At 41.7% G+C, this 139,429-nt stretch overlaps 12 protein-coding genes and 1 long non-coding RNA gene across 40 annotated transcripts in view; 6 read left to right on the forward strand and 7 right to left on the reverse strand.

Moving 5' to 3' along the window:
* Positions 1-1,260: 1,260 nt before the first annotated feature.
* On the reverse strand, positions 1,261-13,201 carry LOC117753472 (sodium-dependent neutral amino acid transporter B(0)AT2-like). 3 transcript variants are annotated; one of them, XM_034571586.1, is made up of 13 exons: positions 13,075-13,201; positions 10,138-10,318; positions 8,836-9,055; positions 8,034-8,191; positions 6,514-6,634; positions 6,212-6,387; positions 4,813-4,923; positions 4,477-4,718; positions 4,097-4,280; positions 3,792-3,993; positions 2,843-3,002; positions 2,585-2,747; positions 1,261-1,617 (listed from the first exon to the last, which is right to left on the reverse strand). In XM_034571586.1, the coding sequence occupies exons 3-13, from the start codon at positions 9,053-9,055 to the stop codon at positions 1,369-1,371; spliced, it is 1,986 nt and encodes a 661-aa protein (XP_034427477.1). In that variant the 5' UTR covers positions 10,138-10,318; positions 13,075-13,201; the 3' UTR covers positions 1,261-1,368. The 3 variants fall into 3 exon arrangements, with proteins under 3 accessions (XP_034427477.1, XP_034427476.1, XP_034427478.1); XM_034571585.1 differs by having other exon boundaries at positions 10,138-10,508; positions 13,075-13,159; XM_034571587.1 differs by lacking the exon at positions 10,138-10,318 and having other exon boundaries at positions 1,369-1,617; positions 13,075-13,184.
* An 842-nt stretch (positions 13,202-14,043) lies between these two features.
* Positions 14,044-25,218, forward strand: LOC117753471 (epidermal growth factor receptor kinase substrate 8-like protein 1). Of its 5 annotated transcripts, none has more exons than XM_034571580.1 (19): positions 14,044-14,174; positions 15,428-15,494; positions 15,606-15,764; positions 15,844-15,993; positions 16,115-16,200; positions 17,307-17,419; positions 17,696-17,754; positions 17,844-17,973; positions 18,477-18,565; positions 18,646-18,720; positions 19,855-20,003; positions 20,577-20,721; positions 21,809-21,858; positions 21,950-22,058; positions 22,289-22,414; positions 22,528-22,678; positions 23,473-23,638; positions 23,831-23,963; positions 24,884-25,218. In XM_034571580.1, the coding sequence occupies exons 2-19, from the start codon at positions 15,465-15,467 to the stop codon at positions 24,968-24,970; spliced, it is 2,007 nt and encodes a 668-aa protein (XP_034427471.1). In that variant the 5' UTR covers positions 14,044-14,174; positions 15,428-15,464; the 3' UTR covers positions 24,971-25,218. The 5 variants fall into 5 exon arrangements, with proteins under 5 accessions (XP_034427471.1, XP_034427472.1, XP_034427475.1 ...); XM_034571581.1 differs by having other exon boundaries at positions 21,812-21,858; XM_034571584.1 differs by having other exon boundaries at positions 21,815-21,858.
* Positions 25,219-25,322: 104 nt separating this feature from the next.
* luc7l (LUC7-like (S. cerevisiae)) lies at positions 25,323-31,809 on the reverse strand. Of its 5 annotated transcripts, none has more exons than XM_034571597.1 (11): positions 31,557-31,767; positions 30,105-30,175; positions 28,933-29,756; positions 28,602-28,700; positions 27,902-28,012; positions 27,599-27,742; positions 27,322-27,498; positions 27,122-27,210; positions 26,988-27,017; positions 26,732-26,887; positions 25,323-26,488 (listed from the first exon to the last, which is right to left on the reverse strand). In XM_034571597.1, exons 4-11 carry the CDS (start codon positions 28,695-28,697, stop codon positions 26,368-26,370), a joined length of 924 nt encoding a protein of 307 aa, XP_034427488.1. In that variant the 5' UTR covers positions 28,698-28,700; positions 28,933-29,756; positions 30,105-30,175; positions 31,557-31,767; the 3' UTR covers positions 25,323-26,367. The 5 variants fall into 5 exon arrangements, with proteins under 5 accessions (XP_034427488.1, XP_034427489.1, XP_034427487.1 ...); XM_034571598.1 differs by having other exon boundaries at positions 28,933-29,027; positions 31,557-31,763; XM_034571596.1 differs by having other exon boundaries at positions 28,933-29,797; positions 31,557-31,763.
* Positions 31,810-32,862: 1,053 nt separating this feature from the next.
* fam234a (family with sequence similarity 234 member A) lies at positions 32,863-40,045 on the forward strand. Of its 4 annotated transcripts, none has more exons than XM_034571591.1 (12): positions 32,863-33,006; positions 34,252-34,530; positions 34,610-34,720; positions 34,816-34,998; positions 35,345-35,469; positions 35,928-36,054; positions 36,772-36,904; positions 37,006-37,149; positions 37,614-37,695; positions 37,815-37,967; positions 38,076-38,178; positions 38,281-40,045. In XM_034571591.1, exons 2-12 carry the CDS (start codon positions 34,287-34,289, stop codon positions 38,490-38,492), a joined length of 1,617 nt encoding a protein of 538 aa, XP_034427482.1. In that variant the 5' UTR covers positions 32,863-33,006; positions 34,252-34,286; the 3' UTR covers positions 38,493-40,045. The 4 variants fall into 4 exon arrangements, with proteins under 4 accessions (XP_034427482.1, XP_034427481.1, XP_034427484.1 ...); XM_034571590.1 differs by having other exon boundaries at positions 34,816-34,994; positions 35,341-35,469; XM_034571593.1 differs by lacking the exon at positions 32,863-33,006 and adding an exon at positions 33,020-33,252.
* A 1,000-nt stretch (positions 40,046-41,045) lies between these two features.
* Positions 41,046-43,679, forward strand: LOC117753475 (cytochrome c oxidase subunit 6B1). Its single transcript, XM_034571600.1, has 4 exons — positions 41,046-41,194; positions 41,919-42,032; positions 42,365-42,465; positions 43,418-43,679. Exons 2-4 carry the CDS (start codon positions 41,927-41,929, stop codon positions 43,469-43,471), a joined length of 261 nt encoding a protein of 86 aa, XP_034427491.1. The 5' UTR covers positions 41,046-41,194; positions 41,919-41,926; the 3' UTR covers positions 43,472-43,679.
* Positions 43,680-44,176: 497 nt separating this feature from the next.
* Positions 44,177-60,067, reverse strand: LOC117752609 (protein KIAA0556). 5 transcript variants are annotated; one of them, XR_004612107.1, is made up of 29 exons: positions 59,978-60,067; positions 58,533-58,631; positions 57,162-57,250; positions 56,803-56,978; positions 56,257-56,369; positions 56,038-56,139; positions 55,724-55,873; positions 55,240-55,480; positions 54,870-55,001; positions 54,550-54,701; positions 54,227-54,333; positions 53,872-53,968; positions 53,576-53,785; positions 52,966-53,103; positions 51,217-52,072; positions 50,185-50,952; positions 49,898-50,106; positions 49,687-49,765; positions 49,402-49,579; positions 49,143-49,308; positions 48,576-48,742; positions 48,416-48,480; positions 48,033-48,143; positions 47,408-47,547; positions 47,177-47,278; positions 46,925-47,085; positions 45,819-45,904; positions 45,614-45,724; positions 44,177-45,573 (listed from the first exon to the last, which is right to left on the reverse strand). XR_004612107.1 is itself a non-coding variant. In XM_034570105.1 (29 exons), the coding sequence occupies exons 2-29, from the start codon at positions 58,542-58,544 to the stop codon at positions 45,666-45,668; spliced, it is 4,836 nt and encodes a 1,611-aa protein (XP_034425996.1). In that variant the 5' UTR covers positions 58,545-58,631; positions 59,978-60,067; the 3' UTR covers positions 44,177-45,665. The 5 variants fall into 5 exon arrangements, 4 of the variants coding, with proteins under 4 accessions (XP_034425996.1, XP_034425998.1, XP_034425994.1 ...); XM_034570105.1 differs by having other exon boundaries at positions 44,177-45,724; positions 55,724-55,789; positions 55,820-55,873; XM_034570107.1 differs by lacking the exon at positions 56,038-56,139 and having other exon boundaries at positions 44,177-45,724; positions 55,724-55,789; positions 55,820-55,873.
* A 377-nt stretch (positions 60,068-60,444) lies between these two features.
* Positions 60,445-68,172, reverse strand: LOC117752612. Its single transcript, XR_004612108.1, has 3 exons — positions 68,060-68,172; positions 65,636-65,640; positions 60,445-60,455 (listed from the first exon to the last, which is right to left on the reverse strand). It is a non-coding gene; the product is annotated as an uncharacterized LOC117752612 (long non-coding RNA).
* On the reverse strand, positions 60,701-67,716 carry dcun1d3 (defective in cullin neddylation 1 domain containing 3). 3 transcript variants are annotated; one of them, XM_034570109.1, is made up of 5 exons: positions 67,697-67,716; positions 65,869-65,951; positions 65,363-65,407; positions 64,653-65,203; positions 60,701-62,766 (listed from the first exon to the last, which is right to left on the reverse strand). In XM_034570109.1, the coding sequence occupies exons 4-5, from the start codon at positions 65,090-65,092 to the stop codon at positions 62,223-62,225; spliced, it is 984 nt and encodes a 327-aa protein (XP_034426000.1). In that variant the 5' UTR covers positions 65,093-65,203; positions 65,363-65,407; positions 65,869-65,951; positions 67,697-67,716; the 3' UTR covers positions 60,701-62,222. The 3 variants fall into 3 exon arrangements, with proteins under 3 accessions (XP_034426000.1, XP_034425999.1, XP_034426001.1); XM_034570108.1 differs by lacking the exon at positions 67,697-67,716 and adding an exon at positions 67,018-67,500; XM_034570110.1 differs by lacking the exons at positions 65,869-65,951; positions 67,697-67,716 and adding an exon at positions 67,018-67,460.
* Positions 66,952-70,811, forward strand: lyrm1 (LYR motif containing 1). Of its 4 annotated transcripts, none has more exons than XM_034570114.1 (5): positions 66,952-67,093; positions 68,943-69,134; positions 69,235-69,295; positions 70,176-70,207; positions 70,303-70,811. In XM_034570114.1, the coding sequence occupies exons 2-5, from the start codon at positions 68,976-68,978 to the stop codon at positions 70,414-70,416; spliced, it is 366 nt and encodes a 121-aa protein (XP_034426005.1). In that variant the 5' UTR covers positions 66,952-67,093; positions 68,943-68,975; the 3' UTR covers positions 70,417-70,811. The 4 variants fall into 4 exon arrangements, with proteins under 4 accessions (XP_034426005.1, XP_034426004.1, XP_034426003.1 ...); XM_034570113.1 differs by lacking the exon at positions 66,952-67,093 and adding an exon at positions 67,775-67,826; XM_034570112.1 differs by lacking the exon at positions 66,952-67,093 and adding an exon at positions 67,777-67,830 and having other exon boundaries at positions 68,944-69,134.
* Positions 70,812-93,954: 23,143 nt separating this feature from the next.
* On the forward strand, positions 93,955-101,325 carry kcnj12a (potassium inwardly rectifying channel subfamily J member 12a). Its single transcript, XM_034571058.1, has 2 exons — positions 93,955-94,565; positions 99,656-101,325. Exon 2 carries the CDS (start codon positions 99,815-99,817, stop codon positions 101,114-101,116), a length of 1,302 nt encoding a protein of 433 aa, XP_034426949.1. The 5' UTR covers positions 93,955-94,565; positions 99,656-99,814; the 3' UTR covers positions 101,117-101,325.
* A 9,638-nt stretch (positions 101,326-110,963) lies between these two features.
* On the forward strand, positions 110,964-124,180 carry med24 (mediator complex subunit 24). 3 transcript variants are annotated; one of them, XM_034570863.1, is made up of 26 exons: positions 110,964-111,082; positions 111,348-111,481; positions 112,292-112,374; positions 112,464-112,502; positions 112,593-112,666; positions 113,227-113,450; positions 113,545-113,656; positions 113,755-113,905; positions 114,551-114,664; positions 114,901-114,954; positions 115,119-115,201; positions 115,338-115,424; positions 115,812-115,911; positions 116,257-116,399; positions 116,536-116,573; positions 116,672-116,754; positions 116,988-117,166; positions 117,429-117,528; positions 117,977-118,152; positions 119,450-119,714; positions 120,294-120,475; positions 120,563-120,656; positions 120,751-120,850; positions 121,795-121,875; positions 123,103-123,251; positions 123,832-124,180. In XM_034570863.1, exons 2-26 carry the CDS (start codon positions 111,352-111,354, stop codon positions 123,946-123,948), a joined length of 2,958 nt encoding a protein of 985 aa, XP_034426754.1. In that variant the 5' UTR covers positions 110,964-111,082; positions 111,348-111,351; the 3' UTR covers positions 123,949-124,180. The 3 variants fall into 3 exon arrangements, with proteins under 3 accessions (XP_034426754.1, XP_034426755.1, XP_034426756.1); XM_034570864.1 differs by having other exon boundaries at positions 110,984-111,082; positions 111,351-111,481; XM_034570865.1 differs by lacking the exon at positions 110,964-111,082 and adding an exon at positions 111,171-111,186.
* A 982-nt stretch (positions 124,181-125,162) lies between these two features.
* Positions 125,163-134,211, reverse strand: csf3a (colony stimulating factor 3 (granulocyte) a). Of its 3 annotated transcripts, XM_034570799.1 has the most exons (7): positions 134,194-134,211; positions 133,295-133,401; positions 130,747-130,922; positions 127,313-127,488; positions 126,193-126,300; positions 125,949-126,089; positions 125,163-125,857 (listed from the first exon to the last, which is right to left on the reverse strand). In XM_034570799.1, exons 4-7 carry the CDS (start codon positions 127,463-127,465, stop codon positions 125,675-125,677), a joined length of 585 nt encoding a protein of 194 aa, XP_034426690.1. In that variant the 5' UTR covers positions 127,466-127,488; positions 130,747-130,922; positions 133,295-133,401; positions 134,194-134,211; the 3' UTR covers positions 125,163-125,674. The 3 variants fall into 3 exon arrangements, with proteins under 3 accessions (XP_034426690.1, XP_034426688.1, XP_034426689.1); XM_034570797.1 differs by lacking the exons at positions 130,747-130,922; positions 133,295-133,401; positions 134,194-134,211 and adding an exon at positions 127,910-127,985; XM_034570798.1 differs by lacking the exons at positions 130,747-130,922; positions 133,295-133,401; positions 134,194-134,211 and adding an exon at positions 127,807-127,938.
* Positions 134,212-135,791: 1,580 nt separating this feature from the next.
* lrrc3ca (leucine rich repeat containing 3Ca) overlaps positions 135,792-139,429 on the reverse strand; it is a 5,102-nt gene continuing 1,464 nt past the window's right edge. Inside the window, exon 2 of one of the 2 annotated variants that reach the window (XM_034570796.1) lies at positions 135,792-137,207. In XM_034570796.1, the coding sequence (XP_034426687.1) occupies positions 136,330-137,124 (795 nt within the window). In that variant the 5' untranslated portion in view covers positions 137,125-137,207 and the 3' untranslated portion in view covers positions 135,792-136,329. The remainder of the gene's footprint in view (positions 137,208-139,429) is intronic. The other variant, XM_034570795.1, reaches the window with a different exon arrangement.

Raw genomic sequence — 139,429 nt, forward strand, 5'->3', positions numbered from 1 at the left:
GTGTAACTAACACTGTACCAAATAACAGTTTAATGTCAACACAACTGAATTCGCCATCCTGATGTAACAGTCTCACTATCTGCTAATAAAAGTAGCTGTGGTTTCTGAGCTTTGAGAAGAAAAATGTGGAGTAATAATATAACAGTTTCCTTTAACAGAATCTTTTCCTCACACTCATCAGCAACAAAAAAACAGCATCTGTGTGGTGCTACGGGCACTGTACGTAATGCTGCCTTACACACGGATACAGCAACGCTATAATCAACTATAATTATTACTATATTCGATTATAATGTAGTTTTCCTGTTTGATTTAAGGCCCCATCGTTTATATTGTTGTTACTCAACCCAAGTCATAACTGACAATCTAAAGCAACACATCTTTTACCATCAGTTTACTGTGCTGGGAAAAGTTCAAGATAGAAAAATAAAAACAGCACATAAGAGCTCTGTAAAGTTCACATGGAGGAGGACATTGTTTACTGTAACACGTGATTTTGTCTGAAAGAAAATGAGGAGCAAAAGTTGGCTGTTTAGTTTCTGGGACATTCACTGTCAAAGTAAGATGTAGGAATTTCTCAAGTGATACGCTGCATCACACAAGAGAGCTTTTACAAAGGTTTAAAATGTTTTGGTTATTTCAGATGAATTCACAAGTGAAGCTTTTATACAAAAATAAAAATGCAGGAAGAGGATGTGATATCTTACGGCTTGTACAGATTGTTTTTTGCTCATTTGGACAACAATTCTCAGCAGTTGTTGGAAGTTCTACCGTTTGTTACCATACAGCAATACATGGTTTGTTCTGTATTTTCCATATTACACTCGTCTGGAATGTCTCAGTTCATTTTCAGTTTCCAGGCGGAGCGATGTAACCAGAGTGACAGGAAATGTGTAAACAGACAACAGGGTACAGGTGTTTGTGTTTCTCCCCTTAGAGAAAATAGACCAACCAGTTTGTTTAATACTGTCTCAATAGCTGATTCATCCCACCTCTTCACATCAGCTGCAGCCGTATTGGTTAATGATCATGATTCAGTGGCGCTCTAATTGGACACTCCTGAGAGTTATGGTATGAAACCTGCCCCACTTTAGATAAACGGTTGTGATGCTTCAACCAGTTTGAAGATGGACGAATGTTTTTGGATCAACAGTATTGATAAAATCATCTGTATACGAGTGGACTTCATAAAAGTATAGAAAAAGGTTTTAAATATTAAAATAAGGAATTTTCTTTTACACACTGCAATAGTGTGTAAAATCTGTGTCATATCTGCACTGAAGAGAGAGATATGATAAAACCATCCTTGAAAATGGCCCACTGAATCTTTGACTGGGTGCTGAAGGTCATTTCCCACGAGTTCAATATTCACGAAAAGGAATCAGCGGTCCCATTCCTTTGGTCCAGTTGTGTCATGTCGGTCATCGGAGTCTCGAACTTGTCGTCCGTGCTAACAATGCTGTACTGACCATTCTCTGCTTCTCTGGATCTTTTCTTTGTCCTTTCCTGCAGGAGAGCGTGGATCAAGGCGACTGGCACGGGCATCATGGCAAATATGATCAGTAAGGCCAGAACAGCCAGAGCCCAGTCAGGGTACGGCAGGTGCTCCTCGGTGGCCTGGGAAAAGAATCGCATTCATTAAACAACAACTTAAAGCAGCAACTTTAAAGATTTGTATTTAAATATATGTTTAAGTCGCTCACTGCCATATACTATTTATTTTATACATATTTTTAATTTCACAAACTGGGTACTTGTGGCCACAGTCCCAGAACAATGCTGTATTAAGTTGCAGGTAATGTTAAAACTGACATCTGAACGCAGATCGCTAAATTGTCGTCTGTTGTCAGCCGATGTGTGAACTGATCATTTCCTTGTGCTGCAGCTTCACATTAAGAGCATCTGACCAGCAAAACACAAATTGACTTTTATATGGTTATAGTAAAATGTGTTTGTCAGAGAGCTTATCACTATCGTCTACAGTGATACATCATCATAACAAGACACCAGTCATTATCTGCACTGTTTGACAGGGACTCAGAGTGAAATATTGCAGGGTGAAATGAACAGTTAGGAGTTAGGAGCAGCACTAAAGAGCTGCAGCAACAGGCTGCTTCAACTCAGTGAGGTAACCCACTCCTCTCACTGTGCCATGCTGTGCCTTAAAATCAGATCGGTTTCCTCAAAGAATGATGGAAAAGGTCAGTTATTACACACACTTGTAGCTGCCAACAGTAATAAAAGTCGACTTGTGTTTTACCAGTGTAGTTGCCACACATGTGACCAAATCCATCAGGACTGAAATCTTGGAGATTTCCACTTTAAACAACCAGAACTAACAAATACTCTGCTTTACATATTCAATATGAACTGAGAAAAAGTGTCATTAATTATTTCCCTATGGAAGAAGGTGTGGAGAGAGCAAGAGACAGCTTGTTTTACTGTGACTTGTAGTTTGTGAAGCAGCCGTTTGCCTTGTTCAAGAATGAACATGTCCTGTGGCTGTGCAGACTAAAGATGTTTTAGATAGATGAGAAAAGTGTGTTCAGATTCAACAAAAACATAAACACTCAATTCTCCGTACCTTCTCTCGGTTCCATGCCATGTAAGTCGGTCGTGTGAGGACCATGCGAATGCCAGTGGCTCCCAGTAACCCCAGCATAGCAAACAGGCAAATGTATTTCCACAGATATTTGTAAATCACAGAGGGACGCCAGCCCAGCATTACCTCGATGTCGTCAAGGAACCTTCAAAAACAGAGAGTGGTCAACTTTCAGTTTTGAGTGAACAGATTAACTGAAAAACAGGTTGAATTTACCCACAGTGTTAAAATAGAGCTCACCTATCGGCTCCGTATAACCAAGACACACTGAAGGTCTCAAAGACCACCACGATAATGAGGGGCAGAGTGGCAGAGTAGTCATCGAACATCATCACAAAGTAGTTCCCACTGCGCTGGGTGAAGAGCAGGCCAATCACAAAGCCAATGATGCAGCTGAAAACTGAAACCAAACAGACATGTCAGGGTAAAACATAATTTCTTTAGAGAGATGATATGCAATCAAGCAGAGGGACAACCGTTTTTTTTTCTGAATAACCTGGCAGGTCAAATTCTGCTTTAAGGTGTCAGAAATCAGCTAATTGACTGGTGGCTTGGTAGGAAATTATGTTTACGGATTGTTGTTAAACTCAATGACACGTGACAAGACACTGATCCACTGGCTGTAACTTTCAAGGCTGAGAGCCATTGTCCAATTTGTCCCATCACAGTTTCATAATGATCAGAAATTTTGTAATCACTTCTCATAATGACATAAAGGATCTGTTTTGCAACGTTGCTTTATTGTAGACCCTGGCGCAGCACACTTTGTCCTGCTCTCTGTCTCAAAGCGACGGTGTCCCATCAAAACATCCATCAAATTTTACCCTCCTCTACAGACAGACTGATTTCACAATAACATTTGTAGATATCGCTTTTGTTTTGCATGTTGTCGCGACAAGCATACGGTTGTCAGCAAGAAGTCAGACCTGCCCTCACTGTGCATTGGGTACACATGACAGCATTCTGTGGGAAACACTGTAGATCCCACTTTCAAACAAGCCAAAATATGAATTGGGAAATACTGTGATACCATGATATCATCTAAAAACCTCATACTGCTCTGTACATGTGCCATCTTGTAATCAACACAACTTTGTCACCACTCTTGAGTCATGTCATGTGTTGTTGAGGCTTGCATATGTTGGGATTCTACACCTGAAAAGGCAAAACGAGTGGAACAGGTATTTACTTGTGAATTTGGTCTTGTTGTTGGCCAGAGTTTTGAAGCGGTCAGTGAGGGGAGCGAGGATGCCCTCCATCGTGCCAAACATCGTGCTGAGCCCCAAATTGAGCAGCATGAGGAAGAAGAGCGCTGACCAGAAAGGACTTCCGGGCAGAAGTGACATGGCCTCTGTGAAGGCAATGAAAGCCAGGCCCGTGCCCTCTACGCCCTGAACACAAAGAGTGCCAGCTTTAGTTTTTGTATACAATATACATAACACAAAAAATGGTAGTTAAGTGCTTTTTATTGACATTAGACCAAAAAGTCTTTACCTTCTGCATCTCTAATTCCAGGTCACAGTCTGTTAAATTACCAGGGATGTTATCTCCATGCTGTTTAAACCAGGCCTTGTAATCCTCCAGACTCACAGAACTGGGGGCAGAGTAGTTGAAGCTTGGCATCCGGCTTACGTCCACATGACTGTTGTGAAACTGTTCTGACAGCTCCTTCACATTACTAAGAACAAGACAAAAAGAAACAGATAAATATATAATCAATAACATGCAATGGGGTACAAAAGTCTGAGACCACTTTTCCCATTCACTTAAATGGAAATCAGTTTCTTCCACGCGCAAATCCTCCAAATTATATCAAAAAACTGTTTGCAACTGTCCATTACAAACACTCATATTTGTCCTGTAATTAAACCTACCTGACGACACACTTCATGACATTGCCTTTGGCGCGGAAGCCAAGCACAGCAAACACCACCAGGGTGGCCAGCACAGATGTGAGGAAGTTTATAGAGGAGACAGTGAAGGCATCACGGTGGCAGTTGTTGTTCCTTGGATTATAGGAGGAGTAGGCGATAATGGACCCGAAGCCGAGACCCAGGGCAAAGAAGACCTGTGTGGCCGCCTGCCGCCACACCTGCACGTCAGCCCAAATTTCCAGCTAAAAGGTATGGAAGGAACAGCGGGTGCATCAGGGAAATATGCACATTTGCTTCACTTCTACAAACTCAACCAGACATGTCATCTGCAGCTACCTTGGGATAGAACATGTAGCTGATTCCCTCTGAGGCTCCATCCAGCATGAGTCCTCGGACAAGGAAGCAGAACAGAACCACATAGGGGAAGATGGAGGAAAAGTACATCACCTAAGAAGCAAGGACGAAATATTAGATTAACAAGCACATACAAACATTACCAGTATTCCCAGTATACGTCAGCTATTTGGTTTTGCATGTACACACAGGTGCTTTAGGGTAAAGGGAACTGCCGCTTACAATTTATTTACTGAATTGCACTAATTTCTATAAATTTGATGTTGTTTTTTTCTTTTTGGCAAGCTGTGCTTCAGTAAAGACATGACGTTTACATTTCATATAGTTATGTAAACCATCTTTTTGACAGTTCCCTGCTGAATCCTACTAATTTTGCTGCTTAAACAACCCATACTCTGAGAGGACTGACGTTTCATGTAATCTCGTGTAAGCCTGCTGCTTGTTACACACCGAACATATGGCCCTTGCAATTGAGAAGTGCTTAAGTCAGTAATTGCGTGAAACACCTGATGTCAGCCAGAGTGGGATTAAACCTCCCCTTAGATGTTGAACTAAACACAAAACATGATTTATGCTCCAAACATGTTTTAAAGTTATATTTGTCTCATTGTCCCTTGGAAGTTGTGAACACCGACACCTGCTGTGACACTAGAGGGAGGCAGGACCCTTGCAAATTCAGTTGCTTTATGCTCCATGTGGTATACGATTGGGAATCCGCACATGGAAACTGACTGTATGCTCTACGCTATTCCTGAGTCCAACTTCCTGCTCAGCTCAATCTGCTCCATGCAGGTTCTGCGGTTTATAGTCACACTAGGAAAAAAGCTACACAGTTCAATACCTCATAATATTGTCATCAAGATGTGTTAAAGCGTCTTAAGAGCCTTGACTTTGTTCAATTGATTTAACAGTTTTTAATACTTTTAAAACCCCAACGACCTAGTTAGGGAAAACAAACAACCCAGTATTATAACAAAACTCACACAGGAAGTTGCTGTATGAAGTTGGGTCAACAACACTTAGGCTTAAACATTCCAGAAATTCCATCAGCCACAGTGATTTAGTAACTCTAAGCCCAACACATGAGTGGGATTAAACCAAACCGAGGATAACAACACAGGGCAGGAGTAAGTAAGGGCTCCCCTTTATATTCTATTTAGTTAATGCTCGCTCTTCTGCTCAGCTGGTTTCAAAGTCATCAACATCATGGTAAGAAAAACTGAAGCAAACCAATTACACATTTCTCACAGAACTATCCCAATAATCTTCCACAGCACTATTTCAATTACACACATAGGTTTGTCCTGTAAATACAAACAAACAGATATATTTGATATCTGTACAATCATCAGTTAGATGCCACAACACATCGCACACTTGCCTTCACAGAGCTCTTGATACCCTTGAACATTCCCAGGCACACAATGGTCCAGGCCGCCAGAAGGCAGCAGGTGATGTAAGGGTTGAAAGAGGCTGGGTCGTCAATCGAGTCTGTAGTATCCAGAGCTTTGCGGTACCAGAAGTAAGACGTTGGGGAGCTCTTCTCACATTCTTTTACTGTTTAAAAAATAAAATAAAAGAGTATTTCTTAATAATCTTACATGTGACACGCAGCTATACATTTTTTATTTCATAACTGCACACGTCTAGTCGGTTTTGAATCGTCATGTGTTGAGTGTTTACCTGTTACATTCCCCTGTTCTGGACACTGGCTCCAGGGTAAAGGGTGTTGGAATGAGTTCCCAAGATAGAAAATACTCCATGCGAGGATCACATTGTAGTAGAGCGCCACAAAGAAACACACCTGAGGATATTTGAGAACAAGATGATCGGGTTCATTAAATAAAAAGTATAGTTTGTTTTCAAATCCACAGTTCAAATCCAATTAACCATACATCAAACAAGAATGACAGCCTGCAGGAAATAAGCTCACAATTTGTCCCTGTGTTCCCAGGTCACGGTGTTGAATCATGTCCAGAAAAGTGTTTGTGCAGAACAGTTCGGTGTCACAATGAAGTTGACCTTTGACCATTAGGATATAAGCTGTCGTCACTTCAATCAAAGTAGATGTATGTATTAAATCTGGTCATAATTAGTGTATGAAATCTTGAGTTTTGAGAGGGGTCACAGGGATCTTGACTTCTGACCACCTAAATCGGAACACTTCATTAAAAAATAACACCTTTAGCCACTGCTGTAATAGTGGCTCAGTTCAGTATGAGGCCTTGTGGAAATCAAGTTATGACAACACACACAAAAAGGTTAAAAATAAGTGTAGCAGATTACACCTGATACAAGCGGCCTGCAGTCAAAACAGTCCCGTGACCTATGACTTTGAATAACAAGTCTATGTGGTTCTGCTGATGTGTTTACTGGAATGTGGTGACTCAGAGTGACGCTCTCTATCAATGTGGATATCTGTGAGAATGATAGAGTGAGACGAGCCTCTGGACACTGATCTGAGCTCTGTGTGTTTGCTGAAGAGTTCTTATCTCTGGCTATGTGATAGGAGACTGTGGACATTGAGTGAACGGTGTGTGAATTCTGCTGTTCTAAATCTGTTCCTGTCTGGAGGCAACAACAGATAACAGCTGTTTGCAGATCTCAGGTTGATGTCTTGTCAACAGAGTCACTGTTCTGTCTGTGCTCAACCTGATCATTAAGGTGGATGTGCTTTACGACTTTCCCCTAATGGTCAAGATTATAAAATCAATAACGATAAAATAAATTGAGCTGAAGTGAAAATGTTTCCTGTCATCTCCCATTTCCAAGGCAAAGGCAATGTGAGGTATAATAGAAGTCAAAGGTTTGAGTTTTTAAAGGTTTCCCTGTCTTATGTTTCTATCTGCTTCAGAGGCTGAGAAATAAAGGTTTTCATTCATTTCAAGTTTTTCTATAACCCCTCAGGTTTTAGGAAGTCGTTTTCTATCAATACTTTTTAGGTTTTAGAATATTTCTAATAGGATTTGTCAGTCTGTTTTTATTTGAGAAATATACCATTGCTCTATTGCCAGGCACATATTACTCATATAACTAAACTACAACTCAACTAATGTGCTTTTCCAGATGTTGACAAATGTGTTTATCCAAAGGAAACTTTCTAATTCAGCAAAAGTGTACAACACAAAAATAACTATTGGAATGCATGCAACAGTCTAAGAGTTTTAGTGGGTGGGTTGAACATATATCAAAACTTATCTTACCACACAGCTGGAATAACCGATCCCGGCGAGCCTGGGGGAGATGTACTTCCACACTCCGATGCTTCCCTGTCGGATGGCCTGACCGGCCGCCAGCTCCAGGAAGAACAGGGGAATGCCCACAACCATCATCAGCAGCACGTACAGCAGGAGAAAAGCTCCTGAGGAGAAAAGGTGAACAGGGTTCAGTTGGCAAATGAGCAAAAATTGCAAAAAGGAGAAGCAGATGCTTGTGCTCGTCTGTATATTTCTGTCCCACAGCAGCAGATTTATCATTCTGGTTACTGCTGCCTGCAATATTAGTTCTGTTGAAAATAAGCCTTATCCATCCTGCAGGGTCAATAATGCAGTTCTTACAGGTTTTTACATATATTTTTTATATAAATCTCATATGACATCCGAAGACAAACTGGCTGCAAGCTTATTTTTCATTTTTAACATAAAACAACGTCCTATTGAGGAAGTAGGAACCAAAAAGCTGGAAAAAAAACATTACAGATATAAACAGATATATAAACCTAACTCTGGAAAATGTGACTACAGAGCAGTAGTGTTATATGTTGTTTACAGATAGTTTAAACATCCAACTGCTCAGATGTGGAGGCTTACATTTAGGATTTCATGCATGGACATGCACTGTAACGCACATACAGTATATTCATAGTCTCTCTGATCACATGCAGATCCTGTGACAGCGACCTCCCCATCTCCCATGTGAGTACATACAGTATATTCTGCACCAACAACATGTGTGTTCAAATAGTTGGAACCGGATTTAACATGGGCAGCAACAATGGGGTCTCACCTCCTCCATTCTGGTGGCACAAATAAGGAAACCTCCAGACGTTGCCGAGACCGACGCTGAATCCCACCTGGGCCAGGAAGTACTCTATTTTACTGTTCCATCCGGCTCGAGCGGGAGGCTCCGATAAGGCCTGCTCGCTCTCCTCACCAGCGTAGCCGTTGACATCTGACTCTGTGGTTCCTGTCACGTCGTCATCAGTTGGCAGAGGCTGCTTCTCCATCTGAAACAGGAAGATTTTATGCACCTGTCAGAGAGTCTCCTGTCAGAGTCTGACTCCTCCTCACTCCCCCGCCTACCTGCGCTCACTTTAAACTTTAACAACAAACACCATCACTGGTCAGACGTTGTTAGGACACAAACGGGACTGACGTTTACTTTGTGTTTGTTTGATTCGTTCTAGATTTTGAGAGACACATGTTTTAAACCTGCTACACAACATGAGACGTAACGTGACGCGCACAGTCAGGACATCAGGGTTAAAAGGAACGGAACGATCCGGAGCCCTGATTTCGCAGATAATGAGGTAGTGTTTTAACTTTGAACATAAATATGAATTCAGCAGGTTTTTATAAAGATCAGTTCTAAGTGTGATGATTAGAAAACATCAGAGGAGCAGAGTCGCTTGTGGACCTGTGGAGGATTGCGCCTCAGTGCAGTGGTGCTGCCAAAGTTTGCATTTTTTTGTAGAATATGTTTTAGAGAGGTGTTCATTCAAATATATGGTGATTTTTTTCAGGCTGTTGTTGTGGTGCTGTTGGAGTAAAACATGGTACATCATAGGAATGGGTGACTTGACCAAAATGTATATCATGATTAAAATGTCACCACAATAAATGTCACATTATTATTTATTTTAGGTTTAAAGACGGATATTTATTATATTGTATTATTTTCCACTCCTTTTTATCAATGAAAACATGATACGTGATAATAATTGATATTGTTTTTGATTTATATACTGATACAACAAGAGGTGTTGCTGAAGTGTCCACCTCAGCTGTAGTAGTGAGTTACAGGACTAGCTAACTAGCATTAGCTTTATTCTGATAAACAATCACACAAACATCCTGTTACCACAACAGGTGTTCAAATACACTCGTTCTGGTCAACTGGGGTAAAATAATCCCAAACTAGACGACACGTGTCCCGTCATACTTTATTATAATCTATATTTCTCATCAATAATATAATCTACATAGTGATAACAAATGAAAACATGTGAAGTGTAACACACCACTGAGCCACAACGTGTGTGACTGGACTCACACAGGGAAAACACACAACACAAACACACACACTGACCTTAGCACCAGAGAATGTGGCGGACAAAGCCGCGGAGGAGGCACCGGAGGCGGCAGAAGGCGCGGAGCGGCTCCGGCGGTTCTGTCGGTTATTCTTCACAGGAGGAGACGAGCACGTGCAGCCGCGGTCTGTACCTTCACCGTGTTGTCGGTTGTCAACCACCGGAGTTATTCTTCAGTTTCTATTCATCAAATTAAACCAAAAAAAACCTAAACTCCCACGTTAACTTTAAACCATTACAATATATAAAATACAAACAGAACCGAAGAATACGATGAACGATGAATCCGCCAGATGATCCTCTCTCCTGATTGGCTCAGAGACTCAGCCTCTGCTTCCGCGTGATGCAACCACCCGGCTGCGTTCAAGTGCTGCGGGACAATACAGACGTAGCAGCATCCTGCAGCTATGAATACCTTTCTGTTTATCCTTAAGACCCTGGGAATCTGCAGTTGAACCCATTGACTGTATATCGTCACCTTCCTAAAATAATGTCATGTTTTGACAGAAATGGTTTTTTTTTTGCCTAAATCCTCTCCTCATGATGCTGGCCACCTCTGGTAAAACCGCCTACATCCTCAGTTGAACAGATCATGGGATTCTAGAATAATGTTAAGACCCCTGTAGAATAATGGCCTATGTCAAGAGTGTGACTTAGGCCGTTTTATTTTGCCTAAGTCAAAAGATAATGTGACTTAGGCAAATTTACAAGCTTTTCAAGATGGCGGCTGCATCAAATAGAACAAAAATCGACCTAGCCGCTGAAGTTATTTCCATGATTCAGGGCTCGTCCCCTATTGGTAAGTGATGAGGTTTACTATAATATAGGCTAGGCTATAAATATTGCATAGTTATTTAGTCTTTTTATTCAGTCTTTTTAGTCAGCATTTTAGTCAGCAATTTTCAGAATGATCACACATTTGTGACTGTACACCTCAAAGGGTTGAAATGTTTTTCCTTTTTGGTAGGAGATGCACTTGACAATTCTGACACCGATCAGGCCTCATCCACTGAAACTGACAATGAGGAAGTCGTTGAAGAGATGAAGCAGCATGTACCAGGCCAAGACTCTGTTTCAGATGGAGCAGACAATACCTTAAACATTCCCGCTGATGTTGTTGAAGATGCCAAGCAGACACATCCACACCACGAAGAGGACATATCTGATGATGATGATGATGTCTTAAGCGATCCAGACTATACCCCATCCTTTGATGAGTCCTTTGAAGGTGTGATCAAAGACCATCCAGAGTACTGTTGGATGGTACTATTGTTGTACTATTGAACACAAAATAGTTACAGATAACTTCACCCCGAGAGTGTAACAATTATGTTACATAATTGACAGACATTGTTATTAGTATGTCAATAGTCATCTATTGTCATAACCTTTTTGAGTGAAATTATTAATAAATATCATATATTCAATATTTGGTTAATTTTTTTGTGTTTTCTGAAAAACCTGAAAAAATGACCTGGGCCATTAGTTTAAGAGGGTGACGATATAAAGTTTAAACCCAAAGACTGTATATAGATTTTTCCTCCAATCTTTCGACAAACAAAATGTCAGAAAATGTTGAACAATATTTGCCAGTATTAGCATGACGTGATGTCTTGGCAGCAAATCATTATGTTGAAGTAGATGTAACCACAGATTTTTGCAATTCATTTACTTCCAGTCGAATTATTTATTACGTTACTAAGTATTTTTTTGCACTGCATTTAAATTCTAAACTTTAATTTGAATATTGGCACTGAATCACAGTCATGACTCCCTGTTACTGTTATAGTATGTATATGTAGTATAGTGTATATTATATGTATAGTTATGTAAAGCACGTTGAATTGCATTGTTGTTGAAATGTGCTATACAAATAAACTTGCCTAATGCATTCAGATATTCGACACATAAATGAAATTTAATAAAACAAGAACTGATCGCGTATATATTTTTGATTTAACTTGCGTATAAATCAAAAATATATACGCGGTCATATAATCAAAGTTTTACTGGGAAATGGACTTTAAGTATTAGTAGGTAGTACGATTTGCTATATGTATTTTTAATCATTTGATTGTTATTAGTGCTGATGATCCATTAATATGTAAACACTATCATCCTGAGTAACTATTTCAAAGTAACTATATTGTACTATGTGCTATATACTATCTTGATATCTTTATTTAGGCTATTCTTTCTTTTTTAAATTTATTTATGCTTTGTTATTACTACATGCTTTACGTAACTTAATATTTAAATGTACAATTGATTGATAGATAGATAGATAGATAGATAGATAGATAGATAGATAGATAGACGTCCCTCTGAATTGTAAATGTAAAGTATGAAACCATCCAAGCATAGTAATACTGTATAGTACTGGAGTTTTGTACATAGTTGTAATGCGCCTCGTGGTGGCGCTGTCGCTCATATACGCAGGTACGGACGCGCGAAGAGCAGTGAACGCATCATCGATCTAAACTCTACTGATCTGATGGATTTTATTTTCCCACACGTGTGATTGTGTGACGCAAACAGACACACATTCCTTAACTTCAGTCTTTTACTGTGTGTGTTCGTGTCTGTGGTCGTGTGTGATTTTAAAAGTGAAAACCTCAAATTGTCAGGCTGCCACAGAGGATGAAGAAAAGTTAAAAAATATGATTCATCCACTTTGATTCACACTCCTCTGACTGTGAAGAAATCTAAGTTCAACCATTTTCTCGTTCCTTTGCAGTGTCGAGGTTCTGCCTGTGACATTTCTCTAGAAACACACACTCACACACACACGCACACACGCACGCTGTCTGCCACGTATGCCTGTTCAGTGATCAAATAAAACACACACTCCCCTGGCACTGCCAACTCGCAAACTACAAATCAAGATCTATATTTTGGAAATAACGTGCACGCGCTTATTGATGACTGACAAATACCTTGAGCTGTCAAACCAGTGGCGATTCTTCAGAAAGTATCCGGACGTCCCCACAGCAAAGTCAAGTAGGATCCTCCGCTTGTTGTCTCTTCACCTGACTCCGCCTTTCTCCTCTATTGGTGGACAACGTGGAGACTTGTCCTCAGAGAACTAAGGTCTGTTATGAAATGTGAAAAGCCACTGCCACATTTGTTCAAACACCATGTGTGGACCCACCCCTCAACATGCAGTGTGTGTGTGTGTGTAGTCCAAGTAATCCTCAAAAATCTTAGGTTGGGTTTAGGTTGAGGTTTAGTTTTAGCTCTAACTTTAGGTTAGGGTTAGGGTTAGGTAATGGTTAAGGTTAGGTTCAGATTTGGTTAAGGTAAAGGTTAAGTTTAAATTAAGTTATAGGTTTAGGTTCAGATTTAGGTGTAGATATGGGTCAAGGTTAGGTTAGGTTAGGGTTAGGCAAGTACTAACTCTAGTTAAGTTTTGTGTGTGTGTGTGTGTGTGTGTGTGTGTGTGTGTGTGTGTGTGTGTGTGTGTGGATATGGAGTATCTAAAATGTGCCTGTTTGTCTGCAGTCATCAGGTGACAGTTATAATACATTTCATTTCCCAACATTTAAGGTTTAATTTTGAATGACAACCTTGCTGCCTGGAATAATATCATTGAAATTACTTGTAAATTAATAGTCTTCAGTCTAAAATAAAGTTTATAATATATATATAATTATATATAATATAATTCCACCATGTGCAAGTCATTAAGTTTAAATTGTAAACCCAACTTTCCAAAAAGAAAACACAGACATTTCTATCTATGTGCCTGCACAGTTTTTCCAAATGTGTCCCTGTGTTTTAAAAAAAGTGCACGTGTTGGTGTGTAGGTGTACAGGAGGGAGGGTGAGTAAATATTTTATCTCCAAGGTGGGGTGGTATACTGGGCGGGAACAACACAAGGTGACACAACTCTGCTCCGTGAAAGGTTTAAGTTTCTAAGAGGAAAGCGAGACACCTGCAGAGGCACTGAGACACGGGACAGGTTTTGATCTCAGCACAAACACACACACAGCTGTTCACAGCAGGAATAAAGCAGTGGGAGCCTTTTCAAACCTCGGTAAGTTGATTTAACAAATATTTTCCAATCATCCACATCTGTAGTTGACTGAACTGTATATACATCAACTTTGGATATAATCTGGATGGCTGATAATGTGTTTTTGTAAAATTAATAAAAGGGTAATGTGCTGGGGTTGAATTCTCACTATATCTTAGTATACATTAATTCTTTGTAGTGCTGATGTAGACTTTATTTTAAAAGGTATTATATCACTTCACTTAAGAATCGTGTGTACCAGATGGCATTTTATTATGTGGCTATTGAAATATTTTAATTCTTCTGTTTGTTTTTGGAAATATCATTAGTGTGACTTCAAGTATACCAGTTTGACAATGGTTTTTATTAACAAATAATATGGAAAGTCGCTTTGTATCAAGTGTCTTTCCTGAAACCAATGGACGTTGACTCTCATGTGATACTGGTGGCTCCAGTATTGATGGTCAATGACGAGCCGAGAGACTGAGTGATGAGGCACACTGTACTGTCGTCAGACTGGTTGGGCAGTTCTCTCTCTCTCTCTCTCTCTCACACAAACACACACACACACACACACGCGCGTCATGGTTACTGAAGCAGAGATAGTAACAGGCTAACGAGCACTGAAACAGAGGAAAGCAAAATTTGAATGAGAATGTTGCTTTCACGCGTCCCTGCCTACTACGTGTTAGTTTAGAGAGAAGGTGAAACTTCAGGTCTTAAAAACAAGACGAGTGGCACCCGACCCAGATTGCATACAGATGAAGGTCACTTCAGGCAATGATGCAACACTTCTGACCCCCTTGTGGCCCAGACAAAATGGACGTGAACCGAGAGTAGGCCACTTGTAAAATAGCAAATGTTGCCTAAGTATCCCAAAATAAATGTGGGCCTTTTTTGGCAAACATGTTGTGCTCTAGGCGAGGTGTAATCTGGATGTGAACCTGAAGTGGCCCGAGTGGTGAACCGTTAAATTGGCCCAAATAGCACATAAAAAATTCGGGCCACCCTTGGTTGACATCCGGTATTACTACGGCATACTTGTGGCCCAGATCTGGCAAACAGGAGCATACTGCCTAAGTGCCATCATTCCATGTGGAATGTGGGCAGTGACAGTGTAGCAGTGTGACAGTGTGGGTCAAATATGGGCTAAATATGGGCCAAAACAATTTTGATGTGTGGGGACACACACCTACATCTGTTTGGCTCAAAGGTGCGATGACGTCACCCTATGCGGCTGCACCTGAACTGTCCTCTGACCCCCTTCTCCTCAGCCATCGACTCACTGAAAGCTGACACAGTGGACGAAGGATGACAAACATCTCCCGGTATCTTGTAAACGTGAGTCTCACCTGCTGCACATGCTTACCACATTCCTGTAGAGATCAAGAGATGTTTAAAGGTGCCTTTTTCCTCCCTTCATCATCACCACCTCTCGCTCTCTGCTCGCAGCACCTGCTGACGTTCTCACTCCAGGACGGGGATGTGCAGGGCGTGGAGGAGGCCCGCTCGCGCCTCTCCTTCCTGGCTCAGAACAAAAAGCTGTGGAGTCAACAGATGTTGCTGGACGTCGGCGAGCAGGCCGTTCAGCTCCGAGACATACAGAGCAGGGTGAGGACCGATGGCCCCAACAGCCACTGCAGGATGAAGATGAGATGCATGCATGTATAATAACTTTGACTTCCTGCAGGATGAGCTGGAGAACTACCCCTTCAAATCCATCTTCAGATGCGATGCCATCAACACCATGAAAGCCTTCCCCTCCCTCCTCATGCTCATCTGCCAGAGTGAGGATCAGAAGAAGCCGGACATTCTCTTCTTCAACTGTGAGACTGTGCCGGTGAGTAATAACACTGGAGCAGCTTCCCTGCCTTTCCCACCTGACTCACTGTCAGGTTTGAATCGTCAGCGCGGTTCTGGTTTTACGGGTGATGATGACGTTTGGTTTCTCACTCCCGCAGGCAGAAGAAATCTGTGACAATATCACACAGACAGTTTCGGGTTCCTCCAGCAGAAGGAGCAAGAAGCCCGCTGCTGAAACCTCCAGGTACGTCCTACGGGAAAGACTTAAAAAACAGAAATGCATTGATTTGATGTTGGTTCCTCATGAAATTCTGTCTCTGTCTCTAGGGTTAGGGCCAGGGTTTCTGAATCTATGTGTATGTTTGCAATCATATTATCCTAGAGGAGGTTGATGGACACCCAAAGACGAACAAGATGATAATTCAGACCCATCGTCCATTTATTTACCTCCTTCCTTCTTTTTTTTACCCCTATTATAAAAGCAAACCTGCCTGATGTCACCATTCACCTGTGTGAGAGAGAGGGCGGGAGAGAGACAGAGAGGACAGTGTAAACAGCTGAGAAAGAGAAAGAGAGCGCGAGAGAGAGAGAGACTTGTTCAACTGGTTTTCACATAACTTAAGTAGGTGTGACAGAGATAACAGGTCCATTGTGACAGAAAATACAGAGAGAGAGAGAGAGAGCAGGTGGAGGGATGACGGAGGCACAGTGCCGGCTCGGAGCCTGAACGGATTACTTGCTTTCAAAAATAAAAGATTCTCCGTAAAGGACGAGTTAAGGACACACTCATGTGGTAAGAAGGGCGGAGAGACGGGTGGGGATTTTTAATGTGTACGATTGTGAGTCAGTCCTCCGAGGCACTTGCAGGGACCTTGCGATTGTACAAGAGTGAGCAAACATAAGGAAGGTTTTAACCTGCAGTGATCCACAGCCTTGTCTTTTGCTTTTTAAACCCGGCTCGTGTGTTTAAAGGTGGATTCAGATTGAAGCAGAGTGTTTGTGAAATGGAAGGCCTCCCTGTGAGTAAGCACTTTCACACTGTTTACTGTACCTCAGTGGAATAAGGGCTGCGGCATTGAATTTCAGAGACAGCACATTGTCTATTGATGGAGGTCTCCGTTGTGTGGCCTGGATCAAAGTTGCCCTTGTGTTGCAACCGCTCTGCGAGGCTGCATCGGTTTGAGGCTCGCAGAATGAGGATGAGCCTGTCTGACAGTCAGGAGTCTACGAGTCAGTGTGTCACACTCACTTGAAGGGTGTTTCCAGTGATTGTCGCTGCCATCGTTCTGCAAGACGGACGTAAAGTTGTGAGAGTGCAGCGGGGATGAAACTCTCCACTTGTTTCCCCAGGGCTCCTCAGAGCGGAGGAGAGGTGATCGACCCCTATGGAATCCCACATCCCCCCGTCGCACAGGCTCCAAATGCCCCACCGGCAAACCCTCCGCCTTACCCTGGACCCAGAGGTAAGAAAAAAAGATTGCCTTTCACACAAATGCCTTCGTATGACAGTAAAATCCTTTGTTGTAGAAGTATTTGGCAAGATGTTAGACGGTAAGAAGGAAAGGAGAGAAGCTGGACATTGACGGTAAAAGGCTCAGGAGCACAGAGATTGCTTTGTGTGTGTGTATTTGTAAAAGGGGGAGGGTGGCTATCAGGGGTAAGAGGGGACAGGAATTTCAAACAGCATGCAGAGTCGGGAATGAAAATGGATCACCTGACTCCGCTCCTCTCTTCCCAAGCAGCAAACGCTGTGAACGGCGGGCCTGATGTCTCTTTCCTGCGAGCCGTGCGAGAAGTGGTACGCCTCCTCATCACCTCTGTGTCTTTTCATTCATTCATGCATTTCATACCCGAATGTCGTAACCAACTGGTTCTTGCTCTCTCCAGGGGATCCTCAATCACTGCTTCGACGACATTGAGAACTTCATGGCTAAGCTGCAGCAGACGGCCGAGGCCGCCACGGTGCTGAGCCAGAAGAAGAAGAAAAAGAAGAAGAGCAAAAAGCAAACTGCAGAAGGTAGGAAGGAGACAGGGGTGGAGTTTTGCAGCTGTTATTTACAAAAATATTTTTGATTGAACTCATTCAAATTTTTCGCTATAATAACCATTGGCGGATCCAGGATCTTTCAATCCGGGGGGCCATAAAGGGGCCTCAATTTACACAGAGGGGCAAATTAAATGTCCAACATCTGTGCACTATCTCTGACTCAGTAAGGTGCATATTGAAATCATTCCTGTTTGCTCTATAACTTTGAGCAAAAGCAAACGTCATTGAATATAGTTCAATATACATTTTTCAAGCACATTGAGTTCCTCCAAAGAGCTCATAAAAAAGATAAATTGTCATATTTATTGTTAGTATTGCTAGTTTTTCTATTTTAAGGATTGCTGACAGGAAGGGGGCACATCAGGGTCCAATCAGATTTCAGCAGGGGCCAGTGCCCCCCTGGTCCCACCCCTGGATCCACCCCTGGTAATAACCCCTTTTGTATTCTTTGTGTCTCCACTCTTGGTCAACAGATGATCAACTCTCTCTAAAGGCTCGCCCCCCACCAGAGGAGGAATTCATCGACGTATTCCAGAAATTCAAATATTGCTTCAGCCTCCTGGTGCGTATTCAGTCAGGTCATTATTTATTTTCCTCTTTGCACAACACTGTGATAAATTCCTCCTATGTATTTCTTTACAGGCCCGTCTGAAATCAACCATCTCCAACCCTTCATCAGAGGAGCTCGTTCACCATGTATTCAAACCTCTGGACATGGTGAGTCAGTGCGGTTTGACATCCACGTCTCCACCAGGTCTCTGAGGACGACACCTGTTGTTGCTGTTGCTATAAACACTTTCATAGCAGCATAGATATTCGACGGGTTATGACATGATAAACGTCTTCAAATAAATCCAGCACACGTGTTACTCATCACACACCGGAGAGAGGATAAATGTGAAGTGGAAAATAAATTGTCATGATGATTAGGTTATATAAAAGACGTTGTTGGACAAAGGCATGTGTCATGTCAAAATAATGGAAAAGTCGTTTAGTTGAGTAATGTTGTCATTAACTCAATGTTCCAGTCAGTGTTTACTCAGGGTCGTTCCCTGTGTGATAACCTGATTGAAACTTGATTTGTTTGATCTTGTTGCCCGAGACATTATTGTATGCAGATATGCTTTCCTGGTGCATACGCCTATTTGGACGTGCCGATGTAGGAAAAACACATCCTGATAACAATAGCAATGGCTTTTATTATTTATACATTTACCCATTGCATGTCAACATATCTGCTGTGAGAAAAATCTATATACTTTAGCCTTTAGTCCGGATTTTACCTGGATACTTAAAAAAGGGTTAGGGTTAGGGTTAGGGTTAGAAATCCTTCCTTCGTCTTTCTTTAAAAGAAAGTCCTGCTGATTTAGAAACTTAAATGACAGTATATTACCTTTACTTACATTTACTTTATTTTCCTGTCGGGGAAGTTTTCAACAGTGAAGTGGCCCCAATTCGCAGAAACGGAGGGAATTTTAATCCAGGAACATTTCAATATTGAACTAATGTCAAAAGAGGCTTGGTATTTCAGGTGTGTCTCCGTAGATATTTGATAAAACATTTAAGGTTGGTGCCTCAGTGTTTCTACAGGAATGAATCAGTTCAAACAGTCAAAGGGTGGAACGGGTGTGTTTGACTTGTGTAAACTGGCGTGCCTGAATGGAAAACACAAAGCCCCACAGGTCTGGAACTGTGTCTCTTCTTTTCGTGTGTGTCTGTGCTTTGATTGTCAGTTTTCTAACACAAAGTTTCCTTTTGACTCTCTTGCTTCGTTTGGACTTTGAGTATCCGGCCTGTTTTCGCAGACTGTGGGCATTAACACGTGTTTTGTTGTTCTCTGGGTGCGGACAGATGGTGAAAACGACAGGAGGACCAGCTCTGGGAGCCTCAGTGTCCAGCCCCTCCATGACCAACTCTGCTGTGTCGCTGCTGGACGACACCCTGAGCCAGGAGGAGAGGCAGCTGTGGACGTCGCTGGGTCCCAACTGGACACACTCTCGGTCAGTACCAAACAAACACCTCCAGCTTACAGTGGCCTTTTTTTATAAAGTAACATAAAATAATGTTTTTATTTATACGATTATTCATTATACCACCATCCTGGAAAAGAAAGCAAACATTGCTTAACATGCTTGTACCTTGTTTTCATTGATACATGAAAGTTTTGTCTTACAATATGTGAGGTTGAACAAAGAGACTTCCATGGCCCATGCATCCTTTATAGACAAAACATTACATATATACATACACATAAATACATATACGCATATAAACACATTCCTACATATGCACACATGCATGGAGAAGAAAACAAATCTGATCTAATTGGAACACTAGACTGATAATTGAAAATAAAACAAAATACAATGATGGTATGTAAAATATTTAAAGGCGCTTGTTTTTGAATAGAGCAAATTGAGTAGAGAAAATGTACCAGGGTGAGGATATTTTTCTATCAGCTCAAAATAACCATTTTAACCATTAGTATTAGCTTTGTTTAAAAAAACTGAGTGAATATAATGATAGTTTTGGTGCATTGAGGACTAATCCAGTGTTTGTTTTTGCTCTCTCAGCTCTCAGCTCAGAGGACCTGTCGCTCCGTACACGCCTGTTTTCTTGGACGGCTGGAAACCAGAAGCCTTGAGGGCAGACGGGCAGGTTTGGGAAGATCCGGTCGAGTCACAGCACAAACATGAAGCCCTCCCAGTAAAACAAGAGGTATGGAATACCTGTGTTTAGGAAATGGGTTTGACGCGCCATTGTCTGTCAAAAGAGAAGAGCACTCAAAATATTAGTGTGTGAAAATACAACACATGTAAATATCCAGTGCAATAAGTAGTAGAGCTGCAACACAGGAGTGAAAAACTGTTGAAAAGAAAGTTCTCTGAGGTGTTAAAAAGAGGTTGGAGCTTTGTCACACCCATAAATTTAGTTTGTTTCTTAAATTTGTTAAATAGAAAGTGTCCTGATGCAGTTTTCATGGAGGCTGCACAAAAATACCAATGCACAAAGTCACAGACTCTAATGAGACACAAATTCAAGACTGTTTAATATTTGTCATTAGACATTTGGCCCGGAGGTGTGTTTGGAATTTTCTTTTTAGATGGTTTTGAAATAAGTAAGTCACCAAATACAAACCTGTTGAGCCCAGTTGAGAAAACCCCTCCAATCATGTAGCTTTCCCTTCATTTCTCCAGGGCTCCACATTCTGCTCTTTTTTCTTAATGGAGTAATGCATATTTTCTTATTGGCACATGCAGGGGCGGATCCCGAGGTGGGGCCAGCAGCTACAATCTGATTGGCCCCTGAAGTGTCCCTGTCCTGCCAGTAGTCTTTAAGAAGAAATAGTAATAATAACAATAAAAATTACAATTTGTTAAGAATTGTTATTTTCTATGCTTTTTGAGGAACACAATGCACTTAAACAAGGAGCTATAGAGCTAATGGTAATAACTTAGACGTGCACCTTACTGAATCAGGAAGTGTGCACGTATGTTGGACATACAATTATTGGTCCTAAGAAAAAGTATTATATGATTTTGCTGATGTGTAGGAATGCTCATTACTGGTCTCTGTCAGTGAATTTGACCTGTTGTAATCAAAGTAGTTCAAACATTAGATAAAATGAAAATAATCTAAGTCATCTTTAATCTCTTCTTGCAAAATCTCAACACATTACCGAGGAGACTGTCTTTTATTTTATCAACCACCCCTGCCCCTCTGCATGTTGACCTTTGACCTCTTATTCTACATGCTGTGTGTTGTCATGCTGTATACCCACACATGTCCATCTTGTCTTGGCCCACAGCAGCATCAGCCGGTCCCTCCTCCTGGTACCCGTGTCAGTGACGAGACGTACGTCCTCTTTTGAAAAGGCTAATCAGTCAGTTGCTCTCATTCACCCACCGTGTGCATAACACCAGCGTGTGTCTCCTCTCCCTCTCAGAGACTCCAGCCCATTCACACCGGATCCTGATAGACTCTACAGCTGCAGTTACGACTTCATAGCCAGGAACAGCAGCGAGCTGTCGGTGCAGCAGGGGGAGAAGCTGGAGGTAATATAGCCAAGAAGATCATGTACAGTCACATGTTCAGGAATCCAGCATTAAGCTTCTTCATTATAGTTTATTTTACAGTTTGCAAAGTTATTTTATTGTGTTGTAGAGTTGTTAAAAACACCGACATCCTGTGAATAGTGCTGACAGAGGAATTTCTGGATAGATAGATAGATAGATAGATAGATAGATAGATAACCCTGACTGACAGCATCTCCTCTGTCTGACAGGTGGTTGAATCCTCAAAGCGCTGGTGGAAGTGTCGTAACAGCTACAACCAGATCGGATTTGTCCCCTTCAACATCCTGGAGCCCATGGCCCACATAAACAGCCCCATCACCAACCAGCCCCCCAGTGTAAGACACACACCCACACATGCATATAAACACACACACACACACGGCTCTCACCTGTACATAGCAGAGGGAATTCAAGTGTTTGCTTTTCTCTCCGCCCTAAATTCCTACAGGCTCCTGCTCCACCTCCCCTCACCAACATTTTCTCTGCGGTCCCACCCAGCCCTCCTGCCCAGCCCCAGGCCCCGACCCACTCCCCACAGCGCCCCCGCAGCATACCAGGATACAACCAACACATGCAGACTGCAGAGGACTCAGATAAAGGTACCAAAACAGTTGAGCGGGACACATAAATGCTGTGATAAAGAGGTTGGAATATAGGGAGCTACACTGTCCTGGACTGTGTGACTGAGAGAAACGGACACAAACTGTGAAAATGTGAAATCTGGCTCCACCTTGTAGCCACAACATGGAATGAGGAAGCCAGAGTACCGAGTTTAAGATAAGATAAAGATAAAGTCCCCCACAGGGACCGTAGGAATAATAAATAGTTCAATAAAAAAAGTGATGTTATTGAACAATATTAAAAGCAGTGGTTGAATGTAACAAAGTACATTTTCTTATTTATTGCTTTACTTAAAATAAATTGTTCAGGTACCTGTCCTTAATTAGATATATTTTCATGTACTTTTCACTTTTACTCCACAACATGTATAAATATCTGTACCTTCTGCTCCACTACATTTTTAGAATGCATTGCATTACACCTAAAATATATTCGGAAGAGGCCATTCATTGTCGAGGCTCAGCCATAAATTATAGATATGTATTAAGATCATCTGCAGTGTTCATTATTCATATGGCAGTCTGTTTATTCTGGTATTAAACAGAATATACTGAATGATGTAGTAAACAGCTGCAATAGGGAATAGGCTACACTCTGCAAGCATTTTTACTTTTAATACTTAGTAGTAGTAAATCTTGTAGTCAGGCTTGAATAATACTTAATGATTATTTATCTCTGGAATGTTTGATTTGTACGTTTTTATTTAGATTTTGTTGTTCACACATGATCATTTGAGCACGAGAAGCTGAAATGTCCCCTTGAATCTTTGCAGCCATGCTGGTGAATGACGAGCTGCTCCACAGGCTGACCAACGGAAAGACCCACCTGCACAAACCTCTGGTCATCCCTCGCTCCTCAGAGACCGCCGTCCCTCTGGACTACCACTCCCCCTCAGAGGAAGTGGCCGAGTGGCTCCGGGGGAAAGGCTTCAGTGAACCGTGAGTGATGTTCTACAGAGCAGATTAACCACTCACTGTTTATACGCTGGAGTGCTGCCAGCACACTTAGGTCGAGAGAAACGGCCTCCTTCATTTGACATGAATTAAAGTGTACAGGCTCATTTCTTGTGTAACGTTTATATGGATGAAAACTGTGTACTGGAGAATGTATTCTCCTCTTGTGCCACTCAGGACGGTGTCGTGTCTGGGAGTGCTGACAGGGGCCCAGCTCTTCTCCCTCAACAAGGAGGAGCTACGAGCTGTGATTCCAGAAGAGGGCGCAAGGGTCTACAGTCAGCTCACTGTGCAGAAAGCACTGCTGGAGGTACGGTCCGGGAAAACAGTGGATTTTACTAGATAAGAGAAGATATTGTTAAATGCTGAACTGTGCACTGAAGACCTAAGTTTCAGTCCCCAAACCCCTGAAGTTACTTCTATAGCACATCCTTTAAGCTCAGTAACAATCAGCAACATGTGTGCAATCTTCTATCCTGAAAATGATCCCATTATAATAATATATGCAATATTTTAACTAGAATCAGTTATTTCATGAACTAATTTCACTGAATTCATAAGTTTTGAAATGCAGCATTTCTTCATCAAATACGTAATTTAACTAAGATGGCACATTAACAGTCCCCTTATGAAACCACATTTAAATTCACTAGATCCATATTTTCTGTGGGTTTTGTACAAATTTGCACACTCCCATAGATATCAGTCACCTAGACATGCCTGAATCTTTTCCCCATCAAGATCCATGAATTACTTGAAAACTGTCCAACAATTTTAACGCACACTTCTTTTTTTAACATTATACTGTGCAATAGTTTATCAAAATGCTAAATGTTACTATGAATATATATATATGATCCTATTAGTTGTCTGTTTATTACACATTTTGGAGATGCACAGCAAATGTCCTTGTACAATATACAATGTCAGTAAAGACATTCTATTCCATTATTTACACTTCACTAATAAATAAGTTAGATTATAATTATGTGAGGATGAAACATTTAAATTGTAATCTAACTTAAGCGACTTTGTCCTCACTATGAATTATATACCTGAATCATAAGTTGCTAAAAACTAAGGTCATGCATTAATACTTTTAAACTCAGGGGACTAATCTGGTGCTAAATGTGTGCAACAATCAGTTTTCACCTAGTTTCTTTGCAGCACATTTGACTTCAGTTGATCTCTCGAGCTTCATTTGTCCTTATTTGTTTGTTTCCTCTGCAGGACGCCAGAAGGGCCACAGAGCTGGAGACGGTCATGGAGAAACAGAAGATGAAGGTGGATCTGAAGCAGGAGAGCAGCACACTGTGAGCAGCAGGCGTCTCCCACCATGAAGAGATTCACACGAAGGATTGTTCGCCTGGTGCTGCAGCTGTCACTCAATTTTTAAATTATATTCACCAGAGAGCCAACGTGTCACAGCCAATCTATAATCAAAGATTGTCTGAAGATCGTCATGCTCACTCATACGCAACTACATCACCAAGTGTTTTTAATCCAAGCAGGCGCTGTGCAAACTACACATTCTAACATTAAAATACACCATTTTTAAATTATGATGCTCGTCTCAAATGTGAATTTCTTTTTCTAAGACCAACTCCAATGATACACATCTTTGCTAAATACTTCAACCATGATTAACATGCCAAGACACAATAAAAAGTAAAATGGTAAGAGTTTTTAATTGAGACTTAAAGAAAGATTTCCAGCAGAACATAAACAGATATGACTTCACACATTAGGTAAAGCAATGCATCCATTCAAATCTGTCTGCACTGAAATATAAATCTACACACAAAAGGAATTTGTTTTGAACCACGCCGATGTTTTCAGTTTGACTCGAGCCACAACGTGTACACAGTTTTAGCACTGAATTTAAGATGTCATTTCTGAGCCTACTGCTTCACATGCCGACGCTAATGTGGAAGTTTCCATTTATTCTCGATATTTTAAATAAAAAGGAAATTAAGCTAGAACTAAAATTTCGAAAACAAGAGAGACTGCCACCAATACAAACTAAAAACAAGCAGTTACTTCAACTGGCAAAACAACTGAACAGATTCCCTTCACAGCTGGCAGCACAAAAGAAAACTTGATTTGGACAATGAGTTATATTTCTTGCTAATACGACGAATTATAAACCCTTCATTTTGAATTTAGACCAAATACTGGAGACAAAGATGTGAACAAACATTCAAGAACTGCACTCAAAGCAGAGGGAGATTAAAACAAAAAAATATCAGGATTGGACGAGGCTGATCAGACCAAGACAATCAGTAGGCCCAAAATATATTTACAGACTGGTTCTGCATCAAAAGACCATCCCCCACTAATAATGAATGACGAATATGGATCGGTTCCGTTTTTACGATTTAATCCAGCAGTTCGTTAGCTCTTGTTTTCTGCATCCGTTGGAATCGGTGTTGGGGAGTTTAGAACAAGACATGGGACGTGTTGAACAGACAGCCACCAAATTACAGATGTACACTCCACTACGGACCGATAGCTAACCCCGCCATCCGAATGCAATCTGATATATCTGGATGCTAGACAAGTGACACTCTGTGCCGGCTGCATTAACTCTTAAAGCAAAGAAAGGAGGCAGGCAGGAGAACAAAGGGGTCAAGGCAAAGACTGTGTGTAACATTAGGTTACATTAACCAGAGGGACAGGAGGAGACTGTGTCGGTGGTGGATGGAGTCGGGTCTTCAGAGGTCCCCCATGTCCCTGTCGTCTGCTCGGCGGGAGTCCGACCGGCCGTTCATACCGTCCCTCCTGTCTCGCTCCCGTGACCCGTCTCTGGACACGCGCTCTCGGTCCCTGGAAGACCTGCGTGACCAGACCAGATGTTCAGAGAGGCAACACCAAGTCCTCATATAGTATCAAATCTTGCCTGTACACGCCTGTCACCAAACAAACCTACAAACTCAATGGTTTATTCTTATAAACAAGTAAAAGATTATTTGATAAAAAGGCTGCAACTGTGACTGAAAAAATAACACATCCAACTGCAATGGAGCTAAAGTCTGTGTGGGCTTGGTGTGAACTCAGTGGGCTTCGTTGTGTACAAACTTGTGTCTGGAGCTCTGCTCGTGGCTGTGACGGTGGCCTCGGCTGCGGGAGCGGGATCGGCTGCGATGCCGCCTCTTCCTCTCCCTGGAGCGGGAACGGCGCTTGTCTCGTGATGAGGAGCTTGAGCGCCGCCTCCTGCGGTCACGAGAACGGGACCTGATGAGAATGAGAGATAAACCCTGGGAGTTACAAACAGCACTTTTCATCAGAGCAACTCATTTCAAACGTGGACAGATGGTTAAGGCAATGCTCTCACCTCTTTTGCTCTCGGCTTCGTGATCTGGTACTAAGAAATAAGCAGAGAACAAAACCACACTTATGTAATAAAAAAAAAATACACTGAATACAACAAATGAAATTCCATTTAGAATTTTAAATGTCTGCACCCACCTCTTCTTCAGCTGTTCCTCTTTCTCCCTCTCTTCTCGTCTCTTTAAGCGTTCCTGGTTCCTTTGCTCCTGCTTGTCAACCACAGTTTTCTGATAAAATAAAACCAAACGACCCATTTAGAAGTTAAACATCTTTATCCAAACCTCTGTGTTTTGATGATCAGCCCAATGTCAATCACAGACATACAGGCAGAAATTTACCTTTAGTTGGTCCAGTTTTTCTCTGATCTGGATGAAGCCAAGGTGAAGCTTCCCACCAAAATGGTCTGCCAGGCGACGGTCGTTGTCATGGAGACCCAGGTAGGCAGAGCATACCTCGCACACCCGAAGCTTCTGCTGCTGAAAGCTGGAGGCTGGCATTGAGTTTCTGTACTCTTCCTGAGGAGACACAGACAGGAACAGACATTGAGTTCTCACAAGATTAATGTATTATGTTAAGAAACAATAGGCGCCACATTCCATTTCCTGCATTCCTCACCTCTGCATCCTTCTTCCTGGTGCGGACCTTCTCCACCTCCTGCAGAACCTTCTGGGCCTCGTCCACGTTTCCCTCGGCTCCAAGCTGCTCAGCCTTGGCCAGGAGCTTTCCTATTTCCTCATTCAGCTCATGAACCTTCTCTGCCTACAACAACAGCCCAGAACAACACATTTTACATCTGGCTATTTCCTGCACAAAACATTTAACAGCAAATTGAACAGTGCATTAAAAAAAAAGACTATAAGTATGAAACTTAGGTGGAAATAAGTTTCACTCTTTCTTCTTAAAACTCTGTTTGCTCACCTTTGCTGCCACCTCAGCACTGATCTCTTCCTGGGTCTCAGCGAGGCGCTTCTTGGCGAGTTCTGTCCTCCGGTCACAGTCGGCAATGAATGACTCCAGGTGGTCCACCGCCTTTCAGAATGAGAAAACTTTCACAGAACGACACTCAGACAGGAAGGCAGCGCGGATTCTTACTTTATAACAAATTTTAAACTATGGGTTATAAATGATGTGCTGATATACATCATATACATGTATAATTCATGTGTATTTTGTGTCCCTGAAGGGGTCACAAGACCAGTATTATCACTTCTCTTCCCTGAGGCTCAGTTTATCATATCTTTTACGGCCTTGGTTGCTCATGGCAACTGCTAATGGGAAATGGGCAAGCTCAACTGTATGTATTATCTTTCCATCTGTTGACTCACTCCATCTCAGCTTACTTGCTTGCTTTTAGGGCGTAATGAATAATACTTCATACAGACCCAGAGAAGAAAAAATTCACATCCTCCACAATATAGATCTGTTAATCCGACATCTTGAGGTAGTGAGAACTGGGATGTGTTGTACGACATTTACAACAGCAAAAAATATCTGGTGATAGCAAGTAGCTCCTCTATCAGTAAGAATGCTGTACAACCTATTTCTCCACAAAAGCAATATGAAATTGACAGTTTTACCGTCAGCATACATGTATTATTAATAGTAGGACATCACTTACATCTAGCTCAAAGAACAGATCTCTGTCCTTGGAGGCAATTTCATAATCTGCCCGAAGTGCGAGGTCATGGATCTTCGTGCACTCTCCCAGGTCCATGCGCTATCAGCAAGACATAAGCACACATGTCACACACACATGAAAATATAAATGAGTGATGTTAATAATTAAATCATGGTGCATAAACTGTTTTACTTCCTCTTTACAGTAATTTACTGTAAGGAGAATTAATATCCTGTGAGGAGTCAAATGTGCTTTTAAATATTACAGCATCTTAAAATATACATATTTGTACAGTATGTGGAAGCGCAAACCAGAAATGCAGTCAACTCACAGTTCCGGACAGGATGTCATGTGGACAGCAGTTGAGAAGATGACTTTTGCAGACTCGCTCGTCACCGAACTTGACCCTCTGCCTCGTCTCATCGCCTGAAATAATCCAGAAAACCACCAGTGAGAAAGACCTCACATACTTGGTAGCAGGTGCGAGGTTTCCAATGGTTTAGTACATATTACTATACTGCAGTAAAAGAAATTCTGCATATGTTTGTCAATATACCTGCAATTGTGTGAAAAACCAATTCTTAGATATCTGAAGTTTCAAATATACTTTATTAGTGCAACATTATATTTACCTGCAACTAATGAACTGTTTCTAGTGGACTACGTTTACTTATGTGACAATGCAGAAAGTAGACGTGGTTCTGTGTTTTTACCTCACCTCTGTGTTTACCTTACCCACACCTTGATAAAAATGTGGAAATATTAGAGCCTCTGTTCAGTTTAACTTGTGATCAGGCTCAACGTTCACTATGAATGTGGAGCAACAAAAGATGAAGCCAAGAAGGACACAATGTTACATTTCTTTCCTAGAACTCATTTGGATTACCATGACTTTGTAGCATTTCTATTACATATACACACATGAGTTGGAAATTGGACTATACAAGAAAGCCTGCTACTAAGACTGTGACAGTAAAATGTAAACATGTCAGACAAATATTCCAGCAAAGACCTTTACAAATATTAAAAACAAAAAAGAAAAAAAAGACACAAAAGAAATCCAAGGGAAAAAATGGGTTTATACACACTGCGATTTGCACCACATACTGTACCCTTCTGCATCTTCAAGACCTCAGCTGCAGAATTTTAAACCCGCTGTAGAAAAGTATAAATGGGAACAGTTTTCTTGCCCATACCTGTAGTAAGAAGTTGGGAGTCATACACAAGTCAGATCGAAAATGATGTGTGCAAAGTTTTAGTTTTGACTGAATGCAAAAGTTGCCTTCTGAAAAACAAGACGTCGAATCGGAATTTGAGAACTTCTCCTTTTGGCTTCAGTGCAACCAGGCGTCTGGTTGTATAGTTCTACTCCAAATTGTTATTCTAGTGCCACTAAAGATTAACCCATTTGTGTGATTACAAAATGGCTACAATAACTTCCGGAAGGCAAACAAATTGTTTGGATATTCATCATAACAGCTTTAAAAATTATGTGTGACTCACGGCTCGATGAACATGAGGCTTTTCTGCAACTCCTTTGCAGATTGATGTAGGCTGGCAAAGATACACTGAACCTTAATGAATAAAATAAAGGGGCCACAATTGTTCAGTTTGTATGCAACAAATGTATGGGAAGAATTTGATATCAATGTCATCACACATACACCCACAAACTCACAACACAAAGCAACTCTTACAGTACAAATCGAGTTAACAATTTGTTAAAAGATAATCTAAAAGGGCTGCAGTTTTATTCTATCGTCAGGATGAATCAGCTTTTATTAAATAACATGACAGCAGCAAGCCGTCATGTTCTGCTACAGGAAATCAGACTTGACAGCCGATTCATCTTTTAATGTTTGCATCCAAATGGCAGAACGATAATACTAAAATTATATATTAGCATTAAGAGATAAGAGATTTGCACTTGTCATTTGCACTACATTGGTTGGATCTCATAGACACAAGTTTTAAATTATTGATATTATTTTTTATAAATTCTACGCAACAATGCAATCTGAAGCAGATGGAAAAAATATGAAGACACGGCTATGATCTAATTTTTACACAATTTTAAGTAAAAACAATTCCATTTTAAGTTACTTTTACCTTGTGTACCATGAGTATGTTCTACAACATTATAAATATTGTACTTTCAGTCCCTACAATCTTCTCACAGATGCACACATTACTGATGTGGTTTAGATTTTTAATATAAAACATGCAATCAACTGAAAATATATGATACAATACACTGTTATATTCAACAAAATAAAAGCACTGACATTAAAATTCTTCCAGCACCTTGATGTTGTACCTCACATGGTTATAACATTACACAAAAAGGGAGCATTGCAGTGCATAATAAATGTTTTTACTTATAATTAAAAAATTGAGTGAGATTATGAATGCAGGTCTAGATCTTGAATAATTTTGGATTATTGGATGTTTTACTAAAATGGACCGGGGGCCCTATAGATGATATTAAATTATACAACTTAAAATAATAATTTAGACATTTTCATTCTTTCATATAGTTTATTTCCTTCATGCAAATATCATGTATATGAACAATTACTATGCTTTACGTGTGCTGCCTTGGAAATGAATGATCTAATTGGTTGCTGTGTATCGTTCAGTGGCGCTAAGCAGCAAAGGTTTCATAACTTAAACAGTAAACATTAGCATTTGCTAACTTAGCGACGAGCTACGTTTAAGGTTTAGTTTCATAGTGACAAAAGCGAAACTAAAATATCTCTAAATTCGTGGATGCAAACATTAAAGTCTAGTGTTAATCCGTTAAAGCGTATCGAGTCTAACTGTGCGGTATTGAACGCAGCCCTCTTTAGTACATCCATTCATGCAGGTCTGTCCATCACACGACAACAGCAGCCAGCCTCAGCGGTGGCTCCATCTTGGCTATGCTAGCTCGGCTAGCATGCTACTGCAACTCACCATCCCTCGCTGTCCCCATCAGCTGGTCGAGCAGAGCCCGCATTTGAGCCTGGGCAGACATCGCTGGGCCTTCCGTCGACGGCGCTATGTACAGGTTAGAAAACAGAGAGCGGCTCCTCGGCGTGTGGCTCAGGTGAAGTATGATAATGTGTTCGTCCAAGCATCACCTCTCGCAGCTTTTCTCGAGTTCGTGGATTCGTCTGTTTCCGTTTCACACAAGGGAAGTGACGAAACAACCAGTGGTTCCGGTGTTCTGCCGAGTTCAGCATGCCCGCCGAGAATGGCATGCACCTCCCGGGAGTGCGCACAGCTAAAGAACTATATAATCTCGTTTGTTGGTGTTTTTTTTAAATGATGATAATGTTGATCATGAATCTAAAAAAATCTAAAAAAAATTTAGAGTCATCAGTGATTTATGAGACTCAGTTGAAGACGCATCTCCTCGCGGGACGTTGCCAAACTGCCCAACTCAATCAAATTAAGCCTGTTTTAATGTCGTTATTTGTGTTGAAGAGCTGAATGTGAGACTCGATCTGCAGAACTGCTGCCATGTAATGCATACACGGCTATTTCTGCATTATTGACCTGACATCTATACAGTCAAAGATCTAACAAGACTGTTTTGACTCAACATTGAGAACTTCACACATGTAATCTTTTCCTGGCTGAAAAAACAGAGGGATATAAATACAGGTCCAAAATCTGCTTTTCCAAATAATGCATCCTCCTCCCAGGTCTCTTTTCAGACACTTTGTGGTCAAACACTGACACCAGCTGATATTTTGTTGTGTTTTTACTTTACATTGGGAATTTCACACATCTAACTCAGCAATGAATCAAATACACAACTGTCAAATAATGCATTCACAGTCCAACTTTATTTCTAGAGATCTATAAACACAATGCTTTTTTTAGACGTTTGACTCGATTGTAAAGTGTCAGGTCAATAATGCTGAAATACCTGTGAATACATTACATGTCAGCCGTTCTGCAGATGGAGTCTCACATTCAGCTCTTCAGCACGAAATAAAGACACTTAAATCAGGTTTGATTTGACAGTTTGGGACTTTTCCACATTTGAAAGTCTAATACTGAGTCTAATAAATCATTGATGACTCTAAACATTCATGAACATTATCATCATTAATAAACACCAACAAACGAGATTATACAGTATTTAGTTGCCATAGAGACGATCACGACAGGAAGCGTCTTTCCTCTGCAGCTGTGCGCGCTCCCGCGAGGTGCACGCGATTCTCCGCGCGCGCAGGCGGAACTCGTCACGACACCGGTTAGCAAACGTCAGGGTGAGGGGCGGGCCATAGGTCTGAAACTGACCAATCGTTGGAGCACAAGTGAAGTGACCAATCAAAGCTTCTTCAACTAAATTCTGGATCCTCACGCTGTTTTCCCTGAGTTTGACCTGACAGGCAGCAGCTGGTCCCAGAAGGTGAGTCCCTCTCACTCAGTGTTAGAACTAGGTTTAGGTAACAGGAGGTTTTTGTTATAGGTTGTGTCGTAGATGAGGTTTTGGTCCTTTTAATGTCACTTTAACGGAGGACAGAGCGCCACCTGGCCGACAAATGGAACCGGTTCAGACCCGTGTGTGCTTTGTTTACTTAGGTTGACAGGCCTCAGCGTGTGTGTGTGTGTGTGTGTTAGCGCCGCTGATCACAGGACGACGCAGAGGGAATAAGTAAGAACAAACTTTTCTTCAGCCTCTTCTCATTCTTCTCTCAGCTTCACATACCTTGTTTGACCAAGTTCTGAACCAACCGGGTGTGAACTGCGAACTTTAGCTGGCTAACGAAGATAGCTGCACCCAAAAGTAAACCCTCTTCCTGGGGCTACTCGGCTAACCTGGCACGTTGTGTGTTCACTTGGGGACATTTGGCAGCGGAACTTCAACTTAAATACACACGTTCAAGTTTTTAATCTACAAGCCACTAGTTCCCGCAAGAATCCCACATGGAGCAATGTGCCCGTGGCTGCAGAGCAAATACCAGGGTGTGTTAGCTGCTGATTATTCATCATGGGTTTGTTGTTGTCGTGCGGAGAAATCTCTGGAGTGCCGAGCGGGCACCGTCTGAATAGGCCCAGGTCCACAAAGGTTGATGCAGCAGAAACAGCTGGACTCTGCTGCCTTCACTGTATGTTCCTGTGCTACATCTGTGAATGCCTGCAGGCCTGTCTCTTTTGATTGCTGGTTATTTCGACCCATGCACGTTTTTAAGTTTACTCCATATTGTGACAGATCAGATGCAAGGGCCTGTCGTGACAGGTAGCTCGTGCATTTTGTTGCCTTTGTTGTCACACCGTTTAAATGCATCTGCCTTTGATGTCACTCATGGCATACGTGAATCACCATTTGGAGTTGGATTTCAATGTCGGGGCTTACGGGCACTTGGATGACACGTCTGAAAAAGTTCAAGAGTAATGCTGAACCGTATATTAGTTAAAAAAAAGACTGGAGTTATTAAAAACCTGTGTTTTTCTCCAGCGAGGAAACTTTTAAAATATAAATGCAAGGCAAGTTTATTTGTATCGCACAAATTCAATTCAAAGTGCTTTACATAAAATACAAAAGGCATCATGACAAATTGTAGAAAGCCACATAAGACAATACAAAAAAAGAAGCATGACGATTTGTAAAGTTACATGGTGTTGCTTTACAGTTAACTCTTTCCTGTGTTAGGTGGATCAGTGGCCCAGTAATGCATTGAGGCGACGATGGAGACCACAGACCATGCCACTGAGGGTGACCCTCTGAAGAGAGGAGAGGAAGCAACAGAGCTGAAGAAGAAGAGTTGTAAGGAAGTGCTGGGTTTGGCCAAACTGACCCACTGGCGAACTGCGGTCTTCTTCTTCTCCCTGTTCCTCTGCCTCACCATCGTGTTTGCCTTCTCCTTCGTCCTCCCCTGTCCCGTCAGACCGCAGTATCTCGTTTCCTGGAACAGGACTTTCCCTGAAGCAGGTGTGTGTTTGGATGGTGTGCATTTCGCTGCGCGGCAGTGTCTAGAATGTGGGGCTGATTTGTTCTCTCTCTGCCACAGCAACGTTTGATTTCTTAGCCATTGAAGCTGCGAGTAGCGACAAGGTGCTGGACGTCCTGTTTGTGCTCAAGACGAGAGAATGCGGTGTGAACAACACCTGTGCTGATGCAGGTATGAATGAAATCACGAGGTTGTTGCTCAAACTACATGTTCCTACTTTGAAATGTTGTTTTGTGTAGTTCATTTACACTGTGTGTGTTTTCCAGGTCTGCCTTCGCCATGCGTGTTTGTGTTGGCAGTGGATGGGACAGATGGAGAGACCCTGTGGGAGCGTCCACTCCATCCTGAGTTCCACTGGGCCCAGTGCGGTCTGGAGGAAAATACAGGCAGAACCTGGGACTGCCTGCTCTCCCACTCTGACCAGATCACTGCTGTTGACAAACACTCTGGTTTGTGACTCACCACTCTGTCTCTTTGTAAAGGATACTATAAATTACATAACATTTTCGATTTCTATCCCCACTAATTTATAGTAATATTATTCATTTTATGATATATAATAAGTTGTCTTTTCACTTCATTAAATTAGTTGGTAATTCTTTAAAAGAGCCATGAAATATTTAACTACCTATGTATAAATCTTTTTATATGAATATTGCAAATTGTTCTAAAGTTATGTGTTTTTGTGAACATTGTTTATTTATTGCATTCACCACAGCGTCCACAGGTCAGATTCATAATAATAAGTGCAGTTACTGCCAAAAGGTAACTTTACAGTGGTGTGTTTGTGTACAGGTGAAATAAAGTGGCAGCAGCCTCAGCTCTCTGGTCTGCACAGCACTGTGCCTGTTCTCAGTATCCCAGATCTGGATGGGGACAAGGTCAATGACGTGGCTCTGGTGGGATCGGACAACACACAGGTGAAAATCAGCAGGGTTGTTTATTACAGTGACATTTAATTGCTTCTTTTTGTAACAGAGGCATCAACGTCTGTCCCGGGTGATCTAATCCCAAGTGGACAGCTCCGAGTACATCGGTTCACACCTGGGATTAGAATGAGTCTCCACATGTGTCTTGGATCTCAAATGCATCCTCAGTGCATCTTAAGTGCGTTCACACCTGTACTTAAAGGCTGACCACTTGTGATTCGATCCCCTGAGATGAATGTTAATACTGAACAGGGCCTCACAGTGCAAATATTAAGTTACATTATGATTCTTTGTGTTTTGAATTTGTGTAGTTTTGCATTTTACTTGGTGATAATGTACTGATTCATTTCTCAAATATGCAAATAACAAGCTTTGGCAGTGAAACCATCTGTCAATGTTGCACTCAAACAGAATCCAGCCAGTCTCATTGTTTCCCATCATACCTGCAGACTCAGCTGGCGTTCCTCTCAGGGAAGACGGGCGACCAGATCGGCTCCACGGTGTCTCTGAACTCCACAGAGGCGCATCTTCTCCATCGCACCAAAGAGGGTTCTCACTATGTGCTGCTCCAAACAGGTTTGTATAAGAAAACAGCGGGGGCAATCCCAACAGGTTACTACTGCATATCTGTATTCAGACCAGTCAAGTTATGGAAGACGTAGTGATTTCAGTTAAGGTGCTCCTTAGAACTAAAACAGAAAATAACCTGAAGTCATAAGAGATTTAAAAACAATTATCTTAATTTATTTAACACACTTGGATGAACTTCACTCTTGATTCAAATCAATTCAAAACAACTTTATTTGTCCCTGGAGGGCAACTCAAGGGCACATAGAGCATGTAAAAAAAAAAAAGTGCAGTAACCTCAAATTAAAGAGTAAGGGTAGTGTATGTGAATGTAAAAGGAAGGTGAACAGGATAACGGCTGTGATGACAGATTTTTAAGAAGGTATTTAAATACTGGATGATAAATACTGAATGATTAACGTGATAAAAGTGCATTGAGGTCAGTAATGCAGGTTGTAAAATGATATACAGTTAAAGTAAACAAGAATATATATATATATATATATATATACACACACAGAACCAGGTAGCAGCAGCTGAATCAATACTGTAGCGTATGAAAATATATATGCAGCAAATAAATATATAAACAGATAATGAGCAGTTAATGTGAATATTGATATGAAGAATATATGTACAGGATCGATAGCACATTTTAGCTTATGAATAAATATGAGATGGGTGAGTAGAGATGAGTGAGTATGATGTAATTGTGTATTCATTCAGACACTGGCTTGTATGGACTTGCACTATGGAGGATTGCTGCCAAGGCTAAAGAAGGGATTGAGGTCCGCTTAAAGAAGGATAAACACTGGGAGAAAAACGCTAGCAGTGCAACCGGCCTTGTACCCATCTACGAGTGAGAGGAGCCCTCCATTCTACTCTTACTTCACTGAACAACCTGAAATCATTGTGGCTTCCGCCAGAGACTGTGGCTGATATTTCTTTTCCACTCTGTAGGTCTGACTCAGTGAGTCAAGTGGTCAGAAAAGAAGAAAGAGGTGATCCACCAAACCTGCTGCTTGTGACCAGCACGGACGTGGTGTTGCTAAATGGAAAAACTCGGAAACTACTGTGGAGATTCAATACCAGCTCAGTCCTCAGGTATCACGTCTGTCTGTTTTTTTTATTTCACACACAAATTAGAGCTTAAACAATTTGTAGAAGAATGGAGGAAAAAAAAAAAATTAGGGAGGAAAAAAAATAATAACTATAAATGTTTTGGTTATGGGCCTAAAATGAATATTGCACTAACAGATAAACATATAATTTAGTAATTGGAAAGCTTTGTCAATGACATTTTTCTGACTTATGTTATGCTGCCAGGTAATCATTTTAAATAATAGTTATAAACTCTATGTTAAGAATAAAGTTGCAGAAATAACTAAACTGATAAAAACCACACAACCCAAAGCCAGAATCTTAAAACCTGTTGAAGAAATTGAGTAATTTGTAATATCAGCAATCCTCTAAAACTCCTGTAGATGCATTATGTTCATTAGTTTTGTAATTAAACTACTTACTTTTATTAACGTCAATGTTTCTCCCCTGTGTTCTCATTCATCCAGCGAGCCCTCCTTTGGTCACTTTAACAAAGACGATGTACTTGATGTTGTGGTTGAGGAGGATGTTGGCAACTACACAAAGAGGGTGAGTTGGGTTTAAAATGTTCAAACACTGTTGTGATGTCTACATTATCTCCACTTCCTCTCATGCAGTGTTTGATTTGAATCATACTTTAACCGCACTACTTTCTGTTTTATATGTAGATAGTAATTCTTGACGGGAAGTCCGGCGTTGTGCTGTGGCAAGTCAGTCTTTTGTCTTGTCCGAATTCACCGAGGCCCACCGCAATACACACCACCAACTCTGTTTCAGTCTTTGTGTTTTGGGGCATGATGCCCACAGCGACCAACTCGTCTGTGAGTACACTGCCTTAATGGAAAAGATGTATGTTACAGATTTGTTACAGGAACACAAACCTTCTCAGATTCACAAAACACTGATATGACTCAAATATTTCCTTCCAGATCCCTTTAATGAGTGACCGCCACTCTTACTTGCTGCTCCCTCTTTATTCTCAAGTTCTTCTCGAGTCCACCAATGTCCTGGACCACATCATAACATTTAAAGGTACCCATTAATTTATGCTATAAAATCACATCTTAACGTAACGACAACAATGTGCTCGGAGGGATAAAGAAAACTCTTTCTAAATCTGTGATCTTCTCCCAGCCACTCTGTTGGAGCGTGGGCGCCACGCTGCCTACTTCCTGCTGACCGGTCAGGAGGCGGAGGGGGATGAAGACACTGTAGTCCTCAGAAAGCGAAAGCTGAAGCAGGATGTCCCACACAGCAAAGTGCTGCGTATTGGCAGCGGAGGAGAGTCGGAGAGCAACGAGGACATTATAGAGGCGTTCCAACGACTCCGCTTCAGTGAAGAGTGAAAGGACCGACTGTGACGTGTTCAGAGATTCCTCAGTGTTTGAACCAGTCGGTCACAGGTGACTGTATGATGGCTTTATAAACCAAAGTGTGTACACTAGTTACAACTTTCCTACTGCTGACGACAAAAAGATTCCTTCAAACTGAGCATTACCTTCAGACTTGACTGTAAACATACAATCATGAGTTAGATTTGATCTCATGTCCAAAGAGCTACTTGTTCTCTGACTCCTTCACTGTGCACAGACGCCGTTTTCCTGCTGATGAATCAAGAGGGGACCTGCCTCGTGTATCGTGTCTGACATTTCAATGCATTGCTCTTTTTTTTAACGGCTGAGTCTGGGTTATTGTTTGGATCTATGCAACTGTATGTGACACTGTGCTTCAAAGGAAGCAGACGCACTCTGCCAAAGGTGGCTTTTTCAAATTATTGTTACAACCTTTTAAGAAGCCACAATGATGGGGCTATTGTTCTTTAGTTGAATTTAATCATTTACCTGCACAGTGAAACGGATAGTTGTGCGGAAAAACTTGAAATCCATTAACCTTAAAGTACTGCCATTACATGTTTTTATCATATTCTATTTGCAAAAGTATGAGAGGGCCGGCTTTTAGTCATTGGTACTGTTGTCAATAACCAAGACGTGTGTTATTTACTTAATCCAAGATGCTGTAAGGGTGAGTCAAAGGATCACCTACTGAGTTACTGCTGTGGTTTTACTGCTCCGTATGAAGCGGTTTCTTTTCTTAGTGATTTATAGGAGTTAGAGTTTCTGGTTTATGTTTTACATTAATATATTGAACCTGTTGGGCAGGTCTGTGTTGGAGCTGGCTGTTCTTTCTGTCTTGATAAGCTTGAATCTGAGCAAGTCTTAAAAGAAGTGATAGACGGTAAACACATTGTATTTATGTAGCCCTGACACATTCATACAGCACTTCTATATGCAGCGCTTCTTCTATCCCACAGTTCATACACTGTTGCTAAAGGCCTCAGGGGCAATTTGGGGATCAGTGTCTTGCCCAAGGTCACTCGTACATGCAGAGTGGAGGTGCCGGGGATCGAACAATGTCGTCTCATAGCAGACACTGAATGGATAAAAATAAATGGGTTTGCTCTCTCTCAAACATTAAATCGCCAATCCCTACAAGAATGTATCGACCATGAGGTCTTAGAGAAGAGATTTTCATAGAGTGACAGAGTTTTTATAAACCTCCAGTCAAGATAACACAAATGATGTTGAACGTTATGCGACCCTTTACTAACACAGTAAACAGTTTAAAGTTAAATCTTAAGGCTTATCTTTTAGCCCCCAAATGTTAGGTGAGGTTTAAAAAAATTGGCATGACGGTGAGTTGGAGGCTAAATATGCACATTTTTGTAGCGATGGAAGCTGACCTTGTCGCAAAAAAAATCAAAATCCTGCTGATATTGGCCAGTGACCATACATATATATTTTTATGCCTACATATATACAATGTAATGTGATATATTTTTGTCCAGCAATGAGCAGTGTAATAAACGTGTCAAACCAAATAAAAAAACAATTTAAATGAATTTACAGTACTTTTGGAAATTATTTTTGAATCAGAAGCAGTTGCTGATTTATTGAATCTCTAACTTTTGCCTTTGATGTTTTGTACCAATAAAATCCTGCCCAGTCACAACATACAAAAGAAAACTCTGTCGCCCCCTGGTGTTGTAGTATAGACACTGCATGATGAGTAGCACTACATGGCATGCGCGCAACAGCCTGCCTGACTTCCACTCGGTCCATTGTCACACTGAGGCTAGTCACGTAGTACAGGGGTTGAACCCTGAACAGTGGCGGCGCGTCATTTTATCACCGTGACGCACAATCACCGACAGGCTCCTGCCCTCCTGAGTTATCTCGGAATGGAGAAGTCGGTCCTTGTAGGGAAGTGGGTCGGATCGGGAAACACTTTGAAAGTCCATAGTAATATTCAGGAAACCGGTTCAAAGCAGGAAAAGGCGCGCACGGGTGGCGCGCTGCAGGAGAACTGCACAGACGCATTTTACATCATCTGATCAGTGTGGTGGTTTTAGGAAACAGGACAAGATGGTGAATATCCCTTATACATTGGGATTAAAGTGGAGCAGAGCAGCCCACCTCCTCCTGCGCGCTCCTCTGTCCTCAGATAACACCTGACAGGACGCACCCCCACGTGTCCCGGCTAACGCGATTCCTAGACAGCGAGTTCCTGGTTTGAATAAACGAGCATTTCTTTTTATTATTCTCCCATGTGACGTCCTCAGCTGAGCACAGACACAAAATGAAGTCCACAGACAGAGGGAGACGCCAGAAACCGAACCACCTGAGATACTTTAAATTCTCTGCGTAAACATCTGGTAATGATTAACACGTTCACCGAATACTTCCGCGTTGAGAATAAATGAGGATAAACACGATTAAAACATCCCCACGCTGCTGCTGGGGGGGGTCTCCATCCACGAGGCTGCCTCCCCTGTACCCTCACATCCATAAGCAGCAAACCCACGCGCGCGTATGTGCACTCTGATCAGTGTGTGTGTCACTTCAATGTGACCTGGGTCCGCCATACCGTTATGATTCCACTGCACGGCTGCCGCAGCTCCAGAGCGGAGCGCGCGCGCGGCACTGTGCGCACACGGCTTCTAATCCAAGGACGCAGGGAGCTCGAACCAGCGACTCAAGCGACCACACAGGTAACGTGCACCTGCTCGGCTTCACATTTTTAACGCCTAGGTCCCACCACACTCACAGAACGTGTACTTTGAAGGCTGCGTGAATACATTAATGAGAGAATAACAAGAATAACTTGAGGCTGAGCCCACGCACGCGTCGGAGTATTCAAGTTCCGCATGTACATTTTTTTCACGCACACGCTTTGAATGACCTCAATTATTATTCACCTTGATATGATAAATTAGACAAATAGTTGTACGTGTGCTGTGTGATATAGAAAGAGAAACTGGGTTGTGTTATAGGAGGAAATGAGCGCAAAGGCCTGGTGACGAGGCTCTACTGAAAACCTGTTTGGCAATATCCTTACGCGTATTTTTTATCTGACCCATTTCCTCGAATCTTCTGGTGAGGCGGCTGCCATTAGACGTCTGACGGATAGCTGACAGCACATACAGTGTTGTGTTGATCCATGTATTTTCTCTATCAAATGAAAATTTGTTGATATATATATATATATGTTATTCGCATGCAGTCGCCCTAAATCTTCTCCCCAAAATAAGCCTCTGCAGAGCCGCCGCTTGTGCCCGGTCACACCTGAGCTGCAGCTCCTCAGCCGCTCTGTCTCTGAGTTAAAAACAAGCATTTGGCACGATTTAAGAAGTGAGCCTTGGTTTGCGAGGTCTAGGTGCTGGCGGGAAAAAAGGGGTCTTGGTAGTGCACAAACTGATGATCCTCTCTCGACAGAGGTGACCATGGCCGAGGACATCAAAACCAAACTGGAGAACTATCGCACTGCTCCATTCGATGCCAGGTTCCCCAACCAGAACCAGACCAAGAACTGCTGGTCCAACTACCTGGGTAAGACTGCTTGTTGTGCTCCTGAAGGTCAAAGCTGTCACTTCTGGTTCCACACCACTGAAATACTGATCTAAGAATATATTAAAACTGTGGAAACATGCTGTGCTATAAAAATAATCAAATATCCTATACCTTCCATCTGAGTCAGTTGTGTGGAGCTAACGCAGTTTACCCGAGGTCTTTCAAAAGGTGTTGACCTCCGACCTCTGACCTGGAGCTAATCCAGATTGAGGACGCTGACTTGACCCTTCCCCCTTGAAACAAAAAATGTGGAGTGAATCCATGGTCCTCTTCTATTTCTATATTCATTGTTATTGTTTCTCTATTAATAGACTATCACCGCTGCCAGAAATCTCTGGAGGCTAAAGGACAAGACCCCATGCCCTGTGATTGGTACAAGAGGGTCTACAAATCCCTCTGCCCCATGTCCTGGGTAAATAACACTTTTTCACATCTCAACAGTTCAATGGGATAGTTTGAGAAAATCACACAGACAAGTACTGGCAGAGTATACATGCCCCGGGAAAACAACTTTATCGTTCCGCGCATTCCTGTGAGTCTCTGCTCAGGAACGGGAATCCAAACAAAATGAAGTGATTCAGTCCAAATTTAGAGATTGGAGTTCCCCCTTGAAATAGTTCTCAGCTGAAAAAAGAGTATTCTAAGTGGCTTTAAGGAATAATTGAAACTATTTACTGTTGAGCATCAGATACTCTAAGCTGACAAAAATGTCTTGGATTTGTTAGACAGCATCACTTGTAGAACGAAGTATGAGGAAGTATTGAAGTGTTAGGGTACGGGAGAAGAAGAAAAATGAGACATTCTTTTTGCATTTCACGAATTAAGTCGAAGTGGATCAGAGGAATATAAATATATACCTTTTTTGCATTTTGATTATAAAGTTGAAATTTTTATTATAAACTGAAATACGAGCTGTCATGTTCTATCTTTTTGTTCTCGGCAAAATCTCCTAATAGACCTTAGACTGATTATTACATTGTGTTAATGTGCTAAAAGAGAAAGAATTTCCTTAATATTAAAGCATTTTATAGAGGCAGCCAGTTAGTAGTTTGAAATATATAAAAGTTGGACTTTAATATTAACATTTCAACTTTTTAATCGACATTTTGTTTTATTCTCAATATGCAAATATCTGAATTTTTATCCTACAGAAGACCCTAATACTTTTCTGTATATTTTCTATATGGGGTCTTAAACTAACACAACTGATAATAGGTTACATAGTGATATCACAGCACATTGTTATATCACATTTAGTCATGGAGTTTCCAACTTGTAAGAAGCCTTCTTGGAAGATTTAAAGTCTTTTACATATATATTTATGTCAAAAAGTAAGTTTCCCTCTGAACATCTTGTCCCTTCAGGTCCAGAAGTGGGACGACCAGAGAGAAGAGGGAACATTCCCAGGAAAAATCTGAATCTCCAAAAGATGTCGAATTGCAAAGATGTAATCTTCTCAGCTGAATGTTTGTGTATGTGGTGGGGAGACCACGTGGCTCCGTCACCACCTTTCCACTACTGGTGCTCTGACCCAGGAATATGCTGATACTAAATGGTTATTCCCCTCAAATCTCATGAAATGTACAGCGAATACTGAATTAAAATATCTCAGGATATATTTATGGACCTCCGGTTGTCCCGTGTTTTTTTTCTTAACTCCACTAGAATACGACTAAGATACAGCAGCTGTGTCTCAATTCAGGGGCTGCATCCTTCAGAGGCTGCATTTGAATTCTGATTGTCATAGAAATGCAACTAGAGTTTCCCATTTCGAAGTCTCCTTCAAATGTGTCTGACAAATGCAAACTTCCATCACTGACCAACTTGGCTCCCACGCATGGATACTTCCCAGCCCAACATCAGCGCACAATATCAGTATAGTTAAAAACCAAGGGGTATTCAAATGTTCGCATCATGTCCAACTGCAGCTCTGTTAAGAAGAGCGCCTCCTCCTTTGGACAGATACACAGCATCCTCAGAAGGATGCAGCCCCTGAACTGAGACACGGCTTGTACATTGACGCTTAGTTGAGAAGTGTGCGAGGTCAAGTGACTGAACAAGTCCACTGTAACAAAGCTGACATGTTCTGATATTGTTCATGCAACCGATGGAAGATACATGGATATATTTTAGATTTTATTCAATCAAATAAACCTACATCAAATATACATATTTAATCAAGGTTAGAAAAATAATTAAATATTTCAAAACACTAAAAGTTACACATACAATCACAGCCACCACCCCACAGAGCAGGACTGAGTAATGGCTACTGCTGCTGTTGGACATAAAGAAATAAAATACATAAAACTGCATTTCATATACAAGGACTCCCCATCCGGTGTAGGGAGTATCAAACAGTTTATATCTGGGCTCAATGAAGCAGTAAAAACACAGATGTGTCTTAACATTTTTAGATAACAACAGCTAATGCTGAAGAAACTTTCCCATGCAACAAGTTAGTACAGTAAATATTGAATAAGTGAGTAGTACAACACCAAGTACCAAGTATTATAGTGAAGGTACAACCACATTTACTCATTTCTTTTTTTAAGGATATTTCTCAATTTGAGGTAAGTTAAGAGTATTTGCATATAAGAAGTTTCCTGTTACTGTATCTGCTCAAAATCTAAACAGGAAAAAGTAGATATTTTTTTTCCATTTCTGATTAAGTTACTAAAATTACTGGCTCAGGAAATGTTTGCTTTACAGCAGCTTCAGTAAGAGGTCACTTGTATCACAAACAAGTATTTTCTACCTGATGCTACGCAGAAAACAACTGACCAAGTCGTGTAGAGCCAAATATATGTTGAAAATTCAACTGTGTAGTTTTTTAACATACTCTGAAGTTGTACATGCACTTTTCTTTTTTCCTTTTACTTGAAACGTACAAACGTGTGACTACTTGTACTTTCATCATCAATATAAATCTTGTAAAAGGTGAAAACCTGCGTAAGAAGCACTTTCCAAAGTAAAACCACTAGCTTTGAAATATAATAGCTACCAGGTATAAATGATCAACAGGTATAAATAAGTGTCTGCATAGCGTTACGAGTGGTGGTAAGGAGTGGTCGTCAGGTCTCACACCCACGAGGCGACGAGCTGATCGTTCAGGCTCATCAGTGGATACAACTTAAAAAAATGTAGCATCAGCCACATCCTGATGTGAGTATCTGTGTGGCCTCAGAGCGTATTTATTTCTTCTCTTTCTTTTTTTAAACACGCCACAAGCAGCATTTAAATATGCAGCACAAAAGTCACAAGTAGCAGCCACAGATATAGTGTTTAAGTACGAGGCACAATAACAGGGCTGATAAAATGCAGCCTCACAGATTTATCCTGGCACCGTGGGATGGACGACTGGGGCAACGGCGTAGTACGTGTTGGGGATAATATGTACGTGTGGGCGTTGGGTCGAAAGCAAGGGAAGAAGGGGAGTGATCCAACCATAAAGTGGAATTCTGTGAGTGTGAGAGTGTGTGTAAACCCCATCGTGCAGCCTCTGTCCTCTTCAGTGTGGGGTGTCAAGCCAACACTACAAACCACGGCTCGGTGGGCTGATGTGGATCTCGTTGTAAGGGAGGTCACCCACCAGAAAGTGGCTTTAAAAAGTCAGTACCTCCTCTTGCCATATTTCCCACCATCAGTCATGCAGGTCTTAGGTCGAAGAGCTGTATAAAGGGGAGAACGAGCAATTGACGTTTTTTTGCTGAGTACGTGTGCCCGAAAAGCTTTGATCCAAGTTCACTTGTTTCCCCGACTCACCTGGATCGGCCGTCTGCTTCTTCTTGGTGTGATGGACTATCTGGTTGTCATTGGTCATCTTCACATCCTGATCCTCCACGTAATTACTGCAACACAGCAAGAGAGAGGAAGAAACAGCAGATAAATGTGAGTAAATCTTGTGCATCTGTGGGAAAATAAGGACAGAGATACGACACGAACTGGAGGAGTGACTGATAACAAAGCCTGAAGTCAGCAGGTCCAGGCTTTGAGACCAAAGGTGGAGCTAGAGAGGTAACAGGAGAGAGGAGGCAAGGGAGAGGGACTGAGGTATCACAAGTCAAGTGTGTGGGAAGGAGGGTGAGGCATGGCTGCGGGCGTTTGAGGGCACTGGAGGAATCTTCAATACAGGGATTGACCACAGGGAGGTGCTGACACGAGGCTTTCGGGGGCTCTGTTACTCACTGGTGGTGGTGTCGGCTGCCGCGGGGGCTGAGGTGGAGAAGAGCACATCTCCGTTCAGAACAACTCACTGCTCGAAACAGTTGGACCGAACCAAATCTTCTCTGTCAAACAATTTGTGTCTCCCAGTTTCAGCCAATCCCTCATCAAATGTTCTTGAGTTAATTCACAGTAAAAAGTCATCTGTCTATGATTCGATGGCATTGAACGAGCTGCTGGACAAAGTCTAGTTTGGGAACACAATGTGCAAAACGACCAAAAGGAAACATGCATGACACATGACTCATGCATGTTCTGGAAAAGATGCAGGGCTGACCAGCAATCTGTGTTTTTACCTCCGCAAAAGAGGTTATGTCTTCAACCTGTTGACTGGTTTGTTTGTTTTTAAGCAAGATTACGCAAAAACTACAGACAGATTAACACGAAACTTGGTGGAAGGATGTGGTATGGGTCAGGGAACAACCCATTAAAGTCTGGTGCGGATCCAATTCCAGGATCCAGGAATCCGGCATATTTAGGGGACTGATATCGACGACTGTGTGCAATTAGGTGCGGCTTGATTAAATTTAAGGGGAATGTTGGGCCTTGGCGGAGGTACGTGCTCTACTGTGTGCCATTAGTATGTAAAAGTAATGCACAACCAATCAGTTACATTTACAGTGTATAGTCTCAGAAAGTACAGATACCTGATAACGGTGTTCCTCTCACGGTGTGCGATGTTGGCATCGTCTGTGAACAGGATGGTGTGGTAGGGCACCACTGGATCACAGGTCGGCAGAATGCCCCGAGCCACGTGGCTCACACTGTCCAGGATGCCGTTGTACACGAGGAGGTCGTCCACCAGCAGCTGAACACACACAGGGACACATTCACATTTTGCTGCCTGGAGTCTGACTTTTAAAAACATGAATGCCCAGCTAATAGACAGAGCGGCGTACCCCAAACTCCTTCACGCCCCTCTGGTGTGTTTTAGAGTAGTTCCACAGCTTGATCATCGACACGGTCACCGGCTGTTCAAAGATGACGTACACACGGTTCACCTGCATGGAAACAAGTAAGACACTTAACTGCAAACTCTGATCTGAGGGTGTTAACTGACTGCAGTCTAGTCTCTCTCTCTCTCTCTCTCTCCCTCCCACACACACACACACACACACACACTTCCTCACCAGGCCTGGGAGAACTGGAGCTAACCACGTGTGTCTTCCATCGTGGGTACTGTTGACTCCATCTATTAATTTATCTGGCGTCCTCACATCACCACTCACATGGTCCAGCACGTTCACACTGTCGGGAAAAGCAGCGATGTCTGGTGGACACGATGTCAAGGCGCAGATATTTATTAGTAACTATTATTATGCCTTCAAAAGCACATGTATCCTCTCCTTCTAAATCTAATCAGAATAGGACTGGTTGTGTAGCAGCTCTAGAAAGTGTTTTGACTTTGATGTCTCTCTTCTTTGCATCTCCTCTACTGTTTTGGGTAAAACCTTTTTAACTCAGATTTCTGATGGAAACTGTGCAGTTAGTATTTGCTAAACCAAGATTATTGCATAGCTTCTGACATGTTCAGTTAAAAAAAGCACAACGGTAACTAATAATACCAATACCTATGAAGTTCACTGGATATTCATAAGTTTATTTAACCCATTGTCTGTAGATTTAAACTACAAATTTGGAAGTGAACAACAACCAGACCACGTGAAATAAAATGTGGCTTTATTACTGCTGGTGAAGAGAGCACAGGTTAGTGAGGAGAGATGCATGGAGGCTGAGGTTGACTGATAAGGATACTGTTGTCACTGAGACTGATCTTCTGGTGGTTGTGGTCGTAAAACTCGAGGCCGTTGAGGCCGATGTAGTACGGGTCTCCCCAGGTTGTTAAAAGCTGCAGCTGAAAAATGACTGATGGGTTAGGGTCAAGGAATGTATAACATGGGTCATCTGGTATATCACATATATACTTGTACTGTTTATATGGTACACAGGCTGTGCTTAGACTGTCAGCCAGCTGTGACAGTACCGTTTAACATGGCTACATATAGAGTATTCATGTGCACACAATGTCGTTACCAAAGCAACTTGCGAATATCAAAATATTGCATGTGAACTGCAAACGGGGGCAAAAACACAGCTGTCAAAACCATCATTTCCTGCTATGGTTGGCAGAAGGATACACCCACAAGGCATGATGGGAGCTTCGTAGTCCATGCTGGCCTGCTCTTGTTTCTTCGAGCTACCTCTGAATTAGAAACCACAAAATTAGAAATTAGGAAATGACATTCTTTAATTTCTCCTGAAATAGGAGTTTGAGCGAAAGCAAACGCTGGCTCCTACTTGTGATAGTCTTCAGAACTGTTGCTGTCTGTCGGCGTCTGCAGGAAGTCGACGAAGAGGATCTCTTGTGCAAAGTCAAAGTGGCAGTTGCCCGGTCCTTTCCTGATGAGGAATCCCTCCGCTGGGGAGATTGCGACATCGTCCACAAAAACATGGATCAACTTCACCTGAACAAAATACAAAAGACACTTGTTAGTTTTGTGTGTGGTATATAAAATCGACTGAATAGAACATTTCAGGTCGAATCTAGAAACGAATCCATGCCTTGTAGCATCACACAGCAGCTTTATCACCTTTTAAGTGTGAACTAGGTGATGTTTCTAGCAGCTTTACAATCATGTGCTGAATTCCTGTGTGAATTCTATTTTGGTTTTCCGCACCATCTGTCTCTGACACCTGTATAAATCTAAAAACCTCAACTGATCTCGGAGATAACCGACACAATAGTGGAACTTGTTGTTTCACAGTTTAGTATCTACAGTGTCATACAGCTTAATATACATGTTTTATTATCACTAGTACTATTTACAGCAATTTGTGGCTGAGTCCAACAGAGAAGTATCTCACCCCTCTGTACGAGTCCTCAGGAGACTTGTTGTAGTTCCAGATGCGGAGTCCTGCGATGGTCTGGGCTGTGTTGAACGTAATGCTCAGGGTGTGGGAATCTCCACGGGAGAAAGGGATCAGCCACATGTGCTGGTCTTCAGTGGTAATGTTTTGGCCATCAACAAGCCTGGATATTGGCAACAGATGATAAAGAGTGTGGATTTCTTATTGTGACATTCGATTTGTCTTGACCATGAGAAGCACTTTGTGTCGGACGTACTTATCGAGTGTTCGCTGGTCGTGTCCGTACTCAGGCAGGTCGTTGAGGTCGCAGGGTGACGCGGCCATCATACCGAGGTCGAAAGGTAAATACTCTCCATCTTTCCCCACCACCTCCAATCCAGTCAGGCCCATGTAGTGGGAGTCCCCCCAAGTGAGCAACAGCTCTAGTCTGAGGCCTGGAGGAGGAAGAGAGACAGTTATTTTGAGCATCCAGACATTCAAAAAAAATCGAAATGAAGGGAGAACAGAACATGTGGTGACAGGATATCGTTGCTATACTCACACTTTCCAGTGAACATCCCTGGAATATGTTCCATGTTCTCCTCAGACTGGCGAACGGAGGGGTTGAGTTGAAGTTTCAACTAAGAAAATATTTGAAAACATTTATAGCGTTATTATAATCCAGTGTTCTGTGATGATGTGAGGGCTAGGGTTGCAATGGTAAGAGAGTGTTTGAAATCCCTGTGGAGACTTCTGTAACAGCCTGTACTCACAGCGAGGTCTTCCTCTCGGAAACCGGCCTGTGTGAAGGGTCTTTCCTCTCCCTCTCCATCGGCGGTGCGCGGCCTCTGCAGCTCCTCCTCATTCGACAGACTCTCACGACCCTCACCTTCACTGAGGAAGGTTTCATCGAAACGAGACATAGCCTCCAGGATGTCATCATCAGTGGTGAAGAGGATAGTGTCCCCAAACTGGTCCAGCTCTGAAAAAGACAACAGTGTAAGGAGAAAGGACAAGTTGATCGAAAACAAAAAACAGCCGAAAAACCAGCGATCTTTACCTCCGGACAGGGTGCCTGAAGCTTTGGCAATCTCTCCCCTGAAGATGCACCTTCCATCCAAGAGCATTTCCACTTCTTTCACCCCTCGGAAAGAGTGGATGCGAGACTTGTTGTAGTTCCACACACGGATCATGGCCACTTGGCAGGGAGCTCCGAAGTCCAGGAAGACGGTGTGGTTACGACCAGGTGTGAACGGGGCCAACCAAAGATGCATGTCGTCCTGTGTACGATTGATGCCGTCAGTCAAGTTGTGAACGACACGTGGGTCTTTGCCATAAGCAGGGAGAATGTTGATGTCTGGAGGATCAGCCCGGATGTGAGCAGGTCGAAGAGGCTCTCCGCTGGAGCTGAACACCTCCAGGCCGTTGAGGCCCACGTAGTGGCGATCGCCCCAGGTGGACAGGATGTTGATGACCAGCCTTTGACCCTGTGGCAGAACTGGGATTTCAAACTCGTCCTCCCGCTCCATGGATGGATCATCGTCAGGGACTTCGCACAGAGTCCCCTGAGCGGTCAAGGGGGAAAGGGGGCTCCTAGGTGCCATGGAGGGGTTGGATGGGACTGTGGAGGGACAAAGGCCCTGCTGCTGGATGAATTCATCGAAGATGTCACCTTCAAAGCCCATGTTGGAGATGCGTCCACGTTGGCATTGGTTGAACTTAATGAGGGAGTCCCAGGACTCCATGAGGGTGTCATCCTGCTGGCTGTGCAGCTGGGCCCGAGACGAACACTGCCTCCTGTTGTTGTTCACCAATGACAGTGGCTCCTCTGGGAAATACACAAACAATTGCTATTAGGTAAGGAAATATGCCTCAGCATTTATTATCAAACACTGAATACAAGAAAAGTGTTAATAGGTTAACTAATAACTAAACAGCAAATATAGAATTTCTAAATTTCATAAAAAAAACAATTTAAATTCAACTGGCAGGTGAAATAAATAGTACATGGGTTAAATAACATACCAATAAAGGTGTCCCTCTCTGTCTTAGTATTATAACCTCACATATTGAAGGTGGTAGCATTGACTACCTGTGTTTGACAGTGTTGCAGCTCTGAGGTTCTGCTCCTCCGTCTGTTTGGCGGAAACAGAAACTACACTGTTTCGAAATGAGCTCCTGCGTCCACTGATGGGTCTGTCTGGCTTCTGCTCCCCAAGCTCCTCCAGCAGGTCGCAGCTTACGTCCAGAGAGTCAGCGTTCCACTGACTCCCGTTCACTGTCCTCTCCGTCCCTCTGCACACCCGGCCCGGGTTACAAGGCAGCTCCGGGAGCATTGAAGAGGATGAGACTGGTGATAATTTGGGCTCTGTGGAGTGCTGAGGCACAAGCCACCTGGGCCTCTCCCTGCCGGCCTCGCAGCCCTCTGCTACTTCTCTGTTCAGGGGCTGCAGCCACTGGGGGGCCACCCGTGACGAGGACGGCTGGGTAGTGACAGTCTGCTCCATGGGCACTGGCTGCGCCACCTGCTGCCTGAGAGAGAGGGGCTCTTCTGAGGCAGGCAGGTCGGAAAAAATTCTCTGCGCGGAGGGGTGGCGAGAGGAGGATGAAACCCCCACTGCTGAAGGAGTAATCGGTGGTAGTGATATATGTGATTTCTCCTGCATGTCTATCATAGCCTGGCCTGGGGTGTCTGATATGTGGTGTTGCTGGATGGTGCTGGCCTCCCCACCATTCCTGTCCTCATGGCGTTGGGGGCTGACCCCCCGCAGATTGTGTCCTGAAGACACAGGGCTGGAAAGCACAGAGTTTGGGATCTGGAAATCCGGGAGATCAATCGTGGTGCTGTAGTCATAGACCTGGTTGCCGCAGCCCTTCTCCAGCTCACCTTCAAACACCAATGTGCTGTTGAGGTACAGCTTAATATGCCGAGCACCAATGTCAAGCTCCTAGAAAACAAACAGGGCATTTTCATTTACCTGCACCTTGACCTTTGAGCCATATTTAACAGCTTCCATAGCAACACTCATGTTGGTAAATACCCAAATAATTCAGATTTTAATCTCTAAGATCGACACGAAATAAATTCTACATATTTAGACAAAATTTGTATATACATATATAATATTTTGAGAACATAATTATTATTTTAATCAAAGCAAAGTAGGTCAAATTATTAACCCAAAAGCATAAAGTGCAAAAAATCTCACAAACAATTCATGGAACTATTTCTGTCATGCAGAGTCCCCCACGCTAGCAGTAATTAGCACGCTCACAGATATCAAGTCATGTCTACCGGGAAGAAATGTCTGAAGCCCAACTCAAATCTCCTCGATCCTCAGGACGGTAAACTTCTGAAAACCCAGGTCAGACTACGATCTACTTCTCACCGACAGGTCCTTACCTTGCAGGTTCAAGACACAAGTAAGTCTGGACAATGGTAGTAACAGAGATATGGTGGGGCTGTAGTGCCCCTCTATGAACAGCAGTGAAGCTGACAGGCAGAAGCCCACGTTTCCCCCCCAACACTAATCCTCTGGGGCTAATCTCTCACTGTTCCACATTTGGACAGCCTGACTGGCAGCTCAGCCAGCCACTGCTTAAAGGGAACCACACCCCCGATGTAACGACGCCACACCCCGTGTGATAGTGACAACACACAAGCATGAGGAGATTTATGAGCACATGGAAACGAACAATCTCTGGATGAGAGAGCGAGAGAGGGATAAATCAGAAGATGTGAGGAGAGATGGGACAGATTGTGCTTGGTTTTTAACAAGTTGTTAGACTGTTTTTTAGAAACTGTAATGACCAAATGACATGAATGAAACAAAGCACGTACATTGAGGCTTCTGTTGTAGTTCCAGATTTTTATGCGGGATATTCCAAAGTCTGGGGAGCGCTCTGTGTTCCTGATGATGAAGTAGAGCTGGATGGGGGGGTGGTACGGACACGTCCACATGTGACGCTCTTTGGTGGTCTGTCAACCCAAGAGAATAGACGGAACATCCCTTTTACACCACAGACCGTTGCACCTGTACAAGTGTACTTAAAAAATATAAGCTCAATAAGCTTTAGAGCCCTGTTATTTGGCATGTTTCTTTTGTCATAGCCATAAAGAGCCATAATTAATGTTACAGTTGTACTTTTCCTGCTTTGACAAGTAAAAATATCTGCTGTGAAAATGTTTTCAATATAATCCAAAGAAAATTTAATGTAAATGTGATGAAGATTAATAATTCTAACAAAAATATCGTATGCACATTTCAATTATTTTTATATTATAATTCTGTTGTAACAAGATATAAAAAAACAACTAAATATATATATATATAATAATTATGTAAAAAAAATTAAAAGTTTAATTGGTGTCATTTTGTATGCAGATGGAATTTGTGCTTACACACAAGCAGAAACCATTCAAACGAGATGCTGACGCAGCAAAGACTCACCTTCGCCTTTCCATTGACGAGTGCCCCCAGATTCCCGGGGAAGTCAGCGTTCCTGATGTCCAGGTCGTGCGGCGACACGTACAGCTTCCTGTTTCTGAGGCAGAAGAACTGCAGCTCAGTCAGGCCGACCTGCAAAGCGTTCCCCCAGTTCGACAGGATCTCCATGGTAACATACAATGCTGGGGTGACCTCTGCTGAGGACTGAATTCTCTGCAATGAAACACAGGATTCAAAAGTTTTTCTGTATCACACAGGATTATCCATATCTGCACTTTAAGGCGGAGTCACTGACTCACCGGCTGCTTGCTACACTCTGTTTGGACACTCTGAGGAATGTTGCAGCCGGGCCCAGGTTCAAGTTTCTCCAAGGCCATCAGCAGTTTCTGTTGTTGCCTGAACAGAAGGATGACATCCTCAGCTCTGCTGCTTCGCCTCTTGTCCCTGACCTTCACATCAGTGGTGAGGGATGGCTAACCAATGTGTTAGCTACACTGATGAATAATTCCTCAAGGTCGGGGTGCATACACACCATAAATTACTGTTCCTGGTCACTTCTATAAAACACTATTATGTTCTGACAGTGTGCACCAGGTGTCCTTCTGCCCATCAGAAGGCAGATGAATTAAGTGTGTAAGTGTTCTGTCAACATACCTGGGGCCCATAAGAGTGATTCTCTGCATGGCCAAACTAACACTGCTCTCATTCTTGTCGTGGGTGTTGTGGTGCACTAAGCCATTTATTATCTGGTGTGCCCTGCCCTAGATGAAGAGAAAGCAGAAAGATATATAAGCTTTAGGGACAGGGTTTACATGTAAGCTCAATCCAGAACGCCATCAATGTATTCAAATCAAGAGCACATATACTACATGTAAGGGTAGACACAGTGAAAAGAGAAATCTGTGTAATAGAAATACAAATAGCTAATGGCCTGAATGCAGTAAAGATGTGAGGAGTGCAGTGTGGGGCAGGCGGACCGTGCTGCGACTGAAGAGCTCCGGACTCTGCACAGAGTGGTTTTCTCTCTGGATGGCCTGGCGAACCCGGCACGCCACCTCCTCTGGGTCCTGCTCCTCAACCGAAGCCTTTCTGGGAGCTGACAGTGGCCTTTCCACACGACTTCTTGACCCTAAAGCAAAAAGTTTAAAAAAAAATGTCAGCAACAACATTTGGGCTTGTATCAAGAGATTGTTCCAAAGTGCAAAATCGGCAGTTTTTACATTTAAGAGCGAATCTTGACTCTCTTGTCAGCCTTTTTTAAATGTGAATATTTAGCCTTAAAATAAAAAATACTTACTCTGCCCATCCCAGGTCTCTTCTGAAGGGGGCCTATCTAATGTCTTGCTCTTCACCAACATAGGCTTGGTTTGTATGTAGGTGTCAAAGTTTTCTTTCCTTTTTGCAGACAGAGAACGTTGAATCTTACGACCTAGAACAATAGATAAACACTTTTTATGTTAGGGAGGAACAGTGAATACCTTTTATAGTTTATATGCACAAAAGTGCCTCACTGTTTCTTTCAAACATAGCAGAACTTGTTTATTCTGCTTGTATACCGGTCAGCACATGGTGCAGATAAGGAGGCGACGGAGCCACTTTGGTCAATTAAGATTCAACCAAAAAAATCAATAATATATTTGCATGTGAAAGTGGATGCTGCCGCCTACCTTTAGGTGAGAGTGCAAAGTCCAGGACAATCAGGTTCGCGGAGTCGAAATGGTCGTGGGAGCTGCTGGGCCGAGGGCTGGAGGAGGACTTGGAGGATGAAAGAGGGAGCCCCAGTTCATCCAGACTCTCGGTGCTCTCCTCTCTCTCAATCTGCTCCTCCACCCACTCTTCCTCCGACTCCTCCCCCGCGGAGTCGCGGCTGCTCCGCCTCATGCTAACCACCAGGCTCCGACGTAGAACCTAGTTTACAAAGGGTCAGCGTTTATGTAGGCATCCATGCACGCAGTCATCAGCTTGAGCATCCGCAGGCGCATGCAAGCACGTGCATACTGACAGTTTGTTGTTACTGACAAGCATTCCCTTGATTATTGTGACAACCCTTGAAAAATCATGACAAATTAACACCCAAGAGCATGAAACACATTTAGATGGTTCACTTTATCTCACGCCACCTTGACAAGATGAAATAAAACATCTTCTCACCTTCACTTCCTCCAGGTTGAGGAGCACCTTCTCACCGTGCTCCTGGCTTGTTTGACCTCCTTGGCTCTCGGGCCTGGAGCTGAACGAGCGCGTCCCCTTGCATGTGCCCCTGGGGGAGCAGGGACTGCGAGGAGAGCGCAGACTGGAGCTCTGTGGGAAACACTGCGATTAGATAATGAGGAAATGGCAAAGATGGAGAGATGCTAAGCAGTACAGACAGCTGCCTCTGACATAGAGCCCCTCCCCTAAAAAAAAAAAAAATACACCCACACACACACACAGGCTTATTAGTCTTTGTTGTGTCTTCACTCTACCTCCATGTCTAAGCTTTCGTAGGGCTCAAAATCCTCAGAGTAGCACTTTTCTGGGCATAACAGTAAATTTGATCCTTCCTCTGTTCGAACTTTGACAGAATTCTGCGCAAATGACAGAAGAAGAATTGAATATGTGTGTTATCTAACATGCATGCTTTTATTATAAAAGATTTACATCATCAAGGTTTTTAAGGATCTCGAGACAAGTGCGGCCTCTACCTGCACCCATTCTTTCCTCTGGACCTTTCCCGGGGCTGTGTGGCTCCGCTTCCCGTACGTCTGCTCCAGATTATAGCTGTCTTCACTTAACTGGTGGGCACTTCTACAGACATCTGCCGATGAGTCACAGCACAGAAAAGAACATGAGCGGTGTGCAGCGGGCTAAAGCCTCAGAGGAGAAGGAACACACAGTCACATATACGCAGATGGTCCACAGCCCAAAGAGGAAGAGCGAGACACTGGCTGCCAGCTACAACTGTCACTATCATTTATTCACTGAGATAACGGCACGGGGGTTGATGCTGTGCGAACTACAAGCTGAGGAGTGGTGGCTGTGAGCTGGTTTTCATATGGTCTGCAGATGACAGCAGCATCACGAATAGAGTATGATGACGAGCTATGTTTGATTTCATTGTGAAAAATGACTCAACCCTCAAGATCAGTACTCGCCTTGGTACAGGGATGCAGTAAAAAATTGAAAAGGTCTTACGAAAGGATTTTTTTGTTTTGAGTGCCAAGTTTATTTTTGGTCCGGCAGCAACATACCTGCTGTGCGTTCAGGCCTCAAAGCAGGTGAGGAGGTAGTGGACTTGTGGCTGGAGCTTTTGAGCTGCTTCCCACTGGTTTCAGCATTGGCTCCGTTAAGATATATGGAAAAGCCTTGCTCCAGCTTTTCCAACTCAATGTCCCTGGAGTCTTTGGCTTTAAGGCGCTTAAGGATCCTGAGGAGGAAAGAAAACCAGTAACTCAAATTGAGAAGAGAAATCTAAGGTCTGAGATGATCAAGATCAAGACTCAAACATTTCAAATGCTTTTTCTTGGTGCTATCAAGGCAAAGAACCAATCAGTGCTCCTTCTGTGAAATCTAATCTGTCGCTCCCCAACAGTCGGTGCTCACACTTCACCTGTTTTTGTGCTGGAGGGTGATTAAATATTCATTCAGAGTGTCATCCACAGCAGAGGAAAGCTTCTCTTCTTCGCACGCGTTGCTCTCCTTCAAGAGCAGAAACATGTTTACACACACGAAGGAGAGTCAGAAAAACCTACATCAGCTGTTTGAGGAAAACAAAGACTACAATACACATCATTGTTGCACAGGTATCCACAGGCACAAACACTTTCTTCGATACATCACAAGATATGAATCAAACCACTTGCTCCTCCAGTAAATAAAGAAACAACACAGAGCATGCAGTGGGACCAAAACCCTTAATAAGAACTGCTCAGCGAACAGACCGAAATATTGCTGGAGTGCAGGTGCATCCCTTTGTGAGCACAATCTAAAGTGATTGTAAAACTCTGCATACATATCGTACTCTCATGAAGATTTCATGGTCATCTCAATATTTAGTTAACTGGGCTGGACTGCAGACTTTTGAAGTTTGAGATGAGGTGAGAGGAGGAATAGTGAGCACAGGAAAAGAAGAGGGCGGAAAAACATGGATTAACTGAGGGGAAATACTGACTCGGCATTGGGCAAGATGCTCTGGGGAATAATTCCAAATTCAGGGTCTTCTTTAAAAGAGTGACTGGAACAGAAGCTCTTGCATCTTCCAATAAGGTAGCCCTTGCATAATGAAATGAAGTGCAGCCTTTTCAAATAAACTAGCGTCGACAAACACGTGTCACAAATCTATGATGCGAATCATCGCTTTACATGTCATGCAACCATAAAGTGAAGAACAACTGAACATCTCACAACAGCCGGCATTTGTTGACTCGAATAAAATGAAATCATTCTCACTAAAACATCAGATGTCTGCCAGCTACTCAGCCGGAGCTAAGTTTGACAGAGATTCAGATTGAGCTGTATTTGTCACTTCCATAACAAATGTCCCAGCATACATGGGAGCAAAATGCCCGAACTCAGCAGATCAGGTTGCAGGTCACATTTAATAACAACACAAGACACCATAAAACACACTATCCATGTCACGTGAAAACTCGGCAGGCAGTCAGTGCACATCGGTTGCTTGTGTACATCACATGGACACCTACGGCTCATGCCATCCCAGCATACATCAGATAAATCATCATAATCATGCAGGACGAGCAGAGAAATCCCAAAGCCCTTACTCAGAGTCTACAAGTCAACTAGGCTACAGCACCGGTCAGTGTCAGCAGCGGAAGAGAGAAGCAAGGAAACGTGAAGGAGGAGTGGAGAAGAAGACCTGTTAGTGACAGAGACACAGAGCTGTAAATATACAGTGTCTCACATCAGGTTGAGTGACAGGTGATGTGCAGAGGAGGTGTCACATGACCCGATCCCGTCTTACCTCGCTGTCCATTGTGCGGCTGCAGTTGACGGAGTCCACGCTATCCCATGTCTCACTCCCCAGAAAGATCCCGGGAATCGACCTTGTGTCGGACTACCACTGCAGAGCAACACAGACGAGACATGAAACCCTCAGTTACCTCGAATGCGCGTTGGTTTGAAGTGTGGCTCCACCCGCTGAGCGATCCAGCACAACAAAATAGGTTTTCACGTCAGATGTCGAACAGCTGGTTTCGAACCATTGTCCTCGGACGCATTTTAACATACGATTGGCATGTGCGATCTGACAGATGTGCGGCAACGCTTGCTCTCTATTGTGATAGCATTCGCGGCTAACCCGCTAGCTGCCGCTGCTGCCAGTGTTAACACCGGGGTTCCAGTTTAACTGGGGATCATGGCCACTGGTGATTTGTTGTCTTTATTCCAGATGTTGTCGGTCGGTTGCAGACTCGGTCGCAGATTCGTCATTTTCACAAAGCGCCAGTGCGGTGACACACTAAAGGTCTCGTTGAAATAAACATCAAACAACAACCCCAAGCCATAGCTAGATCAACAAAATAAAACTCGAAATATAACAGTATATACTTAATAGACAGATTGATATGCATTTGAAAATATGCTTTTGATTTTCTCTATCCAGAGTGTTAGTATGGCTGGTCGTAATCATTTCAGACTTACGGTTGGTAAGTTGCTTACTGTTAAAGTATTCAATTCTTGGTCTTGATTCTGAGTATGAAATCTCTGATGCCGAGGACCTACACTATGTTCTACAGGATCAAGCTGAAGTTGTGGGTGTGTCTTGGAATCCAGCTCTCCTGAATGGAGAAGGCTGCTTTGATGACATGAAGAAGATGAGTCTTGTATGCCATCAAAGGAGCCTTCTCCTAAACGAAGATAGCAGAAGAAACACCCAGCCATGCGTGAAATAACACAGGAAATGAATACGGGTCATTTTTGACCCATGTTGTGCATTAGGAGGGGTTTGCATAGCTTGTGTGTGTTGTGTGTGAAGTTAGTTTTCCAGGTTTGCCTCGTGTCATGTTGGCAACACACTCAACACACGTCAGACAGATCATCTGTTGATTACACACAGATAAACAGCACTTCCAACGTGATGTTGACACGGACACATTATATTAACATCGTGATGGGTTTTTGTTTGATGTTTATTTCAACGAGATCACCACACATCACACACAGGCACTTTGTGAAAATGACGAATCTGCGACCGACCGACAACATCTGGAATAAAGACAACGAATCACCAGTTGCCATGATCGCCAGTTAAACTGGAACACTAGCAGTGTCGCTACGCTAACAACAGAGGCTAGCGAGTTAGCGTGTAACTAGACCTACGTGAAATGACACGAAAAGTGGCTCATACTGCTTTTTTATTCGTGCACGACCTTCACTCGTGCTCTAATAGAATGATTCAAAGATACTTACTGTCTCTGTAAAATAGCGATTTGTTCTCCGTTAGCTTTAAAATGAGCGACTCTCTGTTTTCTCATGTGCACAGCGTGTTGTGTTGGTTGGTAACCAGGATGGATTCTCCACCAATGGGAAGAGCCGCAGGGGAATCAGACACGCCCACTGCCGCCACATCCATACCGGACAGAAAATAACATACAAATAAATAAATACATAAGTAAATGAAACAGTTTGCGATGAAAAGGGCTGTTTCTGTATTTCTACATTTGTTTATTTATCGCTGCATTTATTTCAGTATTCATACTTGTCGGTCTACAGTTCCTTTCTGTATTTCTCAAGTTATTTCCACATTTATTTCTGTATTCCTACTCAATTATGTCTGTATTTCTACATTTATTAATTTGTGTATTTTTACAGTTATGTATTAATTTCTACATTTATTTACTTCTACTTCTACTTTATTTACAATTTTCTACATTTATTTATATACATTCTTGTATTTTTACATTTATCTATTTCTGTAGTTCTATATTTGTTTCTGTATTTCTCAACTTATTTATTTCAAAATTGTTTTGAGTCATTTTTTGTGCTTCATACCATACAAGCCTGCACAAAACCCCGAGCTGCTGAACCACACTCCCTCTGACGACAGTGGTATGCAAGCAATGTAATTAAGCAATAGCACAGCATGAAGTTACAAGGAAATGAGGAGATCTCCGAAGTTAAATCACACACACATTCATGGTCAACAGTCAAAAGTTCAACACTGTTTTTATTATTATAAATCAATACATTTTATATTAAAAAAAAGGACAAAAAGGGGGGGGGGGGGCTGAAATAAAACCATTGTAGATGTAAACCAAACAGATCAGGTTATGGAAACCCTTTTACCATACTGGACCCATAGCTCAGACTCTTGATTCACCACCACTCATTCACTCATCCCAAAACACCCAAGGCTCTACTTAAGGTCAATCTACAGTTTGGATATCTTCCAAATGGAAACCATGTGGTTGACATCAATCTCTCTGCAAAGTGTTGCAAGTATAGCGACTTAACATGCCATTGGTTTTTGTGCAATCCATTATAACCATCGCCAGCAGCAGTCAACATTACTTGTGAAGTGTGTGCACTATTTATTTCTCTCTATAGCAGTTCAAGGACGTGAAGACTCGTGAAGAGCTCATGAAGGTAAACAATACAATACAAGCTTTGTGTGGTGCCCAGTGTAATGGGCCTGAATGTAACACGGGTTTAGGCATCTTCTGTCCAGAAATGACCATGACCTAGTTTTAGCCCATTTGTCACGTTACAAACGTCCCTCTGGGAAATGCCAGCATCATCGTGGTGTATACACTTAACCGCTTTTTGAAAATAGATGGACATCCAAATGGTAGATTTGCTAGAGGTCAAAAAGAAGCACAGCCAGCTGCTTAAACAAGCCAAGCTCACTCACTGCACTAGTAGCACTCAAAAACACTCAACACAGGAAAAAAGAGTTGGTCTGTTACTATGGAAATGAATTTGGGTTTTAAATGGTTATCGTAGCAACTTTCATGGATTAAGCATATAGACGTCATTTGTTTTAGTTTCAAAAGTAAATCGCCCTTGTGAGATCGATTCAATCGGATACGGTTTGCAATGTAATTACAGGCCAACGGGTGTGAAGGCAACACAAGTGCAAACAATTCATCCTCACAGCACCGCAAGTTAAAAGCATTGAATCTAACTATGTCAGTCCAGTCCAGACAATTTCACCCCGACCCCCATGATGAATCTCCGATTTTGGTGGTAAGAAATTACTTGTATATAGGTTTCCCAAATTTCCCTTCTTGTTATTAACTATTTGTACATATTAGCAGTGTAACCAGGTCAAAATGAAGTGTCTAGATAATCTGTGTGGGAAGAGGTTATGGCTTTCTCTTGCCTGCTTTTTAAACCAAGCCTTTACTTTACTGTGCTGGGTTACGGTAGGTAGGTGTAGGTTAAAATGGACCACGTCCATTTACTAAAAACACACATGGGAGGAGAAAAAAAGTAAAACAATAACTTAAATAGAAGTGCTTAAAACAAAACAGTTCATAGAGCCCTTTCAAAAACCCAAAAAAAGGTGCGAAGCAGGAATCCCACCCCAACAGACAAAGAGAGCAAAATGAACAGCTGTAATGGTAATACTAATATTTATCCGATGATTCACAGATGTACAGTTCACTTATAGGTCATTTCCTTCCCTCGCTGACAAATATTTCTTGTTTCCTGGTCAGTGGCCCCCCCATGTCTGTGAGCCGCGGCTTCCCTCTGTTTCGAGTCTATCTGTTGAAGGAGAGGACTCTGTGTCAGTACACGTCCCCTCGTCCTCCTTCGCCATCAGTGCCTGTTCCTCCTCTTTTTTCCTGCGCTCCAACTCCCACTCCACAAAGGTGTCGAAGAGACTAGGCCACGCCTCGTCCTCGCTGTAGTTGCTCAGGTCAGGCCCGATCGCCTGGGTGAAGTTGAGGAACATGTTCCACGTGTCCCTTGAGATGCCCCGAATACCTGGGGAGTTCTCCCCTAGGAAGTCCAGCCAGCGCTCCAGGATCGAGGGTGTGTCCTGCGTGAAAACCAGGCGCCATAGGGCAATGGCGATTTCACGCTGCAGAGAGCGTTGGCCCTCGTCCGCGTCCAAGCCAAACTGGAAGGTAAAGCGGTAAAGGTCCTTGAAGTTCTCCTCGCCTCTGGCATCCACCAACATGCAGGGGAAACGTGAGTAGATGCCTTTGAGGCTGTCTGCCTGTATGGCCTTACAGCCGTCGACAAACTCCTTCCTGCAGACACAAAGAAAACAGGAACGCACATCAGAATAACATTAGACCAGTTCACTCAAGATCACGTGGCCCAGAAGCAGAGACTGTACTTTTCCACAGCCAAGCTACAGGAACTGGTCTAACATTACCAGTCCAATCCCCATCTGCAAATGGGGCCGGAACCCCTCAGTTCATTTTAGTTTTCTAGGGGGCATAATCAATTGTTGCAGAGCAGGTCTACGAGCAATCAGAGCAACAAAACATGTGGTGTCGCACAGTGACAGAAAAATGTCAAGGTCAATGTCAAATTGTTTAGTATTGAGTCAATAGCGGATTCATCAAACATCCCCACATCAGCAGCAGCTATATTGGTTGTTTCCTTTGAGCGTCCGCCTGTCAGTCAATCTATCAAACCTGTCTCTCTTTAGATAAACCGATGGCCGAGCAGTTTCAGAACGATAGGAATCGGTCTGAATGACCGGAGGAGGGCCAGACACATAAACACTATGTGCAGGCTAATAGATGCAGCACCAGAGCTAACTAACTGCTAATTATGCCAACAACAACAAAGCACTGTGATGTCACCTAATGCAAACAACAGGCTGTGTGTCTACAATGGCACAACAAACATCAGTGACAATGACACCATGGTCCCTTGTACTTAAAGAAACGCATTTTAAAACTGTACAAAAAAAAAAAAAACTGTCCATGCGTTAAGCTTCAAGTTTTTCTAATATTTTTCCCTTCAGTGTCACGGGCCTCAACCTATGCAGATATAACTTTGACTTTGTTATTGAGCCCAACAACAATATAGGCTTTCAAGGTCAAATGTAATATAAAGAGCTTCAGTAAGCATGGGTTGACAATGAAGCATGTTGGTAACCACAGTGTGGCATTGTCCAAAGCCTCTGGATAGAAAAGTGCTGAGTTAAGAATCAGAGAGGGGGAGCAGTGACAAGTGACCCAGCCAGCAGTCAGCTCTATTCATCTCCAACACTAACTGCCGAGCGAGAGCACAGCGCGGGATCCATTTCCTCTGTGTCCCCTACCTGACAGAGAGACGCTGTGTGTGTGTGTGTGTGTCTTTACATAGAAAAACATCAAAAGTGAGTGTGTGAGGTGGGACGGCTGGACCAGTCCACAGTGGAAAAAACCTGTAGGTCAAACAGTTCAAATCTTATAAAGCTGCCTGAAGTGTATCATCTAAAAACGAGCTGGTTATAAAGGGTCAACATTAATTGTGCTCGCAGTATCAGACAGCAATTGCTTATAAAACAAGTTATAGATATATCAAAAACTAAAATTTTTAAATTAGGCCAGTTTGGTGATTGTATTATGCAATAAGCCACTTGTCGAATTGAAGGTTGAGCCAATTTATGATACACATTCCCCTAAATGTGATCTTTTCTGGCCAATTTCACTTTTGAGTCTAAATTATATTTTTTCTTTAATTGTGTATAGGCAATACATTCAAGATTAGAGTGCCTGCTCAGACAAAGGGGGATGTTCTCATAGACTTGCAAATGGACAGACAACAAGGTTTTCCATTATGCAAGTCAGAAATAGTAGAGCCAATCTCTTTTACACAGGATGTGTTTAAGAGCTAATAGCGTTATGTTAATGTAAATGTGTTAAACAGTGCCAGTTCGGAACTTCTTGTCAGAACAGGGCATGTTATATATTATTTAAATTAAATCTGCTCATCTCCGTTGGTGTTTGCAGATACATAAAAGCAGCATCGTGTTGGGAAATTAAATCAGGACAAGCTCTAATGCAGATATGCTTTTCCTTCATCTGGGATGAGAAAATATCTGTATCACAATGTTCAGTTTTCATCTACAGCCAATTACTATACAGCAGTGATGGTAGTTTATCCTGAAAACCATTTCCATAAAACCCTGCTTTACCTTGTAAACTTGCACATAGTGGCCGCTTGAAACTTCCAGGCGAGAATAAGCACACGATATTCCGCTGGGTCCACGCACAGATCATTGCAAAACTGCTCCATGCCTTCCTCCAAGATGGCGTCGTCCACTTCATCCTTGTAGCAGCAGAACAGCTCCTCGATGCGCAGCAACGACAGCCCGTCTGCGTCCAGAAACTCGTCCTTGCGCGGCTCCCCCATCAGTGCGGGTATGACTGGCGTCTCCACTGTAACTTCCAAGGCCTTGGTGCCATTCGACAGCTCGCTGGTGGCTTTGCTACATGGGCCACTGAGCTCCTCTTTATGGCTCCCACCACCACCGCTACCTTTCTTGTGGTGGGACTTGGAGCTGCTCTCCTTGTCTCCACTCTTACTGCCGAGTGAGGACGTTGGATTCTTACACTTGGTGACACACTGGCCCATGTCTTCCTCCCTGGTCCCTCGTCAGTCTTTCCTCCTCGCCTTCAGGCCCCGTCCGAACCACCTAGACGCCTCTGCTCTGGTCTGGTGAGACGTCTCAACATACCCTCAGGCCTGAGGTGAAGAACAATTGAACAGGGCTCATTATCACAGACTGTAGCTGTTAACTGAACCAGTCTTGCTCACAATCGAAAAGGTCAAGATCCACATCAATGTGAATTTGAAATGAAATATGTGGATTTTTTAATATTGAAGGTCAATAAATGATGGTACCTGTGACAAATCTGCCAGGAAGTCTTGCTCTGCTTGATTTAAACCCTAAAAAGAGAAGAGCAGAGAAAACAATGCTTACACTGCACAGAATAACATGAAAACCTAGAAGACATTCGAAAGAGAAACATCACTAGTAACCACACAAACCTACAGCAGAACTACATAACTTCAATATTATCTATTACGTTTTCCTTTTACGTTTTGGTCACTAACAGTAGTTTATTTTATTTCACAATGATCCTATGTGCAATATCTTCATAGCTTGTTTACAACTGTATCTTTATCTTTACTTTGTATTGAGAAGACAAAACTTAGTACCACACCTTCACTACGTAATCAGACACGTAGTATGTGCAAATCCTTAACCAGTCCCCTCAATTGCTCAAAATGTCATGTGCACATGTTAATGCAATTAATCACTCTGTTGTCACAGCAACAGCCACAACAAACAGTAGTTGATCAGGTGTTCGATGACTAATCAAGCAGCCGGTCAGGAGGTTACTTACAGAATGTCCGTCAGATGGCACCGGCCACAGATCAAAGTGTCCTCCTACTCTGCTCCATCATTGTGCTCTTGACATCTGCAGTGCTGAAAAGACACATTATCTTGTCACCATAAGCAGAAAGTGATAGCTCATCCTTCCCCGTCCTAGAGGACTAGGCTGGGCAGCGGGCTGTGATTGTGTCATTTGAGCACAGCACGGCAGTTTGTCTTGAAGCAGGATTGTTCAATAACTGATTTATACCCACAATGAAGATGGTTCACAGCATGTGAGGCAGACACAGACAGAGCACTGGGGGACTTAAGCAGGGCTTATGAATCTGTGGTGGAAAAGCCTCTAACGCTAGGTGTCCAGTGTGGGAGCTAGCTTGGTCCTGGATCACAGCTCATTGGCTCGATTGTAAACATCACAACTTCTGAGACCAACTTTTTAGTCTGTGTTCAAATCAGGACTTTAGTCTCACAACAACGAAGAAACCCGACGATCAGCCTCGTAGGACATGTACGAGGGTGTGAGGGAGATCACTGCACTGGGCATGTAGGGACAAATCTCTCACAGGTCCTTTGCGACTACACCTACTCCACCTGATGGAGAAGTGATCAGACACCTTTTCAAATCGGAATCGAACGAATTATTATCCACAACAAGCAAACATGCGAGGCTAGCAAACACTTTGGTGTCAATTAGTCTAGACTGTTAATATTAAAACAGCCAGAGTCAAGTTTAGCCCGAATTCAAATGTGTGGTGTGTGGACCATTGTTGTCAATGTACACTCTCACATAAGATAGATATTAGATGTTTACTAACATTAGCTTAGCATTAACGTTAATTTGACCAACTTGTGCTCTTTGGGAAGCACCAACAGGATCGAGAGAGCTCAGCAGCTCATGCCCAACACAACTAAATGTCTCGCAAACAGGCTTTTAATGATGATATACTGCTGGCGGTTTAACCCATTCACTAACCCGGATCGTAAATGTTCTAAAGCTGTTATCGATCCCCCAACACATCACCAGCATTTACATCTAAAGTGCTTGGCCCTGGCGACGTCGCCATAGCTAGCTAGCATCAGCTCGTTTAACTAAAAGTTAGCTATCGGCTAAGCTAGGTCTTTCGGGATGTGCCACAGCTGTCCTTGTGGAGAAACTCACCCGTTGGGGGGATCGTGCCGCGTGGAGCCGGGTGTTCATCACTTCGGGGGATGCCAGGGCGAAACTGAAGGAGTTAGTAAGTTGGCCGGAGGCAGCGTTTACGCGCAGGAGCGAACTGACCCAAACTCGTCGCGTTAACTCAGATAGCTAGCCGACTAGCTGCGAGCTAACACAAATAAACTTCCACATCGATATCACATCCTTCTCCGCGTTGGGGAGAGAAACGAGTAAGAAGCTTCTGGCCGGAATGTGCTTTAAAATCCACTCGGACTATTGTTTATCCTCGGGAGGGAGTTAGAAGAGCAGCCCGGACTCCAGCAGCCAGTTTCTTTGTGCTTCCCCCTTCTAGTCATTGACTGTAGCTACATTATGGGCATTTTCCTGCATCACTTCCTCTAACAGCTGATCCTCATCTCCGCGGTGGCATCGACGAGATCAATCTCTCTGTCCCGACACGGTGCTGTTTGTAAAGACTGTTTCTCGTCCAGGTGGACAAATAACCCCACGGACAATTACAGAGACACGTGTTTACAGGAGGACATTTAAAAAGAGCTTTAGGAGAATAATATTAAAGACTGGGAAACAGTTGTAACTCACCCAAAATGGCTCAAACTGGGTCTAATGACGCTCGTGTTTATGAATCAAATTCATAATTTAAACAGATTAAAAAATCAATAACTTTTATGTGCGATATAAAAGAGGAAACGGTGATTTATGATCGGGTTTATTTTTCATTTATTGTTGCTACGTCATCATCAGGCGACACATGCGTCGGTGCTGCCCTGGTGAGCTGCTCGTCTCCAGACACGGTCGGTAGGTCAGAGTCTGTAGCTGTCAGATAATTAGCAATGAGCTAATGGAGCTAGTTCATATGGTTGAAATGAACGTGGGGACTGTTTAAAGTTAGAAACAGCAGAGGCTCCGTTTTGTTCTGTTGTGGTTGAGGGCTAAAGGAGAGCTAGCTTCATGCTAACAGGTGATGCCTGAATATATGAAAACAAGATTCAGAAATATAAAGTACAGGAAGTTAAAAGATATATACATATTGAACTTACTATTAATATATAACAGTTAGTTGTGTATCTGTTTGTTAATGCCATGTGTTGAAAACAGCCCTGTGTAGGTTTTTAGCGACATCAGGCGTTGATAGATGGGGACACTCTGGACCACTAACCCTACAGGGAGCAGGTGTCCCGGGGCCCCAGACTCCCGGGGGCCCCTTAACGTGCTCGGTTCATCGCGTGTCAAATGGATTATGTCATTTCATTATTTTCCGATTTGTTGGGGAATCTGCACCACAATAGTACAACCTCAACAAAGCCAAGTACCCTGGTGTTAACGGAGCCTGTCTCCCTTATAGATAGATAGATAGATAGATAGATAGATAGATAGATAGCATGTCAAGGGCATTACACGTAGAGCGAGGTTGCAATAAAACAGATACGAAGAATTAAAACAGCTCAAAATAGTATGTAATAAACATAAAATGGACTAAAAAGTGTACATACTCCCTAAGTAAATGCAACACTATACAGTACCAGAATACACAGTAAAGCATTAGAAATAATAGAACAGCAAATAAGCCTATAAACAAGAGACTAAATACAAGAGATTACAAACTATGAATAGAGACAAGTGTGCAAAATTGCAGTAGTTTGTTATCCCTGCTCATTTAGTTTTAATCAAATAGAGAGTTTAAAGACACCGAAAACTTGGGCTCCTCCGGGATTTTTATTCCAGTTTAGTAATGGTTGGTTGATGCTGCCTCATGTGTACAAAAAATAATGGACTTAAAGCAGAACTTAACTTTCCTGTCCTTAAAATGCATACATGTGTGAGAGAAAACCTTTTGGAGAGAAACAGATGATACAATACTGTTAGCAGGGTTCGTCATGCCATTAAGCGTAATGTCCTTTCTCGTGCAGGCACATGCTGTTTTCCTCGGAATTTGATCCCAGATGACGGCCTCCACTCGCAGGACGGTGCTGGCACTGTACATGCGGGTGTTTCGTATCGCCCGAACGTGGCAGGCGCAGAGTGAAGTTACAAGTGACACAGAATCGGAGAGAAAATACATACTTCAGGAGGCCCGCACTCTGTTCAGACAAAACCAGCAGGTGTGGACGACAATACTCTACAACAAATGCCCAGTAGTTTTCTATATATGTGTGTGTGTGTGTACATGACCAATTCTTTCTTCTGTGTGCTTCTTTTCAGCTCCAAGATCAAGAGTCAGTAAAGAGGTGCATAGAGGAATGTGAAGCAAGGATAGAAATAGGTAAGAGTGGAGGAGAGAGGCCACAAGTCTTCCTTAGATAACTGTGGACTAAGCTGTAGTGTTTTGGTCTCAGAGTTGATGTTAGAGTTCATCTGAAAGTCTTCACCTGAGTAAACAAACACTGACCTCATGGTCTGAACGTTGCTGACAGTAGAAAAGCCAGAAAAAGCAGCACCATCAGCATTAGCAGAGTTTACAGTGTCAACAGTTCAGTGAAATATAAACAGGCTCTAATGACTCGTGCAAATGAGATCTGCATGCCCAATTGTTTTTTTTACATGTTATTGTTTTTAACTCCTGCCAAGGAGGTGATTATGACTGATGATGATGATGTCTGTTAGTTAGCAATATTAGGAGAAAACGACTGGACAGATCACCACACAATTTGGTGGGAGGATGGACTGTGGGTCAGGGAAGAACCCATTAAATTTGGTTACGGATCCACATCAGGGGGATGATACAGGAATAGTTTTTTATTGTCTTAAACATTTCTAAATTTTCACTAATTTCCGTGGGAATAATTCTTATGTGCAATTTGGTGAAGGCTGATTGACTTTAAGGGAACTTTTGGGACTTTGCAGAGGTACGCTCTCCACTGAGTGACATTCTAGTTTTAGATAATAAGATAATTTTACACTCATGCTAATTTTTTGAGATAATGAATGCTCTGATTTGACTACAGGGAAACTTCAATAAATTATAAATATATTCTGTCCTTGCAAGGAGTAAATAAAACAGATGAACGCCTCAAAAATCATCAGTATTAAGTAAATAAGACACTTTGGGTTTGGCACTGCAGGACTGTAGGATTTACTCTGAAAGAGAAATACAGTATGTTTTCAAGGTTTAATAGGATGTTGACATGATGTTTTCTTCACAGGTCTCCATTACAGGAACCCATATCCAAGGGCTGTAAGTTACCATTTGTCACATCCACCATTTTTCCGGTCTGTTTTGTTTACTGTGCTGTTTTATTAAATATTTCTATTGTTTGAATCTTCCTGTAGACCTACTTGCCACCAATGGGACTAGCAACTCAGAAGGGCAGGAAGCTGCGAGCGCAGCAGCGCCTGAGGAAGCAGGCCAAGCCAATTTATTTGCAGTCACATGACGAGACCTGATGCTTGATTTCGTAGATCCTCGCCGGGAGTTCAAGTTACCAAGGACAGGAGACAAGAGTGCAGTCACAAGCCGATAATGCGGAGGATCCCGAGCTCTAATTGATGCATGAACACTTGTCATTCAGGGGGAAAAGCCATGTTTCGTTGTCTTTTTTAATTTTATTCTGTAGACCTCGTAAACAAGGCTGCGTGGTCAGTGTGGTGTCACCTGTAATATAAAATCAAAAATTGTATATTTTATTTATTTTTCATTGTAAAAAAAAAAAGGTTGTAATAAACACTTTCTATATTAAATAGAAGAGTACATAGATAAACACTGGTGTTTAAATGGTTTGTCAACAGATATGTTCAAGTAAAGTTCCATATTCTAGTAATAAATGTTAATATTGATATGATGAATTCATGTAGTGTCTCTTTAAGATCTTTGGGAAAAACTCCTGATTAATGCTAAAAGCAGCATTGAAGGGACATCATCTTTGTGAATTGGTGTGGGGGCGGGGGGGGTGTAGATGCTGTTACCATGGAAACAAGTTTCACAAACTTTATGATCTCTGGATTCTGCACAAAGGAGCAGACTGTTGAGTGAATGGATCATATCTGTACTGCACACGGACTACTTTCTAAAATAGTAATGCTTTGTTAATGGAGAACAAACTGCTGCGTAACACTTCAAATAGAGTGACGACTGAAAAATACAAACAATAATCACAAGTAGTGCTGAGTAATGAAATGTCTTGACACATGAGCTTGCACCATAATCACATGGTGTAAGAAAACATACATGAATTTAGGGCTGGGCATTAAATAAGCCTTAAGGTGGAGACCAGCGAGAACTGATCAGCTGCATCCTTACTCTCTTTTCTCCTATGCTGTGTCACACTCCCCTCTGCTGGAAGATACTAGTACATGACCCTATTTTACACATTTCACAAGAGTTCAAAATAGTAAACTTTCTGTTGGATTTAAGTAACGGACTAATTTTGCCAACCAGAATTTAATAAATCTGGTTGAAAATTACCCCAACAGCTACTTTGTGAAGTGAATTTTGCCACCCGATCAGCAACCTTGACTTGAGATGATCTCAGTGGGGGAAACATTCACAGTTCACTATTGTTCTCTTGTGATACAGTCCTGTGTATATCACTGAGCTATAACTCACAGTGAAGACTTTATCAGATCCTTTTCATTTCTTACTCTGGACTGAATCCCCTTGACAAGCACAATCTCCTCTGAGACTTTCCCGAGGCAGTTTCTCTGTCCTCCAGTGCGACATCGACCTGCATGCAGCCACATGATGGAGCTGAACACAGAAGTTAGTGTACATGTTTCACTGAGTGGGCTACACTTGACTCCAACCTCAGGTGTCTGGGCTGTGTTGTCTTCTGCAGTGAGAAGTCCGGGTGTGATAAAGTGAGCTTGTTTTAAAGGGGCTTTTTTAGGATTAAACACAACAGTCAATGTATAGTATGAAAGATGTTTATCTTAGCTAAATTCTCGAAAACAATCCTAACAATCTTTATCCACCAGGGGTCACACTATGCCTAGCACTGAAGCCGTAAATACACTAGTTCAGTGAGTTCACCATGACTGGATTTACCAGTGTGAGTGGACCACATGCTTTGCTCTGCATTTGAGGAGACATTAAAAATGACACAAACTTGAAAAAGACAGCCTTTGATCAGGACTAAACACACTAGTCACTAGTGAATCATCATTAATTTAACTTTTAACCTGAATTGAGCAACAATTACAAATCATTCCCACTTCTCTGGATTGTTTTCTGAGGACTGAGTCACAGTCATTACCACTTCAGATGTAAATATTTGTCTGGCGCACAGTAAATACACTCAGTGAAAGTGTGTGGGGTTGTTGCTGCTCTCTCTGGAGATGACGTCACCTCAGTGATAAATGACTGTCGTCACTGTAATTGACCACTGATGGGCGATGATCAGCAGCAGCAGCAGCAGCCGCTGACTGTCTTCACATTTTATGCTGAGTAGTGACTCACTCCATGCATAGCACTCATATTTAAATTAGACTCCACATTTCTCACTGGAAAGATATTTCATTTAAAAAACTAATTTCTGAGCTAGTACATAAGTACAGTGTCTAAACAGATGACAGCACATGTCTCTAAATGTGATGAGCAACGGACAATGATTCACTTGCACTTTTTGCACATTTAGATCAACAAAATAAACATTTGAGCACTATCAACAAATAATATTTGATTAGACTGTGAATAACATTTCTATTTGCATTTAGTGCTGCTTAAAAAGTGTTAGCATGCTGGCATCATCATTGTGACAATATCAACGTGCTAATATGCTCACAACGATATATTCTGTTCACCTTGGTCCCCCCTCCTTCGGTAAGAACCTAAGCAAGCAAACAATTGTTAATTAGCTTGCTATCGTTACTATTAAAAGCATTTTAGCATGTTGACGTTAGCATTGACCTCAGTGTATGTGATACATTTTCACATTCACTTTTTCAGCCCTTATTTCCCGTTGTCTTCTATATAACAAAGGCTGTCTCTGTGAAAAGCAACCGCAGCGACGGTGGAGAGGTTGTTAGACATAGTGTGGACGCCTGCTGTATTATATGAATGTGAAATTGGACAGCTCATGAACATGATCCCAATCCTACGTTTCAATGTTGTGTCTGTTTGAGCAGATCTAATTGGCAGCATAGCAGCAGAATGTGGACAGTGTTGTCCGTCCAATCCTGCTGCTTTGGGGCTTTTATAATAATAATACACAATATGCATAGACAAAGATTTCAAGTTTCAGGGTTTTCTACGAATAATCTTTGTGTAAGAAAATAGCACAGAAGTTACAACCCTATCTAACTGAACTCTAACAGATCTATTGTCCATGTTTCTCTCTCGTTCTGGGTATGGTCATGTCATTGTAGCTGAGGTCCACCCGGGGACCTTAAATGCCATTGCATCTATTCTATGGAAAGAATACACCTTTTAGTCAGGTGGGTTATTGAAGAGTAAGATGTATATACAATGTCATTATCCCTGACTGCTGCAGTGAGCTGATTTCCCCACAGGGCCTGTTAGTTTCATTCTATCTTTCAAGTGTTCTTCGAATAGATGCACTGTATGTTTCAGGTATTACTCAAGCTGGTGATTTTCCTCTCTGGGGCATTCCCTCTCCTTTCCCTGGCCAAAAAGTTACTCAAAACAGTCAGTAGGTGGATACTGAGAAGTTTGTTGAAAATAGTTTAACTTTTAACCCCTTACATTTATATCTTTATAATTATTTCTACTTAATTAAGATTTAAATTTGTAGGGAGAGTTGCTTTCCACACTTATAACAGTGAACCAATGAAACAAATCAGTGACTGAATGTAAATAAAAAAGCTGCCTAATTTAATCTCCCAAAAAAATCATAACAAAACAGGAGCAAGAGTGCAGGTCTCTGATGTTGACCAAAAAATAGAACAAAAGTTTGGATTCAGATAAAATTCTCACTTAATATGCAAAACCTATTACAAACTAATATCAGTTCTGGCCAAACACGACAAGTGGCTATTGGTTGATTTCCCTGTCTGTAAATAAGCTTTCAGGATAAAAGTCGAGGTGACCTATTTTTGCCACTAATGACATGCACCAAAAACTGGATCATGGGGAAAAAAACAGGTTCCTTCTACAGGTTGTCTGGTGCACATATAGGTATTTAGAGATTCACCTGAGAGCAGTGCCATTATGGAAATGATAAATAACCTTCAGTGCAGGAAGAATACAGCAGCTCCAGAAAGAGGAGAGTGATCCATCATGCGGCCCCCTCGCTCTGTGTGCATTATTTAGGGTGTTTCGGAGCGACCCTGGGGGAAATATGGTGGAAGAAACAGTGGGAGACAGGAAACAAAGTGAAAGGAATAGGGGTAAAGAATAATGCAAGAGTTAGACACGTGATGTCGTACTTAAAGAGCTACAATAAGGTAATTAGATGCTTATAAATGAGGAAATCTCCTCGTCTTACTTGGTCAAGTGGCCTTAATGCCCTGATGCAGATCACATTATCAGCTGACCTGCCAACACTTGAACCAGCATTAAATAAATATCGAGCTTGTTTTCACTTTACAATGCGGTCAAAACACACAAGAGGATAAAACTAATTAAAATGCTACTGCAATGGCATGTCATTTCTAACGAGGTATTACTGGAAGATATGGAAATACATTGTTTTATGTTCTATTCTAGTCTCCTGAAGTTACTTCCAACATCGTCACGGCCATAGCATCACAGCACCTCCTGCTACGACCTACAACCCAAATGGTATTCAACGCTTCCTGATGCAAAATGCACAAGTGTAGCTCTTTGTTGCCCATTTGATTTAAATAACTGTTCGGTCTTGATTAGACTGGTGCTCCTGTGATTCAGTTAGAAGCAATCATCCTCATCACAGTCATGGTATATAGTCATTCAAAAGGCAATCAGCCATATTCTGAAGCCTCCGAGATTCGAGTAGATCTCAGCAGGCTGATTTGTATTATATATTTTCATATCTTAACTCATCACACGTATACATCCACGGTGCTGTCAATGCAAGTTCCACGACACATTTTGGCTTTTCGCAATCGCATGCAAACTATTTTGACAATTATTCAAAACATAATGAAGACAAGTCAGCACATGCTTCCACAGTTGTTGCACCTTAGGTTCATAAGTGCATTTTAAGCACTAAGCAGTAACATTTATAGGTGCATTTTCCAAAACAGTGTTCATAAAGGGCAGTAATTGAAACAACAAAATATATCAGGATAAGATTTGATATCTTCATTCAAAGTTATATTTGGACTAACACAATATATTCTCTCGTGGCTAAGCAGCCCTTTTGTGTTGCCTCAGACATTTCTCATCTCCAGCTCTGTTGCTCACTACCTTCCCACTCACTCTTTGTCTTTCTCTTGGCTTTTGTTTGGAATATACGTTTCACATTGTCTCAGCTCGCAGAGTAGCGAGAGTAGAGGAGGAGGCCCGAGGTGTGTGCGAGTTGACTCGAGTCGTGTAGTGACTATTGGTGTATGCCTGCAGTGTGGAGAGCACAGACAAGTGCTGATGCATGCTTGGTTAAGCTCTGTCCACTGGGACACTGCACTGAAAGTGTGTGAAGTGTATGCAAGTGTGTCTGGGAGTCAGGGTTAGGTCAAGGGCGATGGGCTGTCGATTAGCTCATGAAGAACAAAACTGAGCACCAAAGATATCAACCGTTTTTTAAACCTTTAAGAGGATACAGTGGAAAGCTGTCACACTTTTGTCCTCTGGGTTCTTACACTTTATCTTTTATCAGCAACTGACACACCGTAGCAGAGCATATGTCCCTGAATGGCTTTATACACTGAGGACTACTAGTTGCTGAGAGTCATAATTGTGGCCAGCACAGCGAGCGGAGAGTGCTTTATACTATTTGCCAACCAAGGTCATGTGCCCACAAATGTGAGCCAGCGCTGTGTAGAGGTGTTTAACAAGGACTGGATGTGCTGAAGTCCAACTCCAGTGTTGGGTCACAGGGTGACTGTTCCTGGGTAACTCGAAGAAGCCATCAAATATTTAGCTGGCCTCCTTTTCATTATCATGGTATGTAAACAAACATATTATCTGTGTGATTGACACGGAATCTTTTGCCCTGGCACGGCGGTCAAAGCTTAGACAGCTCTTTCGAGTCAAACGAAAAGATGGCCACCGGGGAGGATTTGTCATTTAATTAACTTTTGCAAGATTTGATCAGACGGGAAGGAATGTGACACATCCGCATGCGGGCACACTTTGAAGAACTCAGCTTGGATTCTGTAAGTAAGCAAACTGGTGTCTTTTAATGTTACTTTTCAGAGATAAAAGAGTCTCTGTTTCAGTGCTGCGCCTTTCGTTCTGCATGCAGCTGCTGTTGTTTTTAGGGCATCCTATCTGCTGAAAAATCTACCTTCATTTGGCATTTTCGGATTCATCATTCTCTCCGCGCATTCTTCCTTATTTAAACACAGGAGAGAGGCTACTGCAGGGAAGATGCATTTGCATAAGGCGATGCTTTCGTGAAAGAACATTAAAGTGATCAAACACAATAATTGTTTCTTTTAATCGTAGTGGATGCATGAAGGTGGATGGAAAACTCATTAAAAGGGGCAGATGAATAATGGAGGAGGGTGTGTTGGTGTTGTGCTAGCTTAGTTTACATCTTCGCTGGATGGAGAGCTGTTGTGGCTCCTCGGGGCGGGGGGGGGTGGGTGAAGTGTGGGCTTGGGGAAGGTGGGCTGGTCAGAGACAAAGCGAGGAAGCAGGAGGAGGAGGAGGAGGAGGAGGAGGAGGAGGAGGAGGAGGAGGCTGGCAGGCAGAGAGCCAGAGTGTCTCAGAGCTGCACAGTGAAAGTGAGGAGACGGCCTCACTCAAAGGCCGGGGCCAGCACCAGCCTAATCAGACAAAAATGGAAAAACGGTTAGCCAGCCAGACAGCAAGCTGCAGGGATGCAAGGCAACCATGACCACCGGCAGTCGTCATAGGAAACTCACACACACACACACACAAAGTAAAACATGGGAGGGCAGGGCCTCCTGAAATGTGATAGGCTGCTTGATTATGCATGTTTAATGCACATTTTGATCCTTGAATGTCACGTGTTGTCTAATTCCACTGTGTGTGAGCTGCATTTGTCCCTCTGCTCCAATTGTGACGAGGAAAGTTTTTCATCACTATTGTGAAGCAACGAACGCATCTGTTTGCAGCAGTTATTGATAATTTAGGAAGGCTTCAGGCAGAGAACATACACGTAGTCGAGTGCACCGGGAAAGTACGTGCACAGCCATGTGGGGAAAGTGACAAATGAAGCCGACTGGTTGTAGGTGGCTGAAGGTGCTGGGTTTCAGCTGACCAGTGTTGCATGGTCTGTGTGGTAACCAGAGCTGGAATCTCCTTAGGAGAATAAAAAGTCCATGCTCCATCTGGATCAGTCCGATATGTTCAGTGTCCAGAATGGGAAATGACATGCAGATGGAAAGATTGTTACACAATCAGGCATTAAAACAGGTACATGAATGCGCGGATCAGATGCACTCTCACACACACTAAATTAATGTCTGCTAATGTACTGTAAAGCTCGGTATAGCGGCTCCTTCTGTCTCGCCAAGCTTCCTCCTCTAAGGTGTCTGGAAGCAACTGCAAGTGAAAATTAATAATCACAGGTCTCAATGTGTGATCTTTGGCACATTCTTTACATATGCCTTGTTACGAGGGACAAGGCAATGATGTGCTCGTCTAATTTTAGAAAGAATCTAAATGGCTGTTGGTAAATCCTTTGTCACAGTAGAATTTAGAACATAGGCGAATCAGAAAGGTGATTTAAGAGGGTTTGGTGGATGGATGGTAAAAGATAAACTAAACACAAGTTAGTGGTAGTGAAATGGGGAGCAATATAGAAATAGCTAACATGGAAGACATCTATCGATCTAGTTTTCTATGTAAATCTCTCTATATATATCGCTATTTATCTATATCTCTCTATATTTATCTATCTGTTACACGTACAAAAACTTTTCATAAAGTCGTTCCCACGTTAAATGTCTTTTTAGATGGAAATGGTCTCATCTGTTGCAGTGGATGAATCCATTGCAAACAGAGAAGAGGGACAGCGGGTGCAAACCTGGACAAAGACTGTGTGAGAGCGGAGGTTCACCCGGGGTTCTGGCTGGTTTAGAACCTGGTCAGAGACAATGCACTCCGAGTGGCAGATGATTCATTTTGAGAGTGATTGTGCAGCATTGAGCGAGCAGACAAAGAGAGCGTGGTTGAGAAAACACTCACCGTGAGTAGGAAGACTAACAATTCACAGCACAGCATTTAAATCCGGATCAGATTCATCTTCATTGCACCGTTAACGTATTATGTAGATTAATTTAAATTATATAATTTTGAAGCTTTTGAATAGACCCGTATTAGCCACATTATAACATATAGCTGGGGTCATGATAAAATGACAAAACTTGGGTACGGAATTTATAATAGGACAAAAATGAGGGTTTTGCTGGTGGCGTGAAAACAAGGTCTGGTTTTTTTCTTAGTGCCACAAACACATTAGACAAAAATACAGTTTTCAACATAGTGCAAAAGAGCAGTGTAAGACTTATTATAGACATATAGACATAAATAGAGCACTCATCACAGATTCATTTATATTCAGTGGGGAAAATCACTCAGTATTCAGCCCACGTGTCACTAAGTAGACTTTCAGCTGTCGTGGAGGGAGAAGTAAATTAGCGCTAGTGTAATAGTATGTGCTTAATATGAAAAGGCACATATCACAGCAGTTGTGTCCATCATCACATATATTGAAAATCGTTGATACTTGGCATCTTAAACTGTCACAAATAGTGCAATCTGCCAAACAAATGAATTCCTGGACCACATTATGAAACCTCCTGCCATGGCCTGAATTGTTTTGTGAGTGAGAAGCTGAAAATGCACTTACTGATGTCTTTTTTTTCATTTTATTGTTACCACAGTGGAATTTCAGTTAGAAAACTGTAGAATAAAATAGATGACTTTCTCAAAGTTAAGTTTTTAAACTGGACATATGCCTGCGTGGGCAGGTCAGCGGTGATCCTTCCTGTCACTTCACGTCACACTTCAGACGGCCTTTTAGCTGTCTGAAGAGACATGTCCTCCTCCCGACCTGAAGGTCACTGCTTGGTTTAAATTGCATAAAAGGATTTCTTAAAATAAATACATGAATAAATTATCAAAGTTTGAATCGGTGTTTCATCTTAATTTTAGAAACATGTTCGTTGCTTATTGCTGTGGTGTTTCATAGAGCCAGATTTAAGACGTCACTATCAAACCCAAATGACAAAGAAATGTAATTGAACCATGATATTTTAAAGTTGAATCGTAAACTGTATTATAGATAAAAAGAAAACACAATTTCAATCAAATATATTTGACATGAAATATATTTTTTAACAGGAAATTTAAACGGTGACACCTATATTTTCATAGAAGGGCTCATATCGGCAGGATATTATCGACCAACTTTTCCATCATCCCCAGAGATCACTTGTCAATTAGCGTGGCCAAATACATCACTTCCTGTGTGCCAGATGATTTCTTTAACCGCAGCAAATCAGACATTAATTGATATCGAAATGTCATAAATTATTACTTAAGAGTCAGTGGATGGCCTCACAAATCCAGCCAGTCCACGCAGGTCATAGGGACACCAGGCTGACCTAGATACTAAAAGTACCACTGGATGCAGTTAATTAGTGAAGTAATAATATTAGAAAGCTTGATTTAAGAGAAATGGACAAGAGCTGGGTTAGGGTTAGGGTGCTCCAGCATCCTTTGTATCAAAGAATGGATTTAAAAACCCTTTTACTTGTTTATGAAGCACTAAAAAGTCTTGGGCCTGAATACATTTCTGATTTACTTGTACGCTACAAGCTATTCAGATCCCTCAGGTCAACAAGGACATGTTTACTAAGTGTCCCCTGAATCAAAACCAGATGAAGTGAAGTAGCTTTTAGTTTCTATGTATCTGAGGCCTAATAATACTGTCCGCTCATTTGAGTTTAATGCAGCTTTCAAATAAATTAGATATGAAACACCTTTGTTTTTGTCAGATTTATGTCTTTTTTTCCCTTTTTCATTCTAAGCCTCTGTAAAGCACCTTCTTTGAGTCTGAATTGTGCTATAGAAATAAACCTGCCTTGACAGTGCAGTGGTTACTTTGCTGGACAGTTGCATGCTCAGCAACACTGAGGTGTATGAAAGCATAGAGCACTCCATCATTCCTCAGGGAGGATACAAGAACAAACAAAAAGTGACGCAGTATTTTAGATTAAAAAAGAAGACGACACAGTGAAGTGAAGGGTTGATTGCCCGGCATGACGCAAAACCAGAGCTCATCAATGAATTCATCCAACCAGGGGCAGATGATTGTGACAAGCTGTCATCAGTGGTTTCTACCTGTTTTCAGTTTTTCTCAGCAAACAATGAGTAGGTGATCTGAAAGATAATACTATGTGTACTTTTCTTCAGGAGTAAGCTGCACGATCGTTTAAATACAAATTCAAATATATGTACGCTAGGTAGATCACACAGTTAAAAGATATTTGCCAAATCTTTGTATATAAAGATGAACGACTCGTCCGTGTTGCTGGATAGGAAATGGACCAAAGTCGAAGAGTATAGTCAAAGTACACGTCAAACACATTTTCTCAAACATGGTGTGTGTCATTGTGGGTATTACACTGGTGTTTTTTCAACTGTTCATTTTCTGTTCAAGTTTGGTTTTAATTTGTTATTTGATGCTATAAATACAGGCTGAAACCTCTGTATGGATTGACTCACAATTGGTTGAGCATGTGTGTCAGCAGGACCTTGCTACCTCCGCTCCATCCCCCGATCACTATACAAACTCTGGATCTAAATCGACAACATTCCAGTGTTTATATCAGGTATTTTGTTTTGTCTTCTTTTTTTGGAAAGTGGAAGGAAGGGGAGACACGTCATTCATCTTTATACACATTAATGGTATTTGCGTGGTTATTTCAGATATAAACACCATAAATCTTTCCCTCTTCCCAAATCAATCTATAAATTCTGCAGAGCAGGGTCTGACAGGACAGAGCATGAACCTCCACTGTGGGCGTTGATAAACCTTTTACATCATACAGATGAAAAGACCACAAAGTCGGGATAATTATGCATTCTCTTAAAGGTCATATGGTGAAAAAGTGAGAAAAGGTACTGTGTCTCATTAGAATTCCCAACTCACCGTGGACATGTCGTTCTCTATTGTAAGCAAAGGTACCGGTGTTGAAGTAATAATTGCTCTTTCCAGAGTGCTACAGTTCAGTTGTGTGTGATTAGAGCCGCTGTCCCACTCCTGCAGATCATCTTAACACAGCTCCAATTACACAGGAGATGATTAGATGTAGAAAAGGCCGGGAGGAATACAGAGGACCCAGAGAGACAAATTAACTCCCAAAAAATGATGTCTCCGATATTTATGAGAGGAAATAGATGTAATGAGTGATTCTTTTTCTAACCCTAAACAGACAGGTGCCAGCCAACACACAGTTTATAATAAATTCAGACCCTATCAATGGGTTATCATACTGTTAAAAGAAATCTTACGTTAAAAATTTATTAAAATACAGATACAAAATTGTTGAAGTGAAACTATGAGCAAAGAAGTAAAAAATAGGCAAAGAATGTATAGATTGTATGTAAAGATGGACGACATGATGGCTCACTACCCATTAGGTCCCACCTCCTCCATGTTAGTGGATTGGACATGGACTGAAATAAAAGTCAAAGTACACATCGAATAAATGGTTTCTCTCATTTTAGGTAGTTATCACACTAATGTATGTTCAAGTGCTCATTTGTTATTTGATCCTATAAAAACTGGGTGGAAAATCTTTATTGACATGTACACAGACTCAGACTTCAAATTATATCATCGGTGCAAGATGGCAGCATTCGATACTTTGGCTTTATTTCTGGATAATGGGAGGAAGTGGAGATGCATCGTCCATCTTTATTTAGTCTTTGGTCTGCATACGTATACATCTGTTAAAACAAGGCGACTAAAATAGCTGTGGATCATTCATTTTTCTTTTAATGGGCTGAACAAACATAAATGTGCTAGTTAGCAGATACCACTTTATTCATACATACAACAACCAAAAAGGTCAGTCCCCTAAATTGAGTGAGCATCAGTAGCTGTTTCAGTAAAGTTCACACCTATGCAGAGGGAAATCCATCACAGATGTGTTAAAGCTACCAAACTACAGACAAAGCCTCAAGAGACCACGATGCAATGCAACCAAACGACATTTTGTGCTCAGTAAGCGGTGCTACTCTCAGCTTTTCTCAGCTGAATTTCTCACTCCGGTACATTTAGCTGTGCACTCTGCCTTTTGAACATATGTAAGCCTCGGCTGAATGCAGCAAGTTCGCACCCAGTCACAAGAGACACTCTGGGAGATTAGGGATAACAGGAAGTGGAGACAAAGAAGATATGGTTGAGAAAAAGTGGCAACATTAAAGATATAAATGACAACACAAAGATCTTAGAAAATAAATCCTGGAATTCAGATGTTACAATTATCATCATGGATCATTTTGTTGATACAAACAAATGCAAGACGATGCACTTGACTGCTTTGTAAAAGGTTTGAAGCTGATGTCAGTATGATGTAAATCTTAACTCCTGAGATATCCAGGAGAGAGAGCAGTCTGGGGTGACTGTTGGGAAAAGGCCGCATGTCCTGGGAATGTCATCGCTCTGTTGGTGGCCTGTCCTGGAGACTCACCCTGACACCGGTTCAGCACAGCCAGCACAGGCCCAGACACTAAGCCGGGCTGACAGCACCGTACACAGTCGGCTCTCCTTGGCAGGCACTGCTCTTACCTTACTATGCCTTCAAAACTGCCCTGTCTCGGTTAAAAGAAATCTCTTTGGTTTAAAGATCGTTTTGAGTGATTGAAACTTTTAGTCTGGGGTTTCTTTCACTTCTTCTTTATGGAAAGAGTTGGTTTAGGTACACAATGCACCAGAAAATGACATGTCATTTAGCTGACGCTTTTATCCAAAGCGACTTACAATTGGTGTATTCAACATCTATGAAGGGCCATTTTAGGGGTTCAGTATCTTCTCTCGGCACGTAAAAGAAGGTGAAAGAAAATTCCTGCATCCACTTGTTTATCTGGATACGCTCCAAAATTTGATGGGTTTTTCCTTGGCCCATGCCCCGCCCTAACAGCAAGTTTCAATAAAATCAGTCAGTTTTTTGCATAATCCTGCTGACAAACAGCAAAACATAGTTCTTTGGCGACACACCTATTTAGAATTAATCCGTAATGGACAAAAACATCTAACGGAATCAAGTGTTTACATTAAACTTCAAAACAATTTACCTTTTTGGTTAATTCCCTCTCTGTATTGTTCTAAATGCATTGCAATAGTACCGTAAGACTGCAAGGGAAGACAGCTGAGTATTTGTTTGGTATTGATTAAGTGATTGATTATAACATTGGATTTTAGTTTGTTTTCCTTACAATTCCCACAGTGCAGGGAGAAAATCAATCACCAGCAGGATGTAGCCACTCTTAAATTCTTGCTTCAAAATAATTGAGGAAAATCAGCCTGAGGGTATAATTTTAGCTAATCTGTAAAGGGTAGAGTATTGCAGTTAATGACGTTTCTCCTAAAAATATAATGCTAAATATTTTATTATTCCACATTACTATTATACCAACGCTTCCAGGAATAAAGCTTTAAAATAAAACTGTGGGTCTTCCGCCCATCCAGAAACACAGAAACCCTCCCTGTGAGGTCGCCAGTGGGGGGTGGAGGTAAAGAGCAGACTGGTGAAACACAATCCAGGAGGATAGAGTGGTTGGTGGTGGTAAAGCAGCCGAGGCGATGATGCTCAGAGGACGCTCCGAGTCCGTTGATCAGTGTGCCACCGTGGCTCCTCCACGCCACCACACATGCTTCCGCATCAGCCAATTACAGTAATTAGAGGATCGTTTCCAGTTGGTGAAAGATTCAACGCTCAATTTACTGGCAGCTGAGATCACTTTTACTGGACATGTTTCAGTAACAGTGACGTTAAAGTGAAATTGTTATGAAGCCGTTTGTAAAAGCTGCAAGAATCCTGAAATATCCAATAGCACTTGCAGCATGTCGATACCATATTTATATGATATGAAATTGTGTATTGCCTCTGCTCAGTTTTTTCTGGGTATTACATAAAATGTTGTATCCCTCTAAAAATGCCCTGGCTAAATCACCATTGTGTTAACAAATTACAAAAGTATGTTCCTAGAATGATATGTTAAAGATCATTAGTTTAAGGTCTGTTTCCTTGCAGGTACCGAGTCAACATAAGTGATAGTAATGTGAAGTACAATGACACACACTTCACTGTAGAACAATCAGTCACACATTAATGACCAGGCCACTGAGGTTACTGCACAGTGCTGCTGGCACAGCCACTTCAGCGCTTGAGTGTGGCAAAGGAGCCAAAAATAAAACCAGTCCTGCAAAATGAGAGCATGAAGCATGTCCACTTGGGATCCTCCTGTCCTCTAATGTTATTGCCCTGTGAAGCTCTGATGCAACACAATGAATAATCCTGCAGCGTTTGGATACGTGTACCATGGTCAGCGTGTGCTGCAGCACAGTAGAAGCCTAAGACCAAAATAGAAAATCTTTTGTAAAAGTCAAGGTTTTTTTTTTCCCAGGGGTAATGCAGCTGTTTTAGCTTCAATGATCACGATATGAGCCTTTAAAAGATGTATCATATTGACGTTAATGTTTGCCAAAATGCACCAATATGAAAACTTTAGATTTACTTTGAATTTAACTTAAGATGTGCATTCATAATTACGTTTAACATTAAAGAAAATATATTTTCTTATAGTTGTTTTAATAAAGTTTACTGTTAAACCGTAAAATTATATATATTGGCCGATTATCTTTTTTACTGGCTAATATTCACTATTTGTTCCCAACAATCCACATTGGTTGGTCTCTACTGTTGTGTTGCATTCATTTAGTATATTAACTTATCATGTGATGTAGAAATAACATTTCAGACGTTAAAAGTCATAAGGTTTACTTCAAGGTCACTTCAAGGTTAATACATTTTTTGTATAATATTATGGGGACTGAAGAAATTTTATTTATTTATTTTTCAATTAGCTATTTCTGATAATTCAACTGTTGCAATAGTTTAATGGAAAAGTAAAACAAACTTTAAAAAAATGCATTATAATATGTACATATCATTTAAACAAAAAAGTTGAATGTACCAGTTCTGTCGCAGGAAACTGGCACATTGATAGTTTAAAAAAAATGTGTAATGCATTTAGATTGATAAAAAGAATATCAATATCTATGATAAAACTAAAATTCTAGTTGTCTTCATTTGTGTTTGGTATAGACTTTTGCCTTAGTTAGTTTTTTTTTTGCTTTAATCGTGACGACTATGAATTTGTAGAACTGAAATCCACCACAAGCAGAGAAATGATGCATGACTATGCGACTCACGTACTGTCGGCCCAGTTATACATAAAAACTGCTTTCATCAAATTATGATTAGGCTTCAATATGAAAAAAAACAAACATGAACTTGTCAGATGTGCAACAGGACGACAGAGTTTAGAAGCGGTGAGATGGAGTTACAGGTGAGACAAAACCTCAGAGGGTGTTCTCTGTCCCTCGTCTTACTGACGCGTGCATTGTCGGGTTAATAACAGCTTCTCCCCATCAGTGTAATAGAGAAGACTGGCCACTGTCAGTTTGCACCTCTTCTTTCATGCTGCTGCGGCTCTGAACCTAATGGTGACATGAGGGCTCACTCAGGAGGCCCATCGCTGTAATGAGAGCACCCCATCCCAGTGTCTGCTGAGTTGGATAATGTTATGAGCGCTCAGCTTTAGGCTTTAATGCCGGAGGATTAGATGCACTAAAGCTAAATGTTACATTAGTTTGGGTCCTCCATCCCTGAGGTCTCCTATATAATCAAACGATCTCCCCTTGAGCAGAGGATCAAGTCCTCTGTCCAACAAAGTTTGAAAAGGTACGGCCAGTTAAAGTCACTTTGGCACATTACACTCGCTATCCTTTTGTTTTCCAGCAATTTGTAATATTATTTTTGAAAGGTGCAAGTGAATACGCGAATGCACATTTCTCATTGTCACAGCTGTTTACATATAAGAATTGCAATATATGGTTGTATATCCTGCTTGGTTTTTGTTGTAATGGTCTGGTTTAATGGTTTAATGTCTATTTGCAGGCTTAATTTTAAAGGGCTAATGTCATTAGCGAAGTGTCCCATTCACTAATGCTCCATAATCAAGAATCCAAAAACTGAAAATGATAAAACAAACTGAGAACTATTGTTTATGTTATTGCAGACATTAAATCAGCATAAGCTACTGGACAAGATATTATAATTAGCAGCCACTTAAAGTAGGATAGTTCAGTAGTTGAAAGATGATTGATTGAATCCATGTGGTTTGTATTCTCTCTCCCTACACTATGCAATTCCCACAACTAAAATAAGAGCTGACTTTTAATTATTTCACACAGCCTCAGTCTATTTCTCACTTCTCGTCCACACGCCCACAGTGAGAGGTGTTAAAGAGGGACAGCAACTCAAAAAGCTCAACTCCGACCAGAGCAAAAGTGAATCTCACTGGGTTATCCTGGGTTAGCGACACCAAAATAAGCACACACATGTGCGTGCACAAACAGGTACATGCACTTTGCTTTCAAAATTTCACTAGCAATTATCCAAAAGTTTTGGCAAAGTTCATCCATGTAAACCCTTCCAGTCCCAAAATAAATACAAAATGCTGAACATCCTCCTCTTCCCCGGCCGTCCCTTTAAATCCGGCCTCTCTCCAGGGAACAATGGGAGACATTTTTGGCCATGGGAGCCGGTGAGCGAGGCCATTGAGTGCGGGATCGGATGCAGTGAATTAGTTTAAAGCCTCAGTGGAGAATTAAGCTGACACAACGGCACTGCTATGACCATGCTATCAGCTCCTGCCACTGGAAAACTCCAGTGTTGGGAACAACTGATACCCCCATACCCACGCTGGGGTACATTTTAATATAGATGCAGATATGGACGTAAAAGCAGAGGTCGAATTGCACCAAACGGCTACCCTCTAGCTTGAGGTGAATCCTCCAGATCATCTTCTGCCGAAAGTGCACAGCAACTGACTCGAACATTTGTAGAGCATGTCTGAGAGCAGCTTTAGTGTCTGAATGTCCTCGAAGACATCAACAATTGCAATATTTTTTTTATTTTAATTATATCATTACAGTGATGAGATGTTCACTGACTATCAATCTCAAGTTACATATCTCTCCCAGACTGATTTTAACATCATGCTCGTATGATTGGAAACAGGTGTCTACCTAAAGGGAAAACATTTGCTCTAAATTGCTTTTTTTCATGAAATGGTTAAAAAGATATTAAACCACCTTCAAATAAATGCAGTACAGGTTCCTGACATGTCCTCTTTACTCCAGCTCTCGTGTAAGGGACAGTTTCTTAGCCCTGTCCTATGAATGGCTTTTTATAACTCTCTCCAAAAAGGCCCCAAACTAAAGGGGCAAGTGGCATCCCACCATATGCCTGCAAAAAAACCACCATATGCTCTACTGGGTAATTCATTTTTCCAAGGCCATGGGGCTTCTATTCAGCATATCAACATACTAATAATACCCCAACACACTTTTGAACCTTTGTAAATCATGTGAGGAATTTGTTTAAGCTTCCAAACGTTTAAATATGCATATTCTGTCTTGTGTCTATTCTAGTAGCGTTGCAGATGAACGTGTGGGTGTGACAGTGACTGTGTCTGAGCGTGTGAAAGAGCATGTAGAGAGTAAAGGTTTGGCTTTTATGAGCGGGTTTGTCGTAAAGAAAGAGAAAGAGGGGAAGAGTACAGCAGACGGTGAGTGAGAAAGTAAGTGTTGCTTGGAAATAATGGGGTCTATGATACCATTCAGAGAAAAGGGTCAGCTGCTGGTAAATTTAGGGGTAAAATTAGGGCTTCGCTGGGCTCGGCTGTGAGAAATTGACAGATGGAGGATGGGCTCCCAGGGAGCCAGACCTGCTACAAATAGCTCTGTGAGCACACACTCTCCTGTCTGCAAATACATACCAACATAGAGAAAAGCTCTGAATAAGACGACAAGTTCCAACGCAGATGTATGCACACCCACAAAGACACATTTGAAAACAAGTACATGAAATATTCCTCTCTGAAGCTTTCGGACAACTCGTGTAGGGTCTAATTAAAAATCGCAGAATTGTTTGTTCTCCCCTCTTTGTGGAACATGACCAGATGTGATCTGATTCTTGACCTGGTTTCTTTTGGTTTTGTTAATCGTCCTGAACACAACGATGTGACCAGGGCCCACATCCACAGGAACTGTCCAATCACACTGCAGCTTAACCATCAAGGTTAGAGAGCAGATAAACGAGGGAACACATACAGTAGCTCTGATAAATTCACATTGCAATGTGAGCTAATTTGCAAGAATTGCAGGGGAATTTTACAACTTTGAGGAGTATTAAACAGTTTAATTCAGCTCTAAAATGAACTGCTAGAGAAACAGAGCGGGAGTCCGAGAGCACCTAAAGATGTTCAGCGAAGAGGTTTAATATGTGTCATTAGGGACAACATGTGTGATAAAGTTTCACATGGGAAGGAGAAGGCATAACTACAGTTAAGTTAGTGATAACTTAAATAAAAAAACGTGAACCCCTATTCTCTACACAGACGTCTTCAGACAGCAACTGTGCAAAATATCTGGAAAATTGGCTTTAGAGATTTTACGGAGTTGGCCTCTCACATATGAAGAACTGCAGCAGGAGATTATTGTCAAAAGCTCTCAAATCTTGTTGTCTTTCCAAGTTGACATCTTTGTTGGTGTCTTCTAGATATTCGTATTTTCTATGTCCAACTGTCTGGACAATTTCCTGCTGTGCTCTCACAAGGGCTCACTCTGACATTTACAGGACATTTTACCGGGGTGCTGGAAGGAAAACTTCCAGAAAATGTGCGGAGCAACTGACTCGGACATTTGCGTCCTTACATACACCCCCTCCAGAGTATCTTAGGAAAATGTCTAGACTTCAATGCATGTCTGAAAGCAGCTATAAGTATTCTATTTCTTCACCACTGTAATATAAATACCATGGAATTAAAAGACAAGTCTAAATTCAGAAAATCTGAACGTTTTCTTAAAAGGAAATTCTCCAGTGTGCTGTTGGTGTCTCAATACTGTCCAGAAGTATACTCCGAAAGTTAACTTTCCCTCAATGTGAAATGGGGGACGAGAGTGTTTGATCACTACAGGGAAGGTTTGTCGTTTTGGGCAAAGGCAGAGGCCGGGGTCAGCAGAGGGAGGGATGGCTGTGGGGACACTGGATCCTGAGCCGATTAATTTTCTCACCCCCAGGGTATCGATGGAAAGGCAGACAGGGGCTCGTTTCTCAGCATGCTGTCAAGGTGAGGACATGTTGAACCCTGCACACCATACCGTCACCCCCAGCATCGCACCGCATAGCACATTAGTTAATGAAACTCTTGTTAAAGGCGAGGATACTAGTTTTGGGCAAGGTGAACTGTTTTCTATACCTCACAATGATTCTGCTAATCAGAGAGTGAAGAAAATACTCAAATTAAATGCAAACTCATAACCAGAAGCAGCAAAAATTACACAGACCTATATTTTTCGTGTGAAATATATAATAGTCTATATCTCTCATTAACAACAAGAAGACGAAAATATTCTAAAAGAGCTTCCACTCGCAATGAAAGCTTCTGTGTTGAGCTAAGTGGCTACTTAAGTGGAATATTGCATTTTATCCATTCTTCCAAATGTATGTCAAACACACACACAGAAGTTTGAGTGTGCACAACAGGGCTTATATTGATGACACACACACTCTCGTGTCACTCGCCACACTCCATTATCACAAGAGCATGAAAGCTTAGATCCAGCCTGTTTAATGAAGTGTAGCCAGTCTGCTCTAAACAACTACGTATGACGAGGCGTAAAAAGATTATACAACTGTAGCTCACAGTCAACTGCAAGCTTCAAAGTGAAATCATTACAAAACCCATGGCAGCACTGAAAGTCTCTATATGTAAACAGATTCCTCAAAACTTATTCATGTGACAATTTTCTATAAATTACTAAGATTTACATGTCATTAGCTCTAATAGCACTCACAGATTATCAATAGAACAATAATCGATAAAGTAGATGCCAACATCATCCTGAGTTATGTCACTCCTATAAACACGAGCCGGTTCAGATACATTTCGAAATTAAATTTCTATTCACGTCACACTTTACAAGACCATTGAGACAACGTGCAATGCTAACAACACACACATCATTTAGAACAGATGTTTGCTGAGAAAACTTGCAAATAAAAATACAAAGAATCAACATTGGATCTGTCACAGAATTTTTTTTAATTAATCTGTGAATCGTTTAGTTTTTTATCCAGCCTTAAACAACACAGGCACTTAAAACCAAACTAAGGCTTTAAGATTATATCATGGAAAATGTTAGCGGCCCACTTTAAACAACAACCAGCTGAGTCCAGGAACAAGGCCTTTTCACCACTTTTTCACCGAGTGTGAGTACAGTAATATCACATTCCTAATCCCTGCAGACAAGAAATGAAGTTGCACAAATGGAATGGCGCCAAGCCTGAAATAGCTGTATCAGATGGGAGTCTCAGAGAATAATGTAATTGAGGTTCTTGGTGAAAACTCGGGGAGCTGGGAATGAGGGAAGGCGGGAAAGTTCAGGGCTCTTCTGGGCTTCCACGCAATATAAAGACTTATTAGTGTGTGACAAAATGAATTGTTACGATGACAGGTCAAGACGGTTCTGAGATATATTGCAGTTACAAGTATCAGCACAACAGAGTCCTTTTAATGCATTAAATATCTCAATATGAATAAGTGATCTTTACCTAAACTGGGAACATTTACTTTGTTAAGGTCACGTATCAAAACAGCACACATTTCATTTGTTCCTATGTTTCATCTGTATCTCACTTTGAGTGTCAGAACCATGTACATGATATTTCCTGATTATGATGGAGAGAGATTGAGCTGTCAGCAGCAATAAGTCAATAGAGGTCCTGTGCACCATCTGCCTTAGGCGAGCGTCACAGTGGAAGATGAAATGCCACAATCGCTATCACAAGAAAGATTGTGGAAAGTTTATTCTTAGGAACCTTCTGATTAATGCAAATTACACCTTGCTGAAACTGGCAAGACAGAGAAATCTCCAGCTCCCCTCTTTCCTCACATTATCTGCTCAGCTGCAGATTTAATTCCTGAGCGTTTAGATTTTCTTGCTTCTATTTTCACCATCCAGCTTTACTTCACAGTCTTCCCATTTTTGTCTGTTTTCTGTTACACTATGTTTTCTTTTTGTATTTAATTTCTTTTGGAATCATTTGGTTAATTAGCTGTGTTGTTTTGCCGAAAGGACAAATAATCACAATCCTGCACTTCATGGAGGCATTTCAGCTCAAGTGCTGCAAAATTGGCCCTGTTCAGACCTGGTATTAACATCTGCTCCAATCACAAGTGCACAACGTTAAGTTCGTCTGTTCACACCTGGCATTAGAATGCGTCCTCAATGTGTCTCCGGGGAACACTTGTGATTGGATTTCACTTCCCTTAACTATATGCAAATAATCAGGACTGTCATTTGTGTTTGCGAAGACCAAATAATGTTTTTACCCAGTCTGACTACAGATATGACCGTAAAGAGACAATATTTGTATGTGTGTGTTTGTGTGTCGGCCTGAGCGAGGGAAAGAGAGAGAAAGAGATCAAGCAGAGTCAGGAGCGACTGAATGTGCGCAGCTATAAAGAAAGATTTTACCATTTTAAGAAAACGTATCAGTCACTATGTAGTGGTCAGTGTTGGTACGGTGGCTACAAACAAATCAATGTAAAATGGTCTGAACGGTGTCATAGTTAGACCAGTGGGAAGTTTGTGAATGTTCAGTGACTGGACCCAATCACACCCAGCTCCAGATGGGGTGTTTTGACTTGGGTTATTGTACGACAAATTTATACAAATGCACTAATTTGTAATGTACCCATTTAAGCAAGATCAAATTTCCAATTTCAATTTGAAGGTTAAAGATTCAAATACCTGTATAAATGCATATAAACAAAATTTTGTCATCTTTCCAAAACAATCTTATCACGTTGTCAAGGGCCGTAGCTGAACCAAATCCTCCCTTCCCCTTTATCTCTCTCTGTCTCTCTTTGATTCGTCTCTACCAGTTCTTATTGGTCTGAAAATAGTGAAAATGTGTGATAGCTGTAGCCATAGAAGCGGCAGTGAATCCCACTTAGCCATCTCCCTGGGAGGCGAAACCCTTTCATTTAGACACAGACATGCAAAGGATATGTGAGCTGCCACCTGTGATTATGGTGCAGTTACATAACCAGGTTCAGAGTCTGCATGTGTGAACCTTGTGATCTACTGTTCTCCAGGCTCGCAGCGCCGTGGCGTTGAAGTCTTACATTATGCAGGAGCCGGTACAGTACCTGTTGCCGCCACAGACCGAGAGGCGCTTTAAAAGGATGCTTTGAGCTCCATTAGTTGAAGTCCTCAGCCAAACACAATAGCCTGGTGATGATCACACACAGGCTATTGCAAATAACCCTTAGAAGCCTGAAATCAGAGGCTGCGAGGGAGAAAGAATGGGAGCGCAGAGAGAAAGAGAAAAAAAGAGTTCCTGCACTGATGAATCATTAGTGATAAAGCAGGGGCTGAGCCAGTATGGCTGTTTTTAGAAACTTCTCACTCTTTCAACCCCCTCCTTTACTAATTGTCATCTCTTTTAGCGTTTGACTGATGACTGGCTCTCTGAAGACGTGAGAAAAGGGGAGTGGGCACTCAGCTCTGAGGATAATGTCACACTTTGAAGCTGTCAAGGGTAACGGTAATGTCCTCGACAGTGGCTGAGAAAGCTTTGGCTGAAGGAACAAACCGTGGACACTGAATACTTCTTCAGATTTGCAGGCAGAGTGACAAATCAAGGCAATAGTCCTGCGTTTTCCTAAAAGACTTTACGTGCAGAGCAGTGTTACAAGAGAGCTGACTAATCGTGATTGGCATACTTCAATTTCAATTCGTCTAACACGAGTGTCGCTGGTGTGGCGATGCTGTCATATTGTCAAGCACACGCACGCGCGCCCACAAACACACACGCAGCCTCAGTTCAATCGTTGTTGATTAGCTGTTGGTGACAAGTGTGAAAGGCATCACTCTGCATTGAGACACAGCAGCCAGCAGCTTGATATATTGATACACACTCTACACCGCACACAGCGCAGTCTTTCATTACAGCAGGTCAAAGAGACACAGGCCCTGGTCATGTTGAGGCCATGCAGCGATCAATATTCTCACCTGGTGAATTTGTTTGACTCTAATAGAGGAACTTTAATGAATTGCCTCCTTTCTACGAGGGTGAATGTGGTAACATGCAGAGTAGAAGTGCTCAAAAAAGCGGCAAACTCTGAGTTGTTCATTTTGCTTGGGAAGTCAGTGTTCAAGCCTGTCACCCTAATTATGTGGCCTCCATTTACTTTTGATTAACAAGTGATCGCACACAATGGTGGATTGTCTGCTCGTGTTTTCTCAATGATACGTCTGTGCATCAAGTTGCTGTCAACTGGTGGTGCCATGATGTGGGAGGCAGGGAGAGAGACAAAGAGACAGAGAGAGAGGGAGGGAGGGAGAGAGAGATAGAGAGAGAGAGAGAGAGAGGAGGGGAGAAGAAAAAAGGTAGGGAGGGAGAGAGGAGGGGAGGAGAAAAGAGGGAGGGAGGGAGGGAGAGAGACTGCAAATGGCAGCTTCTGTGACACCGAGGGAGGGAGGGAGAGGAGAGGAGAGAACGAGCAAGAAATAGTCAGGGGGGAGAGAGTGTGAGAGAGAGAGAGAGAGAGAGAGAGAGAGAGAGAGAGAGAGAGAGAGAGAGAGGCAGAACAGCAGTTCAAACTAGATCAGATTGCAAAAGATTGATAGAGAGAGCTGTTCAGTTAATACGCAGTGAGGGAGTATTGTACAGTTTAATGGGAAATGTGAAGGACAGACTTTATGTTAGTAAAGATGAGGGATAACCTGGAGACCAGCTGAAGAAACTGCCTCGGAAGATGGAGATACAAAACCCTGAATTTTCACTAGGATAGCCTTCATTAAAAGGTTTCACACCTGTTTTGCACGTCCAGCAGCGGCGGTGGCAGCATCGTGGCCCCGGGGGTCTTTCTGGGAATCAGCCTGGTCATTACCACTGCGTTTCACCTGCACTCGCAAACAGCTCCTGAGAAAAAAATACAAGAGCACAGAGATCAAGCCAGGATGAAGAAATTCAAAGGGGGTCGGTGCCTTGTGCTGAAGATGATGGAGTGGTTTTCTCCAGTATTAGAGTAACACGGAGAGAGAAGGAGCAGCAGCGGTGGCAGAAGGAGAGAATGCCTTAGTTTGGTTACTGGGAGAGAAGATATCACCTTTTACTTCTGCAGCCTGGGGAAGTACAGGTAGAAAAAAAAGGTAAGGGACGGAAAACTTTACCTCAAACTTGCGGCCTGATTGTTACCTCGACATTTGTCAAATTTCATTGGTCTGTCGTGATAAACATAATGAGACAGTGGACAACAATGTCTACTCACTGTCACTGCTGTTTGGCCCTGTAAATTATTATGTGTACCTACAAGCAGTTTTAAATCAGACTTAACTAGTATCTGATTTAAATTAAATCTAGTCTTTTCTTTTTGTCAGAGCCCATGTTGTCTTCTAAAAGTACAAGAAAATCAAATGTGTCAAATTGATCAAACGAAATTGACATGATAGATGACATCATTACAAATCACATCACAGCTTTTTTGGTGCAGAAAAGCTTTTCTGTAGAATACAAAATATCGATTGATTCCATGCAGGTTGATCATCTTCATGGTTTAACTTAAATTCCCTACTGGCCAACAGGGCCTTGCTTGTCATTATCACAGCATGATATTGACAGGTACCCAGATCACAAATGGTGAAAATAAAAAAGCTGAAATAGAGCTAGAAGGCAGACAAAGACAACAATTAAAGATAATCCATTCAAAGCACATTTAAATCCTGAAGTCAGTGATCTTGATTCATATCACAGCCTGTTCACTGAGACGGTACAGCAGAGTGAGAGGATATAAACACATTGTTTTGTGTGAAAACTGTAGGCTCCTGCTAAAACTTAAAGGCTTGACATTCAATTGACAATAGCAGAAACATTTTCTAAAATCTGGAGGGCTGCTGCTTTTCTAAAGGTTTCCTATCATTTTAAACCGAATAGCTGTGGAGGGTCTTTTGCCCATGGGTCAGACAACACAAGCCATAAGCATTGCCAATAAGCAATTTTGCAATAGCACTTTCAAATATAGTAAACCATAATTTATAGATTGACGACAGAAAACTAGTTAGAAATTGGACATCTAGACAGAATGTAATCAGCAAAATCACAAATTGAGTCAATGTAAACAAACACTTATATTTCTACTGTTACTTCCTTGGTAACAAATCCACTTGTAAACACTTGGACACCTAATTTCATCTGTGTGTTACTTTAGATAACAGTAGCATCTTATTTGGCATAATAATACTGGAGGGACAGATATCAGTAGGGGTCACAGGATAAAGTATTGATTCTGATACAGCACATTTTTATCATTGCATAAAGAAATCACCGATGTGAGGGCACAAAAGAGACAGAAGGAAAAGAATGAATATTATGCAGTGATGTCTGACAGTTCACCGAACTAATGGTGCTTTTCATCTCCCATTTGATTCACTTATATTTTCCCAAAGACAAGTTTAGCACGTAGCAGGACTGAGTCAAAACACAGATTATAACACAGTCCCAAAACGGTTACAATAATATTTCAAACACATGGAGTACACCTTACTGTATACACAGTATCTTCTTGTGTGGCTTCATCTGTAACATCTAGCAGTACTGTCTTTTAAGTAATGCATCTTAGCTTTTGTGCTTTGACCCAGAGGCGTCATTTAAAACTGGAAATAACCGTTCACGTTTAACATGGGTGATTCAGCCTTTGTGAATGGGTAAGTAATTAAAAAACTTCACACGTGATGATACAAAATCATCACGTGCATATATATACCAGCTGTTCTAACCGTGTGAGAAGGTGACTCAACTTCTTTATGAACACTTCTTTCTGACACTTCTCTCAACAAGCACCTGAGATGTAATCTCAGCACAGGAGATGGCCTACATAGCGAGGCTCACAGCCTCCAGGGTTGGTCAGTGTCTGGTTCTGACTTACTGCTTTTGTCTAGCAGCATTTTTTTTACTGCACTACATTAGAAAAACAACAATAAAACATGCTTCCAATCAGAAAGCATATCTGCATGGGGAGATGGTGTGGCTTTCTATAGAAAAATACCTGTAGGTCACTTGAGATGAGATGGGTTCTGCATGGTGAGCTATAGGAAAATACAAAGACACCTGAGCCTCGACTCTTCCTTCACAAAGGCCTTGGGAGGTGGATCGTAGTGGCTGAGCTCAGTTTCCTGCGTGCTTGTCTTGAGATGAAGTACCTTCTCTCACTCCACCTCATTGTTCCACCGAGTCCCTTCCATTATTTTGCACATCTAATTATTTGTCCTAGTTATCCATTCCTCATTAGCTGCAAAGTTATCATCTCTCTTAGTCACATCTCTCAACTCCTCAAGAAGACACACAGCAGACAAGATCGCAAAAGGTTGTTTAAGCATACGATTTGCATAATGGCACTGAATTGCTCTTGGAATTAACAACCAGTGTTAAAAGCTAAATCTAAGATCCCAGAACAAAAATTCAAAACACAGGACTGGAACATGCTATCACTTCCAGAGTGACACGACTCTCCAAATAAGGACAACTAGCTTTAACTTTACACCTTTAACAGCTGCAGAGAACTCATATTTAGTTGTCTTTTGTCCTATTTTTTGGACAACAGCTGATTTCAGTCAGAAAAAATGGCTTATTTGTTTGTCCGAGTTACCACTTTTTCATTAACATGATTATATTCTACCTGCAGCTAAAGAACTACAGATCCCCCTTTGACTGTACATTTATTTGAATTAAGGAAATTCAGAGTCCTATATATCCAGCTGTCATCTGCAGCTGCTAATGTCAGCCTTTTTGGCTGTGTAAAGAATAGTGTTGAATCCAAAGATGCACCATGTCGAATCAAACCTCTTGCACAACTTATCAGAATGACAATCTGATTCGACAAGATTTTTTCTGTTGAAACTCTGAGGCACTTAGTTAATGACACCCAGGAGCCAGGAGGGGTTTTACTTTCATTGGACTATTTCACTCAACACCGGCCACTGAACGACATCATTGCAACATTGAGACATTTGCACCTTGTAGGGCTGCTCAGGTGTGTAGTGCGGAGACAGGAAGTAAAGCGAAATGCTGAGAGAATATTCAGGCTTAAGATTTGTCAAACAGATGCTAAATGGATGAACCGAGCAAAGTGAACCTGCTTAATTTAACTGTCTGTTTAAAAAGTGCTAGATACGATTAGAAAGGATTAGACAATCCAGTATGGTTTACATACAACATTTTAACAGAATTATATATCTGAAAGTAGTGGAAGGAACATTATATTTAGTAATAAGGTGTGCTCTTTGGCTACATTGTGTTTTCCTGATACAGACGTGTGTGACCCCTAAGGGACAAATTTGAGACTGTGCATGAGATAATCTGGCTCCAGATCAGAAGAACTTCCACCTGAAAGAGTGTGAGTAAGGAGGGAATTAGTGTGAGTTTGTGGCAGACGGCAGGACACCTGGGATTTGGGAGCGCACATGAGTGAACTGTCAAGTCTTAGGCAGACAGGCACAGAAGGGACGTGGCTAAGCGATAAAAGCTGCCTGCACCAGAGGGGCCTCAGTCCAACACCCATGGGTAAAAAAAAAAAACTTGACCCTGAGACTTGTCGTCCAATGCAGTGGCCAGGATATCTGCTGCTTAATCAAGATTTGACCACGATCCATACATACTGCAAATGCCATTTTAACACATATACTGAGTATGAGCTTTATGTTGACAAATGTGTTGTCTAATTTCGTAAGAATCTTCTAAGCTTAAACTGTGGTGAGTAATTACAATGAATAAGTCATACACAGGATTGTAGAGGGGAGAATCTATGACCTACTTTTAGGGAGCACGATGGGACGGTGTTGGAGATTTACCTTATCCTCATAGAATGATTAATATGACTGCAAATTGTACAGAATGGGGTCAAAGAAAGTCCAGTCTCCATCCCTGTACACAGCATCTGGAATTGCATGTCTAGGTCTATGCACACACACACATTTCCCTTAGGAGTTTAGACACACACACACTGACAGGCTGATATGCCTATACCATATGACAGGGCTTTTAAACTAACACCTAACCAGATACAAGCAGTTTTTTTCCCACTTCCAACCCTCTTTATCATTTCAAAGAGAAAAGCAGAGGAAATGCCACGTGACAGAAGTGGATCTGCAACGAGGCCGCAGCTCTTCACTTACCCAGCCAAATTCAAAAGACTTGAGAACCCTTCAGTGAGGAGCTATTGGGTTTTGAGTCGTGATGTTTTAATAGAGCAAAATGGCAGAGAGAGGAAGTGTAAAGTAACTATCAAGTAACTGGTATTATGGATGCAAACAATATAAACCAAGACAATATAGACATACTGTAGTAGCTTATTGTTGACATGATTTATGTTTTCCACAGAATTATATTATGTTTGTGGCAGCAGCTCTAGGGGTCGTTGATTATTGTGATTGGCCAGAGAGACCAGTCCCGTCACATTCAGTACACTCATGTGCACCCTGAATGACAGGTACACAGAGAGGGCCCTCTACATGCCCGTGGTGGGAATGAGCACAAACAAAGCAAAAACTAGTGTTGTGCCGAGTTCTGCCTGCCTGCTGAGGATGGTACAGATGTTTTTATGTTGTACCAGCCCGCTGATTTGGTGAGATTTCTCCTGGCGCCCATGATGGCCAGTCTGACTATGATTTGAGAGAAAGAGAAGGAGAGAGGGAAAGAAAGGGGCAAGGAGTGTCTGGGCAATTAAAAAGTTAACTATGAAACAATCGAACAACATATTAATAGTACACAATGACAATCTTACTTGTTTCCTTAAATTTCTTATTGTTTTCCTATTATGTTTCCTATAATTTAGTTTTGTGGAAGGATAAACTTAACAGAAGCTGCACACAGTAACATGGTTACTGAAAGATCAATCTCTTAATCGGGTCCAGGTTTATCGATCTGATCTCTTTTTTCAGGTAAGAGAAGATGTAAAAAATACTGTTGATGATTGTGAATTGGTGAATTGAAGTGGTCATTTGGGCTCTAACACACAGGCACCTTATCCAGTCTAATAAGCTCTTGATATCTCTTGAAACCTTCTTTTTTGGATCAGCAGAAAAAACAGTTTGAGTGCTACTTATGTAACAAGGTTTTGCCATTTAGTCTCCACAAGCTATTATGGTTGGTTCTTTGTTGATGCTTTTATACACAGTTATGGTGTTGTTTGTCCATTATGTGACATAAAGATGCTAACATTGTTCTCTTCTCCTGACACACTCTACAGGGATTGGATTAAAACACACGACTTCCAGCCAGCTTCTGTCTATGACTCACTAAAATGCAGTGTAGCCAGTGATCAAGCTGTGAGGGGCCACAATCACACACTGGGAGTCGAGGCCTGCCCTTCTCCTCTCACCCTGCAGCTGGAGGCCCTGCCAGGAGCATGAGTGTGGGGAGGATCAACCGCTACAGCATTGTGTCATCCGAGGAAGAGGGTCTCCGCCTCACTACCATGCATGGCATGAACGGCTTTGGCAATGGCAAGATCCACACACGCCGCAAGTGCCGCAACCGCTTTGTCAAAAAGAATGGCCAGTGCAACGTGCAGTTTTCCAATATGGAGGAAAAGTCACAACGCTACATGGCTGATATCTTCACTACATGTGTCGATATTCGCTGGCGATGGATGCTGTTAGTCTTCACTCTTGTATTCGTTGTCTCCTGGCTGGTCTTCGGCTTAGCCTTTTGGGTCATCGCTTTGCTGCATGGTGATCTGGATAACCCCGCCGGAGATGACAACTTCACTCCATGTGTCCTACAAGTCAATGGATTTGTGGCTGCTTTTCTCTTCTCCATTGAAACACAGTCTACAATAGGTTATGGCTACCGCTGTGTGACTGAGGAGTGCCCAGTGGCTGTCTTTATGGTGGTTTTTCAGTCCATAGTGGGCTGCATCATTGACTGCTTCATGATCGGTGCCATCATGGCCAAGATGGCGAGGCCTAAGAAGCGAGCACAAACACTGTTGTTTAGCCACAATGCTGTCATCGCCATGCGGGATGGAAAGCTGTGTCTCATGTGGAGGGTAGGGAATCTTCGTAAGAGCCACATTGTAGAGGCCCATGTCAGGGCACAGCTCATCAAACCTCGGATCACGGATGAGGGAGAATATATCCCTTTAGACCAGATAGACATTAACGTGGGCTTTGATAAAGGCTTGGACAGGATTTTCTTAGTTTCACCCATCACTATTCTCCATGAGATCGATGAGGAGAGCCCTCTTTTTGGGATCAGTAAACAGGACTTAGAGACAGCAGACTTTGAGGTTGTTGTCATCTTGGAGGGCATGGTTGAAGCAACCGCCATGACCACACAGGCTCGCAGCTCCTATTTGGCCTCTGAGATCCTTTGGGGTCACCGGTATGAGCCAGTCTTGTTTGAGGAGAAGAACCTGTACAAGGTGGATTACTCACACTTTCACAAAACATATGAGGTGCCGTCCACCCCCCGCTGCAGTGCCAAGGACATGGTGGAGAACAAGTTCCTAGTCCCCAGCTCTAACTCCTTCTGCTATGAAAATGAGCTGGCCTTCCTCCACCGTGATGAGGAGGAGGAGGATGTAGGTGGTGGAGGCAGGGTACTGGCAAACCTCAGTCCAGACCGGAACAGCCGACATGAGTTTGATCGCTTACAGCCCAACAGAGCACTGGATCAACGGTCATATCGCAGAGAGTCGGAAATATGACCTCTACCTTCTGACCCCAGGTCAACTTTTGATAACTTTATCCAAGGGTAATAATGCCGAACAATGCAAAGTGCCATAGGAACTGACTACTGTGAAAGATTGGAAAAGAAATAAGACAACAATATAAGGGACTTAACTGGAAGGAATGGGGGAAAGCAACAGTACACAGCTTAGAAATTGTGGTGAGGAATGTCACCAATCAAGGAACAGGCCAGAGAAAGACCTTCTTCTTTCATGGAAACTTGAATCTTTTTTCACATTTTGAGTTAAGAGTTCAATGAGAGGGATCAAAAACTATTATGACAGATCCTTGTAATCATATTTAGTTGTAAATACATTGCGTAGGTAAGTTATGTTTTGTGTGCAGTATCAGTTTCCAAAACGTCTCTTAAAATTGTTGCTATTTCATCTTGTTCTTACAAATAATGCTGTTGCAAGGTTTCTTTTTAGTGTTCCTTGCATTGCTGCAACGGCTGGACCTGTATTCAGTGGTACAAATTTAAATTCATGCACTGCAGCATTCAGATGCAATGAGCCATGATAGAAACATCTGACCGCAAGCCACTGAAAACAACATAATTCAACACACTATTTTTTTTTTACATTGGGGTAATCTACCAACAAAGGGAGAATTTGCACTATGAAGAAATATGTTGAACAGAAGTAAACCTGTACTGAAAACAACTATTTATATCATCTCTAAATGCCTCATGTTTAAATCCACTATTAAAATATTACAAGCCACCATCATTAATTGAAAAAAATAATTGCACTATGAAGACCATAAAGAAATATGTTGAACAGAATTAAACATCATGATTTGGTGGCCCTGGCTTACGAACATAAATTGACAAGTATTCAGGTAAAAAAAAAGAAAGCACAAATAGCCAATAGGACAACCAACTTTGATGAACATGTCGTTTAACTTTTATTTTTGCAAGATATAGGTTGCAATATTCAGGTCTCCAATGATCAGATAAATTAATCAATAAAAAATGTATAATAGTGTTTTGTAAACATACTAAGAAATGCACCTTGAAGATTAGTGAACTTAACTTACATAACTTGAAAAATAATGTAATGAAGTATGGAAATTAAGACTAACAAATTGGCCTAAATTGATCACACAAAAGTATTTTTGTTCTCTTTAAAAACAAATCTATGCATATTAATAACTGTATCAGGGGACAGACAGACAGAAAGACAGAAAAAGTGTTCTTTGCAAGATTAAATAATGTAATGTAATGACATTGCTTTAGGTCAGGGGTTGGAAACCTTTTTCCTATCAAGGGCCCTTATTATTATTTTTTTAATGCTTCAAGGCCCATACTAAAGTTACTTATTTTATTGAACACATATATCACAGTAACCTCTCTAATGCAATGGGTTGAACTTTGTTCTTTTTGGCAAAGAGTCTGATGTCAGATGGCAGTGATGGAGATACTGCTGTCAGCTGTTTTTTCAGGTGTTAGTCAGTAAGTCTTAGGTGGGACTGAGTCCATTAAAGAACCAATTAGGAAAGGAAAGGCTCACAGCAGAAAGTTGTCTGAAACGGAGATGCAACCTTCAGTGCATGTCTCCTCAGATTGAGAAAATCCTCAGGACGTACAGTTAATAGAATTTGATCAGAAGGCTTTGCACCCAAAATATTTCATGTTGTAGGTTGTTACGCATATCAGCTGGTTCCTAATTAAACAGCTCAACAAATATGTTGATTTCCGTTTCATGTCCTGAAACCAAACTCACCAGCATATTCACGTCAAAGCAGGCTTTTGTTCTCGCAGATGAGTAAAATGCAGTGTTTGCACACAATGCACAATTTTGATGTTGTGCAATTCCAGAGCAAGCAGCTCTGCTGCAGCAACAAGGCTCCTTCACAAGTTCCCCTTCTGTATGAGGTTTCACTTAATAGCTTGTTCACAGCGAAACCTTCCTGTGTAACATTGTCTCTGTCAGAATACTTTTACTTTAAGTGTTGAAAGCTGCTTGTTGTCCATCCAAACTCTGTCAAAGAATTTGACCTTTATTCAAGCAACTCACCCACTTTAGTTGTATGTTTCAAGCTGTAATTAAGCTTGAGATTGGCCTTTTTTGTGTTTTGTTCACCATGACTGTGACCTGACAGGCATAGAGCCAGAAGAGAGGTCCCACAAAAGGGACAAAATTTATTAAATGTCTCACAGGCCATATACATCCCAGAGGCCAGAGGTTCCCCACCCCTGCTGTATTCAATGCCAAATGCTAAGAAAAACAGCCTGAAATAAAAAATCAATTTATAAGAGTATTTGTTACATTCATCAAATCGATTCAACAAGAATTACAATCATATCTAAAAATGTTAAATGTGCACAGTGAATTTAGAAACTTCCTGACATTGTGTGTTTTAACATTTTAGCATTTAACATCCTTTTTTCGAAAGTATGACAAGGGCAGAGGTGTGTAAAACACTTTGCATTATGATAAGACTAAAATATTCTTGAATTATGAACCGACTTGAGGAGCTGGGCCTACATTTGTAATAGTGGACAAATGTAACAGCTTTTTCTATTGTTACAAACAGAGTCAATGTCTGTTTCAAATCTTTATAGACTTGACGAGACAGGACAAATATATCCTTTAATAAATAGAATGAATGTGTGCAAGACTAAATTTGGCTAAACATTTACACGAGTAACAGTACAACAAATACAACAAATCCTCCTATTTACCTACTCCCATTCCTCTGGCATTTACAAAATTCACACACTGTAGACAGCTAAATACATATTAGCAATATGCTGAATGGAAGCAATAAACACTGGAGCACACACTTTGGAATAATTGTAATACCTCTATTCTTAATTATTCTCTTGTAATACACTGAACATAGACATTTATAGTTTTTGAGTCACAGATAACAAATGAAAGGAACGATGACGGGAAAATGATGAATGTTTTTGAGTTTTTATTGTATTTGTATGCATATGATTTATTTGTGCAGATGTTAAACAGCAGATTTGATACCAAAGTAATGGAGTGTAGCTAAGACTAAGGTCCTGAGGTGATTGATCCCAATCCTCCACTTTGCAAATGGGCTTTGTATAGATTAGCATTCCTATTATTATTGTTATTAGTACATTTATCAATTAAAGCAAATTACATTTTCAATCAAAAATCTAAACTAGAGAATTTCCAGTTGTAGATCAAATCAATCCAAACTAAATCAAAGAGAATTTTCAGATGTAGTTATAGATTGAAATCGTTGTCACTATTAACATTAGTTTAAGAGACTAAAGTAGGATGCATGACTTCTTTTCCTTTGGCATGGACAACAGCATTTTAATAGGACCCTGTATTCTTATTCAAACCTAAACATTTCTATGTTGTGTCACAAGATAGTGTTTATCTTAAGTCCAGTTTTACCTCATTAAAACACTAAAACAATAATAGTTTACTTTCATACATAAAAGATCACATATGTGTAAAGGTGGTAAGCTATAGGATATGGTGAAAAACAAAGGGGATGACCATAACATGGTTGTAATGTTGGTCACAATGACTAACATTTTCCAAATAGTATTCCAAATATCATTTCATTTTAGCGGGATGCTTGACTATGATATTTCTTGGTTGTATGTCGCTTTTTTGAAATTTGTAGGATGTAGAAAATGTAAAAAGCATTTTTTGGTAATAAGTGAAGTGTTCTTTACCCAACCCTATACATTGATTATGCTCATTGCCTTCTGGGAAGGTTTTATACACTGACGTGTGAATCCTCTGCACCTATACTCACAATATTTCAGTGGTAAAAAAAAAAAAAGGTGAAGCATAAACAGCTTCTATGCTGCGTCACTTAAATGCATAGTTCAATGATTTCTACTGAATAATGTTTTTCAGAGATTGTTTTAGATGTGATGTTTCCCACCTGAGCCCTTAAAAACTGAACACACAAAGAATTTGATAAATAGGTTTATAGTGTAAAAAGCATAATAACATTATCAAAAAATCATAAATAGGGAGCAGCTAGGCTGAACAAATCTGCTTATTTTTATACAATGTTCTTTTTGATAGAATATAGCAATCAATATTTATCTTTTTTTAATAGAGTAACACAATGAAATCACTACTGGGAGGCATCGTTTGATTCTTGTCTCGGTTTGTTAAAAATTGTATTTCTGTTGTTTTTCTTTCAGCACAGATGCTCATGATTAAACAGGTATTTCTCTTAAAGGGATGATTGGAAAAACCTTTGACCTCTGTAGAAGTCTTCCTATATGTCCAGCGAAATGTCTACTGGGCTTTTGAGTTTCATTCAGAATCATTTAAATTATTCAATTAAAAACTAATTGTGAAAAAAAAGACTGCGTTTTATCTCTTTTGTTTCAACAGTTTTTGTGATGGTCCGGGCTGTACCTGAAATGTAAAATCCAATTACAAACCACAGACATCATCAAGCTTGACTAATCAATGGGTGATGTGGTAGCTGAGGCAATACATCACCATGAGGGGTGGTTTGAGATTCGCGTCACCACAGACAGATGACTCCCTGGTCTTAGGCCAATTATTCAAGAAGGCTCATCAATTAATCACTGTGACACACAAACAACCAGCAGGGCCACAGGCCTTTTGGCCCTGCTGAACTAGGCAAGAGGCCTGCAGCTGACTGAATCAGATCAATGGAGTAACATCACATGAGAGATCACTATTACTCTAACAACCTGAATGTTTTCAAGTATTACATTTCCCTCTGGGCCTTTTTGCATAAATCAATGTGTATTTCTCAAATCCATTTATTTGCTCCAGTAAGGTCCCTGTTCTTTGGGGGAATTGGCTCACTGACACACTGTCATGTCTTACTAGGACACGTCAATAGAATTAAGCCATTGTTAAAGTCATTTGTAACATTGGTGTATTTCTCACTGCAACAAGTGAAATGTCCGCTCTGAAAAGGCCCTAATACCTGCACAATGGTAAGTTTATGTATTGTACTGTTCAGCAGTCTAACCAATACTAGATGAAAACATATACATAAAACTAAAAGAACACTCAGAGAGCGCATTAAACAAGCCCAACAGTCCCCTTATGAAACAACATGTAAATTCACTAGATTTCCAAATCTAAATGTAATGGGTTCTTTCCTGACCCATGCTGCCTCCTTCCACCAAGTATAACTACGACGTAATAACTACAATGACGCTGGGCCACCTTAGAGTAAATTTTGTACGAGTTTTGCAATTACCAAACAAGCTTACAACAAGAACCACGTCATCGTCCCCACTAAACAAACTTTTGTCCGCTGATGAAAAATCCTGAACTCTTTGTACTACAATCAATTGTTTCGAAATGATTCAGATTCAGAGTGAGTGACAGATGTGGGATTAACTTGCTGGCCACTGCTTGTGCTGAGCTCATGCGTTGGGACTCAGCACTAACTGACACTGGGATCATAGAGGCTATGCTGGAAGCTTTTGCCAAGTTTGATTATGTAACACGGCCGGGGCAGGGTTTGTCTGGCTTTGTGGGGCTTGGTAACATACACATACAGTAGAAGTGAGGCTTTCAGGATTATAGGCGGACAGTGTTAATGAGTGCCCAATGCATGAAAGCATGATAGATCTCGGAATTTGACTTCTGTAAATGAGCGATCTTCTGATAGCAGTGATGTCAAACTAGTGTACTGTCACAGTAGGATTAGACGACAAGCGGTCCTGGATAATTAAGGCCATGTCAGGATAAATTGCCTCACAAGTCAGAGGGCTGCTATAATCCTAAACACATATCATACAGATCTGATGAGCATATAGCATATTGAGATGGTTAACAGTGACTTCAGTTGCTTAAATAGTTCTCAGCAGGTAGAAGCTGCAGTGTTTTCTTGTGCCAACTATTACCAACCCCTCAGGCAGAAAATGATACAATTCAATAATGGTTTGTTAGCAGTTGTTTGTAACTGTAGAGCTATGAACAGCGCTGGTGCACAGCCTCTCGCTTCACACACACGGCTCCAGCAAGTAGAACCTATTAATTGCCATATGGAGGCCGTTGCCATGTAACCCGCTGGTCCAAAAAAACTAAAAGGCATGTAGCTTGGAAGCATACCTCAAGCACCAATAGTAATTATGGATACTATGATTTCAAGACAGACAGACAAATAGATAGACAGACAGACAGTGATGACGTTTTCGCTGTCTTCATATTTTGTCTAAATTACGCAACAGTGAAGTTAGCACCCAGGATCCCTTGGGAATGCCCCTTCTGTGAGTCCCAGGGAACAGTTGATGAAGCCAGCTGGGGCCTGGACTTACACGTTTTATTCAGTGTTATAAAATAAAAACTGCTGCACCAACAAAAGGCTTCAGCGAGGAGCAAAAACATGTGGAAGGATGCGAGGAAGAGGCCGTGCTGGGCTTTCTGCCAGCCAGCCCTTATAGACTAGCTCTAATTAATGCTGGAAGAAACTCCTGGTAGCCTGGAATTCTGATGACGGTAAAATGAGGGGAAATAGCGTTGAAGGCTCTATATAAAGCTCCTAAGTGTCGATCCGCATGTGGCTCTGTGACCAACACTTTCAACGGTAAAATACTCCTTGTTAGTTCCTGAGTTATTATTTTTACTATTTATATATATATAGATATACATATATATATATTATTCAGCCCCTCGTAACTACGCCTTTTCTGACATGATGAAAATGTCCACTACAACGGACTGTATATACAATATATTGTCCATAAGAAAACTATCTAGTGTTATAGTGTATATACAATATTTTAGCTATTGTGTTACAAATAGACAACATTGTGTGAACTTAAGTCCAATACAATTGAAATCGAAAAATAATAAATTAAAACTATTCTGTCCAGTGGAAGTCAAGTATTTAACCTTGTTAAGACTGATCATAGTTAAGCTGAGTATTTCCACCTTGAAACGGAATTAAATTTAGGAAACAAACAAAACAAAAACAAAAAAGATTCAGACAGCCAAGGTTTCAATACGTCACAAACCTCAGGACCCAATCCTGTCAACTAGCTGGATGGAGCTTTACATATTGTTTTGTCATAGATACACGTCATAGTGCGACAATGAAACCTACAAATCTGTGGGATGAAATTGGAGTTCAGTGATAGTAACCATGCACCAACATGAACAAGTCTGCAACACCTGTGAGAATGGTTGTATGCAGCATTAAACATGGAGACATATCTACCGCCAGTTCCCTCTGGTCTGTCCTGATTCACGGAGTAACATGAATTGACAACCTGAGGGGACATAAAGGGGCCCACTCTCATTTCCTGGCTCTCAACCCTTGGTAATTACCTGTGTGTGCCCAAAGGCCCTCAGTGTGTTTTAGATAAAGAGAGAAAGAAGGAGGAAGACAGTGAAGTTGTGTAGAAAAAAAAATAGATTGATTATCCTCTTCCGCCTCTGTGTAAACAATAATACCGTATATTTGTTATGCATTTGTTACCAGTTTCCTTTGATGTGTTTAATATATAGTTTACACACAAATACAATACATACAATCCACATAGTTTCAGTGTTATCTGCTGAGGTCTGAATATAACAGCCATTGTTCATCCCAGAAAAATGGAGCTCAGAGGTATTTTGAAGAACTCAAAGTGCCTATAAAATTACATCTGAGAACATTTCAGTTAAAATTATGATCATGAAATCAACAGAAGATGTTATGAGTAGTGTCTTCCTTCAGGGCAAAGTTAGACAACCAGTGGGTATACATGCTACAGAAATAACAGAAACCAAACACCAGTGAGCTCCATTGTACTGGGACAAGTCGATAGATTCAAACTGAGGCAAATCACACAGTGGCACAGAAGAAAAATGAGAGTCAGCAAATCGGAGTCTGTCCCAGCAGTGAAGTCATGAGAACAGACACAGAGCTGCGACAACAGTCTCTCTGGTGTCCCCAGACTCAAATCTGTCAGCACCCTTATGTAATGCAGCAGAGAGCAACGGGGAGATGATCCTACTCCCCAGTTACCCCTGCACGCACACACACACACACACACACACACACACACACACACACACACACACACACACACACACACACACACACACACACACACACACACACACACACACACACACACACACACACACACACACACACACTAACAACTCATTCCCTCATCACCTCTCCAAAGCCAGCCTACCTAGACTATGCCGGCGTGCATGGATCATCTTTGGCTGGCTGGCATCGCTCCGTCCCAGGACGCGGACATCGCTTGAGCCAGGACAACGTCTCCAGTGTCAGACAGAATGAGGGTCTTTGTTGCCACGGACTCAATACAGGACCTCACTCACAGGAGTAGTTGAGGTGGTTTTGATATGGTGAAAAGTATCCCTTTTAACAAGTTGAAGAAGTGAGTCTAAAAGTGGAAACGAGACAGCTAGAGAAACTCACACCATGCTCAAGTGATATTGTAAATACTTTTTAGAAATCCTTTAAACTAACTGTAATGTGTGAGGGCTTCTGTTGTTAAAAACCTGTTTTTTACACTATACGCTAATGTTTCTTTTAATGTCTCAGTAAACTCTACATTGAATTTAAATTAAAGTCTATTCAGTATCTAGTAGCTTTAGATATTTAAATGTGTTGTCAAAGCACAAAAACCATGTTGGCAGTCAAAGAATCATATTAACAATAACAATGTAAAAAATAACAACACTAGCTAATAAATTACTTCATTAAGAATTTCCTCTCACATTAAAATCTGTTTAATTGATTGCATGGGTGTTGAATTGTTAATTAATTCATTGTGATATTTTATTTATTAATTCATTCTCTCAACCTCTAACACAATCGACAGAACAGAACCTAGTGTTGAATAACACTGGACTGACACACACATAAACTAAAATGCAGTGATGCAGTGAATCACACAAGTGAATGGGATGGTTACACATCTCAACACAGTTACTGGACAGGTGGTTGGAGCGGAAAATAAGGGTTACTTATTATGGACATTTGATCAAATAAGTAAACATTATTACACAAAACATTTCAACTTTCCAAACACGAAATTAACAATATAATGAAATGGAATATTATACATGCTTTTAAAGAAAATTTAAGTTAAAATCAGAGACAATTTCATCATAGCTTTAATAACTTGCTCCTATTATATATAAATAAAAATGTCCTTAAGAGGTGACAAAGAACTTTCACCTCACTCTTGTTCATGGTGACTCCCACTGTCTGCAGGTCAAGTTTCAGGGGATTTTACTGAATACATTTTGAGAAATTTAAAGTGGACGTTAGCCAAAACGTCATTATGGCATTAATAACTTTCACCTATGAAATATTATGTTAAAATTTCCTTAAGAGGTGACAAAGAGTTTTCACCTCACTCTTGTTCATGGTGACTCCCACTGTCTGCAGGTCAAGGGGTCAATTATTTGCCATAATACAAATTGAGCTATATTTTACCGTTAAGTTTTTTTTGGAAAAACATTTACATAATATTCCATTTCATGATACTTGTTCGTGTCCTATGTGAAAATACAAACTTATTTTATCAAACGTCCATAATAAGTGACGTTTGTTTTCGGGCTTTTCTTTCCGCCCCTGGCACCTGTACCCTAACATAACGTCAGCTAAACGCGACAAGTTCCGGGTTTGACCGCAAATAATTGATAAATATTCCTCCAGTCACTTTAATATTTCTACTTTACACCGCAGCATTAAATGCAGGTTGGTGTTTACAGTCTATGTTTCTTACCTCGCGCCTCCACTTTCTATTTGGGGTCTATTTGACTCTAAAGTTTGTAAAGTGCGCCATCTTGTGATGCTAGCGCGAGTTCCGCTGTGTGTTTCCCTCTCTGGCCAATCAGCGGGAGGAATACTGACGCGTCACGAGATGAACCAATGAGCGCTCACGTCTTTCACAACAACAATACCGTACCTTGCATTGTGAAGCGCATGAGAGTCAAACGTTGAAGGAGCTGCAAAAATACAGCAAACAGGTAAAATGTCGATGTGACGCAGTGCGACTGGAGTTTATCTGCATTTCTGTGGCATTCGGGGGATTTTCCCGCAGCCAGCAGGACAACTTTACCTGATTCTATGGGTGAATGACATCGGAAGCTAACGGCTAGTGGCCAAAGAGCTAATGAGTAATGTAAAAGAATGACAGGCTAAACTGAGTGGCGCATAAAAGTTACCACGATATAACTGCAATGGCTGCGTGGCTGAACATTATGTCTGTTGCCAACGTGTTGCTGTTTGTAGCAGGATGAAGGTGGTCAACCTGAAGCAAGCCATTCTGCAGGCATGGAAGGAGCGGTGGAGTGACTACCAGTGGGCGATCAACATCAAGAAGAACTTTCCCAAGGGAGCAACATGGGACTATCTTAACCTCGCAGGTTAGTGAGGAGAAAAGTGTTCAGTCTATCACTTGGGTTTCATATATCCATATACCCAAATCCAAATGCCCTGAACAAGAGTGAGGAAAAACTACATTTAATTGGAGAAACACGTTGAAACCTCGTAGAGAGCCACAAGTTGGGGATCCACATCTGAGGACTGACAGAAGTGCAATAGATGTCACATGTCACATCAATCAAATCACAATATTTATAACATTCATGCGAAATGTATTTATGCAAAAGAAAATCTTTTACAGAGATATAAAGAGCAGCAATTGAAATGGTGGTATATCTGAGTAGGCATATTGTATATCTCAACAATCTAGTGGTAATCATAATCCACAATCGGCTGCCGCCACAATCACAATTTGTGAGCCACGATCCTGGATCTGCAATGATAAAGCACGTTGGACTTTGGGGAAGAAGTCACGTCAGTAACATGTATTGATGAGACATTAATGATATGAAGAGGGAGAGGAGGAGAGAGAGAAGCCATGTGTATTGGAAATCTAGGCCTATAGCAGAATAACTAAGAGCTGGTCTTAGCTCTTACTAAAAACTTTATCAAAAAGGAAGGTTTTAAATCTACTCTTAAACCTAGAGAGGGTGCCTGCCTCCCGAACTGAAACTGGGAGATGATTCCACAGGAGAGGAGCTTGGTAGCTAAAAGCTGTGGCTCCTATACTCTACTTTGAATTCTGAGAGGGCAGTGCTCTAGTGGGGTGATAAGGTACTTTTTTGAATGCTGATTATTTGACACTTGTCTTACTGTCACCTTTAATGTGACTATTTGTGTGTCTATTCCAGAAGCCCTGATGGAGCAAGCAATGATCGGTCCCTCTCCTAACCCCCTTATTTTGTCTTACCTCAAATATGCCATAAGTTCACAGGTAATGCAAAACATTATGTAGCTGCTCAGTGTGTCAAACCGTTTTCATGTTATTTTGGCACATGTGAACATTACCCCCTCTCTCCCCAGATGGTGTCTTATTCCAGCGTCCTCTTAGCCATCAGCAAGGTAATTTATGCTTGATGAGAATGATGGTAGCGTGCACTTTACTTTAAAATTCCAGACATTTTCATTACATATGCCTTTTTGTTCTGTTAGTTTGATGATTTTTCTCGGGAGCTGTGTGTCACTTCACTGTTGGAGATCATGGACATGTTCTGCCATCGTCTCAGGTATGTGAAACTATCCATGGTGGTTGTTACTATTTAAAATTGCCAACAGGGAAATCTACGTTTTGTATGTTAGATGACACAATGATATTATTGTTACATTAGAGAAACTGTTCAAACTAAATCTTTCCAAAATTTGGATCCAAATTCAGAGCGTAACCTGTTTCAGTTGCACAAATGGTATTTTGATTGCATTTTAAATTAAATTATGTTTTTACATGAAACATACATTTTTAAATTGATAAACAAATTCATAACATTCAGTCTAGAAACCACTCATATTATGCAGTAGGGAATCTGCTTTGTACTTGGCCAAAATGGAAAACCTGAAGTATCTAATTGCATATTAAACATTAATAAACATGTTGAATTGTATATACAGTACATGAAAATACACTGCTGAAAAAAGTTAAGGGAACACTTAATCATCCCAGTTTAAGACAGGGACCGGCTCCCCTCTGCAGTGGCTCCCTGTACAGTGTTGTGTTCAATGAACGGCGTTGCCATTTTACAAATTTTCTTTTATGTATTTAACCGACCACCTCTCCATTCTGACTTTGAAGCTGTCACGGGAAAGCAGAGGAATGCATCGGACTGTGTCGGGCTGTGCTGGGAGTGGTGATGTGGCTGCTGCACGGCTGCGCCTGGTACTGTGAGAGGCTGAGAGAACTGGGCCCCTCGGCCAGCACAGAGGCCAGTCTGAGAGCCTGCCAGGAGAGGCTTCACAGTCTGATGACCAGCAACAAGAACAGAGCCCTGGTCCACATTGCACGGCTGGAGGAACAAGGTGACAGGATCGCATTCGAACACGATGGTGATGATTCTCTCCTTGCCACGACTTTACGAAATCAATCAGCAAACCTGCTACTTTTCCTCCACAGGATCCTGGAGCAATGTAGAGCAAGCAATTCAGAAAGTGACAGATGGCCTCGGCAGCGTACCTAACCAGACTCTGAGGACTAAACTAGAGGAGAGCTTGTCGCTAGTGAAAGGGTGAAGATTCCCATCTCGTTCCTTATTTGTGCATGATGCTCCTTTTAAAGACCTTCACAGTCAATCTTCCTCCTTCTAACTCTTCAGTCTCTCCTCAGTGTTCCCCTGATGCTGTCAGAGCAGAGTGACCCTCCGGTCCACGCGTCCTTTCCTTCAGTCCACGCTTTCATCATGCTAGAAGGGACCATGAATTTGACAGGCGAGACACAGCCGCTAGTGGAGCAGTTGATGATGATCAAGAGAATGCAGGTGAAAATTTTAGTTTCAGATAAATGGATTGTTGATCCTGTTGCACATCTTTTCAAGCAAGCAGATCAAAATGGTATAGATGTATAAGAGTTTGAAAAAAGAGTTTTTAAAAAGTGCTTTTAATATTTAATTAATTCAGCATGAAATTATGTCAATTTTATCCGAGTGGACAGCTATGAGAGAAATATTCAAAGATCTAACGTAAGAGAAGTTCAACGCCGTGTGATCTGTGTTCAAAGTTCGAGTTCAAAGTGTTTTATTTGTCATATATACAGTCCTGTACAATGAAATTCTTACTTTGCCTTCTGCGACAAAAAACGTGCTTTTAGAGTTATAAAAAGTAAAAAATAAAATATATATATCAACATTACAGTATAAATATTTGCAATCAAACATCCTTGAATAGACAGTAACGCTGTTGTAAGTTTGACATAACACCTGGTAATGGAACTTATACAGCCAAGTTTTCTCTGGGACATTGTTTCAATAGCATGTCACTGAAAACACTTCAAATAAATCTTCAAGGTGCGTTGTATATTTGCACAGTTTCCGCGCTACACTGGCCAGATGAAAGGGTGCTGTCAGTTTTTTCCATATGTTTTACTTTATCAACTGCAGATGTCTCAAACTGTTTGTCCTCCTTAGCGAATTCCTACTCCTCATTTTGTCCTGGAGGTCTGGAAGGCTTGCTTCACCGGCCTCATTGAGTCACCAGAGGGCACAGAGGAGCTCAAATGGACTGCGTTCACATTCCTCAAGGTGAGATCTGTTCTGCTTGGTCTGTTACATTAACTTAATGGTAAAAGTTAATAATAAATTGTTGAGGGGAAACGTATCGTTTTGATAGTCTTATAGTCTTAACTTGATTCTGTTCTTTTTTTTATTTCTGTATACAGTAATCGCTTTAGTGTGTAAGGTGAAATAAGTTCAACTGATCAACGTCCATTAAGATGATTAACTTGTATGGTTGTACATTTCTTTCCTCTTTATACCAGATCCCACAAGTTTTACTGCGACTGAAGAAGTATCCACAAGGTGACAAAGGACAGGTACAACAATTTAGTCTCCGATAACTTTCCCACAAATGAACAAACTGACTCTATCAAAGGTTTTAACTACTGCCAAGCAAACATTCTAATAAGGCCATAACTCTTGGTATGTTTTTAACTGTAATATGTGATCCTTCACCCCCACTTTTCAATTTATTTTCCAGGACTTCATGGAGGATGTGAATATTGCATTTCAGTACTTACTCCAGCTCACTCCACTGCTGGACAAAGCTGACCAGAGATGCAAGTGAGCAATGTTGCTACAAGCATATTTACTGTCTGTAGCGTTATCGTAAGACATTACCAGATTAGAAAGCTATTTTTATAATGCCATCACCTTGACTCTTATGTTTTCATACCTTCTCTTGTGCGTCTTTGCATAGTTGCGACTGTCTCGGCATGCTGCTACAGGAGTGCAACAAGCTTGGGCTGCTGTCTGAGTCAAATACAGCCAACCTCACTGCAAAACGGTACGGTTTGCCATCTCTAAAGGAACACGTATGAGCATTTCAGGAACAGGACTTTTATCAATAATTAAATGCACCAGAAATCCTGTTTTCTGCCCTTTTTTTAAAAAAAAATCTTTGTTTTAGAACATGGATGGATTTATTCACCATATTCACACAATATCACACCCTCCATATCCCCCAACCCCTCCACTCTGTCTGTCTGTCTGTCTGTCTGTCTGTCTGTCTGTCTGTCTGTCTGTCTGTCTGCCTGTCTCTTGCCCTCTCTCTCTCTCTCCTCTTTCCCTCTCTCTCCTCTTTCCCTCTCTCTCCTCTTTCCCTCTCTCTCCCCTTTCCCTCTCTCTCCTCTTTCCCTCTCCCCTTGCACATTTGATTCAGGGCCGAGGACAGGGAGTTCTCCCCAAGGCTAAAGACAGCAGAAAATGCTAACATCCAGCCTAACCCGGGACTTATCCTGAGAGCTGAGCCCACTGTCACCAATATTCTCAAGGTAGAGCACCGCAACCTGATCTAAACTGTCCAGGGAATCCATGATTTGTTACAGTGTTGACGTGGAGCTTATAGTCTCTCTTACATTCAGAGTTTGCACATAAAAATACCCAAGATGATGGTATGGATTTTGGAATCTGATGTTGATGCCAATATTAGGAACAAAAAGAAAACTCAAGTACAAACAAATATATAAAACTGGAATGAGGAATGTCGGAAATAGTCATATAAGCCGATATTATTTGCAAACCGATATTGGTTGTGCTCTAATATATATATTTACTATGGTCAATACACCTCATGTAAAAATTACCATGAGCATAACCTGTTTATTCTTGTTCATTAGACCGTAGATGCAGACCACTCCAAGTCCCCTGAGGGCCTTTTAGGGGTCCTGGGACACATGTTGTCTGGGAAGAGCCTTGATCTCCTCCTGGCAGCCGCAGCAGCTACTGGGAAACTCAAATCCTTTGCCCGAAAGTTTATTAAGTGAGTAAATGCTAAACAGTTGACGTCCCCAGAATCATGAATCGCATAATAAGATGCCAAGTTACTGCTGTATTTGAATGGTTTTCATATTATTAAGGTTTCATGTCATATAAATATTATCTTTCTTTTGTTTCAGGCTCAATGAGTTTCCCAAGCACATCAGTGGTGAAGGATGTAAGTTGACATGTTTCAATGTGGGAATTAATTTCTTCATTGACCATTTGATGAATGAAACATATTAACCCTGTGGATTTACCCCTCCACTCTCTCAGCTAAATCTGCATCAGTACGGGCCCTGCTCTTTGACATCTCCTTCCTCATGCTCTGCCATGTGGTGCAGACATACGGCTCAGAGGTTAGTAAATGCCAATTCTAGCTTGCTCTACATTAAATCAGCCTGCTTTTTCAGTGCAAGACCACAAGATGTCCATGGAGTGTTGTGCATTACAGCCCTAACGTTATCTCCATTATTTTCAGGAACAAAATTATATTCTAGATTGATTGGGTCTGTGTCATCTGTCTGTTTTGGTTGATTGAGCCTTGTTTGATTCAAACTGTGCATGGCTGCCCCATGTTAACCATCTGCAGGTGATCCTGTCAGACCCCAGTCCTTCAGGGGAGACCCCTTTCTTTGAAACCTGGCTGCAGACGTGTATGCCTGAAGAGGGCAAGACGCTGAACCCAGACCACCCTTGCTTCAGACCCGAGCCTGGAAAAGTGGAGAGCCTGGTGACCCTGCTGAACAACTCCTCAGAGATGAAACTAGTGTGAGTTGCAGTCAAATGTAAAGTCAATTTTTACCACCGCTAAAAAGGCCTAAGAATACCTGAAACAGAGAAGTTTCATCCCATTTTTTTTTTTCAATACTCAGGAATCAGATTCAGGACAGTTATAACTTGCACTACTTTAGTGTTTCATTTCAATATTGGTGTTTTCATTTCAGTTTTGTTTCTGTGATGGAAATTTCTTAAACATGGCAAGTCATCCTCTAAATATGGAAGTTCCTCTGACTTTTATTTATTGTGACAGTCAGGTGAAATGGCACGAAATTTGCCTCAGCACTCCCGCGGCCATCCTGGAAGTACTGAATGCGTGGGAGAATGGTGTGCTGTCTGTTGAGGCAGTCCAGGTATGTCTAACTTTACTTTTTATTTGCCTTCCTGTAACTGAGAAATCGTCTTTCCAGATGATTTTTGCTTATCTTGTATTAGTAACCCCCCCCCCCCCCCCCCCCCCCCCCCCCCCCCCCCCCCCCCCCCCCCCCCCCCCCCCCCCCCCCCCCCCCCCCCCCCCCCCCCCCCCCCCCCCCCCCCCCCCCCCCCCCCCCCTGCCCATCCCATATTACATGTCTAAGAATTTTCTTCTTCATATTATTTCTTGTAATTTGACTCATTGATCAAGTGAGCATGATTCACAACTGTGGATCATTGCAACAACAGTGACATCACAAATTCGGATGTCTCAGTTTTCTCATTTCTTCATTGTTCCATTCAAGTTTTTTGTACTACGTGTTTTAGTCAGAATCCTGTCTCCTTCCTTCCTCTTTTCTTTCTGCTGTCATCTCTCTCTGAGTGTAGAAGATCACTGACAACATTAAGGGGAAGGTATGCAGTATGGCGATATGCGCAGTGGCCTGGCTGGTCGCCCACGTCAGGATGCTGGGGCGAGATGAGAGGGAGAAGCCTCAGACGATGATTAGACAGCTTGTGACTCCGCTCTACGGGGAGAACACGCTGCAGTTTTACAATGAACGGTACAAGTCTGTCTGAAACACACACTAACTGAGCACTCGCATGTACGTGTTGCTTTAACGCTTGATGGAAATCGTGCCTGCGATCCCCATAATCTACACAAACAATTATTGTTTCCAGCTCGGGATACACAATACAGTCATCTTTTGTGCTTACATGCCCTACCAGGGGAAGTACCTGAGTGATAAACTCCACAACAAAGGGCCTCATTTACAACCATCTCACGCAAAAGTTGGGATTTAGAAAAACAAACTTGACGGGAGAATGTGTGCACTTCCACGCAAACTCTGACTCATGCGTACAAACATTTTTGGAGATGGGAAAGTGGCGATGCAGACGTGAGGTGGTGAACTGAAGCCAGATTATTGATCCACTTCATCACTCAGCTTTAGTTGTGCTCGCGTTACATATGTTCCAGAAGAACCTTCATTCGAAAAAGATATAAAACAACTTTCTAAAACAACAGCAAATTACGTTCAGATAATAATAAACAGTCACAGAGCCGAGTCATTAATAGTTTTCAATAATATCGTCTAACATTTTGCGTGTATCATCCAGGATGAGTGTGTCTACAGGAGATTACTCATAAAAATAAAGAAAAACTATTCACTTTCAAACTTCTATTTCCAATTAATATCCCAGAGTGGAGGTTAGGATCCACTGATGTGAGGTAATCGGTCCGATTGCTCTAAATGCGGTGACACTTGTGCGTAATGCTGCGTGATAGATGCACGCGAATGTTGAGTTGATGAAAATACGAACAGGTGATGCAACAAATTCTCCTACATTCTAACAGTGTGAAGCGAATATTTTTTTACGTCCACCTTTAAATTGGATCTTTTTTTTTTATTTCTGGCTCCGTTCTCTCTATCGTCCTCACTCTCACTCACAGTATTAACAGCAGCAGCAGCAGTGTATTAGTGCATTTTCTTTATCAGTGACATTACTGCTGTCTCATTAAATCGCTCTTCACCTCCACCTCAGTAACAAACTGAGGTCGATGTCAGTGTCAGAGAGTTTCGCTTCCTCTTTTCATCGCTTGATGCCGTGACTACTCGTGGTGATTGCACCAGGTTCACCAGCTGACACTGCCTCCTCTCTCCCGGTTCATTTTGACGTTTGATGTCAGGCACGAAGTGTATATGCATCAACATGATTTGATTGGCTAGAGACTGCATGACGTTTGAAAAGCTGATCTTTTGTCAACTTCTGCCTACGTATATGTCTGAGTGCTTCGTAAGATTTCACAGTGTCCCTCACTTTCCATTATAACATGGAATCTCCCCATGTTCTCACCAGCGTCATCATCATGAGTTCCATCATGGAGCACATGTGCGCTGATGTCTTCCAACAAACAGCGGCGACTCTGCGCCCCCCGGTGGAGGGCCAGGAGCCGATACCCTACCGCAACCTGCTGCCCGCCAAAGAGCCCATCCACAAGGCCCTCAGCGTGCAGTTCCAGACGGTGCTGCGCAAAGGCTGGGTGGACAGCCGCGCCCTACATCTGTTTGAGAGTCTTCTGAACATGGGAGGGGTTTTCTGGTTCACCAACAATCTGGTCAAGGTAAGAGGGTGAAGTAAAGGTGCTGATCGCTCAATGATCAACGTTAACAACTCCTGCTATTTTTAAAGGCTTCAGATTTCATTATCTGCCAGTTATTGTCACGATTAATCCCTTTATCTAATTACCATTAAAAAAACTGCCATTTTAATTTGCTTATCCTTATCCCGGTGTGGACAAAATTTTTGAAATCAATTTGCTAATCATTTAATCGAATCATTTGTGTAGCTCTGCTTTATTTACACACAATTACATTTCTGACCAGTTACAGTACAACATTATGACGATGTCAGTATAATGAATAATTAATACCGTATTATGATTCTATACAGAAGTCACTGTAGGTTTTACGTTGCCTTTTGCTCACACACTGGTTAATTTATTTTCATATCGTGAATGCTACCAACTGTCAGGCAATCAGTAGGAATGTGTGCTGTGTTCCCTGTCTCGCAGGACTGTGCATCCAATATGGGTATTCATAAAGTCCTTGTGGTAAAATTAAAGATGACTAAAAACACAATTTTATGATAAGAACGTTGCATCCAAAGAAACCTTACACAGGGTCACTGCATCTTCTTTCAGGAACTGCTGAAGGAGACTCGTCAGGAGTGGGCCAATCGGGTGGTGGAGCTGCTCTACAGCATCTTCTGTCTGGACACTCAGCAGATCACCCTCACCCTGCTGGGTACCATACTGCCGAACCTGCTCACAGACTCCGCCCACTGGCACAGCCTGGCAGACCCACCTGGAAAAGCGCTCGCCAAGTAAGAGGAGCAGATGTCAACGGTGGCAATGTTTTTTTTAGTTTCTGGGCATCTGGTGTTAACTTTACTCTCCTGGTGACTCCTCAGGTTGTCCGTCTGGTGCGCACTCAGCTCCTTCTCTACTCACCACAGAGGCTCGTTCTCAGCGCGTCAACGCAAACGGCAGCGAGAAGATATTGAGGTAAGCTGTTAAATACTATTTTGAGCAGGTGAAAACAAGGCCCTTAATGATCTCTGCCACGCTGAAGTCTAAGCACATGCATTGTTTGACGCAGGATTACAACGGCCTCTTTCCCCTGGATGACACGCAACCATCTAAACTCATGCGCCTGCTTAGCTCCAACGAGGACGAGCCTGTAGCCCTCTCCAGTCCAGGTCAGTCTATTAACATCTGGTTTTTAATACACAGTCGTTTTATAAACCAAGGGGCCGTTCAGTCATCAGTGTGTCAGTCTGAGCTGGGGATTATGCAAATACCAGATGGTTTTCAAAAGTAAACTGACTTCGTAAGATCCAGTTACCGGCATGTTGCCTCTTGTGAGCACTTTGGCCTAGATCAGAAAAGCTTGAATAAATCTATATAAACAGATTTGTCTGAAGATAGTACATCACCAAGTTCTAACTTGAGCACTGCAGGTTGATGGGAGGTTTTTGCTTGTAATATTAATCTACTAAGCAACAAGTTAGATATTGAGAGCAACAGAGGGATTGTATTGTGTCTAATACTTCTCATCCTGACCAACCTAAAGAACATTCAGACTATCACCTTCAGGAATTTTAACTGTTTCACTTTAAGATAATTTTAGATACATTCAGCATGAAATTCTGGCAGAGGTCATCAGAAATCAGTGTGTTGCATGACTTGGAAAAAACATATCAGCCACTTTTTCTCGGTGAGCTCATAAACTTGCGAAAATCCGTAAAAAAAACCTTTTCCATGAAAAGACCAGTTGCTTAGAAACGTCATTGAGAAAATGACAAAAATCTCTCTGTGTTTAAAGAATTAGGCTTTTATTTTGGTTTCTATATTATTTGTTTAAATCTGCCCCACATCTTTAAAAGAAATGTGGAACTGCGTCTAACATGTTTATTTTAGGACCAATGTAAGATTGTGTAAGACAGCAGTGGAAGGAAGCCTTGTAGACTTTCACAACCTGTAGTCAAGATTATGTTTTGTCAACCAACCACACAATACAAAGTACTGTATAACTACAACTTCCCTGTTGCCGTACTGTAATATTGTGTATGTTTTATCTCACATATCCACGTGAAATGAAAACAAAAATCATCTGTTTCTCGTGTCACATGTTGCATCATAGGAGACCGATCTATGAGCAGTTCCCTGTCGGCGTCCCAGCTCCACACCGTCAACATGAGGGATCCTCTGAACAGAGTCCTGGGTGAGAACTTTAGCACTCGTGTCCACTCAATGTCCTGATGTGAGCAACTTTACAAGGAGAAAAGAACCACCATGTTTCTACTCTGGCTTGCTACCACCTTTAAGATTAAATAAAGGTGACAAATTAAGTCTTGAAGTTAGCGAGTTTGGAAATTATGTTAATCATATTCTATCACCTTCAAAGTCACAAGATTTAAAATCCTTCAAATCCAGAGTAAAGTAGGTAAGGTTGCGATTCCTCACGTTCGATTAAAAAATCTGCAGAAATATCTTTTAAAGGTGGTTTCACTTTTCTCCAGTAGAGACAGACAGGCTTGTCAAATCTATGCCAAAGAGCACTGAACGTGTGCAGGTGCCTTGTGGTGACTCAGCACCTTTTTATGAGACACTACAGCTGTGTTTAGACATGAACTTTAGGGAAAGTCTGGAAAAATTGATTCTTGAGTTTTCCTTTCACATATGAAGGGTCACACTTTCCCAACAGCAGCAACATTTCCGCAATATCTGCTGGGAAGAACACTTTTTTATTTTTTTTACAGCACATCAACACCGGCATCAGCCCTCATCACCAAGAGATTCAGAATCTTGTCGTCTTTCCAAGTTTACATATTTGCCGACATCGTCTACGTGTTTCATCATGTGATATTTGTATTCTTCATTTTTAATTTTTCCTTTGTCGGAAAATTTCCTCCTGTATTCTATCATGGGTTCATAGGTTCAAATTTCAGGAAAATGTCCAAAGCAAACGACACAGATATTTGCATTCTCACATACATAGATTTCAGTGCATGACTGAAAGAAGTTTTTCCCCCTTAAATTTGTCACCCAGTAAGGTAAAATTAATTGGATATACTATTGAGAAAGTACTCTACTTCTATGGTGGTCAAATATGAAAATAATGTTTTATGTTGTTTGAATGGAAGAAAACAAGAAGATTATTAGTCTAAATTCAGTAACTGCGTGTTTTTAATGTGATGTTTTCCTGCAGAAATTACAGTTGCACAACAGCTGCATGATATTATCTAACAGGCGCTCAAGGAATTTGCTGTTTTTGGCAGTTTTCTTTGCCAAATGCAACTGTTGTTCCAAACAAGTGTTGGGTAACGTTTATTAATGTTTGGAGGGGCAGCTCTTAAATATTCTAGTTACAAATCTCTGCAATAAGTTGAACTCAAAAAAATTAGCAAATTACTTCAACAGTGTACACCAACTGTCCTCTTCTCCCCAGCAAACCTATTCCTCCTCATTTCCTCCATCCTGGGCTCCAAGATGGCCGGACCTCACACACAGTTCGTGCAGAGTTTCATGGATGAGTGTGTTGAGTCCCTGGAGCAGGGAAGTCGTGGCAGCATCCTGCAGTTCATGCCCTTTACTATGGTGAGTTATGAGACATCGGATGGGTGGAGAAAGGGAGGAGGATGAGTGGCTGTTACATCAGACATGTTGCAAACACACTTTTCAGGATTAAGTGCTTAGGTTTAGAGTGATAAATCTTGATAGTGAGAGAGAAGAGCATTCAGATGAACTTTCAAAAACCTGGTTTTAAGATTCACTTTTTTTGCTCATCTTATTTTATAACTAATGACTTTGTGGCCCACAGTGCATTCTGGGGAAAAAATAAGCCCATATAACTTAAAAAAACTAATTCAAAAAACATTACATTTCATTTTTATCCCAAGTGACTTACAATAAATGCATTTAACCATAATGGTACAAACCCTGAACTACAAGAATCAAAAAAGTACACTTTTCTTCAAGAAAGCCAAACTACAAGGTGCTACTAAAGTGCTTAATTTTTTTAAACATTACCGACAGAGGGATGGAAATAGAAATGGTTTAGATTTACTATCTACGTCTGTTTCTCATTGTGAAAAATGTGCCGTTTGAGTGTTATTTCTGTTTCTTACGACCCACCAAAGCTGGAAAATAATGGTTATTGGTCTTTTTGTGCTCCCAGGTTTCTGAGCTGGTGAAGCTGCCTGCTCTGGCCAAGCCTAAAGTTGTTCTGGCCATCACTGACCTGACTCTGCCCCTGGGAAGGAGAGTAGCTGCCAAAGCTATATCTGCCTTGTGAACAGAGTGTTTAAATATACATTAGTACTAAGTTAACATCCAGGTCCAGGACTGTGTCAGAGGGTAAAAACCTAATATTTCTTGTTTTGTATCTGGCAGAATCATCCATTGTAAGGGAGTCTATTTGTTGGAAAATGTGTCTGTAACCATTTATCTGTAAACACTGTTTTTCTACTGTTTTTTTAATGTTGCTCTTCACACTTGTCTAAATAAGATTTAGACTGAAACCTAAACTTAATCTCCTCTGTTTTCTGTTTGACAGCATTTACGTAACTGAGTTTCATTTATGGTGTGGTTATTTATAAGGAAATATTGGGTGGTCATAAATCCTGAGTCAGTTGATTGGTCACATGCCAGCAAGGCTACCACATGACATTACGCACAAGGGCCAACTGACCATCACCTGACTGACAAACGCGAGTGGTCAGCACCCAACCATCAGTTGCATCGTTTCCTCAAGGAAATCGGTCTGGTTTTGTGGCAGAAATAACGACACTTGAGTATCTATTTCACTTTTAGTTGCACTTCTTGAGTAGTGTCAGCTTTACTGGAATGTTATATATAATTTCATTGATGAGGCAGAATTCGCCAGGATGACTCATTGCTTGCGTCTGATGTTCCACTGCGGTTGGTCAATAAGAAGGAAATCACTTTTCAGGAAGAGTTTTTTTTATTTTTTTTATAGAAAAGATCAGAACATACAGTTTTTAAAAGGTTTCACTCCAAAATAATTTTCATTTAAAAATGTCCCTAACATGAGTGTTAATGGTTGATAAAGTTCATACACTTACTGTTTTCTTACACATTACTGATATTAAAATCTGTTATGAAGAGAAAGAGTAAGTATAGTTGTCGGACTACTCAAATGTATTGTTAGATTTCATCTGAGACTTGACAGTGATTTAATTTTCAATGCTTTTGTGCGAGCATGCGTTAAATAGTTGAAGTCGGCAGGATAAAACATAACGGAGCAAAACAAAGCTAAATAAATAAATACTAAATATTCCACATTAATAAATAAATACATTACATCATTTTAGAATATAGGACAAGATGATGGATATGTGCAATATCCCCAGAACTTTGAGCAACCTGATGGTGGATGTTACTTAAATATTAATTTCCAGCCATGTTGCTCTGCGTCTTTACTACATGTCTTCATACTGCCGCCTTTTCTTCTCATCCGCTTCATCCACAGCTTCCTCCCAGGAGTACTCTCAGTGTGGTAGTGACAATATGTGATTGGGCTGAAAGCCGCTGGCCCACGTCCACCAACATCCCCCAGTCCCAGTTCTCTTTGTTTCAATTGTTGCTGCAAGGCATTTTTGTACCTGGTTGTGTCTCCACGTATATCAACCTTAGGAGAGGCTTATTTTACAACCAGTGAGGATGTGCCTGAGGGTAGCTGGAGTCGAGCATAGTGGGCAGGATGGATATTCGTGATGGGAAGGACGTCATAGTTTGCTCTAAGCAGGAAGCTAATCCTTGCTTCCATTCCCCACAGCGCCTTCCAGCTGATCTTCCTTTTCTCTATGCTCTTAATTTCATCCACTGCCCCTGTCTTGCTTGAGTGACAGCCTTTACACATCTTGCTTGATAAAAATACAATATTAATAATAAATAATCTTTTTAGTAAATAAATAAATAAAGTGCCATGACAAAAAAATGGCAGGATAAGGCACTTTTGGAACAAAAGCCAAAAGCATTTAGAGCCCGACACCCGTTGGTCAGCTCTCCGCCTCCTCTTCGTTGCTCTGGTCCAGGTTCCTGAGGCAGCGGGTGACGTCCCGCCCAAACGACTGGAGCTGCACCAGAGTCAGATGCGCCGCCACCTGAACCTCGTATTCCCCGTGCAGACGTAAAGCAACCGGGGTCGGCGAGGGTTGCACCGCTCCCTCTTTCTGCAACATCTGTAAGGCACAAGGAAATGGCTTCACATAGGTGCTACAAATGCAAATCATTCATCAGGGCCGAAGGTGATTGATGGAGGCATGCTCCTACCTTGTTGATCTGAATGGTGAGGTCTCTGATGTCGGCCATTAGCTCAGTCACTTTGTTTTTGCTCTGCAGCCTTTCAGAAACAGCGCTCAGTAAGGCCCGGTGCAGCTGAAGACCCTCAGACATGCGGGTCAAACAGGTATTCTAATAGAAGGGAAAAAAATCACAATACATCAGTCATGTTTTTTCCCCACCTTATTACATCCAGAGAAATGTCCCCCCCCACCACCCCTTTGTAGATTCTTACCAAAGTGAAGTTTTCTGACACGGCTCTGAGCACAGGAGCCGGAAGGATGCCAATGTTGGCTGCCATTATCTCAAGCTTGGCATTTTCTGTGGAGTCTAGCTGCAGAGTCTGCAGCGGAGAGATAACACAAAGATGTTATGGATGGTTTGCAGCTTGGCATGCAACTGCAAACATGTGCATCCTTCACACGCTTGTAGGCCTATTTGTTTGAAAAGCCCTGGATCCCACATGAGTAAGTGGCAGAGGTGCTGAGACGCTTTCCTAGGAACAACATGAGTTGAGGCCATTTACGTATTATCAGCCAAATGTACTGTAAGAGTCATCATGAAGGAGAATATTCTACTATAACGATCAACAAACTTCATCATTTATCATTATAGGCTAGTCTGCATGTGTAATGTGTAAAATAAGCATTTAAATGTACCTGTACAGTAGCACAGGTATAAATTGGCATAAAATGTACACGCTGTGGTTAAATCGATTTTCTCAAAAGTGCAGTACTAATGGTAAATGGCTTAAGAGAACATAAAGCATTACATGTTTTATTATTTTGTAAGATTAAAAAGAATATGTAAATATGGACAATGCACAAAGGCTGAGATAGATATAGATAGATAGATAGATAGATAGATAGATAGATAGAGTATGACATAGAATATGTCAGACAACTACAATGAAGAAACTCAACATAATCACAGACCAAAACATTAAACAAACCAAAGAACTCAATATTATATAATGATAATAAAAATAATATATGTATTTATCTATGTATAGGCAACTCCCCTTGACTGAAGGGAGCATAAACCATATGGAGACCGGCTTATTACCCCTGACAATAAATCACAGACCTCAGAGATCAATGCTGGTCCATAACTGCTCAAAGTCAAACAGTGAATAAGGGTCCAACAGCAGCTTCCGGTGATACGAGGACTGTTCCAGCTGATTTTGTAACTTTCCAACATGCGCAGTGATAAGATAATACTAACACATGGTCCGACTCCAGGCCTTTCAGACCAGTAACGGAGGCTTGGTTGCCGGCTAACGGTCTCAGTCATGCACGCGCAGGTAAATCACGCAGCAGCCCGCCTGGATCACACATTACATCCGCGTGTCTCACCTCTGTGTGGATGCAGGATCTGTGCGCGTCGGGCACGGAGAGCAGGATCTTGTGCGCCAGGCTGCGGCTCCGCTGCAACAGCTCCTGGAACTGCGGCCCCTCAACAAGTGCGCTCCCCGCCGGCAGAGGTGCGCTGCGGGCGAGCGTGGCCATGACGAGGCAGGGGACGGCGAAGGCTGCGAGAGGAGGAGATCAGGTCGATCAGGAATGAACAAGGGAGCTATTTGGCATCAGAACGAGCCCATCCGCGCGTACCCGGCACAATGTGTTTGTGGGTGTGTGTGAGTGTGTGTGTGTGTGAGAGAGAGAGGAGGAACAAAGCCCGGCTCTCTGCTCTCTGCTCGGCTGCAGCAACATGCCCCCCTCCAGGCTACAGAGCTGCATGAGTTGAGAGTGGAGTCAGTGAAATGTGAAACCTGGCACAAAAACTAACTCCAGCAGTTAAACATAGCAAACAGGACACTTGTTGAGCCAATGTGGATTATAACCACCACCTGATATCTGCTCCTTCAGCTGCACCTCAGCGCGTCTCCTCTCTGAGAGTGAGGAGGTGACTGAGGAGCAGTGTTCCTCCACCAGCGTGACCTCACTACTCACCAATCAGGATGTTCATGGCCTCTGTCGGGGGAAAGGTCTTTTAAGTATTGACCTCAAGTGAACACTGGTTAATACATAACCTTAAACATATATATATAGCAGGTCCGTTTGGAGGGGTTTCCCTTTATGTGTTCATGGGAACAAGTCTCACTATGAGTAGCTGGACATTTCCATGAAATTCAACCAATTCTGTGGCGTGTGTTTTTTTTTTTTTTTTTCACCACGAAACCAAATAACTGGGATGGTTGAGGATGTACTATTAGATTTAGTCCAGACATGTTGTTGGATTAGTTGTTCTTTTAATCTAACAATTCGTCTGACACCGTACAGAAAAGAAAAGTTTATAAAATAAATAAGTGTGAAAACGAATACAGCTCCGAACTATGATGATAATAAAGAATATAGAGTTTAAAGGATTTCATATATTTTTGAATTATAAGCAAGGGCAGAGAGCGTAATACCAAAAATAATCAATTCATTTTTTAAAACACATTTCAAAACACAAGGACTACAATTATTATTATTATTATTATTATTATTATTATTATTATTATTATTATTATTATTGGTATTATTGTTGTTTTTATTCTTCAGTCACTGTTATGTAATGTTTTCAATTTAAGACAACTGGAATTCCTTTATTAGTGTTTTTCTCTCATTACATATTGGTGTAGTGTGATTGCTCAGTGCCACCAAGCTTCATCAGAGTCATATATAAAAAGACCTGGGGGAAACAGGCATTTCCTCTGACAGCAGTCAGAGTGAGATTGAAAGTGCTAAAAGGCTTTTTGAAATTGTGGGGTTTCTTTTTTTTTGTAGGGGGCTTTTCCTTTGTTGTGAACTGTGTGATCATCCTGAATGGTGTTGGGCCATCATGATTCCTCCATGGAGAGCGGCCTGCAGAGTTGGCCTTTTAATTAATAGATCGGAGAATGTGTCATACACAGGCAAATATAGCGAAGACATTTTTGTTGATTAATGTTGAAATAGGAGTAGAGATGTGTGAGATTGTTGCAGCAATTAGACAGATTCAAACTACCTATACCTGCATGGGGTTGAGCATCTATATAGGTGCCCACTGAATCAGGGATACAGCCTTCATGTACCTATACAGGTACATCGTAATGGTCAGTGTTAAGAGAAGACAACAAGGCTTGGTTGATACAAGCATGCCATCTAGTGGAAGTATATAATATGTAATATAGAGATTTAACCTCAGCTGTGTGGTTTTGCTCTGAGGAAAATCTGACTCTTGCATTTCGTCAACAAAAGTCCCAAAGAAAACAGAAGTCACTGCTTGAACAAAAATTGCAAGAATCTTTTAAGGAGTGTAGTATAAGACGAAATAATTTGGTGTAGTAACATTTCAAATAGTCTTTTCAGTCAATCCTTGCCTCAAAGGAAGAGATTGACATCAATGAATTTCGCTTAACTTAAATAAGTTAATAATAAAGTTCTTATCTTCTAGTGGTAAATATGAAACTACAGCCACCTGCCAGTTTGCGTCATAGATTGTAAGTAAAGATGGATGACGCATTTCCACTTCCTCCTAAAAAATGAAGCCGAAAGCATTCCATCTCGTGACGATGATGTAATTTGGAGCAAGAGTCGGAAACAACTAGGTCCTACTGAAACATGCCCAGACCAATCGCGAGTCAGTTTCATCTGTCAGTCATGACGTTTCATACTGTTTCTATAGCATCAAATAACAAATTAAAACCCAACTTAGTGTACAAATAAGCATTAGAACAAACATCAGTGTGATAACAAATACCTCAAATTCAACCAAGCCGTGGTATATTAAAAATAAGAATGAGTTTAAGAATTGGTATAGTAGTACATAGACGTCAATATGAGTACTTTAAGTGTAGCACTATCTAACCAGGTACGTTAGCTGTATTCGTACTGAGTGAGCGGTGATAAACGTTGGCAAACTGTCAATGCTAAATGCGGTAGGTAGCAGTGCTTGCTAAGTATTTATCTAGTAAATTAAAACAACTACCAGAAACGATACCTATTTAACACAACACTATAAAACAATACAATAATTTTTAACAAAAACAAGCTTTGATAAGAAGAATAATACTAATAGGCTTCCACTGTCACATATGATTAGTCTACAAATGCTCTGCATGCAACAGGGAACAGTGTCTTTCGTACTTATACTGTCCAACTAGGGCTGGATATCGCCACTGATTCCCCAAATGGATTCATAATCGATTCATAAGGTCTTGATTCAATTCGATTCAATATCGATTCGGCTAAGGATATTTCTTTGTACGATACCAATTTTGTTTGGATACGACAGACATTCTCTGAGAACTGAAGCTGTAAACTGTCATGATAACACATTTTGTGGGAAGATATGTTGTCCCAGTAATTATTGTGTTAAATTTATTGTCATCATTTTGAAACCATTTCATACCACTGATATAATGATAATATTAAAGCATAATAGGTCACGCAGGTGAAAAGGTATTTATCAAATGATCGATCTGTGCTTTTTATGAATCGATATTGGATCATTCAAATGAAGATCAATTTCAATCAGAGAATAGTTTAAACCAAGACCAACCCTGTGTCCAACCAGCAATTCAGAAATCAGGACAATCTGACGGGGTATATTAAATTATGTGATTATGTGATAGGCAGATTCAAATGGCACAGAATAAAGTTCACCAATTGGGTGGGCAGAGTCCTAGATCCAGGCCCGTCCTCGTCGTGGCAAGAAAGTGAAATGGTGTATTCCTCCACACATTCAAACCACCTGTTACTTTACCCTCTCAAATCATCCATTAAATCCAAACAAATACCATTTGCCTGAGTTATGTAATCACCTCATAGGTCACTCATGTTCCTCCTCTGTAGCAGGTTGCATTGCCTCATGCTCTGACACGAGGCCCCTTGATCAGTCACTGTAGCTACGTTACATCTGGCCATGCTCGATAGGTTGTGAAGTGAAGCTGTCAAATCTGATCCCTGAAATCCACACTGGTTTGATCTCCAGTCAATCCTGCACATGAAAGGAGGCCATTATTCATTGCTGAGGCCTCGCTCTACAGCTTGATTTTCAATGACCTATTTGGAAAGCAACCACACAGATTATTTGATGTACCGTGTAACACGGTGTCACCTTTAGATCTGCCTGGTACAATGCAAGAGAAAAGTATGTGGTGCATGAATACCAGTATATTTAATGTGATATATCTTTTAGTCTGTGGAAGCCTTGTGGTGTAAGGGGTTTAAAATAAGGTTCAGCGTAATGAATAATGCTCGTCTCTTCAACACACATAAAAAAAATAGACCCACAGGTCAATCTGGAGGGATTTAAAGGTCCAATGTGTACAATTTAGTGACATCTAGTGGTGAAGTTGCATGTTGCACCTCACCCTCCCCTTTCAAGCATTAAGGAGAACCTAATGGTAGCCTTCAGTTGTCAAAAACTGGTTAGTTTATCCTGTCTGGGCTACTGTAAAAAACATGGCGGCCTCCGTAGAGAGGTCCTGCTACCAATGTTAATATAACAGGCTCATTCTAGGGTAAAGAAAACAGCAATTTGTACAATTAAGGTGATTACACACAAGGTTTATTTTATATTCAATTTCCACCAATAGATCCCTTTCACCTAAATCTTACCCACTGGACCTTAAAGACGTAAAGATGGGTTTTAAGAATTCCACTGATAGATAATTATATTATACGGTCAGAATTTTTTTTAGATGACACAAATGGTTGTTCTTGGGTCAGGTCAGATTGGTTGTGTCCTGGGAGGTGAGTGAAAGTGTCATGCTGAGCTGTTTAGTTTCTCGGAAGATGATTGAACTGAGGGCAGTGCTTTTTCTCAAAGGAAGGAAGTTTCATCAGAAGTGCATTACATTACTCAACAAATTATTTCACAACAAATGGCAATGCTATGACTTCAGATGTGTTTCATCTTTGGAGGAGGATTTAGTTTAGATGTATAATGCGAAAACCATCTAGGATTATTTATGTCACCAGTTTGCCTTCAGAAAATGCATTGACTTGATTTATGTCATACTACTAAGTAGGTTATATCTCTCATTCTAGAATAATATGAGTATTCCACCCCTGTGTATGCCTCTGCCAAACAGTACAGTCCCTCCAGATAATCCTGACATATCACATTCACAATAATATGAGGTCAGTGTGACCTTTGACCCTTGATCAATGAAATCTAATCAGCTCCTCTTTGAGTCCAAGTGACAACTGGTCAAAATTTAACATCATGTTCAAAAAGCCAAAAACCTCATTTGTCAGGCCCCCATCTTTGAGCTTTCACCACCAAATCTAATCAGTTAATCGGTTAGTACAAGTTAATATTTGTGGCAAATTTGAAAGGATTCCCTGGAGGCGACCCTACGATATTGCGTTCACAATGTGAAAGATGTGTTTTGTGAGGTCTCAACAACCTTGACCTTTGACCCCACCAAAATCGAATCACTTAATCCGTGAGTCCAAATTAATATTTTTACAGAAATTTAAAGAAATTCCCTCAAGGCATTCATGAGAAATCATGTTCAAAAGAATGGGGCGGATGGATCCGAAAAAAAGAATGTCTTCGTCCACAGGGTAAAAAGTAGAATGAAACGAAATCTTGAACATTTCCAGTTTGTGTGCATAATGGTCACTAAATCCATCTATACTCACATTTCAGTTGTTCCTTATGAAAACACTATTCACCTCATGTACAACTACACAATGGTAATACCCATTTACACAGTAGTAGCCACAAGAAGCCACTTGTACACTGGCGTATGACATTTTTACATGATTTTATGCTATGCCACCTAGTGTTTGGTAAAACCAATGTAAGTGGATATGTAATGTCGTCCTGCTCCGCTGCTCTTTCTTCATGCTCACTGAATATTCTGTTATGTAGATTAGCATGCTCAACCCAGATAGGATTACCAACGCTACAAAATGGGTAAAGTGGGCAACTGCGCTGAGGCCCTTCACCATCAGGGGCCCTAAGGCGTCAGGTTATGGGTGTGGTATAAACTTTGTGGTAATTTGCTTATTTACAATCTTGTATTACTACCAATACTTATATGTTAAGGTCCCTTGGTCAGTTTCTGCATTTTAAATTCATCTTGACACTGTGCATCGATTATACTTACCCTTAATATTTAGGTTCATTTTATGCTTTTTATACTTATATTTATACTTCATATTTAGTTCTTATTATAAAACACTACTGTTTGCAGTGACCACTCTGTGTTTTGCTTCTGCCTTTAACCTGTAGTTCATGACTGTACATTTCTTGAATATACAAAAGTGTGTTTGACAATTACATGTTGGTTTTGTCGCAATATAAAAACGTTAAAAAGGTGAAGGCATTTGTTTTCCTCACACTTACACACTTACCACAACAGGGGGAGCTGTGTAACCCAGCAAACTGAGTCTAGGAGCTTGACACAGTGTTTTCTCCTTGGACAGCACTAATCGTCAGTCTTTCTTCTCTGGATAACCCCCTGCAGGACACATACACACAAACACACACAAGTAGACACACACAAGTAGACACACACAAGTAGACACACACACACACACACACACACACACACACACACACAGACACACACACAGAGGACACACCGACACACACACACACACACACAAAGGAGACTATCTTAGAATATTGACCCTCACACAAAGGATGTCCTTGTCACCCTCCTCAGATGCTGCATCTTAGGTGTCACCTTTTTAAGCTAAAAGAGGAAATTGACAGGCGCCCACACAGGCCCTCGCTGGGAGGTCCCCATGTGATCTCAGAGCTTGGAAACATTTTCACCTGCAACCCAATGCTGAACAGGGCCGCGCTCTGCGGGATTGGATGTGTCACCTTATCCCCCACTTTGTGTCCCATTACCCAGCAGTTGTAATGCTCACACCAGTGTAACGTGTCCGAGGTAGCAGGCGGGGCAAGCCGAGCTGTCCTGAAATTTAAATTAACCCGCAGGGACGTTTATGTGTGTGCTGGCCGGACAGAGGTGTTTCATTACCAGTGCCCTCAGTCCTGGCATGCACACACACCTGTCGTACACACAGGTGAACAAAAGAATGTGCTCACTCACATACATTCGCTGAAAGAAATACACACACACACACATACACACATCTGTTACTAGGTTTATGTTTATCTCCTCTTGTGGCAAGGCTGCCTTAACAGTGGCTGGTCTCAAAGCCACCGTGAGGCTCTGTTATCAGCGAGTGTGTGTGTGTGTGTGTGCGTGTGGCAGGAAATGTCAGAGAGAGAGGCTTACCATCTGTTTTTCAGTACTGTTCAGTCCTGCTTGTCACGAGAGGCCGTACCCGTCCTCAAGAGCAACTCTGTCAAGATCAATATCATGGTTTTCTGTAAAACAAACTCATGGTGCATGGACTCTGTTAAGCAGGTATGGCCTACAAGAAAGAAAAAGCCATCCAGGGGCTTTCTCCAGCTACGTATTTACCATAAAAACCTGACAGTGGTGTTAATCTTAAACGTTAACCCTCAGCAAGGAAGGGAAGAACCATATTTCCCAAAATGTCAAACCGTTCCGCTTCCTTTCGATAAGGGGTCGTCCGAAAATGAGGTGGAACTCACTTTGGTCGCCGCCGTAACTCCTCTGGACTCTGAGTGAGCAGCCGCAGGGCAATAAGAACCCAAGCAAGGGTAAGCCAGGCAGCAGAGAGGAGGGCAGCTGATCCCCCGCGGCGTTCTCCCCTTAATCTCTACACGAGAAGTGGGTCACAACCGTGGATGGGTGCATTCCCAGACTTTCTGCCCAAGTGCTTTTTATGGCCGTCATAAATCATTCAGTGGTCTCGCTCTGTTCTGGGGGGGGGGAAACCCTTGTTGACAAACCATTTCCCACATTTTAAGCATCGGATTTCCTTATTCAAGAGTGCACCAGGTTATCCTTACCTTTGCTCCAAGTAAAAGAAGCACATCTTCAGAGCACTACAGCCTCGTCTGGATTAGATTAAGTCCACGCTCGGATACTTCTCCCTTTTCGGTTTATCTCACTTTGTATTGATGTTCTCATCTCAAGAGAAGCAAATTTATCTTCCTCTTTGACCGCGATCAGGTGAAATAGGAGATTCCCATCACTTGCAGCTCTTTTTAAATGGTCCATGGATGTGATTTTGAAATCCTATGGGAGTGAATGCATCAGACAAAATGGCTCCCAGAGGAACCTTGTGCTTATTAAAGACACAGGAGAGGATGAAAAACAGCGAGAGAGGGCTCTTTCTAGATAACCAGGTATGATCATGAGGGATTCCTCTGTGTTGCCTTAATTACTCCGGGTGAAGAGGTGAGAGTAATGAGTGTTTGCTAAAGGGCTTTTCCTACCAGATTATGAAAAACCTGTTTTGATTAGAAGTCTCGCTCCCTCCCTCTTTCACATTCGATCTGCAGCAGCCTCTCACTCTCAAGTCTCAAAATCGACCTTTTTGACAATTAGATGTTACATGATAGTTGCGGCGTTACTGTCAACATTTGCATATTATGCTAAGGAGTAATTCCAGAGCTGTGGTGTGTTTCTGGTATCGGGTTGGCATTAAATGCAACGCCTTTGTAAAGTGTACTTTCATCCGGCAGATAGCCGGACGCTTCAAACCCTCCATTCACTTACAGCGTTCAATATAACTGCATTTGTATTGTATAAATCATTCAAGGCTCCTACAGGTTATGAGAGTGCGATAGCAGCAGTTTCCCGTCAGATGCTCTTAACACACGGAGAGAGCTCTGGGAGGCTTGCTCAGCATGGCGCTCTGGTGCAGTACCTACTTTCGTAACATCACAGAATAACCAGTAAGTCCTTCATCATCTGCCAAAAATGTGGATTGATTCAAATTCAAATTTATTTTTTCCTGTGATAGATTTGAGTGAGTTCAGAATGAAGAAAAAAAGTCCAAAACAACAATTTAAAAGGAAAACATCATTTTACTCATTGTATACTGGCGAATACTGTAAGAATTGAACGGAATACAGATCACAGAGTTCCTCATTCTGGCGCTGCTGTTACCCTCCATTCATATGGCTGTTTGCCTCCTGAATTGTCTGTGTATGAAAGAGGTGCATCAGGGTGCATGCGCCACTGGATAAATCCCATTTGTATCCCATATTTGTAGTTCACCATAAACCCACAGCTGCTTTTTTTCTCCCTCTGAGTACTGGACCATCAACTTGGTCAACAAAAACTCCTAATGGGCAGCTGGAAGATGAATTATTCATCTGGGCTAGGTTGCATCGGCCTGGTTTTCTTGTGCAGGCATATGTCTCCTCGCCCACCTTGACTCTGTGACAGCAGCTGAGCACAACCGCCTGCGACTGATGACGACTGTGTAATTGCAGGTTGTAGCTCCATCCTGTTTGGTGTTTGGTTCAAGTTCCAGGTGGGACTCCATCCACCCTATACCACAGTACTAATGGTGGAAGACTCCTCTGACTTGCCCTGCTTGCTGGGCAATGACTTGAGATACTCCAGGTGCCTGCGGGCATCCTCCTGGTTAGCCCTGACATAGTAGACCAGGTAGGAGATGACCATGGAGAACCAGCCAAACATTACCACCAGCATGGCCACATCTGTAGTCCTCTTCATCACCACACATAGATCTATGTCTGGTGCTAACAGGAAGGCAAGTCCTTGAACTCCTATTTCCTTGGGATCCGAAGTCTGGCACACGATGCCAGTCAGTGATGCAGGCTCCAGGTCGACACGAGGCATGGCCATCTGCAAGTTGCAGTCACAGTGCCATGGATTGTTTGTGAGATTGGCGCGAGCCCTCAGGCCCTCAAAGGCCTCAGGGATAAACTTTACTAACTTGTTGGAGGACAGGTCCAGGAAATGTAGTGAGGAGCCCAGGCCTCGGAAAGCCCCTGGTTCTAGCTGGCTCAATTCATTGTGTGAAAGATCCAGTTCAACCAAATGAGGCAAACCCGCAAACGCATTTGCTGGGACTGTAGTGAAGAGGTTGAAGTCCAAATAGATGCGCCGCGTGTCATTGGGGATGTCCTGGGGAATCTCTGTGAGCTGCAGATTGCTGCAGCGCACCGTCTTGCCAGTGCTCTCGCTCTCAGAGCAGTAGCAGTTCTTGGAGCAACTGGTGGCGGCGTGGTGGAAGCAGAAGGTCATTAGCACCAGGCTGTGCAGCAGCAAACACATTACCACCGAGTGGCGCAGTAACCAGCCTGCAAGTAGGGACATTGTGGTAAGCGGGCATGCTCCAGGAAAGACCACCTGGGTGCTCGGAGTGAAGTCCACATCAACCTCCCCAGTAGCTGTTGAGTCTGTGACATAAAAACAACACAGTGAAATTAGACCATACTGAGAAGACCAATACCAAGAAAAATACATAAAATCACTTTTTCTTTATAAAACATGGGTTGTTAACCATTTTCTTCAGAGGCCATATTGTTATCTAACGTAGAAATGGGGGGTACAGTAGCTTGTGTAATTGCTGTGAGGAGGCAGCCGGAATGCTACATGCTCATTTCAGCATATTGCTGGCACAGAAACAACTTGCACTTGTGTTGTACTTCCAAGAAAAGTCTAAAGATCAAACATTCCCTTCACACCAGCACAATAAACGAGCTAGGAAAATCCTTTGGTGTCACTGTGGCTCTTTTATAATTGACATCCCTGCAGTGCAGGGCTATTTCAGTACGCAGAGACCGATATTAACATAGTGATGTGACACCACAAGGAACAAAATGTACCGGAAGAAAAATAAAATCGGCAAACATTATAAATTGAATTGTATATATTCTGTTTCCACTAAAACTGTAGCTACAATATTTATCTATAAAATTGACAACTTCCCTAGTTGGTCAGGCTCTGCAATGTCTAATCCATCAGGTAATTTACCTTTAACACAAAGGGATAAGCTTAACTCTGAGTCCTGTAAATTACACTTTTTATTTTGTACGTCAGCCTTTGAAAATGTTACTTCTACCAACCCGAACACACTTCATTAATAGCTGATCAGGGCTACCTCCTATCCCGTTACTAATCCTCTTAAGGAAAAAAAACTCCTCAAGTCAGTGTAGCATCAGTGTTGGCCACCCAATCCCTTTGTCGGGGGGGGAATGCTAATGCCTTAAACAGCGCCGGGGCCGACAGAACAGACAATGTGATGGCCTGTCTTCTTCAGAGACAAAAAAAGGAATCGTGCAGTTCGAGCGAAACTCTTAATTTCTTCAAAATGGCTGGAGACTGGGCAAGGATCCCTTACCAAGATTAAAAAATGAAATCGATCTCTAAGTACCTCTAAATATCACATGACACTGGGGGCAGGCGGAAGGGGGGGTAGAGGATGGAGGGGACAGAGTGTAGTATCAATAGTGGTTTGTCTGTAAGTGTGTAAGGGGGGGAGCTGGTCTGTGACATACAGCTAATAACACTCATTGTGTTTAAGAGATTCCTGCCAGATCCCTGATAACAAGCCATGGAGGCGGGGGTTGATCGGCCAATGAACAAGAGCTTGAGATGTTTATCCATGTTTCTTCATCAAGGCCAGGCAAAGCGAGTTCCAAAGGATTTCCCTCTGCGGGGTGCACAAGAAAGCAACACAGCATGACTGATGCAGGCTTAACACACAAGGAAATAAAAGATCCTGTTTCAGCTTGGGTAATGTAATGCCCCCTGTAAAAGGCTGCACTTTTCCTGTCAAATCGAACGCCAGCCTGGTATTTTGGAGAGAGAAAATGGGGGAGCAGCAGCAGCAGAGGGCTGGTGACAGGGTAGGAGGGAGGAGGGGGACGCATGTGGACAAGAAGGGAAATTGGACACAGGAGCACATATAGAGAGGATTCGAGCAGAGGGCTTACATTACAATTACAACACGGAGAACAGTGTGTGACACCAGTGAGATATTGAGGAAAGGGGCAAATGTTGGCTGATGAGAGAGTAAAGATAAACACACAGGAGAGGGTGGAAACCTAATGATCAACAGGGTGGGGCACCATGTGTGATTCCAAGTTTTACAAAAATATACTTCTCAAACACTCATTTGACTCATACCTATACCCTCATAACAAATATAACTCCTTTCGGGGCCGTATTATAAATCAATGGCCTTAAATCAAGTGAGGTCTGTGCAGTGTTCTTAAAGTCGTTGCCTGGTGATAAATAACTCCTGCGTTTAATTTACACAATAAATACAGCACTCGGGCAACCAAAGGTCAGTCTGCCACTCCATAAATTCACCACGACGACAAGTCCCTGCAACCAATTAAATGAGGAGCAGTAATTTGGACTGAAACCCAAACACCATCAAGCATTAAAAATGCAAAACTACTTTATTATGTTAACATGTTTTTTTTGCGATATGGTGTTTTTAATGAATCTGACCCTTCCATGGCATCACGCCACATGCAGCCTGACAGCAAATGCATGAATAGTAAAGAAGCTGCGTGGTTTCTTATTATCAATGGGGAGGTGTGGTTGACAAGGGAAACAGGGAAAATTAACCATTCATATGTTTACTTTGAAATGTTGGCCTTTAATGCAA

The sequence above is a fragment of the Hippoglossus hippoglossus genome, chromosome 19 (genome assembly GCF_009819705.1).
Source record: "Hippoglossus hippoglossus isolate fHipHip1 chromosome 19, fHipHip1.pri, whole genome shotgun sequence".
Taxonomy (NCBI): domain Eukaryota; kingdom Metazoa; phylum Chordata; class Actinopteri; order Pleuronectiformes; family Pleuronectidae; genus Hippoglossus; species Hippoglossus hippoglossus.

Bases quoted from the DNA above. Each gene is read 5' to 3' on its own strand.
- LOC117753472 (XM_034571586.1), bottom strand. From the start codon at position 9,055: ATGGAGAAGCAGCCTCTGCCAACTGATGACGACGTGACAGGAACCACA. The intron at 6,388-6,513 runs GTAAACACTCAA...TTTTTTAAACAG, and splicing joins AGAACAGGGGAATGTAACAG to TAAAAGAATGTGAGAAGAGC. The intron at 4,924-6,211 runs GCAAGTGTGCGA...CTTGCTTCTTAG, and splicing joins GTATCAAGAGCTCTGTGAAG to GTGATGTACTTTTCCTCCAT.
- LOC117753471 (XM_034571580.1), top strand. From the start codon at position 15,465: ATGACAAACATCTCCCGGTATCTTGTAAAC. The intron at 15,495-15,605 runs GTGAGTCTCACC...CTCTGCTCGCAG, and splicing joins TCTCCCGGTATCTTGTAAAC to CACCTGCTGACGTTCTCACT. The intron at 17,420-17,695 runs GTAAGAAAAAAA...TCTCTTCCCAAG, and splicing joins GCCTTACCCTGGACCCAGAG to CAGCAAACGCTGTGAACGGC.
- luc7l (XM_034571594.1), bottom strand. From the start codon at position 31,617: ATGTCTGCCCAGGCTCAAATGCGGGCTCTGCTCGACCAGCTGATGGGG. The intron at 28,701-28,932 runs GTGAGTTGACTG...TCTTGCTGATAG, and splicing joins ATGACATCCTGTCCGGAACT to CGCATGGACCTGGGAGAGTG. The intron at 26,888-26,987 runs GTGAGAGCATTG...CATTCTCATCAG, and splicing joins CGAAGCCGAGAGCAAAAGAG to GTCCCGTTCTCGTGACCGCA.
- fam234a (XM_034571591.1), top strand. From the start codon at position 34,287: ATGGAGACCACAGACCATGCCACTGAGGGTGACCCTCTGAAGAGAGGA. The intron at 34,531-34,609 runs GTGTGTGTTTGG...TCTCTGCCACAG, and splicing joins CAGGACTTTCCCTGAAGCAG to CAACGTTTGATTTCTTAGCC. The intron at 34,999-35,344 runs GTTTGTGACTCA...GTTTGTGTACAG, and splicing joins TGCTGTTGACAAACACTCTG to GTGAAATAAAGTGGCAGCAG.
- LOC117753475 (XM_034571600.1), top strand. From the start codon at position 41,927: ATGGCCGAGGACATCAAAACCAAACTGGAGAACTATCGCACTGCTCCA. The intron at 42,033-42,364 runs GTAAGACTGCTT...CTCTATTAATAG, and splicing joins CTGCTGGTCCAACTACCTGG to ACTATCACCGCTGCCAGAAA. The intron at 42,466-43,417 runs GTAAATAACACT...TTGTCCCTTCAG, and splicing joins CCCTCTGCCCCATGTCCTGG to GTCCAGAAGTGGGACGACCA.
- LOC117752609 (XM_034570103.1), bottom strand. The intron at 52,073-52,965 runs GTACGTGCTTTG...TTTGTTTTCTAG, and splicing joins ACTACAACAGAAGCCTCAAT to GAGCTTGACATTGGTGCTCG. The intron at 49,309-49,401 runs GTACGTCCGACA...GCCAATATCCAG, and splicing joins GACCAGCGAACACTCGATAA to GCTTGTTGATGGCCAAAACA.
- dcun1d3 (XM_034570109.1), bottom strand. From the start codon at position 65,092: ATGGGCCAGTGTGTCACCAAGTGTAAGAATCCAACGTCCTCACTCGGC. The intron at 62,767-64,652 runs GTAAAGCAGGGT...TTGTGTCTGCAG, and splicing joins ACTATGTGCAAGTTTACAAG to GAAGGAGTTTGTCGACGGCT.
- lyrm1 (XM_034570114.1), top strand. From the start codon at position 68,976: ATGACGGCCTCCACTCGCAGGACGGTGCTGGCACTGTACATGCGGGTG. The intron at 69,296-70,175 runs GTAAGAGTGGAG...TTTTCTTCACAG, and splicing joins TGAAGCAAGGATAGAAATAG to GTCTCCATTACAGGAACCCA. The intron at 70,208-70,302 runs GTAAGTTACCAT...ATCTTCCTGTAG, and splicing joins GGAACCCATATCCAAGGGCT to ACCTACTTGCCACCAATGGG.
- kcnj12a (XM_034571058.1), top strand. From the start codon at position 99,815: ATGAGTGTGGGGAGGATCAACCGCTACAGCATTGTGTCATCCGAGGAA.
- med24 (XM_034570863.1), top strand. From the start codon at position 111,352: ATGAAGGTGGTCAACCTGAAGCAAGCCATTCTGCAGGCATGGAAGGAG. The intron at 111,482-112,291 runs GTTAGTGAGGAG...TGTCTATTCCAG, and splicing joins GGACTATCTTAACCTCGCAG to AAGCCCTGATGGAGCAAGCA. The intron at 115,202-115,337 runs GTGAGCAATGTT...GTCTTTGCATAG, and splicing joins AAAGCTGACCAGAGATGCAA to TTGCGACTGTCTCGGCATGC.
- csf3a (XM_034570797.1), bottom strand. The intron at 126,301-127,312 runs GTGAGACACGCG...TCTCCGCTGCAG, and splicing joins GATCCTGCATCCACACAGAG to ACTCTGCAGCTAGACTCCAC. The intron at 126,090-126,192 runs GTAAGAATCTAC...CCCTTCTATTAG, and splicing joins TGTCAGAAAACTTCACTTTG to AATACCTGTTTGACCCGCAT.